This window comes from Rhinopithecus roxellana, chromosome 1 (assembly GCF_007565055.1).
Source record: "Rhinopithecus roxellana isolate Shanxi Qingling chromosome 1, ASM756505v1, whole genome shotgun sequence".
Lineage (NCBI taxonomy): Eukaryota > Metazoa > Chordata > Mammalia > Primates > Cercopithecidae > Rhinopithecus > Rhinopithecus roxellana.
Window position 1 is genome coordinate 65696571 of NC_044549.1, and position 144179 is coordinate 65840749.

At 36.3% G+C, this 144179-nt stretch overlaps 1 pseudogene; it reads left to right on the plus strand.

The window, feature by feature from the left end:
• Nucleotides 1–32349: 32349 nt before the first annotated feature.
• LOC104680159 lies at nt 32350–116407 on the plus strand (annotated as a pseudogene).
• The last annotated feature ends 27772 nt before the right edge of the window (nt 116408–144179 follow it).

Here is a 144179-nt window from a genome sequence, read left to right on the forward strand (position 1 = left end):
ATACAAATTGGTGGTATCTCATGTCTTCATTATCATTGGAAATCATGTGGAGTTTGTTTTGTAAAGATACTCAGTAGCCAATTACATTATAGGGGTAGGCAGTAAGGGACTTACTTTTTATTTCAGACAAAGAACTTAATCACAAGACTTTCTGCCACGGGTTGCAAAGTATTGGAAGGAGGATCACTCCCCACATTTAAGACAAAACAAAAAGAGTCAGACCAACTGTAAATGCATGACTTTTAAAAAGTCAGTTGGCAGAGCACCCAACTGATCCAAAAGGTTAAGGACAAATAAGCGAAATTGATTTGTGCACTTGCTCACTAGAGGTAGATACCACCTGATACTGGTAAGAAGAGGTCAGCAAGAATAGTTGACAAATGGGTGAAAGGTGAATATGGGAGTGCAGGACAGGGAACTATGGGAACTATCGCGGGCTGTAGACATTGGCAGAATCCAAACCTTCTTGCAACAAATCCCACCAGGTTCACATATAAAAGACTGAAAAGAGTCCGTGGAGATGTCATTGTGGGGCAGAGGGGACAGAATACACTGCCTTCTGAAGTGCACATGAAAATATAACCAAGATAGACCCTATCTAAACCACAAAATAAACTACAAAAATATTTAAAATAATAGAAACCATACCAAGTATGGTCTTGTACCATAGTGGAATTAAACCAGAGATTGATAACAGAAAGTTATCTGGTAAAATTATGAAGAAGGAAGCATATTTCAAAGAGAAATTCTAAAGGAAAATTTTAAAATATTTGAGATAAATAAAAAATCTTAAAGATATGTCAATATGTCATGTTGGTGTGCTGCACCCATCAACTCGTCAGCACCCATCAATTCATCATTTATATCTTGTATAACTCCCCAATGCAAGCCCTCCCTCCTCCCCCCTCCCCCCTCCCCTCTCCCCATGATAGGCCCCAGTGCCTGATGTTCCCCTTCCCGAGTCCAAGTGATCTCATTGTTCAGTTCCCACCTATGAGTGAGAACATGCGGTGTTTGGTTTTCTGTTCTTGTGATAGTTTGCTAAGAATGATGGTTTCCAGCTGCATCCATGTCCCTACAAAGGACGCAAACTCATCCTTTTTTATGGCTGCATAGTATTCCATGGTGTATATGTGCCACATTTTCTTAATCCAGTCTGTCACAGATGGACATTTGGGTTGATTCAAACCTGCACGTTATGCACATGTACCCTAGAACTTAAAGTATAATAAAAAAAATAAATAAATAAGATATGTCAATATGTGTAGGATTGTAGCTAAAGCAGTGGCTTGAGAGAGATTTCTCTTATTTAAAGTTTAATTTATAAAATAAAGATTTTAAAAAAATCTGTTCTACTGCAAGAAATTAGAAAAGGAAGATAAAGTTAAAGCTACAGTAATCAGAAGGAAGAAAATGAAGCAAAAATCAGTAAAATTAAACACAGAAAATACAATAGAGAAAATCAATGCAAACGAAAACTAAAAACTGATTTTTGTAATGATGAATAAAATTGATAAGCATTTTGTCAGACTGATGTGGAAAACATAGAAGACAAAAATTATCAATGTTATGAAAGAATGAGGACATATTACTATAAGACCCCACAAACATTAAAAGAAAAAGAAGGAAATACTATGAAAAACTCTGTGCCCATAAATTTGACCACTTAGATAAAATGAACAAATTTTCAAAAGACACTACCTATGAAATCTCACTTAAGAAGAACAGATTATATCAATAGTTCTTTATATGTGATTGAAATTGAATTCTTAATTATAAAGCTCCAAAACAGGTAACTGAAAGCTCAGGTGATTTTTATGGCAAATTCTACCATTTCATGAATAAATACTATTGATTCCTCAAAATCCTTTCAAAAAATAGAGGAAAGAAAAACTTCCCAGTTCATTTTCATAAGACTAGCATTTACATAATACCAAAATTAGGCAAAAAGGTTATTGTAAGAAAACTAGAGACCATATCCTTCATGAATATAACTGTAAAGACTGTCAACAAAATATTAACAAATCAAATCCAGCAAAACATCAAAAGGATAATGCATCACATCTAAGTGGGTTTTGTCCCAGGAATGTAACCTAGCTCTACATTAAAAAATCAGTGTAACTCATATTAACACACTTAAGAAAAAAATGATAATGCCAATAGATACCAAAAAAAATGGAAAAAAAGATACTCATTCAGAGCACAAACTGGGGAAACTAAAAATAGAAGAAAACACTATCAACTTATCAGAATAAATTTACCATGTCAGAAAACCGAAGCTAAAATCATACATAGTAATGAAAGACTGATTCCTTTTCCCCTCTAAGATCCGACAAAGGCAAGGCTGCCTTGTCTCATCATTTCTCTTCAATTTTCTTCCTCTTTTAGTTTCTGTGAGGATTAAATTATATAAAATATGTAAAGCTATTGTACCCAGTATTTTCCATGCTCACAACCCTAGGGGAAACTTCTTGCCCAAATTTCCTGCTGACAGAGACTAGTCTGCCATTTTAGAACAACATGGCCTCCTGTACTTGTTTTAGCCCTGGCAAGCTGCCTGGAACCAAGAAGGAGGAGATGGCACTGGTCCCTGGGCCTGTGCTCTCTGGGCCTGTGGCAAAATCATTTATTTGTGCTGTGGCCATTACAAGATAAACAAATGAAAGGCATACATACAATTTAGAAAAGAAGAAATAAAATCGTCCTTGTTCACAAATAAAGTGATTGTCTTTGTCAGACACCCCAAAGATTTACAAAAAAGCTCCCACAACCAATGAGTTTAGCAAGTTTGTGGGTAAAAAATCAACATATGCATATAAATTCTATTTCTATATATTAGTAATGATTTACTAAAATGTAAACTTTAAAAATCAATGACATCTAAAAGAGCACCAAAAAATGAAATAATTAAACATGCATCTAACATAATATGTGCAGGATCTGTACAGTTAAACCACAAAGCACTAATAAAAGAAATCAAAAAGACCTAAATAAATGCAGAGGTATACCGTGTTCATGGACTGGATAATTCAATAGCATTAAAGTCATTTCTCCCATTTTGATCTATAAATACAATACAATTCTAATAAAATCTCAGCAGACTCTTTTGTTGTCACTGATAGATATTTACCAGATATAGCCCAGGTGATTTTGAAAATTATATGTGTAAAACCGAGTCTAACATGTTTCATCGGTTATACAAAGGATTATTTTAACTCTAATAGGAATTGATAGGACTTTAGTCCAAGTATGTTATTAAAGGAATTTTAGAACTTAATGTAAAACTACAGTAATCATGACTGTAGTATTGCTGAAAAGGCAGACACATAAATCAATGGAAAAGAACACAAATCGCAGTAATAAATGTATGTAAATATAGTCATTTGATTTTTGACAAAGGTACAATGAAATTGAAAGGAAAATAAGCATATGTTAGCAAAAAAAACTTCAAAATATACTGAATTTATCTGAAATTCAGACAATATTTGTTTTTGAATTATTGACCTAGATTCAGGATATTTTAAGAAAGCTTTTGTCTTTCATAATCTGAACTAGAAGAATAAAGAATTTATGAAAGTTGAGTCTCATTAGAAAAAAAATTAATTTGTGTAATAAGAGCTTCCATGGAAAATATCCAGTATCTTAAATAGAATTACTTATAAAGTTACAGAGACATGTAGAATACTCTGTACAGAAGTGGGAAAGGCTTCAGATGGCTATGTTTTATTGCACTGATACGTAGGGAGAACTCTTTGAAAATCTGAGGTAGTTAATAGATGTACACTCCCACTATCCTCAGTGCTTTTTCCAAAGCAAGGGATGTGGGGAGGAGGGCAGACAGGTAGGGAGGAAAGGAGAGAGGAATTCCTTACCACAGAGAAATTGATCAGAAAATAATGCACTTTTCTGCCTTTCCTTCCTCCTCAGTACTAATATCATATTATTTTTTAAAGGCCGCAGGATACTAAGAAATATAAAATAATACCTAATACATTTGATTTTCAAAAACTTTCAAAAGTGGCATAAATCTACAATGAGAAAATGTTTAAATGATCAGCTGAATTGATCAAATCAGTATCACATGGAATGGATATAACTTATATGCTGCATCATTTCTTGGAAGCTCCTATTAGTACAACTATATTCTGTTTCTTAAACATACCCTCTTGTATTAATTACAGTTGTATTCTGCAAAAGAAGCTCTGATAAATGAACTTATAAAGGAGTCCATTTTACCATCATTTCCAATAAAGGCTATTAAAGAACACTTGGGAGTTTGTAATTATGATATTAGAAACTAGAACAAGTTATGTTCTTTTGTTTTCTTACTTTTGCTTTGTAAACAACATATATTAATTGTCCATATTTATGGGATGTAATGAGATGTTTCAATACACGTATACATTGTGTAAAACTTAAAAATTTGTTTGGGCCGGGCGCGGTGCCTCAAGCCTATAATCCCAGCACTTTGGGAGGCCGAGACGGGCGGATCACGAGGTCAGGAGATCGAGACCATCCTGGCTAACACGGTGAAACCCCATCTCTACTAAAAACACACAAAAAAAACTAGCCGGGCGAGGTGGCAGGCGCCTGTAGTCCCAGCTACTCAGGAGGCTGAGGCAAGAGAATGGCGTAAACCCGGGGAGGCGGAGCTTGCAGTGAGCTGAGATCCGGCCACTGCACCCCAGCCTGGGCGACAGAGCGAGACTCCGTCTCAAAAAAAAAAAAAAAAAAATTTGTTTGGTACAGAGGCTCATTCCTATAATTCCAGCACATTGGGAGGTTGAGTGGGAGGATCATTTGAGGCCAGGAGTTTGAGACCACCTTAGGCATCATAGTGAGACCCTGTTGCTATAGAAAAATTTAACATTTAGCCAGGCATGGAAGATTACTTGAGCTGGAGAGGTCAGGGCTACAGTTAGCTGTGATGGTGCCACTGCACCCTAGCCTGGATAACAGAGCAAGATTATCTCAAAAAGTAAATAATAAAAAATAAAAATTAAATCACGATGTTTAGCATACATATCATGTATTTTTATTATTTCTTTGTGGTGAGAACCTTCAAAATTTTCTCTTCTAGCTACAGATATAACTATAGATAGATTTTTTTTTTTTTTTTTTTTTTAGATGGAGTCTCACTCTGTTGCCCAGGCTGGAGTGCAGTGGCATGATCTTGGCTCACTGCAACCTCCACCTCCCCAGTTCAAGTGATTCTCCCACCTCAGCCCCCCGAGTATCTGGGATTACAGAAACCCACCACCACTCCCTGTTAATTTTTGTATTTTTAGTACAGACAGGGTTTCACCACGTTGGCCAGGCTGGTCTCAAACTCCTGACCTCAGGTTATCCACCCAACTTGGCCTACCAAAGTGCTGGGATTACAGGTGTGAGCCACCACATCAGGTGTCAATATTCTGAAATATACACTACAATATTAACCCCACTGTGCAATAGAAAGCCAGAACTTACTTCTCCTAACTGTTACTTTGTACCTGTTGATGAATCTCTCTCAATCCCCACTTCCAGCCCACTGGTTAACCTCTGATAACCACCATTCTATCCTCTACTTCTGTGAGATCAACTTTTTCAGATTCCACATATGAGTGAGATTATGTGGTATTTGTCCTGTGTCTGATTTATTTCACTTAATGCCCTCTGATTCATCCATGTTGCCACAAATGACAGGATTTCATTCTTTTTTTAATGGTTGAATAGTATTCTATCATGTATAAATACCACATTTTCTTTGTTCATTCATCTGTTAATGCATGCTTAGGTTGATTCCATGTCTTCGTTATTGTGAACGCTACTGCAATAAACATGGGAATGCAGTTACCTCTTTGACATACAAAGATATCTCTTCCACAAAGATATGCATTTGGCACATATATCTCTTCAACAATCAATGGAGTGAAAATACAACCTAAAGAATGAGAGAATATATATATATGCAAACTATGCATTTCACAAGGGGTTAATATTCAAAATATATAAGAAATGCAAACAACTGAACAGCAAAAAAAAAAAGCAAAAAAACAAAAAAACACATCATCCTAATAAAAAATGCAAAAAAAATCTGAATTGGTATTTCTCAAAAGAATACATACAAATGGCCAACAGGTAGATGAAAAAATGTGCAACATCAGTAATCATCAAGGAAATGCAGATCAAAACCACAATGGGACATTATCTCACCACAAATAGAATGGCTACTATCAAATAAGCAAAAAATAACAAATGCTGACAAGGATGCGAAGAAAGGGAAACTCTTATACACTGTCGGTGGGAATATAAATTAGTACAGCCATTATGGAAAACAGCATGGGGGTTCCTCAAAAAATTGAAATAGAACTACCATATGATCCAGCAATCTCACTAGTGGGTATATATTCAAAGGAAATGTAAGAGATATGTTCTTCTAGCTGTTTTCTGTGTGGTCCTGAGTCCCACAGAGAGGATTGTGAGGGTGCCCCAGGTAGAAATCAAAAGAAATGGATAGAGCTGAGTACATTGACTCATGCCTTTAATCTCAACTACTTATGAGGCCGAGGTAGGAAGATCACTTGAGGCCTTGAATTAGAAACAAGCCTGGGCAACACAGGAAGACTGTGTCTAAAAAAAAAAAATAGTGGAGAGAGAGAGGAAGGAATAGCAGGGGGTTTCTGTTCATTGGCTACAACTAAAGAGAGTACCAGTCTTATCTGTTTTATATCTTAAAACTGTTTAACTTTTTAATTGGGTTATTTGTTTTCTTGCTATTGAGTTGTGTGATTTCCTCATGTATTTCAGATATTAACTTTTTGTCAGATATATGGTTTGCAAATATTTTCTCCCATTCGGTGAGTTGTTTCTCTATTTTGTTGATTTTTTTTTTCCTGACTGCGCAGAAGCTTTTTAGTTTGAAGTAATCTCCATTTGTCTATTTTTGCATTTGTTGGCTGTGTTTCTGGGGTCATAGCCAAAAAAAGTCATTGCCCGGACTCATGTCGAAAAGCTTTCCCCATGTTTTGTTCTAGTAGTTTTACAGTTTCTGGGCTTATGATTAAGTCTTTAATGTCTTTTGAGTTGACTTTTGTATAATGGTGTGAGAAAAGGTTCTAATTTGATTCTTCTGCATGTGGATAACAAGTTGTAGCAACGTGATTTATTGAGGAGACTCTCCTTTCCCCATTGTGAGTTCTTGGCATATTTGTCAAAAATCAATTGACCATAAATGTATGGATGCATATGTTAATTAGCTTGATTTAGCCATTTCACAGCATACACATATGTCAAAACATCATGTCTGACACCAGAAGTAGTACATAAAAATTTTATTTGTCAATTTAAAAAAACTCTGTAAGATTTAAAATTAAAATAAATAGAGGGAGGAGAGGGTTCTACTGCTAAAGTGTTTTTTAAAAATTCTTGGCCTTGGTAACTATGAAGTTTTGTATATGTAGCTTAATAACATATATCAAGGCTGAAGCCTATACATTCTGGATAAATTTAATATCACTTTGTATATAACTGAGAAAATAATCTCGAGTTGGTTTTACTCATATAATGCTGAATTAGTAGAAATTTCAAAGACTTTCAAGTAGAGGTGGTCAACAGCTGCAGAATTGGATCTACAATTTTACATGAGTTAGTGACTGGCTTATTGTAACATTAACTCATACATGATAGACATTATGTGTGAATAAATAACCTTAGCTAGACATATTAATAGCTATAATGTTGTCATGGGATTATTTAAACAACATATAATAACAAATGATTTCAAACTTCAAGGTAAAATTACCTAATAGGCAGAGACATTAACTACAAGTCCCACTCAGCATACACATGTGTAATATTTTTAAAAAGCAATTAGAACAAAATTTCCCTTAGGATATTGTGGAAACTCAATGTTAACGATGCTTGAAAAACAGAAAGTTAAAATAGTTATATAGAGAGAAGCCTAAAATGACTTTAAATAGTCATTGCAAATCTAGTGAAGGAAAGACAAAAAACGTAATCTTTTTAAAGATGTAATTTTGGGAATCTTGTTTTACCCTTAATTATTTCAAGACAGATACTAAAATTGTATAAATGTGGGTAACTCTATGAATTTAAATAATATTTAATATTTAGAGGAATTTAATACAGAAGGTCAGGATGTTAGTTAAAAAATGCCCCACTCATCCTTCCCCAAGTTTGACTTGGGGGACAGAGTGTAAGGGAAAGGGTCTTTTTTCTATCTGGAAAGACAGAGTGAAAGTAAGTCCTAATTTTGCATTTCTCCCAATTTTTATTTAATAATTTTTTTTTTTTTCTTTTAAAAAGCTGCCCTGAATTTTGTCAGACTATAAGTCTGGTAAGGTGCAGAGTTTGCTTGATCTCTGTGATAGTTATTTGGACATACCTTTCCCGAATTAGAGCACCTTAGGATGGTTATTACTCAAGGGATCATGAAAGGGACAGTTCCTGCAGTGTCATTTTCCCTACCCCTTCCCTGGCTAGCTTACCCAGTTTTATGTTCTGAAGAGTATTCATTCATGCTCTCACTCAATAAATGATTATTAGGCATGTATCATTTTCCAGGAACTGTACTAAGTATTTTTCTGTGATAAACTTAGATATTTATAAATCAGAAGTATTACCTGTTGGAATCCTTTTAACATTTGCTATTGTGTATTCTCTGAACTTTTAACCAGGGTGCTTAGCAAAGTTGGTAGTGTAATACTCTTATTATCATTAGCTAGCATTTAGTGAAGACTTATTTTGTGCCTGGCACTTTAGTAAGCATTTTATGGTCCTTATTGCTTTCATCTGTTTGCTGATTTCTGTACCCCTTTCTTGGGAAAATAACAGTGATATGGTGGACATTTCGGTTATTAATGGGAGGAACCTGAACAGAATAAGTTGCCATTGATCCCTTGTGCAACTTTCCAGGCATTGTAATTAGCTGCCATTGACTTTTGAGTAAAAGTCACTGGCCATGACCACCTCATTCATTGTTTTTGTGTTCTAAATTAGGCTTTTATTCTCAGCACTGTAGGAGATTTGTTCTGGAAAACAGCATTAATTAGTCACTGAATAAAACCATATGACACAATTTGAGTCTAATGGGGAAACAGTGAGATTGTTTTTGGTGAAAAAAGTGAATCACTTAATTTTAAAGCTCCTAGAAACTAATATTTGTGCCTTGATAACCCTCACTCTTGCCATGAACAGGGTCACTTTTATAATTAGTAGACTAATGTGCTATCTGATAAATGGATGATAGCAGGATAGAATTTCTATCTTTGCAATTCGTTCTATTCCTTCTATAACTGTGGTAAAACGTTATGCATTGAGTAAAGTCATGGTGCAGTAATAGTAATGCAAAATTAACGTGCATGTGATTGTTTAAAAATGGTTAGAAAAAATAGGCCGGGTGTGGTGGCTCACGATAAATTTAGGTAATTGTCCATTGATTTAGTAATTGAAAGAATGGTATAAAAAATAGCAATTAGCATAAAAAGGTCAACTTGTTAAAAAGAGAGGGTAAAATGATCAAAATATAAAATCACATCATTTTATTATTTTGACTAGCATTTTATTCCAACCTTCTTATAACTCCTCCAAATTTTTCTAATATGGCATTTCATCTCTAATATGAAGTAACATCTGCTTAATAAAGTATTTTCTAACTAATGTGTTGACTTTGGGGATTAGTGTTATTTTAAAAATATCTCATGAAGAACAAAGTTTTAGCCATAAAAATAATTATTTTTTTCTTTTCTCTTTCTTTCTTTCCTTCCCTCTCTTCCTCCCTTCCTTCCGTCCTTCCTTCCTTCCTTCCTTCCTTCCTTCCTTCCTTCCTTCCTTCCTTCCTTCCTTCCTTCCTTCTTTCCTTCCTTCCTTTCTTTCTTTCTCCCTCTCTTTCTCTCTTTTCTCTCTTTTCTTTCTCTTTCTTTCTTGCTTTCTTGCTTTCTTAGATGGGGTCAACTATCTTGTCCAGGCTGGTTTCCAATTCTTGGCACCAAGCGATCCTCCTCTCTTGGCCTCCCAAAGTGCTGGGATTTACAGGCATGAGCTACAGCACGCAGCCTAGTCATAAGAATAATGGATTTTAAACTAGGTAAATTTCCACTGCAAAACGTTTTTAAATGATTGTTTAGAAACTGTACTGTGTGTATGTGTGTGTGTAAATTTCTGTATAATGGATTTGGTGCAGTAATTCAGAAATAATGCAATGATCTTTCATTTTTCTTTCAACCTTACTAAAAGGAAATCCTAAAATTTAAAGAACAGTTAGATATTACTTTTCAGAAAACTATGAGTCCTAATTATGATTTATTTGTGCGAGGTTGCATGTGGTGCCTTTAAGGCTTGTGTGCAGAGGCCCTGTATGAGATGAAGCATGAAGACATAGGGCAGGGGAAACATGCTGTGTTCCAGACAGAACTCTTCAGCACCTTCATGAACCCCCTCCTTATCCTCCTGCTCCGGCTGGCTGCAGGTCGTGAGTAGCTTGTACTTTGCTCCTCCATTGCCCTCTACCTCCCTCATAGGCGTTACCCTGCCTGTTCTCCCTGCATCTACGCCAGCTGTTTCTATGTGAGTCAGTTTCACATGTCTCAGTTTCACACATCACTCCCTGTTCCTAACTTCCAAAGTCTTTTTTTCTGACGTTGCTTACTACTCTGTAGTTCCATTTGAGTTTTGGATGAATATCTTGAAGCCTTATGTCTGTGGTCAAACTCCTCTTTGCTCAAATGTCTTGCCTCCCTTTGTTTCCTATATATATCGCTAATATCATCATTCTTCCAGGAACTCAGAATGGGTCAATCGTCATACCTTCTCTTTCCCTATTGTCCTGCTAATTTCCCCAAAAACATCATTATCTATTATCCCCTATGTACACTTAGTTCTCTAACACAACACTTGTATAAGTGTTGTAACAAAGACTCTTTAGTTTCCAGAGCACTTACTATGTGTAAGGTTCAGTATGAGGCATTTGAGTATATATTTTCTAGGTTAATACCACCAACAAACATGTTAGAGCATATTATCATTATATATATCATTATTCATGAAGAAATTGGGGTTGAAAATAGGTAAGACATGTGCCCTGGGTTTGCATACAGAGCTAGGAAGTGTCAGAACTAGAACTTGAACCTACTCATTTTAATTCCCAAACCATAACTCTTGTTACACTCTCACTGTTCCCTCATCGGCACCTCTTGAATCTCTTCTCATTCCCATCCAGCTCCCTAAAGCACAGAAGTAAGTAGGTCACATTCAAAACACCATGCTTCCCACAACCTAAATCCAAATACCGTGGCAAGGGATTCAAGGCTCTTAAAGCTCAATCCTAGCTTTAGATTCTGGTTTCCTCTCTAGTAGGCTTGACATGTGTCTGCAGGCCAGCTACCCCACAATTGAGTCCAGTCCCTGAAAGGGCTCTTTCCCATCTGTCTGTGTCATCGAGCTAGCTGTTTTCTCTGTTTAGAATATTTGTCCACACTTTGCCTTCCTCACAAAACTCTATTTCTTTTTTAAGACTTAGAAAAAAATTATAAACAGAGCAAAGACAGATGGATAGATAGATAAATAGATAGATAGATCCAACAATAGTAACAACATTGAATACTTTTGCGTGCCAAGCATGACAGAGGTCTCTATGGATTGACTTATGTCATAGATATAATATAACCACTCTCTTTCTCCAAAAGCATCATTTATCCTTTTATTTATGGTTTTATTGTCTTTATGCATTCTTCAGTTATTGTATTTTTTTCATTAAAATAGGTTTTATTTCGTAGAGAAGTTTTAGGTTTACAGAAAAATCAAACACAAAGTACAGAGAGTTCCCATGTACTCTCTATCCTTTCACATACATGCAATTTTCCCTATTATTAATATCTTGCATTAGTGTGGCACATTTGTTACAACTGATGAACCAATATTGATAAACTATTACTACCAAAAGTTCATGGGTTATGTTAAGATTCAAAGTTGTATAGTTCTAAGAATTTTCTGAAATACATAATGTTATTTATCTGCCATTATGATGCACACAGCACAGTTTCATTGTGCGAAAAATGAAACTGTTTCACCTGTGGTCCATTTACTCATCTCTCACTGCCCCCCAAATTTTGGCTATAATTTTAATTTTTGTAATCTTTGTGCGCTACAGCATCTTTGTAGTTAATTGTATATTTCCCTCATCTATTTTTGTGTTCTTTTTTTTTGAGACGGAATCTTGCTCTGCAGCCCAGGCTCGAGTGGTGCAGTGGCATGATCTCAGCTCACTGCAACCTCCATCTCCTGAGTTCAAGCAATTGTCCTGCCTCAGCCTCCTGAGTAGCTGGAATTACAGGGGCACACCATCATGCCCGGCTAATTTTTATATTTTTAGTGGAGACAGGGTTTCACCATGTTGAACAGGCTGGTCTCGAACTCCTGACCTCACAGTCCGCCTGCCTCACCCTCCCAAAGTGCTGGGATTACAGGAGTGAGCCACCGCGCATGGCCATATTCAGGATTTTTCAAATGAATAAGGAATGGCTTCTCCTATGCAAAACATTGAGTAATTCCCCTGAGAAGAAACAATTTTATCTATTTAAAATTCTTTATCATGTTATGTGTTCCTCCCTGTGGTATTCATGTTAAAATACATCTATATTTACATCTCTGTATGTACACATATTTGATAAATAATATATTAATGTATTATCATCTTAAACTGGAACATCATAGGTAAAACTATAGATTTTTATGATTATTTCCATAGTTCCAGTATTTTGACGAGTGGAAACCACTGTTCTCATTTCATTTACATATTTCCAGGCCTTTTCCCTAAAAATCTCTATACATGTTACATGCCCATAAATATATAATATTTATATGGTCATACTGGTTCAGCAATTTGCTTTATTCATTCAAATTCTGGCTACTGGGGCTGTTTTTGATTTGTTTGCTGCTGCTATGCTATTCTGTATTGTGAATAATTCATGTTACTTTAGCCATTTCTCTCTTAATAAACGTTTATGTTTCCTCCAAATTCTTATTTTTACAAACAATGCAGTAATGAACATCCTTGCTCTCCAATTTTGTTCACAGGTACATGAATTTACCTTTAAAAGCATTTCCAATCCTCCTGATCCGTATGTGACCCCTTCAAGAGCAGAATCTGTATCTTCTACCCTCAGCAGCACTGAGCCTGGTGTTTTCTATGTCATTGGTACACAATGGTGTTTGAATAAATGATGGGCAAATGAACTTGTCAGTGAACTTGTATATTAGTGGGATCTTTCAGCTTGCTTTGCCATATGCTTCAAGGTAATTTAAGATCTTTGTAAACACTTGACAATGGCTGGACATTAAAAACATTATTTCTAGATCTAGAATGTAGCTAATCAATGCTAATTTTATCTGCTTTCAGCTGTAATACCCTTTTAAGTTTGCCTATATTTAAGTTAATAGCATTTCCTAATGTTAAGTATTCCTCACTAATAAGAAGCTCTTCTATAAAATAATTATCTGATAAATTCCCAGCTTATTTTTACTATTGCCAGACTCTAGATGAGTAGATGGGTGGAAAAGAACTGACAGAGTTCCTCAGTAAGCTAACCTACTAGATAACGAAACATGTTTAGCAATTAATTATTAGAGGCAGAGCATGGTGCCTCACATCTGTAAGCCCAGCACTTTGGGAGGCTGAGCCAGGCAGATCACTTGAGTCCAGGAATTCTAGACCAGCCTGGCCAACATGATGAAACCCCATCTCTATTAAAAATACAAAAATCAGCCAAGTGTGGTGATGCATGCCTGTTGTCCCAGCTACTTGGGATGCTGAAGCAGGAAAATCACTTGAACCCAGGAGGCGGAGGTTGCAGTGAGCTGAAACTGCCTCACTACACTCCGGCCTGGGCAACAAAAGCAGGACTCTGTCTCAAAATAAAAAATTTTTTAAAAATTAGTTATTAGAGATGGTCTTTCATTGCTTCATTCTTCCAGTTAGTTCTTTCCAGTTTTGTTTTTGAGAGTTATGAGTTAAACATCAAGTTGACTAGACTTCGTAATCATAAAAAATAAACGTAAAATTGAAGTGGAGCTACTGATGTGTTTAATTCTGGCTAGTTTGGCGGACTGGTTGTGAAAAGTTCATTGCTCACCATTGTGTCTCTTCTTGTAGCTCCACTGAGAAATTTTACCCAGCAATATCACTGGTCTTTTGCATAAAACCAAATAAATGTGAATCCATACGCTTAAGTCTTAAGCAAGACCAGCCAGTGTCCACAAGCTCTCTGTCTTATAGTGCAGAAAACAAGAATAAAAAGATGACTGCAATTTCCCTTTATTTATTCTGTAGTTTTTGTTAGATACTTTCCTAAAAAAGTGTATTATTTTTGCTATTTTGCCAGTTTTATCTTTTGATGTTGCTATTACATCTCACTAATTCCATGGAATAAAATATGAAAAAATAACTAGCATAGTAGGTGCTTTTAAAATTGTGTACTTCTACCTTCAGATTAGGCTGCATATCCTTTACCTACAAAATGGGGTTTCCATGAATTGAACATATATGGAGTGACCCCAATATGCCACAGATTGTTTTCAGCACTGGGGTAACAAAGGACCTAGACTCATGGTAAATTCTAGTGGTTAAGTTTATAGTCAAGATATGGTGGTAGTGATGATGATAGGGAAGATGATAATAAATAGGAGGAAAAAGTGGAGTAGTAGAGGGAAAAATAATTCCACAAGAATTGTGAAGAGTAAACATGATACTAGATTTTAAAATGCCCTGTCCAAAGTAATGTTTTATTCCAAGCACTATATACCATGATTTAACAATGTGATTATGTCATCATTTTAAAACTATAGCTGTAAAAAGAAGCATTGTATAAAGGAAGAATTGACAACAATAAGTGGTCTTTGTTGTGGTCCTTGCTTTGTCCTACTTGGTGAATAATTCTGGGCAAATAACTCCAGCTTTTGCATCATACTTTACTGACGAACATGCTGACTGTAGTAGATCATTTGTTTAAAGCAATATTAACACGTTACAGAACTAAAACAATTTATGGTCTAGTAAGTTTGAAAATGTTTTATTGGTTTTACAATAGTCATCTCTTGGAGAGCTATGGTGACTGTGAGCATTTTAAATTGCTGAGAATAGTCCTACAGGACCCAGACAGATTTCAGTTAGTTCACGTCAGCTTTTCATCAAGACATTTGACCTGTAATCCTTTAGCCATGGGATTCTCATTCATCTTGCTGAACTGATGTTTTAGAGAATAGGGGTTGGAAATGTTGTACTAGGAGAGTCCCTGTGACAGTAACATTTCCAAGAATCTGCATTTGCTGTCCTCCTTACTATTGCTACTTCTTTTTATACCGGTTAAAATACGTAGCAAGAAATGTATCCATAAATGTCACAAACACAGAAATATAATACTGAATTAGATCCCATGCATTTAAGCTACTTGTTCTCCAACGGGCATTGTAGTCTGTATCCTAAATGGTGGTAAAGAAGGACAACTGTCATTTATGGCTATGTTAGATTGGTTTGAAATGCCTTGGAGCAAGCAGGGCAGTAACCTCAGCATGATCAAAATTTTGTACTGGGTAATTCTTTGTTTGGGGGACTTGCTGGTGCATTGTAAAATGTTTAGCATTATCCCTAGTCTCCACCCACTTGATAGGCAGGCCCCTTTAGCAATAACAATTAAAAATGTCTCCAGACATTGCCAAACGTTTTATGGGTACCAAAATTGCCCCCAGTTAAGAACCATTATGTGGAGTCACCAATGTTGAAAAGCCATATTCAGCTGAATATGAAATATCTTACTTTAGAGCTGGCCCTAGCATGGTAACGAAATTCCCCAGATGGCATCCTTGGTGGTGACATTAATGACTGTTTTGCCAACTGTTTATTCCTACTTGGAGTTGTGCTTCTGTTTGTAGGTTGAACTGTGGCGTTGACATTGTTGCCAATCGGATTTTGCAGAAAATGAAAAGCAGCCGCAATATTTCAAAGCATTGGACAGATTGGGCAGAGGCAATGTGGACAAATCCTATTAACAAATAGCGGGATTTGTGCACACACAGTGCCTCCCACACTGCGCCTTGGAAATCGACACCAGGCTATTTCCATCACTGTTGTGCATAAATCGCAGGAATTATAATAAATTGAGAAAAATGTTCTCACACACATGGAGGTTCAACCTACATTCTGATGATGACTAGACATGTTGGATCATTTATCAAACAGGGTGTCTGATGAAACAAATCTTTAATCCAGTTTAGTTTTAAAGCAGCCAGAAGACATTAAATACATCTGCTCTCGATTTGCTTTCTTAACCTTAAAAATAACAATAAAGTCATTAACTGGGTTCTTTATGGGGAGAAAAACAATTTTTAAATAATAAAACCTGCTAAATGGGCCAGATGCCGCTGAGAGGTGTGAACAGAATGACCTTTAAGTTTCCTTCCAAACCTCAGTGACTATGAATTTCCCATCTGGATTCCTAGATCAAATTGTTTCGCACGATTAGTATCCTATTCCCTTCCCTTCTTGAGATGCCTTATGTATCCGGTTTTGTTTAAATTGATGCATTCGTTATGTAAAACTCCTACTTTTCCTTCAGTGTTTTTAGTGTTTTGTTATTGATGTATACACAGTTGGTCTGTCGGAGGTCCCAATATCATAACTGCATCTGCTAACACACACACACACACACACACACACACACACACACACATATATATATATACTAACATTGTGGGTTACTTACAATGGGGTTAGCATGGTTGAATTTTCTGAATATTTGGGATTGGAAATCCATATATTGGGTCTTTACAACTTGCTACAATGAGTCAACAAATTAGAAGCAGGGAAGTATGGCTATGCATTGAGTGATAGTTGACACCTAATTAAGGAGACTGGTTTAACAAAAGGCCATTTTCTGTGAGATACTCAAAAGCTTCTGACTACATCACACATAGAGTATGTGTCTGCAGTCTGCTGAATTCTATCTTCCCTTCTCTCTTCCTCCATTTCCCTCTCTTGTCTCCCTCCATTTCATCTGTCCTTTATTCATTCCACCATTCATTTAAGAGGCAGTACAATAGAGTATAGCGTACTAGATAAGAGCAAAGACTATAAAGTCACACTGCTTGGATTAATACGCAGATCTCCTTCTTAGTCATGTGAACTTGGGCAACTTCTTGAACCTCTTTTTTGTGGTATGAGATAATAACAGTACTTAGCTCACAGCTGTGGAGATGGATGATTTAATACACAGAAATCATTTAGAATAGGCCCTGGCACATAGTAGCTTCTATAGAAGTGATAACTTTTTAAATTGACTCATTCATTCTTTTTTAGAAAACACTTTTTGTGGCCGGGTGAGGTGGCTCAAGCCTGTAATCCCAGCACTTTGGGAGGCCGAGACGGGCAGATCACGAGGTCAGGAGATCAAGACCATCCTGGCTAACACGGTGAAACCGCGTCTCTACTAAAAAATACAAAAAACTAGCTGGGTGAGGTGGCGGGCGCCTGTAGTCCCAGCCACTCGGGAGGCTGAGGCAGGAGAATGGTGTAAACCCAGGAGGCGGAGCTTGCAGTGAGCTGAGATCCGACCACTGCACTCCAGCCTGGGCAGCAGAGCGAGACTCTGTCTCAAAAAAAAAAAAAAAAAAGAAAGAAAGAAAACACTTTTTGTAAAGATGGGTCCTGCTGTATTGCTCAGGCTGGTGAGGCTGGTATTGAAATCTTGGCCTCAAGTGATCCTCTCTCCTCAGCCTCCCAAAGTGCTGGGATTACAGGTATGAGCCATTGTGCCCAGCCCCATTCATTTGTAAAGTGATTTACATGTACCGTTGTTCTAAGCCCAAGAGGTATAATATTCATGGCCAAAAGTTTTTGTCTTTGCTGTCACGGAGCTTGCAGTTTGGTTGAGAACATGGATATTATACACACAAACACACAAAATGAAATAAGACCTCTGAGGTTGAGAAACACCATCGAGCTAGGAGAGTGGGTAACAAAGAAAATGACTTAGATAGTTGTAGGGTTTAGTGTGGAAGTGGAAGTTTAGTGGGTCGGAGGAAAATGGAAAAATTTTCACATAATCACAGTAGAAATTAAGAGAGTGAAATGTAGTAGGTGCCCCATCCAGATCCCATCACCCAGCAGTTGTGAAGGTTCACTGTGGACAACTCACAGCTACATTCCTCTAAGAATCACACTGGGCTGAAGGTAGCCACCTTGCCCAGAAATGCCTAGGACATTGCTCCCTCCCTATGCACAAGGATGGACCACTGATGCATGAGGGGATGAGAGGTATTGTTGCCCTTGCCTCAGGTGGTCTAATTCTGTGGAGCCAATATGTTCCAGCTCTTGTGGACTGATGTTGAGGCTGGAACTCAGTGGAACCCATGCTCTTGCCTATTCAACTTCCACCACTCCCTCATACATCACTCACTCAAAGTCCTTGTCTCAGGCATTGTTGTTAAGGAACTCCACCTAAGAGCAAATACACTGCAAAATCTTGGAAAATTGCCTGGAAGGGTGGATAGCCTTTTGGAAACTAGTGATCATGAGTATGTAATGATTCAAAGCTGTCTAGTATAGGTCTATGCTATTATTGCTTGATTTTTTAAAATGCAGACTCAGGGATGGATTGGTTAGGATTAATTTAGGGTGAAGTTTTAGCAGACAGATACAATGAAAAGGTAGAAATGCAATGGAATATGGGTATTGACATAAGCATTTGAAAATGTACCCTATGGTATCTTAAGTGAATAAAGAAAGATGTCAAGAATTAAAAAAGGACTAAGCAGAAGGGAAAATCAGAGGGTGAAAGGATGGGAGGCCCCAACATGGTGAAGAATTAACCAAACACCTCATGTTCTCACTCATAAGTAGGAGTTGAACAATAAGAACACATGGACACAGGGATGGAACTGTCACACACTGGGGCCTGTCGGGGTTGGAGGACTATAGGAGGGATAGCATTAGAATAAATACCTAATGTAGATGATGAGTTGATGGGTGCAGAAAACCACCGTGGCACATGTATACCTATGTAATAAACTTGCAGAGTCTGCACATGTATCCCAGAACTTAAAGTATAATAATAATAATAATAATAATTAATAATAATAATAATAAAAGCCAAAAAAAGAGAGAAAAAGAAAAGAAAGAGTAAATCAACAATTCAACTGGAAAGAGTGAGATGGTGGCAAAAATGTAACATATATGAATTTATGATTTAAGAGGTAGCTCAGTTTCTGGTAATGGCAAGTTCCCAGATATAGCTTTTTCAGTGTACCTCTATAACAATATCAGGACTTAGAGGTCAAGGAATCCAGAGATCAGGTAATAATTGGATGGGTTGTCTGTGTGGATGTTGAAGGCACTAGGGTATTTATTGATGAGGCTTTGGGCTAGTTCCAAAGATCCAGGCAAATGAATGGAAACTAAAGAGGAAGTTTAACAGGGTTAGCAATTAAGATGAGGATGAGGGTCATGGACTAACTTAGTCAAATGGTTTGGTATTCAAGAAAGCAGCAATTATTTTACAAGAGGCTGAAAGAAGTGCTCTGAAAGTGGCAATGAGAAGCATAGAGTACAAAAATATCCCTTTCAATTCCTGAGGTCCATGATGGGTAACAGACCAACAAGATGCTGTCACTTAACAGAGCTACAGAGTGGTGTCTTCTGGTGAGAGCCAGATTTCAGTCAAGGCAGGGACAAATAAGAACTCAGAAATGGTTAAGGAGAGAGTGGGGCTTGATGATGTTTCTATGATTCAAGTGGTGAAATATGGCCAAGGCAGCACAAAGATTAAGTGCTTGGGTAGGACTGGCTCCATAATTTGTGGAGCCCGGTGCAAAATGAAAATGCAAGACTCCTTTTCCAGAAACGATTAATTATTTTAAGACAGAAGAATGAACCTAAGTGGGGCACTTTTTTAGATTGGGGACAGTATGCAACAGCACAAACTACAAGTGGGCTCTGGGTCTAGACTGCCTGGACTCAGATCCAGAATAGTCAACTTTCTCAATTCTCACCTTTTTAAAATGGAGATAATCTTAATATCTAACTCAAAGAGTTTTGGGAAAAAATAGGTGGATTAATATGTATAAAGTATTTGATACATATTAAGCACTCAATCAATTTTTTGAATTTTAATACTACTGGCAAGAGAATACATGTCAGCTGGTAGAATCATTGTCAGTACTACTTCCTAAAGTTTGAAGTTGTCAGAGGAGTTAACTTTCAAAAGAAAATTAGTCCTCATTGATCAGTGACTGTCCAGGAGATCATGAGAATCTATTTAAATTTATTTATGTTATCCCTGTAGTTTTACACAATTACTTCATTATAGATGAAGACTTGAAAGGGGCTGTCATATTCAATCTGTCCTCAAGTGAAAAGTTAAAATGTAGTTTGGTCTGTCCTGTGTCTTGTGTTTATGAGAATAATTGGGATTCTGCTGCCTTAACAAAAGTGAAAGTTTGGGTATCATGGGACAGTTTTGCCACTGATAGGGAGTGGATGGAAGAAGGTGACTTAACATTCAGCAACTGGAAATCTGTGCTGCCCCTAAAAACTGACTCACAAAAATACAGGAATGAGCTGTGGGTTGATCTGCACTCCTTCCCAGATACCCATGAAAATCTAGACTTTTCTTTTTTTCAAGATTTAAAACTCCCTAGCTACACAAGGGATACCACTGCTGGGAATTTTAACTGTGAATGAAGAGTTTTGTGTGGTCCTTAATTGGGAGAAGAGCCTGTCAAAAATAATATATTCTATATTCAAATATTCTCTGAACCATTATGGGCCTAGCAACACTATATAAACTGTCACACAACTGGTGGCAGGTGGGTGGGTTGATTTTTCTGCAACACTAAAAGCTGGCAGAAGTGTCTTTCAGAAACCTACTCCCTTGAAAATTTCTAGTTAAGGTATTAGAAGAGGTGAGGAGGGAATACGGGGAGACAGGAAAGGAATTAAATAGTTGGATGACTACTGTGAAATATTTGAACTATGACAGTTGATTTCTGTTTAATTTGGGTTTGGAACTAATCTGCTTTGAAATCAGAAGTTTTAGTAAGTTTGCGTATTTCTTCACTAGGTTCAGGCTATAGATAATTTTGGGAAAACTAATGAGAATAGTAGCAGGATAACCCACAAGGGAATGGAAAGAAATAGAAGGAATGAGTCTTCCTTTTATGTTTTTATGGAGAGGATGTTTGACATCCTGTATGCACAGGATAGTGGCTGTTTTGTGTCTCATTTTTGTTTCCGTATGCATAGAAAATATCAGTGTCTCCCGTCCCATCACTTCCTGTTGTCATGCTAAGTTTTGGTCACATAAACTGCCCATTGCTCCCCACATATCTGCAGGTACTTCCAAGTAAAATAGGGAGAAAAACTTGAATGAAAATGTTGGCTGCTGTTTTCAATTGTCCCTCCCTCTCCCTAGTATCAAGGGTTCTTAAATGTGTTTTGTGCCATGGGCCTCTTTGGCAGTCTGGAGAAACTCATGGGACACTTCTCAGAATAGTGTTTCTAAATGCATAAAATAAAATGCCTAGAATTCTAAGAGAAGTCAATTATGATGAAACGCAGTCCTATCCTGAACCTTGTGGATAAGAACCCCTGCCCTAGTTCTTGGGCCTTATTATGCAAATCATGCTAATCAGTGGAGGGAGAACCAGAATAGGGAATTCGAATTGTGTCAAGAGAAATTCCTACAAGGGATAAAAGTGAAAAGAAATACAGTAAAGGAAATGGAAAAGGAAAGACCCCTTGGGATGAAGTGCATTTTGATGCTCTGTAGAGAAGAACACGAAGAGATGCTTCAGGGAAAGCAGGAGGGGGTAAAATAAAACACAGAATAAAAGGAATGGCAGAAGTAGGTTTTAAACTATGTACCCTTTGATGTTCTTTGAGAGACACAACTGGAAATTGGAATTACTTTCTTATTGTTACCGGAGTCTGTTTGCTTGAAAGTTGGGTCACATGAGGTTCAGAGATTTATTCTGGTTACACCTGCCTTCTTGAACTTACTCTTGTTGTTTTGACAGTCTTAAATCCTCTCTACAATCTTCTCAAAATTTAGGATCCATATTCATCTTCCATGACCAAGCTTAAATTCCACCTCTTCTGTGATACTTTTCTAATGCCGTTTTCTTCTTTTTTTTTTTTTTTTATTTTTTATTTTTTATTTTTATTTGTTTAGTAGATTTTTTTTTTTATTATACTTTAAGTTCTAGGGTACATGTGCATAACGTGCAGGTTTGTTACATATGTATACTTATGCCATGTTGGTGTGCTGCACCCATCAACTCGTCAGCCAACTGTCTCAGAAATTTCTCTTTTGCTTTACATTGTAGTTATTTGTGTTAATTTCCCTCACTTGATTGTTCCTGCTACCTAGCATATTATGATAAATGAATGAATGAATTAGTGCATTTAATAATGCATGATGGGTACATGGCAAAGTTTCTGCCTACATTTGTAATAGGGGTGCTTGCAAAGAGAGAAGATGTTGTATTTATATCTACCACAGACATGAACTGAGGAAGTTTTAGTTATCACACGCCACACTAAACTCTTCATATATAATTATCTGTCATCATCAAAACAACCCTGAAGAAGAAATTTTGTTGATTCCTCATCAATAATGAAGAAACTAAGATTCCAAAAAGTGTTAATAAGTGGAAATTTGGATTTGAATATATTTCTTTCTAATTTGAAAACCTATATATTTTCCAGTATATCAAGCTGCCTCCCTTTTGGGAAAATGGACAGTTAACTTTCAATGTGATTTTATTAGAATTCTTATTGGTGATTACTCTTATTAGTAAGAAACATTAATATTTTAATAAATTGAAACAGTCTCAGAGCAAATAAATCACATAATCACCTCATGCTCTCTGTAAAAAGCCATTCTATCTACAATGATTTCCTGTATTTCAGTAAAGCTTCAGAAAAGCAATCTGTTACCTTGGACAAGTCTGATAGATTATCCAATTGGATCTCACTTAATCATGATTTTAAATTTAAGTTTTGCATCATCATCATAAAAAGAGGATTAAGTTATCTGGCAGAATCATAACATCGAAAGTATATTTTCTTAATCAGTTACTGTTACTAACGTTTTGTGACAGCCAGAGGATTTTGAAAATGAAGACCAAAATAAGCACTCCTCTGATTATGACAACTGCACTATCACGGCAAATTTGTAAGGTCTATATTATGTGCCTTGTTTAGGGAAAGACATTAAATGAAGGTTCAGAGATGTTAGGCAACCCAGTCAAGGAAACACAGCTAGAAAGAGCTAGAATAAGATTTTGGATATGTGACCTACTCATTTACTACTGAAAAAGAATTTCAGTTTTTCTCAAGTGCCTTTGTCATTTAAATATTCAATAAATAACTAATATCTGTCTTCAGGTATCAGGGTGTAAAATCCTACCCATTATTGAAACACATGGGATTTAAAATTATTTAAATAGATGGTTAAGGTGAGGGAGGAGTAAAGAAAGAAAAGTGTGAAATAATGATTTTCATAGGTCTTATAATTACTTTGGTAAAGAATGTTAATTTCACAATAAATCTGTTTAAATAGTTTTAATTAGTTTATATGAATATATTAAGCCTTATTTTATTACAACAAAAATAATACATTCACAATGTAAACTAATTTTCCATTTCCATATAAACTCGCTACACGGGTAATGTGCAAATAGAAAAAATATTTTAGTAACCTCACTTTTATATTTCTGAAATGATATTTTTCTTGATATTCCAATTAAAGTGTAAAATAAATACATTTTATATAGTACAGTAAGCATCGATAATAATTTTGAAGAATAATTTCTGAGTATTCATTTTTAATTTTATAATAAATATTCTATTTAATATGTGCATAATCTAGCTGAAACAACAAAGAAGTTATAAATTCTTTATTGACATTTCCGTTAAATCACACATGACTGTTAAACACCTCCTATGCACTAAGTATTACTTTAGGAAATGAAACGTATAAAACATCCCTGCTTAAGCTTTAAGTTAAAATATTTATTATCCCTAATTAATTGTCATTAATTTTTAAGGGGACATTTATGTCTATATATTTTACCTGGACTTTGATTTATCAATGCAGTTGATTTTCAATTAATGATATAAAAAGATAAGAATCAAAATATTTTTAGAAAGGTACCTTGTATCCTGGTCCTGAAAACTTGGTGTTCTAGAAAGCAAAATGGTGTTTTAAAATTCTGAGATTTCTTTCAGTATTAAAACCAAAGTAAAGTTTGTGTAATAAGTAGCAGTCAACATGAGATTATATAGACTTACATCTGTGGACAAAGTAGAGAATCATAATAAACTTGGGGAAAATTAATCAAATATATATCCTGGTGAAATTGAAGTAATATTTCAGTTTGTGAGAGGATTATATTTGTAAGACTCAATCTAATTAATTTGAAAAAAAAAGTAATAGATATTTCTACTAATCAAACCAAAGTAATGGGCCTAGAATAATAGTAAACTTGTTGTACATTTAATCCTAGAAAAAGAAGCGAAATCTTAATGCAAGTTCTGCAATCATATCCTAATTCACAAGGAAAAGACCACTCTCACCCTCCAATCCAAATTCACAGGTCCATTAGAAAAGGGGATCACTAAAGGCAAAAATTATGTAAAATAATTCTAAAAGGAAGGAAAGATCTATGTTCTTCTCCCAGTAGGAATGAGCTTAGTGCTCAGTCGAGACTGAGAATAGAGTCGGGTCTAGAAGACTGATCTAACAACACAGAATATTAGCTTCTTCTAAAACCCACGTAATTACCCTAAAATCACCCAGTCATTTGCAATGTTAACTCTTCCATGGTTGAAACTAGAGCAATTTGAGCAGCCAATTAAATAATTATAGTATAATATTGTAGCCCAAAGAATATTCACCAATCCATACTGATAAAAATAAATGAATGATCGAGTAAGTGAATAAAAGGGGCAGAAGTCAGAATTCTTGCTTTTAGAAGAATGTTAATTAGTAAATACAGAAGGAATGTAGGAAGCAGAAAATTACCGTTAGATCACTGCTGTAGTATGGATAACTGACCCTCCAAACTTCATGTTGAAATCTGATCTCTAATGTTGGATGTGGGGCCTAATGGGAGGTGTTTGGATGATGGGGGCAGATCCCTTACGAATGACTTGATGTCCTCATGATGATGAGGAAGTTTTCACTCTATTTGTTGCTTGTAGAACTGGTTCTTAAAAAGAACCTGGCATTTCCTTCCCCTCTCCCTCTTGCTTCTCTCTTCCCCTGTGATCTCCACATACCAGCTCCTCTTTGCCTTCAGCTATGAGTAAAGGCAGCCTGAGGCTCTCACCAGATGCACAATCTTCCAGCAAGTAGAATTGTGAGCCAAATAAATCCTCTTTCTCTTTATAAATTACCCAGCCTCAGATATTCCTCTATAGCAACACTAACACACTAAGATGATTACAATAGTAATAATTGCTGCAAGCAAAGTCTATCAGTGAATGTGAAAATTGCTGGGCAAAACCTCAAGGAGAATCAGGATAATTTGTGGGCTTAAAATATCATACTCGAAGTATATATTAATCACTGTGGTTATTTTAACATATGCCCACAAATTATTGGAACCTCTTCCCCCCAGGAAGTGTAATGATACTTCCTCCGACATGAACTGAGGAAGTTTTAGTTATCATACGCCACACTAAACTTTTCATATAGGACTTACTTCTAAAAAGTAGAATATGGAAAGGGAAAAATGATAACTTCATGGTTTAAAACCCTGGCTTAAAACCCTGATGGAAATCATCTTAATGAAGTAATCCAGTTTAACATTAGCAGTAATAAGGAATATTGATATTATGTACTCTCTCTGCTGTAATGCCATTGCATGGCGCACCATGGTACTCTTTTCAAAAGTTATACAACTTCAGCTTAATTATGAGAAAGTACCAGACAAACACAAATTGAGGGATATTCTACAAAATATTTAAGCAGCATTTTTTAATTTCTAAATCCAGTTTTTTTTTGTTGTTTTTTTTTTTTTTTTTTTTTTTTTTTGCCTGATCTGTTCATTTTTTATTAATACAAATTTTCAGGGAGAACTGAAAAAGGAGCTTCACCTGCACATGACCAGCACCTGAAGAGGAGGGATGGACAAGCACAGTCGTGCATTTGGAAAGAGAAATTCAAGGAAATATTAAACAAAAGAAGACATGAAGTGGAAAAGTCATTACATTGTGGGGAAAAATGACACAGAACAATCAAAATAGAGAGATCACCTAATCATCTTACAGAGAAAGGAGCATTTAATCATCCTGGCAAAATGATCAGGTTATTTCCAGTGAAATTACATTAGTCCATTTGGGGCAGGTCAGTTTAATCTCTCATCTTTCGTTCCTTTACTAGAATGCCTACTTCATAGGATGTGAGGAAGGCATATAGCAGCTCCTGTATTTAATAAATACTAGCTTCTCTTCTGATAAGTGGAGAATTCAAAAGTGCTTGGAAGTAATTTCTTTCTTTCTTTTTTTTTTTTTTTTACGTTAAGTTCTGGTATGCATGTGCAGAACGCGCAGGTTTGTTACACAGGTAAACATGTGGCATGGTGGTTTGCTGCATCTATCAACCCTTCATCTAGGTGTTAAGCTCTGCGTGCATTAGGTGTTTCTCCTAATGTTCTTCCTCCCCTTCCCCCACAGTCCCCGACAGACCCCAGGGTGTGATGTTCCCTTCCCTGTATCCATGTGGTCTCAATTGTTCAACTTCCACTTATGAGTGAGAATATGCGGTGTTTGGTTTTCTGTTTCTGTGCTAGTTTCCTAAGAATGAAGGTTGGCAGCTTCATCCATGTCCCTGCAAAGGATGTGAATTCATTCTTTTTTATGGCTGCATTGTATTCCATAGTGTATATGTGCCACATTTTCTTTATCCAGTCTATCCTTGATCAGCATTTGGGTTGGTTCCAAGTCTTTGCTGTTGTAAATAGGGCTGCAGTAATTACAGGTGTGCATGTGCCTTTATAGTAGAATGATTTATAATCCTTTGGGTATATATCCAGTAATGAGCTTGCTGGGTCACATGGTGTTTCTGGTTCTAGATCCTTGCGGATCCTTGAGGTTGTAGAGGTGTGTTATTTCTGAGGCCTCTGTTCTGTTCCATTGGTCTATGTATCTGTTTTGGTACCAGTCTCATCCAATTTTGATTATTGTAGCCTTGTAGTATAGTTTGAGGTCAGGTATTGTGATGCCTCCAGCTTTGTTTTTTTTTGCTTGGGATTGTCTTTGATATATGGGTGCTTTTTTGCTTCCACATGAAATTTAACATAGTTTTTTCTAATTCTGTGAAGAAATTCAATGGTAGCTTGATGGGAATAGCATTGAATCTATAAATTACTTTGGGCAGTGTGACCATTTTCACAATATTGATTCTTCTTATCCATGAGCATGGAATTTTTTTTTCATTTGTTTGTCTCCCCTCATATTTCTTTGAGCAGTGGTTTGTAGTTCTTCTTGAAGAGAACCTTCATGTCTCTTGTAAGTTGTATTCCTGGGTAATTTATTTTCTTTGTAGCAATTGTGAATGGGAGTTCACTCATGATTTGACTCTCTGTTATTGGTATATAGGAATACTTGTGATTTTTGCACATTGATTTTGTATCCCGAGACTTTGCTATGTGGTGCTAAAGAGAATATATGTTCTGTGGACTTGGGGTGGAGAGTTCTGGGGATGTCTATTAGGTCTGCTTGATTCAGAGCTGAGTTCAAGTCCTGAATATCCTTGTTAATTTTTTGTCTCATTGATCTAATATTGACAATAGGGTGTTAAATTCTCCCACTATTATTGTGTAGGAGTCTGAGTCTCTTTGTAGATCTCTAAGAACTTGGTTTTATGAATCTGGGTGCTCCTGTATTGAGTGCATATATATTTAGGATAGTTAGCTCTTCTTATTGTATTGGTCCTTTTACCATTATGCAATGCCTTTCTTTGTCATTTTTTGGTCTTCGTTGGTTTAAGTCTGTTTTGTCAGAGACTAGGATTGCAGCCCCTGCTTTTTTTCTTTTCTGTTTGCTTGGTAAATATTCCTCCATCCCTTTATTTTGAGCCAGTTTGTGTCTTTGCACATGAGATGGGTCTCCTGAATATAGCACACCAATGGGTCTTGACTGTTTATCCAATTTGCCAGTCTGTATCATTTAATTGGGTCATTTAGCCAATTTACATTTAAGGTTAATATTGTTATGTGTGAATTTAATCCTGTCATCATGATGCTTGCTGATTATTTTCCACATTAGTTGAGGCAAGTTATTCATAGTGTCATTGGTCTTTATCTTTTGGTGTATTTTTACAGTGACCAGTACCAGTTTTCCTTTTCCATATTTAGTTCTTCCTTCAGGAGCTCTTGTAAGGCAGACCTGGTGGTAACAAAATCTCTCAGCATTTGCTCGCCTGTAAAGGATTTTATTTCTCCTTCACTTACGAAGCTTAGTTTGGCTGGATATGAAATTCTGGGATGAAAATTATTTTCTTTAAGAATGTTGAATATTGGTCCCCACTCTCTTCTGCCTTGTAGGGCTTCTGCAGAAATATCTGCTGTTAGTCTGATGGGCTTCCCTTTGTAGGTAACCTAACCTTTCTCTCTGGCTGCCCCTAAGCTTTTTTCCTTCATTTTAATCTAGAGAATCTGGTGATTATGTGTCTTGGGGTTGCTCTTCTCAAGGAGTACCTTAATGGTCTTCCCTGTATTTCCTGAATTTGAATGTTGGTCTGTTTTGCTAGGTTGGGGAAGTTCTCCTATATCATATCCCTAAGTGTGTTTTCCAACTTGGTTCCATTCTCCCTGTCACTTTCAGGTACATCGATCAATCATAGGTTTGAACTTTTCACATAGTCCCATATTTCTTGAAGGCTTTGTTCTTTCCTTTTCATTCTTTTTTTATTCTTGAATTTTGTCTTCATGCCTTATTTCATTAAGTTGCTCTTCAATCTCTGATATCCTTTCTTCCACTTGATTTATTCAGCTATTTGATACTTGTGTATGCTTCACGAAGTTCTGCTGCTACATTTTTCAGCTCCATCAAGTCATTTATGTTCTTCTCCAAATTCGTTATTCTAGTTAGTAGTACCTATAACCTTTTATCAAGGTTCTTAGCTTCCTTGCATTGGGTTAGATCATGCTCCTTTAGGAGTTTGTTATTACCCACCTTCTGAAGCCTACTTCTATCAATTCATCAAACTCATTCTCCATCAAGTTTTGTGTTTTTGCTGGAGAGTAGTTGTGATCATTTGGAAGAGACGAGACATTCTGATTTTTGGAATTTTCAGCATTTTTGCACTGTTTTTCCCTCATCTTTGTGGATTTATCAACCTTTGATCTTTAAGGCTGATGACCTTTGCATTGGGTTTTTGTGTGGGGGTCCTTTCTGTTGATATTGATGTTATTGCTTTCTGTTAGTTTTTCTTCTAGCAGTCAGTCCCCTCTTCTGCAGGTCTGCAGCAGTTTGCTGGAGGTCCACTCCAGACCCTTATTGCCTAGGTATCACCAGTAGAGGCTGCAGATCAGCAAAGATTCCCACCTGCTTCTTCCTCTGGAAGCTTCATCCCAGGGGGGCACTGGCCTGTTGCCAGCCAGAGCTCTCCTGTATGAGGTGTCCATCGACTTCTGCTGGGAGGTGTCTCCCAGTCAGGAGGCATGGGGGTCAGGGCCCCACTTGAGGAGGCAGTCTGTCCCTTAGCAGAGCTCAAGCACTGTGCTGGGAGAATCCTCCTTGTCAGATCCATTGCTCTCTTCAGAGCTGGCAGGCAGGAACACTGACGTCTGTTGAAGTCCACTGAAGCTGTTCCCACAGCCAGCCCTTCCCCGAGATGCTATGAGGGAGATGGGAGTTTTATCTGTAAGTCCCTGACTGGAGCTGATGTCTTTCCTTCAGGGATGCCCTGCCCAGTGAGGAGGAATCTAGAGAGACAGTCTAGCCACAGTCACTTTGCTACTCTCGGGAGTTCTGCCCAGTCTGAACATCCCCGCCTCCTTAGCACTGTCAGAGGAAAACTGCCTACTCAAGCCTCAATAGTGGCGGACACCCCTCCCCCACAATAAGCTCCAGCATCCCAGGTCGACTTTAGACTGCTGTGTTGCCAGAGAGAATGTCAAGCCAGTGGTTCTTGGCTTGCTGCGCTCTATGGGCGTGGGATCCACTGAGCTAGACCACTTGGCTCCCTGGCTTCAGCCGCTTTCTACTGGAGTGAACGGTTCTGTCTTGCTAGGCACCACTGGGGTATGAAAGAAAACAAACAAAAAAACTTCTGCAGCTAGCTTGATGTCTGCCCAAACAGCCATCCAGTTTTGTGCTTGAAACCCAGGGCCCTGGTGGTGTACCCACCCGAGGGAATCTCCTGGTCTGTGGATTGCAAAAACCATGGGAAAAGCGTAATATGTGGGCCAGATAGCACCGTCCCTCATGGCTTCCCTTGGCTGGGGAGGGGAGCGCCCCGGCTCCATGCACTTCCCGGGTCAGGCAACACCTCACCCTGCTTCTGCTCGCCCTCCATGGGCTGTACCCACTGCCTAACCAGTCCCAATGAGATGAACTGGGTACCTCAGTTGGAAATGCAGAAATCCCCCGCCTTCTGCATTGTTCTCGCTGGGACCTGCAGACAGGAGGTGCTGGTATTCTGCCATCTTTCCAGCTCTCCCCTAAAATCCAGTTTTAAACTGTATATTTAAAGTGTGAAAGTCATAAAATACTAGGAAAGACTGAGGTGCTGTTAGAGAATGGAGGAGACCAAGGAGATGTAATGACTAATTGTAATACCATAGCCTGGATTGGCTCCTGGAACAAGAGAAGGAAAAAAAGACATTAATAGGAAAACTAGAATGATACAAATAAAATCTGTGGTTTTGTGAATAGAATTGTGCCAATATTAATGTCTTCCTTTTGATGAATGTACTGTGGTAGCAGATAACCTTAACACTGGGGGATGCCATATGAAAAGTATATGAGATCTCTCCATGCTATGTTTACAACATTTCTATAAGTTTTATATTGTTTCAAAATATAGCATTTTAAAAGTTTAAGTTTAGAAACCATTAAATATTTTTTTTTTTTTTTTTTGAGACAAGGTCTCACTCTGTCACTCAGGCTGGAGTGCAGTGACATGATTCCAGCTTACTGCAGCCTTGAACTTCCAGGCTCATACAATCCTCCCACCTCAGCCTCCCAAGTAGCTGGAGTACAGACACATACCACGACACTCACTTTTTTTTTTTTTTTTTTTGAGATGGAGTCTCACTCTGTCACCCAGGCTGGAATGCAATGGCTTGATCTCAGCTCACTGCAACCTCCGCCTCCTGAGTTCAAGTGATTCTCCTGCCTCAACCTCCTGAGTAGCTGGGATTATGTGTCTGGAATTGGTGGGTTCTTGGTCTGGCTGACTTCAAGAACTAAGCCGTGGATCCTCGCCGTGAGTGTTACAGTTCTTAAAGATCATGTGTCCAGAGTTTGTTCCTTCTGATATTCTGGCATGTCTGGAGTTTCTTCCTTCTGGTGGGTTTGTGGTCTCACTGACTTCAGCACTGAGGCTGCAGACCTTAGCGGTGAGCGTTACAGCTCTTAAACGCAGCACGTCTGGAGTTGCTTGTCCCTCCTGGTGGGTTCGTGGTCTCACTGACTTCAGCAGTGAAGCTGCAGACCTTTGTGGTGAGTGTTACAGCTCATAAACATATAGACCCAAAGAGTGAGCACCAGCAAGATTTACTGCAAAGAGCGAAATAACAAAGCTTCCAGAGTCTGGAACAGGACCCCAGCAGGTTATCGCTGCGGGCTGGAGCAGCCTGCTTTTATTCCCTTATGTGGCCCCACCCACATTCTACTGATTGGTCCATTTTACAGAGAGCTGATTGGCCCTTTTTACAGAGAGCTGATTGGTTCATTTTGACAGGGTGCTGACTGGTGCATTTACAATCCTCTAGCTAGACATAAAAGTTCTCCAAGTCCCCACTAGATTAGCTAGACACAGAGTACTGATTGGAGCATTTACAAACCTTGAGCTAGACACAGAGTGCTGTTTGGCATATTTACAATCCTCTAGCTAGACATAAAAGTTCTCCAAGTCCCCACAGGACTCAGGAGCCCAGCTGGCTCAGCCTAATGGATCCCGTGCCAGGGCCCCGATAGAGCTGCCCAACAGTCTCATGCTGCCCGCCTGCACTCCTCAGACCTTGGGTGGTCAATGGGACCAGGCACTGTGGAGCAGGGGCCAGCACCCATTGGGGAGGTGGGGAAGCTCGGTCCCCTCCAGAACCCACTACGAGGCGAGCTCGGGCATGGCGGGCTGCAGGTCCGGAGCCCTGCCCCAGGGACAGGCAGCTGAGGCCCCACAAGAATTCGAGCGTGGAAGCGGGCAGGCCGGCAGTGCTCCTGGGACCCTGTGCAACTTCCACAGCTGCTGGCCTGGGTGCTAAGCCCTTCACTACTGTGGCTAGCAGCCCCTAGTGCGGGGCCCACCAAGCCGCGCCCACCCAGAACTCACGTTGGCCGGCGAGAGTGCCCTGCGAAGCCCCGGTTCCCGTCCGGGCCTGTGCCTCCACACCTCCCCACAAGCAGAGGGAGCTGGCTCCTGCTTCTGCCAGCCCAGAGGGAGGCTCCCACAGTGCAGCAGTGGGCTGAAGGGCTCCTCAAGTGTGGCCAGAGCAGAATCCAAGGAGGCGCTGAGAGCCAGCAAGGGCTGCCAGCACGTTGTCACCTCTCAATTACAGGCAACCACCACCACGCCCGGCTAATTTTTGTATTTTTAGTAGAGACTGGGTTTCACCATGTTGGTCAGGCTGGTCTCGAACTCTAACCTCGTGATCCACCTGCTTCGGCCTTCCAAAGTGCTGGGATTACAAGCGTGAGCCACGGCACCCGGCCAGCTTATTATTCTATGTTTTGTAGATATTCTATTTTTTGTAGAGACAGGGTATTGCCGTGTTGCCCAGGCTAGTCCCCAACTCCTGGCCTCACGTGATCTGCTAAAGTGCTGGGAATACAGGCACGAGCACTGCACCTGGCAGATGTTTATTTTTAAATAAATAAGAACAAATCAGTAATATAATGGTAAAAATAGACTACGCTATAACATTAAGAAAGAGATTAGCTTTAGCTCTTCACTGAATGGATGTGACCTAGACTCTCTTTGGTTTAGGATCAATGGTAACATTCTATGTGATTATTTCCAGCTGAATCATTAATGTTTTATATGTTTTATACAGACAGTTATGAACAGACATAAAGCATTCCCACACTAAAAAATGTGTGTTTAAAAAAAAACCCAAAACATGTAAATATATGTGTGTGTTAACAATAGACTTTAAAGATATCAAATTCTTTAAAAATGCATTATTAAAATTATAAAAATTCTTCTAGCAGTTATGAAGTTTAATACTTCAAAGCCGATAACTTTAATTTGCATATATAAGGATGTAGCTGACTATTAAATTATCTGACAAGCTTTAATGTCTTTTCATATCATTTTAACTGTAAGGACACTTTCATTGTATTATCATTGTATGACTGTGGAACCTCGTTTTCTACGAACTCTTACATTGTTCTCTTTCTTTGAAATACATTTCCAGCGAAACTATTTCCTGTTTATTTCCCCAGCATCATATCCAAGCTCCTTCCTCTCTGGAGGTTTTTATAATTATTGTGACTCTCACTCTTTGTTGAACTTCCATATCCCATACTTCCCCCCTTCATGGGTGCCTTAGTAGTATTAGACATAAGTACTGTCACCATGTTGTACCTGTTTTTTCCCAAAGCACCTAGTACAGTGCTGAATTGAAGCACTGACTTAATGAAAAATTGATTGTTTAATTAAGCTTAATGCTTGTACAAGAGTAATCCATTTCCTGACTCTGCATAACACAGAACTCACTGATTATCAGGGACTGTGCTTCTTGCTGAACATTTATTCCGAAAAAAAATATTAAAGCCTTGAGTTAAAAGAATCATGCCAGATTAATACTCATCCCTATATGACATGTCAGGAGTTATTTGTGCCAGGTGTAATATGGTGACTTTTGCCCTACTTTCTATTTTTCAAATAAGATTCAGAGGGAAGCTCTGTAGACAAACAACATTCTTTCCTTCTTTGCAGGACCAAATATCATTCTACATAAATAAATAAATAAACAATAAATAAGTAAATAACAAAAAATCTCACTGGCTGAAAGGCCTTTACATTCAGAATGTTTTCTTTTAAAAATCCTATCTCCTTTGGGAGGCTGAGGCTGGCGGATCACAAGGTCAAGAGATAGAGACCATCCTGGCCAACATGGTGAAACCCTGTCTCTATTAAAAATACAAAAATTAACTGGGCGTGGTGGCATGCACTTGTAGTCCCAGCTACTCAGGAGGCTGAGGCAGGAGAATCTCTTGAACCTAGGAGGTGGTGGTTGCAGTGAGCCCAGATCGCACCACAGAGCAAGAGTCCTTAAAAAAAAAAAAAAAAAAAAAAAAAAAATCCTTTCTCTTACCAGTGGGAAAGCTCCCAACGAAGTATATTTTCAGAAAAAAAAAAAAAAAAAAAAAAAAAATGACAAAAAAGTTTTAAGTTGAAAATTGAAATGAATGGAATTTTTAAAAGACTGGGGAAATAGAAGTTGGGAATGAAAATTTAAACCGAACAAAGAAACGGCAAATAAAGGAAAACAAGAGTGTGCCCTTGGTAGTCTTTCTTTTTTAAACTTATAGGATCTTCAATTATTTTCTACTTTCTCCCAAATGACTGTGAACCCCAGAATCCTTTAAATAGAGGGAATATGTCATACCACACTGTAGTTAATATCAGCAAATATGCATTCTTGATAAGTTGAGATATCAACAAGTTTTTGTTTAAGTTGAATCGTAAGGACTGCACAAAGGTAAGTCCTGTTTCAGATAAATAAAAATTGCTTTAGCATGTAAACCCTTATAATAGCTCACTCTAATTTTAATTAATAACTGACATAGAAACCCTACAAAATAAATAAAAGCTATTATTTTGACAACATATGGCAAACACAATACGTGATTTTTTTCTCTCTTTCTTGTTTTGTATCATCTGTATTGTTACAAGGTAACTTGAATTTGGCTGCCTAAGAGACAATAAAATACAGGCTGCCCTTTTCAAATATTTATACTTCTTTTAGATAGAAAAATACTACAGAAGTATGTAAAATAAAGAAGGAACAAAAAGATGTTCTTATATAATTCATGTGGGATTTTAACTCATGCAGAATTTTTGAAACCCATTACAATTCAGAAGTCTCTGACTCACTGACTTCATTAATTTTGCAAAGGAATTAATTTAGCTACTACTAAAATTGCAAGCTATTATCAACATGCTTTTGAGAGGACACTATTTTTAAAACAATAGTTAGAAATTAATCATTATTTCACAAACTAACCTGTGTATTTTCAGGAGAAAAATAAAATGCCGCAATTATTTTTGCTGCGTTTCTGTGGAATCACAGTAAGTTTTAAACCAATTACCTTTGACCCGGAGGCTATGAATCTCCCCCTGGAAATGGATGAGATTTTTTTCCTTAGCCCAAAGTTGAAGTAACAGAAATAAAATAACGTGGCAAACCTATACCTCGCTTAAAACTGTTGGCAGAGAAATATTTACATTTGAAAATATTCCCTAGAAGTTTTAAAGTCATACATTTCCATGTTCGATGTCATTAGCTCGTCACTGAGAGTTCTGCCCATCTGCTTCCTGCATTTGACAGAGGAAATATGATAGATGGGTTATTTTACAAAAATGGTGAGGACTCTACTTTTCCTGGGGTCTTTGTTTAGTATTCATTCTTTTAGTATTCATTATTTCACTTGTCCACGCACTCTCAGATATACTCAATAAACATTTATGGACTTCTAAATGAGGTGCCATGGTAGACACTTGGGAAACAGTAATGAACAAAAAGAGTCTTGATTTCCATTCTTGTGGAATTCACAGACCTAAAAGTTTAGTAGAGAAATTACACTAACCAAATTATGCAACAAATAAATATAAAATTACAATTATAATTGTTGCTACGGTGAGAGGGGTGTGGTACCACTTGAAGTTTTGGGTTAGGCTAAGAAAAAGCTTCCCTGAGGATGTAAAATTTAAGCTGAAATATGAAGGATACTTAGAAGTAAAACAAGTTAAAAGGATGGGTGGGAAGAGAATATACCAGGGAAAGGGAGGGGCATACATTCACTCATTCCTGTATTTAACACTAGTTATGGGTGCTGACCAAATTACAGGTGCTGTTCTCAGCACGGGACACTGGGGAAACAGTTACCATGAGACTTTTGGGATGATCCTGAGAAGCTACATGGTCTTAGTGACTGAAAGAAGGTCAAGAAGCTTGGAGTATGGGATGTAGGAGGAGAGATATGAATTGGAACCTAATGCTTGGTGGCAGAAGGAACACACAGGGACTTGTAGGCATTGCTTTCATCCTAAGAACAATGTGAAGCCACTGTCAATCTAAGCAGGGGAATGCGGGTTGCGGTGGGGAGGTGTTATGATTCAATCATGTTGTGTTTTAAAAATTACCTTGAGTACCTGTTTGGAAAACATTTACAGAGGCCATTTTAAACCCCTTCCCAGATCAATTGGTCTTTGAGGAAGCCCCTTGCCTTCCTTTTCCAGAAGGTTTGGCGTTAACGAAACATATGCAAGATGACTCTATTCATTCTACAATACTTGATCCTTTAGAATATAACCATCAGCCCCACTTTATAATAAATCTCAGGCGGATCACTTGGGTAAATGGAAGAATCATATAGGACTGCAGTTGAATGATAAAAATAGTGTCTTCTTTGATCTAAACAGTGCGTATGTTCACAGGCACATATAACTCTTTGTTTCCTATGACAGAAAAAATGTCTGTTCCTTTCATTTACCTTCACGTTATCATTCTCTAGAATATTTGAGATGACTGAAAATCTGTTTACCATCTTGATTAGACTGGTACACATTTATTCCTTTAACATATTTTAAATGGGTTTTCCCATTTGCATTCAATCAGGTTTATTTTTTATCATGACAAGTTGGTGGTAGCGTTATTTGGCTGTCAAAATGGGCTCTGACGATGTGTGTTTGTTGAAACAAACAACAAGAAATTATTAAGAAGCTATGCATGTACTCCACCGGGTGCTTGTGTAGCGCTCATAGGTTTTTATCAGATGGATCATTCATCCTGTAAATATCCCGCTAGCTACACACACACACACATCAAGCAGTCAGTAGTTTTCCATGCACAGTGTTTTTCCTCTTCTGCCTTTAAAAAGAGTTCACTAGATCTCAGTTGTGTAGACATTGGGGTAGGTTCTTTTTACAAGAATCAGACATGTTGCTGTGTCATTTCCTCTGGAGGTAGCTGAATTTTAGAGCATAAAAGTGGGCTCACCAGCATGTTTTCTGTAGCAACACTATGTACAATACTTTCAGCCAAATGTTTGTAGAATTGAAAAATGGAGCCACAGGTGCAGTACCAAACAATTGTTACTGGTGGAAATAAAGTTTTATAACATAATTTTATACTAAAGCAGTAATTTTTGTTATCTAGTAGCCTTAAATAAGATGTATGTATGCATGAGAGGAGAGGCAAAGTAATTCAGGGCTTAAATGTGTGGTATGTAGACAAAAACAGAATGGGTTCTAATCTTGTATCCACCATTTGTCACTTCTATGACATTGGCCAACTGATCCTCTCTGTGGATCAGTTATCTGAGCTCTGAAATTGGTACAATAATAAAAACAACCTCATCAAGTTTTGGTGAGGATTAACTGAGAAAGAGAATGTGAAGTCCTTAGGAACGTGCCTGGCATATGGTAAGGGATAAAAAAAATTAATAGTATTAGGGTGGTTCAAAAGTAATTGTGTTTTTTGCTATTAAAAGTAATAATTACATCACATAAGCTGAATGAACTGTATGATTGAAAGTCACAACAGCACTAGCTCTTTAAGACTCAGACTTTGTGGGGAATATTGCTTAGTTTTCAACTGTTTGCCTGCAATTTTCTGAGTGACAGCCAAATGAAGAAAAAAAAAGATATAGGGAAAGATTGACTTATGAAATTCAAATAAGTGGCATTTCAAACCACTGTTCAGTTCTTCATCACTGAGAAACAGCTTATTTTTGCATATTTAAAAGATGAAAGAAAATGCATACATATTAATTTTAAATTAGGCTTTCTAATGGGGGAACTTTTCAAGTAATTTCCTATGGTGGAAAAATGCAGAATTCATGCTCAAGTGAACCTCTTAGTGTTTTGGGCAAGAATAAATTAATTATAGCAATTGAAGGTATGCCCAAAGCTCTTCACATTTTGAGGAAGAGATTGGGTACACACACACACACACACACACACACACACACACACACGCACATACACACACACACACGCATGTGTAAACTCAAAAACATTGGATGGAAAATAGGTACAATAATTATACTTTTACTCTCTGGTTTCCTATCGGTGGAAAGTTTTAAGATTTCTGGATGTTTTGGTTTTGGGGGGGATTTTTTTGATAACATTGAAGTTACTGTTAGGAAAGTAAGAGTGATTTACTATTTGAAGATATAGAAGACTACTGGTTTTCCATTCAAGTCGCTACCTAAAGCATTCACTTATCCAGATTGTAGCAAATTCATGTAATAATTTGTTTTTCCCTATAAAGGAACTCAGAAAATTTTCAGCAATAGAATAATTGTCCATTTTAGTAACTAAATCATTAAACAATGTTTACACTTAAGTTCAGTAAGCTTCCATCCTCCAATTGTTTTAAATCCATTTGCAATGAAATTATGGAGGATTCAAACAGTGTGAAGGTTGATGTTGTTGAACTTGGTCATGATGTATTAATATGGTCAGCTTGGAATTCGCTTTCCTTTCTAGCTCTGTAAATCCGACCTATCCATGTGGTCTGTATCAAGTACTTCCCCATCTATGAAGCTTTCCAAGCATTCTCTGACACTAATCATAATAATCATGTTTTGATTGTTCTTATATTGCTAATAATACCATTATATCTACTATCACCCATTAACATCCAAATCACCATCATCATCATTATGTTCTTCTTCATCAATAATATTTATCAAGTGCTCAATATGAGCCATATTCTATACTAAAGACCTTATGTTCATTTTATTTGGTCATCCCTCTACTGTAATTCTACTATTATTATCTACCGATGCTTGAGAAACAGTCTTGCAAAGTTTAAATACCTATCCAAGCTCACATTGCAAATAAATGCCAGAAACAGACTTTTAATCCCAGCAGCCTAACTGCAAAGCCCTAATTTCTTAACCCCCTTATAATTACTATAAATTTGTTATTTATTTATTTAAAATTTTATTTATTTATTTATTTATTTATTTTTGAGACAGAGTCTTGCTCTGTCGCCCAGGCTGGAGTGTAATGGTGTGATCTCGGCCCACTGCAACCTCCGCCTTTCAGGTTCAAGTGATTCTCCTGCCTCAGCCTCCTGAGAAGCTGGGATTACAAGCGCCCACTACCATGCCTGGCTGATTTTTCTATTTTTAGTAGAGACAGCATTTTGCCATTTTGGCCAGGCTGGTCTTGAACTCTTGACCTCGGGTGATCCACCCACCTTGGCCTTCCAAAGTGCTAGGATTATAGGCGGGAGCCACAGCGCCCGGTTTCCAACTTTTAATTTAAACATCAGATATTTAACTTTTAGATTTTCCATGCCTTGTCTCCTTCTTTGGAAACTTCTTTGCAGCAGAGACTTCTATTTGTCCCCAAATGCCTTTCTCCCTTTCTTCATTAGAATTGCAATCTTTAAATTTTAGCTGAGCACCCAGTAATCAAAAGTAAGAATCTTATATCCTAGCTTCCTTATGCATACAAGTGATTAAGTCTGGATAATGACATGTCAATGGGAATTCTTCTTGGAAAGGAGAAGATGTGTAATCCTTTGATCCTTTCTTCATTCTCTTGGCTGGATTTGGGTTCTGGAGCTGGTACTAGACCAGCCACCTTAGAATATGTTATGGAGACCACATGCCGAGGATGGCTGAGAAGAAATGCAGAAAGACTCTTGGTCCTTGACAGTGTGATGCACTGACCAACCCTAAACAGACTCTTTCTACACTTATTTCATTTGAGATGGAATACATTTCTACTGTACTGATATTTCAATTGTTTTGAGTTTTTGGTCTCTTGAAGCCGACCTAATCCTACCTAATACACTCTTAGAGGGCAGAGTGACTTTTTATACAAGTAAGAATACTCATAACATGTTTAAAAGGCACTTGATAAATATCATATTACTTTATGGTAATTATAGATTTCCAAATATCTCCAAGGTCTATCAAAAATAGTAGTCTAGTATACATAATCTAAAACTGTAGTATATTTGAAACCCTCAGAATTGGACAGTTTATTAGACTAAGCTTTATTTTGGAGCCACTTCTTCCATATTAACACAGGGGATATTTGATATAAAATGCTATTATATATAGTTGGAAGTACATATATATATATATATATATATATATATATATATATATATATTGCTGAGAGAATAAAAGTATACTGCATTTTAAAAAACACAATTTCCTTTTTGAATTGATGTCATCCTTTACCACAGCAATCTAACTGGCATTATTAAAAACCCTGTCAGGAATTACTATACAAATCCTCACTCTAATAATCATACACATGCTTGTCCACCTAACTGAGGCCATTGTAATGTGGCACTACAAAGAGAATAGTCTAGAAGTTAGTTCAAACCAATTCGAGATGCAAGTCAATATAAGAATTGTCTTCCCACAAGAGATATCAATAATACAGAGCTGAGATGCTGAAGAAAAAAGAATAAATCACAAAATTATTTAAAAGCTAACCTTGCATAGTTTGGAATTAGTTTTGTCTTGGGAAAATTGTCTAATTCCCTACTTTCTCAGAATATGTGACCATCCTGTGATAGAATAAAATAATAAAAGTACATTCAGTCATTTCTTCTTTTACTTGTTAACTCAATCCTTCAATAATATTTCCAAGCCCATACTGTGGGCTAGACACCTGTCTCATATCTGGTTATATAGGCATAAACAATATTGACAAAAGTCATGCCTTCCTGGAGCTCATTTTCTTATGGGGGAAGACAGACAAAAATTATATATTTTTAATATAGTGGTTAAGATTAATAAGATATTGAGATTGAAAGTGATTGAAGGCAAGGGGAAATCAGGTTAGTCCCCTCTGAGAATGTATAATTTGAGCTGAGATGTAGGTGACAAGATACGCCATTCTTACAAAAATTTGAGGGAAAAGGCTCCAACCAGAGGAAACAAGAATTGCACAGCTCTTAAGACTGGAACAAACTTTGCTGATTCAGAAGATGGGAGATAACTTCAAGGTTTCTGGAACAAAGTGGAGAAGGGGTGAGTGGTGCTAAGATCAGAGGAATAGGCAGGACTGGGTCGTATAGGACCCTGAAGGGTGTGGTAAGATGTTTGCAATTTATTGTAAGTTCTTTCAGTGTGACATCTAATGGAAGTGACAGTTTTGTGTTAGAGACCCATAGCTCTTTTGCTGTCTGTAGTTTTCTACATAAACTTAGAAATAGATTTTTAGAATGTCAACTCCTCATATCCATAGAAGTTAAGTCACTATCATTGCCAGAAACTATCTGGCATTTCATAAGTGTTCATATTAATGGGACTATGGAAGCTGCAATAAATCAAGGATTCTTGTGACTTATGATAAATTATAAATCTTAATTATGAGCCTCATTTTACTCATACTGAAAGCATACAGAAATAGAAAATTCAGTGTAACCTGTCAGGAATAATTAATTTGAATAATATTGATTTTAACTTTAGATCTGTCATTTCCTATTTAATTATATTTTATATTCACCTTTTCTTATTTATTACACTGTATACGCATTTTAAAAATATATCTTTGAAAAACTGTAGTGAACTATTAAAAACATAAATAAGTGAGCACATGGAGAAACAATAACAGCAAATTGAGCACATGGGGAAACAGTAAAACCAAATCGCGTGTTTGTGAAATATTCTTATATTGTTTGCAAATAATGTAAAGTATATTCTGCTCATTGGACTTACATTATGGAATTAAGAATAAGAAGCAGGTGCTGCATCTTGTTTGTAGGATCTAAGTCAGAGGCAATGAACATGCACACATGTGGCTGCTCCTATAAGGAATGCAGGCATCACCAACTAGTTGGCTCCTGGAAAGTCCTGCGTCAACCTCAGAATCTTTTCATCATTGCAGTTTAGTCAACCACCACTCGTAAATGATTTGTCAAGAAAAACTAGTCCAAGATTTGCTCTTGCCTTAAACCGACAATGAACAAAGAAGATATACATCTTTTGCGGGTGTGAAAGTTCTCTGTTCATTTGTTACAACAGAGGATAATTTAGAAAGAATGTGGACATTGAAGTTTAATTAAAATCGTCTTGAACCAGGATAGGATGCTTATATTGGGCAGGTTCCTTAGCTTCCCTAAGTCTTTCTCTTCTTCAGTAGAAAATGAAAATGACATTTTATTTATGGGATTTAGGGAAAAATAAACAAAATACTTGATGTATTGAAAGTATTTAACAAATATTTGATTCCATATTTTTCCTAGAATATTAAATGGTATTACCTTGGTCTAGAGATTCAAAAATTTTTTACTCCCAAGTGAGTATTCTTTCCACTCCCACTATAAATGGTATCTGGATTCTTATTTAAGGAAATACTTAAAAGAATATAAACACATGCCATATACACACATATATTAAACTTAATTGTTACTATTTCAAGATCTTATTGCTTTTATCTTAAGGTCTTTGAAAGACATATAAAGGCTAAGAACACTGTGATCTTTAAAATGAGTTCTAAAGAAGAGAGAAGGAGTTAAGAGGTGGGGAAAGGTTCATTGCTTTTGGTTAAGAATAAGAAAAAATATTTGAAATGATTTAAGTTTGCAATATTTGAGCAAATATTAAAGATTTCATTTTGATAATATTACAAAATAAAATGTTATCAGAAATTATTGGGCATAAAATATCTACTTGTGTGAATTTCTATGAAACAGGAATTAAAATTTAGGGTCCAGGTACCCATAAAAATCTCATTGTAAATTGCGCTATTTTTTGTACTAAGATTGTATTTCTACATAGTTTGTACAATCTTTAAAATTGTCCTCAACAGTGAAAGCCATATTCAAAGCAATCTTTCTTTCAAAGTTTCTATGTTCTTTCTTTGTCCATAAGACACTATCATTTCAATCTATTAGAGGTTCTCCAACTATATAGTTGGTAGCATCTGAAAAATGCAGATTCTCACTGCATACCCATACATTTTAGTTAAGAGGGCCTGTGATAGACTGAGGTGGAACAAAGGGTTCATATCAGAAATTTCTAGTGGTTGGGAGGCGTTTTGTAATTCTCAAATAATGTTATTTTATTTGTTTTAGTCATATTATTTCATTTATTTTAAAAATTTCAAACAATATTTTAAAATAGTATAGAAGTCCCACTTTCAAAATGAATGGTTACAAGAGAAGAATTACTTGGAAACACAGCACATTGAAAGGGAACAACAAGTTTTATTTATTTTTGAGCCTTCAGTTTGGTGCTGGTTACTCAACAAATGTTTGTTGAATAAATGAATAATCTGAATGAAGCTTTACCTTTTTGAAAATGAGATGACTGCTCTCCCATGAAATATAAATGCAAAAAGACACCTTTATAGATTTTAATTTCCTTCTAGACTCCCAAACTGCAACAGCTGCTTTATATAGTGCAGGAATATTGTTCTTATTCACTTACTCTGACCCTGAAAATGTCTGTTACAAATAACTGAGCTCTCTAATAGTTCATAATGACCCTGTTCTCTGAGCAGAACTAATCAGTAATTTGGAATCAAATCGGTAATTCTAAAAATGAGACATTGCTCACATTGATTCTTACGTGGTCATCATGTTTGCATTGAAGGAGACAATTACAATATGTTAGTATCAATCAATATTATGAATAAATTTTCAAACCATGAGGGGTGATGACTATGACCTATTGTGATGTTAATTTCCTGTTCACCCCTAATGCCAATTGTTTGCAGTGAGAAAGCTACTATTACTATGGAAAACTCATACTTCCAATTAAAATGACAATATTTCAGGGTTTTTTGCTTTTGATTTTGCCTCCGTTTGAATTATTTGCAGTAATATAAGGGGTTTTTGTTTTGTTTTGTTTTGTTTGTTTGTTTTTTACCTATAGTGTGGTTTAAAATGTTTTTAAATACAAATCAGAATCTTTTCAGTACTCATTGTGTTGACTGATGATGTATTCAAAAGTCTTAAAACGATATTTTTAAAATATACTGAGGGCCAGGCATGGGGCCCATGCCTGTGATCCCAGCACTTTGGATGCCGAGTTGGGCGGATCACGAGGTCAGGAGATTGAGACTATCCTGGCCAACACGTCTCTACTAAAAATACAAAATTAGCTGGGCGTGGTGGCACATGCCTGTAATCCTAGCTACTTGGGAGGCTGTGGCAGGAGAATCACTTGAACCGGGAGTCGGAGGTTGCAGTGAGCCGAGATCGTGCCACTGCACTCCAGCCTGGCGACGGAGACTCTGTCTCAAAAAAAAAAAAAAAAAGAAAGAAAAAGAAAAGAAAAAAAAAAGATATTGATGGTTATTTTCCATAGAAAAAAAATCCATGTTGGGCCATAAATAGATTGCAGAAAACGCCTAACTCTGTTAGGTCAATTATTGACAGCAAGGAAGTCAAAGCCATAATAACATAATTGTCATGGGGCCATTTAGCATTACTTGGAGAAAATCTCTTGACCAGCCTGCAACTGAAGTCTTGAACCATTGACTCAAAACCCAGTCTGCTATTAAAATGTTGATTAGGTGAAAGAGCTTAATTGGTTTAGTGCAAATTCACCATCTTAAACAATTTTTTAAAATAATAAAACCTATAACTTACAGTTGGGTCAACAAAGTGTTACCTTCATATTTGATAGGCATTTTGGTTATATATTTTAAACAGCTACAAATTCCAAATCACAGATGGCCTAGGTACTAAGATAATATTAATACACAACTTCATAGTGAATAAATGTAGCCATGAAACACGATCTTTAGTAGAAATTTGCTACTAAACCCTGGGTACCTGTTTCCCTTGGGCAAGTTTTATCTCAAACACAAAGCAACTAATCTTCTTAATCTTTCTTGACAACCCAACGACTTTCAGCTAGTGATAATGATCTATAATTTGATATACGTGAAAGAATAATGGTCAGGTTCATTTTCTATTCAACTCAAAAAATGATTTTTCTATAAATCCTTATAGTGTGTCTAGGTAAGAGCTCAGTCAGTATGCACTCCCTCTCACTGAAAACAATAGTTAAACAACACCTATTATTACCAATTGTAAAGGTACATTCTCAGTTTTTCTCTTAAATATTTAAATTTTAAATTTTTGGTTAAATTTAATCATACTGAAAATAAATGTTAAATTCTACATTTAATGTAGAGTCACTTTATTACATTCTATATGCAAGTATGTGATTAATCTATGTCTTTTTCAGTAATGCAAATGATTCTTTATCATTTGAATGTTTAACTGCTCAAGTTTTATTGCCAGTGTACTTTTATTATGTTTTCATTAATTATTTTTTAAGAAATTTGATTAATAGTATCCTGCTAACTTGAAATCCTAGTAGAGTGCCTTAGAAGATTTTGAGAGCTTATCGAAATCAAACTGGAAGGAAACATTGCTTTGCACTGAATTCTGCCAGTTACCAAAATCACATCACACAGTGATCCCGACGTAGATAGGAAGAAAGCAGTGGTGTGACCTGTATCACAAATCACAGTCACAGTCATTTCATGAAAAATATCTTCTTTGGGAAAATAAAAATTACCTGGTAGATATCTCAAGATGTTTAATTTTCCCCGTGGAAAGAGGAAGATGCCAGTCAATGTATGATGTTCTTTCCAAAGGAGCATCACCTGCAAATTCACTGATACCGTATTTCTGCAGTGTTTTAGAAACAGAAATTGTGTTGTGCTCGTCATGACTCTCTGAAAACTTTTTAGCATTCAGGATTGTAAGTGCCAGAAACAGTCTTGATTATATTTTATGAAAATGTGTCAGAAATATTACTTATACTTATAAATCACTAGGTTGGAATAACCAGTACCTGAAGTTGGCCATCTTTATTTTAATAGGTGTACATATGTACTATGCATAACTCATGCTTCAGAAATTGTTACTACTCAACCTACTTACTTAGTATGAAATTTCTTCTTTAGTATATTATCATCCACTGTAATTCAAAATTATATAAAGGATTGATTTTGAAAACAAATCTTCCCAAGGTCTAGTTTCTGGCTCAGCTTTTAAAGGCTAAGCCTATTGACAATATAATATTATAATTTATGAATATTGCAAAGAGGATGGATAGTGGAAATGTGGAAAATGCCATAGTACTTTGTCATAGAACCCATACAAATATAATACTTGTGAAAAATGGAATATTATTTTGGCAGCAATTTACAGTAAGGGTAGGGACCAGTGTAGGGATGAGAAACTATTGCGGCTAGAAAAATGATGCCAATGGAAAAACTGTATTTCAGATTCATAGTAGTTGTATTGATTCATAAAGTGATGTACTTTTTTTAATTAAGTATCAATAGAATTAAAATCAATTAGTAACATGTATGAGAGTTCCTCTGTGAATTGAGAAATATCTTTATTCAATTTGACATATTCCAGTCATTCTTAGTCAATAGCTCCCTCTTTAGACATATGAGAGTTATTGACATTTATTTATGCCTTGGGAAATCGAATTTACAGGGGCTTTTGTATAGGCACCCATTGAAATCTAGCTACTCTATTAATTTTGGAACAAGAAAAAAAACTCTAGAAATAAAAGGTTTAAAATAAATTACATTAAGTGCTAAACATGGAGTAAAAAATATTTTAAATAAATGAATTTGACACTTTTGTAAAATGATTTCAGTGGCAAGAAAACACAAACAATTCAGATACCTGACTACTGTCAACTTAGCTTATGAATAATATATACAACTCTATGTTTTGGGGCTTATTTTGAAACTTGGCTATGTTGTATTTTCTTATTTGTCAGCTTTCTTTTGCTCTGCATGAGCATAACTCTACAAAGTTAGAGTCTTAATATGTGACTGGGTTAGCTTCTCTTAGACTCAGTTATTGTAGGTTTCTGTCATCAACTAGAATATTATTTATTAAAGTGTGAAGTCATTATCATGCTCAATTAACAAGGTTGCTTCTCTGCTTTCTCTTTCTTTCTCTCCCTCTGTCTCTCAAGTGACATATTTATTTCCCCCAAATTAGACATTTAGTAGATTTTAGCAAATTTAAAAAATTGTGTAAACTGTCATGGAACCACCAAAAGGAAATAAAATAACAATCATTATTTATTATACCATAATACAAAATAACGTCATTTAACATTTAATATATATTCCCTTTGGTCTATTTTTATATGGATGTGTATTTTTATAAAATTGAAATAAAACTGAAAATATGGTTTTATATCATCTCCCCAAAATATAATATTATAACAAAGCCATAAATGATATATGTATTGCATTTGTGTAATTAACTATCCTTTAAAATTACCATTAAACATTTCTGAATAATGCCTCATCAGATGAAAATACAAAACTGATTTAGATGTTATTGCACATTTAGAATACAGCTTCAATGACTATCTTTACACCTATGGTTTTGAATGGCTTTCTGGGTATTTCCTTAGAGAGTTTCCTGGAAATGAAATGGTTGGTGAAAGGACAGCACATCTTTGAAATATTGTCAAGTAGCTATTCAGAGTGATTGAACAAAGATTTACTTCTAAAGAAATATTCTGAGCTGAATAATTTAAAATTGATCATTTTAAGCTAGAATTTAAATTAGCAACCCCTCCACTCCATACCTACACACAACATCCCTGTGTCCCCTCCCACTATAATAAACATCTTATTTACTCTATGTTTATGAGCACAGTGCTTTAAAATGAAGAAAGAATACAGATCTCTTATGGAGGTGTATAATAGGCATCCTGGTGGCATTTAACTGAGGTGTTTCCAGTTATTTAATTTGCATTTTAAAAGCATTTGCTTTTTATGCTTCTGAGAACATGTGCAGAACGTGCAGGTTTGTTACATAGGTACACATATGCCATGGTGGTTTGCTGCACCCATCAACCTATCATCTACATTAGGTATTTCTCCTAATGCTATCCCTCCCCTAGCACCCAACCCCCTGACAGGCCCTGATGTGTGATGTTCCCCTCCCTGTGCCCATATGTTTTCATTGTTCAACTCCTACTTGTTAGTGAGAATATGCAGTGTTTGCTTTTCTGTTCCTGTGTTAGTTTGCTGAGAATGATGGTTTCCAGCTTCATTCATGTCCCTGCAAAGAACATGAACTCATTATTTTTTATCACTGTATTCAAAGGGGTATATGTGCCATATTTTCTTTATCCAGTATAACACTGATGGGAATATGGGTTGGTTCCAAGTCTTTGCTATTGCGAATAGAGCTGCAATAAACATACATGCGCATGTGTCTTTATAGCAGAGTGATTTACAATCCTTTGGTTATATACCCAGTAATGGGATTGCTGGGTCAAATGCTATTTCTAGTTCTAGATCCTTGAGGAATCACCACACTATCTTCCACAATGGTTGAACTAATTTACACTCCCACCAACAGTGTAAAAGCATTTCTATTTCTCCACATCCTCTCCAGCATCTGTTGTTTCCTGACTTTTTAATGATCACGTCACCATTCTAAATGGCATGAAATGGTATCTCATCGTGGTTTTGATTTGCATTTCTCTAATGACCAAGGATGATGAGCTTTTTCCATATGTTTGTTGACCACATAAATGTCTTCTTTTAAAAAGTGTCTATTCACATCCTTTGCCCACTTTCTGATTTTTAAATTTTTTTTAATAAATTTGTTTATGTTCCTTGTAGATTCTAGATATTATCCCTTTGTCAGATGGACAGATTGCAAACATTTTCTCCCATTCTGTAGGTTGCCTGTTCACTCTCATGAGTTTCTTTTCCTGTGCAGAAGCTCTTTAGTTTAATTAGATCCCATTTATCAATTTTGGCTTTTGTTGCAATTGCTTTTGGTGTTTTAGTCTTGAAGTCTTTGCCCATGCCTCTGTCCTGAATGGTATTGCCTAGGTTTTCTTCAAGGGTTTTTCTGGTTTTATGTCTTACATTTAAGTGTTTGCTCCATCATGAGTTAATTTTTGTGTAAGGTGTAAGGAAGGGGTCCAGTTTCAGTTTTCTGCATATGGCCAGCCAGTTTTCCCGTTTATTAAATACGGAATCATTTCCCCATTGCTTGTTTTTGTCAGGTTTGTCAAAGATCAGATAGTTGTAGAGGTATGGTGTTATTTCTGAGGCCTCTGTTTTGTTCCATTGGTCTATATCTCTATTTTGGTACCAGTACCATACTGTTTTGGCTACTGTAGTCTGGTAGTATAGTTTGAAGTCATGTAGCGTGATGCCTCGAGCTTTGTTCTTTTTGCTTGGGATTGTCTGGCCATTTGGGTTCTTTTTTGGTTCCATACGAAATATAAAGTACTTTTTCCTAATTCTGTGAAGAAATTCAATGGTAGCTTAATGGGAACAGCATTGAATCTATAAATTACTTTGGGCATTATGGCCATTTTCATGATATTGATTCTTCCTATCCACGAGAATAGAATGTTTTTCCATTTGTTTGTGTCCTCTCATATTTCCTTGAGCAGTGGTTTGTAGTTCTCCTTGAAGAGATCCTTCACATCCCTTTTAAGTGGTATTCTTAGGTATTTTATTCTCTTTGCAGCAGTTGTGAATGGAAGTTTGCTGATGATTTGGTTCTGTTGTCTATTATTGCTGTATAGGAATGCTTGTGATTTTTGAACATTGATTTTGTATCCTGAGACTTTGCTGAAGTTGTTTATCAGCTTAAGGAGTTTTTGGGCTGAGACAATGGGGTTTTCTAAAAATACAATCATGTCATCTGCAAACAGAGATGTTTTGACTTCCTTTCCTCCTATTTGAATATGCTTTATTTTTTTCTCTGGACTGACCTGACCAGAACTTCCAATACTATGTTGAATAGGAGTGGTGAGAGATGGTATCCTTGTCTTGTGCCAATTTGCAAAGGGAATGCTTCTAGCTTTTGCCCATTCAGTATAATATTGGTTGTGGGTTTGTCATAAATAGCTCTTATTATTTTGAGACACGTTCCATCAATACCTAGTTTATTGAGAGTTTTTTTTAGCATGAAGGGGTGTTGAATTTTATCAAATGCCTGTTCTGCATCTATTGAGATAACCATGTGGTTTTTGCCATTGGTTTTGTTTCTGTGATGGGTTACATTTATTGACTTGTGTATATTGAACCAGCCTTGCATTGCAGGAATGAAGCCAACTTGATCTTGGTGGATAAGCTTTTTAATGTGCTGCTGGTTTTGGTTTGCCAGTATTTTATTGAGGATTTTTGCATCCATGTTCATCAGGGATATTGGCCTGAAATTTTCTTTTTTGTTGCATCTTTGCAAGGTTTTGATATCAGAATGATGCTGGCCTCATAAATATAATAACTCATAAAATGAGTTAGGAAGGAGTCCCTCTTTTTCTATTGTTTGGAATAGTTTCAGAAAGAATGGTACCAGCTCATCTTTGTACCTCCTGTAGAATTTAGCTGTGAATCCATCTGGTCCTGGGCTTTTTTGATTGGTAGGCTATTAATTACTGCCTCAATTTCAGAACTTGTTATTGGTCTATTCAGGGATTTGGCTTCTTCCTGGCTAAGTCTTGGGAGGGTATATGAGTCCAGGAATTTATCCATTTCTTCTAGATCTTCTAGTTTATTTGCATAGAGGTGTTTGTAGTATTCTCTCATGATAGTTTGTATTTCTGAGGGATCAGTGATGATCTCCCTTTTGTCATTTTTTATTATGTCTATTTGATTCTTCTCTTTTTTCTTTATTAGTATGGCTAGGGACTATCTATTTTGTTAATCTTTTCAAAAAATCAGCTCCTGGATTCACTGTTGTTTTGAAGGGCTTTTCATGACTCAATATCCTTCAGTTCTGCTCTGATCTTAGTTATTTCTTGTCTTCTGCTAGCTTTTGAATTTGTTTGCTCTTGCTTCTCTAGTTCTTTTAATTGTGATGCTAGGGTATAGATTTCAGGTTTTTCTATTTCTCCTGTGGGCATTTAGTGCTTCCATTTTCCTCCTAAACACTGCTTTATCTGTGTCCCAGAGATTCTGGTATGTTTTGTCTTTGTTCTCATTGGTTTCAAAGAACGTATTTATTTCTACCTTAATTTTGTTATTTACCCAGTAGTCATTCAGGAGCAGGTTGCTCAGTTTTCATGTAGTTGTGTGGTTTTGAGTGGGATTTTTAACCCTGAGTTCTAACTTGATTGCACTGGAGTCTGAGAGAGTGTTTGTTATAATTTCCAATCTTTTGCATTTGCTGATGAGTGTTTTACTTTCAATTATGTGGTCGATTTTAGAATAAGTGCTGTGTGGTGCAGAGAAGAATGTATATTCTCTTGATCTGGGGTGGAGAGTTCTGCAGATGTCTATTAGGTCTACTTGGTACAGAGCTGAGTTCAAGTCCTGAATATCCTTGTTAATTTTCTGTCTCATTGATCTAATATTGATAGTGAGGCTTTAAAGTCTCCCTCTATTATTGTGTGGGAGTCTAAGTCTCTTTGTAGGTCTCTAAGAATGTGCTTTATGAACCTGGGTGCTCCTGCATTGGGTGCCTATATATTTAAGATAGTTAGCTCTTCTTGTTGCATTAATCCCTATACCATTAAGTACTGCCCTTCTTTGTCTTTTTTTGTTCTTTGCTGGTTTAAAGTCTGTTTCATCAGAGACTAGGATTGCAACCCCTGTTTTCTTTTTTGTTTTTTCTTTTCTTTTTTTTTTTTTTTCTTTCCATTTGCTTGGTAAATCCTCCCCCATCCTTTTATTTTGAGCCTATTTGTGTCTTTGCACGTGAGATGGGTCTCTTGAATATAGCACACCGATGGGTCTTGACTCTTTATCCAATTTGCCAGTCTGTGCCTTTTATTTGGGGTATTTAGCCTAATAACATTTAAGGTTAATATGGTTATGTGTGAATTTGATCCTGTCATTGTGATGCCAGCTGGTTATTTTGCCCATTAACTGATGCAGTTTCTTCATAGTGTCAATGGTCTTTACATTTTGGTTTGTTTTTGCAGTGGCTGGTACTGGATTTTCCTTTCCGTATATAGTGCTTCCTTCAGGCGGTAGTATAAGGCAGGCCTGGTGGTGACAAAATCCTTCAGCATTTGCTTGTCTGTAAAGGATTTTATTTCTCCTTCACTTACGAAGCTAAGTTTTTGGCTGGATATGAAATTCTGGGTGGCAAATTCTTTTCTTTAAGAATGTTGAATATTGGCCCCCACTCTCTTCTGGCTTGTAGGGTTTCTGCAGAGAGATCTGCTGTTAGTCTGATGTGCTTCCCTTTGTGGGTAACTTAACCTTTCTCTCTGCCTGCCCTTAACGGTTTCTTCTTCATTTCAACCTTAGTGAATCTGATGATTATGTGTCTTGGGGTTGCTCTTCTCGAGGAGTATCTTAGTGGTGTTCTCTGTATTTCCTGAATTTGAACATTGGCCTGTCTTGCTTGGCTGGGGAAGTTCTCCTGGATAATATCCTGAAGTGTGTTTTCCAACATGGTTCCATTCTCCCCATCACTTTTAGGTACACCAGTCAAATGTAGGTTTGGTCTTTTCACATAGTCCCATATTTATTGGAGGTTTTGTTTGTTCCTTTTCATTCTTTTTTCTCTAATCTTGTCTTCACACTTTATTTCTTTAAATTGATCTTCAATCTCTGATATCCTTTTTTCTGCTTGATCGATTCAGCTATTGATACTTGTATGTGCTTCAAAAAGTTCTCGTGCTGTGTTTTTCAGCTTCATCAGGTCTTTTATGTTCTTCCTTAAACTGGTTATTCTAGTTAGCAGTTCTTGTAACCTTTTATCAATGTTCTTAGCTTCCTTGCATTGGGTTAGAACATGCTCCTTTAGCTCAGAGGAGTTTGTTATTACACACCTTCTGAAGCCTACTTCTGTGAACTTGTTAAACTCACTCTTCATCCAGTTTTGTTCCCTTGCTGTTGAGGAGTTGTGATCCTTTGGAGGAGAAGAGGCATTCTGGTTTTTGGAATTTTCAGCCTTTTTGTGCTGGATTTTCCTCATCTTCGTGGATTTATCCACCTTTGGTCTTTGCTGTTGCAGACCTCTACAGATGGCATTTTTACATGGTAGTCTTTTTTGTTGATGTTGATGTTGATGTTGATGTTATGGCTTTCTTTGTTATTTTTCTTTTCAACAGTCAGGCCCCTCTTCTGCAGGTCTGCTGGAGTTTGTTGGGGGTCCACTCCAGACCCTGTTTGCCTGGGTATCACCAGCAGAGGCTGCAGAACAGCAAAGACTGCTGTCTGCTCCTTCCTCAGGAAGCTTCATCTCAGAAGGGCACCTGCCAGATGCCAGCGGGAGCTCTCCTGTATGAAGTGTCTGTTGACACTGCTGGGAAGTGTCTCCCAGTCAGGAGATGTGGAAGTCAGGGACCCATTTGAGGAGGCAATCTGTTCCTTAGCAGAGCTCAAGGGCTGTGCTGGGAGATCCATTGCTCTCTTCAGAGCCAGAAGGCAGCAACGTTTAAGTCTGCTGAAACTGCACCCACAGCCGCCCCTTCCCTCAGGTGCTCTGTCCCAGGGAGATGGGAGTTTTATCTATAAGCCCCTGACTGGGGTTGCTCCCTTTCTTTCAGAGATGCCTTCCCAGAGAGGAGGAATTTAGAGAAGCAGTATGGCTACAGGGGCTTTGTGGTGCTGTGGTAGGCTCCACCTTGTTGGAACTTCCTGGTTGTTTTGTTTACACCGCGAGGGGAAAAGTGCCTACTCAAATCTCAGTAATGGCAGACGCCCCTCCCCCCACCAAGCTCCAGCATCCCAGGTTGACTTCAGACAGCTGCGATGGCAACCAGAATTTCAAGCCAGTGGATCTTAGCTTGCTGGGCTCCATAGGGGTGGGATCCACTGAGCAAGACCACTTGGCTCCCTGGCTTCAGCCTCCTTTCCAGGGGAGTAAAAGGTTCTGTCTAACTGGCATTCCAGGCACGAATGGGGTATGAAAAGAAAAACTCATGCAGCTAGCTCAGTGTCTGCCTCAAGGACAGCCCAGTTGTGTGCTTTAAACTCAGGACCCTTGTGGTGTAGGCATCTGAGGGAATCTGCTAGTTAGTGGGTTGCTAAGACTGTGAGAAAAGTGTAGTAGCCGGGTAGGTGGCTCACACCTGTAATTCCAGGACTTTGGGAGGCTGAGGTGGGCAGATCATGAGGTCAGGAGATCAAGACCATCCTGGCTAACATGATGAAATCCCATCTCTACTAAAAATACAAAAAAAAAAAAAAAAAATTAGCTGGGAGCAGTGGTGGGTGCCTGTAGTCCCAGCTACTAGGGAGGCTGAGGCAGGAGAATGGCGTGAATCCAGGAGGCGAAGCTTGCAGTGAGTCAAGATTGTGTCACTGCACCCTAACCTGGGTGACAGAGCGAGACTCTGTCTCAAAAGAAAGAAAGAAAGAAAGAAAAAAAAGCATAGTATCTGGGTCGGATAGTACTGTCCCTCACAGCAGGGTCCCTCATGGCTTCCCTTGGCTAGGGGAGGGAGTTCCCTGACCCCTTGAGCTTCCTGGGTGAGGCAACACCCTACCCTGCTTCTGCTGACCCTCCATGGACTGCACCCACTGTTTAACCTGTCGCAGTGAGATGAACCAGGTATCTCAGGTGGAAATGCAGAAATCACCTGCCTTCTGTTTTGGTCTCTCTAGGAGCTGCAGACTGGAGTTGTTCCTACTCGGCCATCTTGCCTGGGAATCCTTAAAAGCATTTATTATAAGTTAATGAATCAATTGATACTCTGGGGAACATTTAATAAGATTTATTGCCTTATAAAATTTATATGGCTCTCAGCTAAATAACTGAGATTATAATTATTAGCAGTCGCATAATTACATTTCTGGTAATTCTAGAGATAACCAAATATAAGAAATGTCTATAACTTTCTACATTTTGTATAGAAATTGATGACTTTAAAATGTTATTTTAAACATATTCATAACTTCAAAGTACACGTACTTATTTCTTTAAGTTGAAAGGTATTAAAAAGTCTGTGATCTAAAAATATGAGTCCTTCATAGTAGCAATAGGTCAGAGGAACCAAAAGGGCAATTAATTAGGAAATATTAAAATCTGGAGAGTTTGCATGGTGGCACGCACCGGTAATCTCAGCTACTTGGGAGGCTAAGGCATGAGAATCACTTGAACCCAGGAGGCAAAGGTTGCAATGAGCCTAGATTGAGCCACTGCACTCCAGCCTGAGTGATAGAGTGAAACTAGGTCTCAAAATAAATGAATAAAATGTGGAGAGTTTGAAATGCCATATTGCCCAAGCAATCTATAGTTTCCTGGCATAGAAGGCAGAAGATTCCTAACTTTTTACAACATGTCCTCTGAGTGTTTTGTACGCTGGTCTCAGTCCACTCCTGCTCCTCCCTTCTGTACTCTAGCCCACCTGGTTCCAGGAACATAATGAGCTGCATCCTCTATTGAAGGCTTCTCTCTTCCCTATACACCCTTCTTCTCCTTTCCAACTGCTACTAGGAAGTACATGAATGTCACTTTCTCCATGAAAGCTTCTCCAATATCTCCTCTTGTCCTTGCTAGCCTGATCTTTCACTGTATTTACTCCTGTCTAATATCTTCCAGTTTCTATTCCCTCTTCCTGGTAACCCATTCCTCTTTTATTTGAGAGATGTAATATGATACAAAACCAAGGTCACATGACTTCTCTTGGCCAATAGGACATTAGTAAATGTGACACAAGCAGAATTTCAAAAAGCACTTGCCTATTTGTCCCCTATTGCTGGTGGACACTCTTCCACTACCTCTATTTCTGGTTGACCTGTACAGAATGAATGGGCACATCTATCAGAAACACACCATCCTAGCTAATGGCTCTCATATCAACCACCCTCTAGCTTGCTAGCTAACTGCAGTCACATGGGTAACTTCAGGAGAGACAAGCAGAAGACTGTTCCTACTGAATGGTTCCAATTTGCTGATGTATAGAACCACAAGCAAATCAAATGATTATTGTTTAAGCTACTAAGTTTTGAAGTATTTTTTACAATGCTGCAATAGATGACTATCACTATTAGGTGCCTAATTTCTCAGACTTGTTTCCTTATGTATAAAATGAAGGATCACAACCCCTGTTGATTTGGTCCAAATGACACAGAGTACAGTATCCCAACCCTGGATAGGATACTGTACCCTAGTGGATTGTGTCCAAGTGACATGGTGTACAATATCCTAACCCTGGAGGTACAGCACCTAGATGAACACAATCTGGATTTATCCTTGACTCCATCATGCACTAACTGGGTTTCCTCTTTCTGATTTCCTTAAAATAACAATTTATTTTACAATCTCTGCATCTCCATTTTCTTATGTGCAAAAATGTATAAAATAAATAAAATGTGCCTGTGTACCACTTAGGATTCTTCTGCTGCAAATCCTGGAAAACCTGGTTTAAATTTGCTTAAGGAAACTAGGAATATGACTCAGTTAAATAGGAATATGACTCAGTTAAATGGAAATAGGGCTCCCTTCTGGATTCTGGAGTTTAAACAACATCATTAAAATGTTGTATCTCAATCTATCAACTATTCTCCTACATGCTGTTATCATTGTCAGTCTCCACCAGGTGTCAAGATGACTGCCGGCACTTTCGTATCTAGAATATTTCAGGTCACTTTCAGTGAAAAAGGAAAGACTCCTTCAGCAACACCTACAAAATTTTATTGTTTGATTATGTTGTGTGCCTCTCACACGGCCAGAGGTAACAGAATTTTGATTGTCTAAACCTGAGTTATTTTCTTAATCTTGGACTTCAGTTAGGACTTAACCACTGAAGGCAGAGAAACTAGTGGTGGGGAATAGGGTTGTTATCCAGGGGAATATCAACGTGTCATTACATGAAAAAGGCTGATACAAACAATGAATTTATCCCATAGAGAATAGTTGAACTAAACACACATGTGCATGCACTCATGCATGTGTGCGTACACACACACACACAAGTGCATGTGTAACTGGTGAAACAAGGTTGAATATAGTCAGGAGATTGTATCAATGTTAACTTCCTGCTTTGATATTGCACTGTAGTTATAGAAGATAGTAGTACTGGGAGGACTGGGTAAAGCATATACAGAGTTTCTCTGTATTTCTTACAACTACATGTATATCTACAATTATCTCAAAATTAAAAATTAAAAAAGCACTGAGTAAAGTATCTGACACATAATCATTATTTGAATTCTGAAGTAACTAACACCTTTCTTTGAAAACACAAACTTACTTTTAATCTCCTCTAAGCATCGTGGTTTCCCCAGTAGGAACTGATTTTTCTTTTCTCTAGGACTCTGATATACTTTGAATGTTTGCCTTTCCAAATCTCATATTGAAATGTAATTCCCAATATTGAAGGCAGAGAGCCTGGTGCGAAGTCTTTGGGCCATGTGTACGATCCCTAATGAGTGACTTGGTGCCCACACTGTGGTAATGAGTTCATGCGAGATCCAGTTCTTAGAGACTGAGAACTCCCCCACACTCTTGATCTTTCTCTCACCGTGTGACATGCCTGCTCCCCCTTCTTCGTACACCATGAGCAAAAGCTCCCCGAGGACTTACAAGAAGCCTAGCAGATGCTGATACCATTCTTGTACAGCCAGGAGAACTATTAGCTAAATAAACTTATTTTCTTAGTAAATTACTCAACCTCATATATTCCATTATAGCAATGCAAAACAGATTAATACAGACTCTATTTCAAGGAATGTCACTATCATACCTAAAAGGAACAGCTGGGTATCAGAGTTTCTCATGTATGTCTAGGTCTGAAAACATCATGAAGACCTGAAAGGCAAGAGGCATCTTAATTTTATTTATTCGTGCTTTCATTCATTCATTTATTCACTTGTATTTTGTATTTATCCATATCACTCAGACTTTTTGAATATTGGACTTTCAGTAGTAGAATGTTAAGATTTGATATTCACGTGAGCACCTATTTGTCATGATTTTAGTGATTGTCAAAGCAAGACATTAGACATGTTTCTTAATTGTACTTATATCAGAACTATTACATATTGGCTAATATTTTTCTAAATTGAATTGTCTTTGGGAGTTTTCTTATCTGTGTTCAAAGAGACTCTGAAGATAGGAGAAAGCTACTAAGAAAGGGTTTTATTTTACAGGCACCTGGGGATCCGAGATTAGCTCTTGAATGATCATCACAGCAGAGCTTCAATTCTCTCTTTATTTAGGTTTTGTGGGTTTCTGTCATAGAGATTTTAAGTAGAAAGGAGCTCATGATCTCCTCTAAGGAGTTTGCGATTCAAGGGAATTTTTGCAAGCAATGGGGGGAAGAAAAGCCAAGTGAGTTTCTTAATAGAGGATTACTCTCCCAGAAGTCGACTATAATTCTCATATCTATAGGTTCCCTGCCCATGGCTGAGTGAACAGATAATAGCCTATTTAGAAACGTTTGCCTTTGTTCAGTGAAGGGCATTCTGTCCTCCCACTATTCAGCCTTTTTTTGGTTCATCACGCCTACCAAATAAGAGTGATGCCAAGTCCACAAATAGAAAGCAAGACCATTAACATATCAAGCACTTCCAAGATCAAAATACTGCATACAGCATGTGTGTTTTAATGAAAATCTAGAAGCAGAGGCAGCTGAAGTCCGCATTGTGTGAGTTTCAAAGATAAAAGTATAATTTCAAAGAGAACAGAAACTTTAAACATTCAAAGTAAAAATTGCTTCTTACATTTAATGCCAATTAGTTTTCCATGTTACAGTATATATCATTGCCAAACTACTTTTCCTCCTGAATGTCCTGTTTCCTAGGGCAATCTACCTGCTACGGCCTGGCTCCTGCTATAAACTGTCTTCAAAGTTGGTCATTTCATTTATTTGGAACCCATTCCTCTTGGGGACTGGTGTTTATGATGGCCTTATCTGTTACTCTTTGGTTTTGCATTTCTTCGGTTGATGGCTTTGAAGCTAGTGTTATTGATCATCGTGCTACCACAGCTCATCATCCTAGGAAAAATGAGGTTACTGACTTCATTTCCTTTTGTCTAGCATATGCTTTGATGAGCTCATATATTTCTTCCTCTTTCTTTAGTGTTTCCTTTTTCTGCTCACCTTCCTGACACCTTTCATAGAGATGAAGGGAAATACAATCTCAAACACAAAGGGATAGGGGATTACAAAAGAAAGGGAAAATTTTAAGGCTTGAGGGTTTCATCATATGTCCGAGCAAAGAACTGCATTAGTTTTCTATAGCTGCGTAACAAATTTCTATAAACTTAGCAATTTAAATCAAGATACATGTATTATTGCACAGTTTCCCTGAGTAAAGGGTTCAGGCGTGACTTAACTGGATCCTCTACTCAGGGTCTCAGAGAACTTTAATCAAGATGTGGACCTGGGGGTCCCTCTCAGCTGGGGATCAGGATCCTCTGCAAAGCTCACTCAGGAAATTGGCAGAAATCAGTTCCATGTGGGTTTAAGGCTGAGGACCTCAGCTCAGGCCCAGCCAGTACCATCTCCCTTTTGATTAATTCAGATTCGGTTGATTAGTAGCCTAATCACAGGAATGCTATCTCATCATATTTCCAGGTTTCACCCACTGTTATGGGAAGGAGGTTTTGCAAGGGCATATTTCATCCAGCATCATCTTGGAATTCTGTCTACCACAGGGGAAATACCTGTCTTGTTCATTATTCCCTAGTTTTCAGAACTGTAAGTGGCACATAGCATGCAAACAATAAAAATTTACTGAAAAATTAATCGCTCTCCTCATTTTCTGAATTACCACAAGAATTAAAATTTTGAGTCCATTGTTATTGATTACTTGACTTACAGATGAATCATTCCACTGACAAGCCTCCCAGTTTCTGATGATGGCTTACTATAAATATTTGATGCTGTAACATAGAGCAGCTTAAACTAGTTGATGTCTGAAATGATTGGTTAATACATTTTTAAAATTCTTTCTTTTTTTAAAGAGAGAAAGCCATGGTTACTTTTCATTCTCTAAAACTAACACCCATCTTCGAGTGCAGATTTAGCTATTGAACCATCAGAGAAATAGGCATGCCTTTATATGCTCAATTCTCTAGTTTTTACATGTTTGCATGCTGGCTGCCGATAGGTACAGCATGTTTTTGAAAGCTGCCTCAATATCTCCTTGTGCTTCCTTCTTTCTTAAGGCTGATAGCTCAGCATGTAGGGACTAGTTTCTGCTTTTATAAATTACAGAAGGACTTATGTCCTGAGCTCTATTTCAGGATTTTCATGGTGCTGTAAGGTATGGACTTGATTTTACAAGAATAGCTAAGGAGAAAAATCACATTGGGAAACAGAGAATTCTTTTAGTGAGAGGTGCTTAGGGGACACATGAATATATACATATTTTTTCATATTCAAATATATATTTTATACACTATATACATAGTTTACATTATATATACTCAACGTGAATATATTTCGTACTTCTATATATTTTCATAGAGATAATTTATACACATGTGTGAGTGCATTTGTTAGTATGTTGCACAATTCAATAGAAGTATGAGTCTCCCAAAAGATTTAAGAATTAATTTAGAACCTAGAAATAAATCATTTACTGAGACTCTTAATATAAATGTGAACAATTTGGGTAATGCCAGGCCACTTGACTGAAGGAAGAGTTCTCGTGCCTTTAGAGACCTTTATCAACTTTTTTCAGGCCAGAATTCACATCTTTCTGGAGGCAGTTGCAGTGCCTAGAATTAGAAACCCCCCCGAGACACCAAATTACATTATCTTGGTAAATCACTTAGCCTCCTAAAACCTGAGATTCCCCATCTGTGAAATAGGAGATAATAATAGCATTACAGTCATGCATCACTTAATGAAGGGGATGTATGCTGAGAAAAGCATCATTAGATAACTTCCTTGTCATGCAAGCATCACAGAGTGTACTTACACAAACCTAGAAGGTGTTGCCTACTCTGCATCTGCACTATGGTGTATGGCCTATTGCTTCTAGCGTATAAGCTTGTACAGCAAGTGACTGTACTGAATACGGCAGGCAGTTCTAAGACCACGACGTTTGTGTTTTTAAACATAGAAAATGTGCAGTAAAAACATTGTACTATAATCTTATGAGACCACCATTGTATATGCGGTTGGTCACTGGCTGAAATGTCATTATGGGGCACTTGACTATACTTCCTTAAGAAGGTAGCTGTGAGAATTAAGTTAGAGCACATGTGTATGTTAAGTGCTTAGAGCTTAAGCTCTTTAAGCTTGAGATTTCCACTTCTGGCTCAAGGTGAGTCATCCAATAAGTGTTTGTAATTACTTAATGTTGTTAGGATAGAAACACTTAGTAAGTTAAAAATCTCTTTACAGATATATGGGTATATTCTTAAAACAGTAAATAAAAAGAACGTTACAAAAAATAACCCAGCTGATCTGTTTGATTTTAACACGATCTATTTAGAGCATCGAACAAAGACTGAGTGGATTGAAGCTCTACACTGTGTCTCACATATACTCATATCCTGCCATTTGCATTACCAAGCCCTAGTCCATCCATCAGTGTTTTTTCTTGTTTTAGGAATAACATTCAAAGGAGCTCAACAAGGCATATCAAGAACACAAAATACGGCCCCAACTCACTGAAATGGCCTGAGGCTGTTTTAGATCTTCAAATGGCCAGGATCTTTCTATCTTTCTTGTCACATGCTGGTAACTCTACTGCCTGACTGCCGGCCTGAAAAATCTCTCTCTCTCTCTCTCTCTCTCTCTCTCTGTCTCCACACACAGACACACACACACACAGCACTTATTTTTCTGGTAATCTATTTCTCATCCTTTGAGAAGACTTCTCTGATGGTTCCTCATCCCCCAATGCCTCAGGTCCCCTTTAAATATAACCTCGCAGCACCCAGTACTTCTATTTTTTATCACATTTATAATCTTAGTCAAAAACTTAATTGTACATCTGTCTCCTTTAAACCACCACAACCTTTTCCACTATCTCTGCTTGAGCCTTCCAAAGAATGACATTAAATGACTCACATTTGCAACATGGCTTTACTTATTTTCTTTTGTTCCCAGCTAATTGATTTAGAGCAGCTCTGTTAATCAACCGTCTTTGAACCTCAGTTAGAGCCGTTCCCAAGTTCCCAGAAAATAAGGAGTTTTTTGTTTTTGTTTTTTCACACATTAGGTGCTTACAGATGTATTGAAATAATGAATAAATGAAAACAAATCAGAATCAATTCGATGATAGCTTCATGAACTCTAGATTAAAATGAAACATTTGCCACTACAGTCCCCAAGTTCTTTGCAGCCTTATTAATTGACAAGTACTCATTTACATGTGTTTCAAATAGTAGAATAGAAAAGAAAAAGGAAAAGTTTCTTAGAATCTTTGATCTAAATTGTTTACCAGTTCAAGGAAGAGTCATGAGAAGATTTCAAAGAGCACCAGTCTTTTCATAATAAAGATTCAATTTTAACTTCAAAGAGTGAAAGTCAAGAATGCGAAAATCCCCAAGCTCCCTTCTAGTAATAATTTTTCTAGATTTTATTAAAAATCTAGCTGTGTTTCATAGACTGGAGATGACACATTCAAAACAGACCAGTCAACAAAGAAACACTTTAACATTTTCTCTTTTAACTTGTCTGCTTCCCTACAAAATATAACAAAACAGAATGAAAACTGAATTTCTTAAATAATCCTGAGAATTTCAGCCTACATTAATCTGAAAACTAGATGGAGAGTTACAAAATCAGGAACTTGCTAAAGCATTTTATAGTACAAAAGTATCAACCTACAAATATTTTACTCACCGTTCATGGTTCAAACTTGAATGTAAGTAATCACTAGCGTAGTTATATACCATCTCTACAGTTTCATTATATGAAGTAAGAATAATAGTAGCATCTACCTCATAGGATTTGTAACGAGAAATTAATAAGTTATTAGCATTAAATAATTTTGACAAGTATGTAGCATATGGCAAGCCTTTACTTAATGTTAGCATCAAACTGGAGTTCTAAATGCTAAAGGTCTATAGTTCAGGATCCAGGAGTATGTATTCCAGTAGGAGTTGTTAATAATTTCTTTTCTAAAATTTCATGTGCAGCAATTTCATTCCAACTGCTCATTGTGTTAGCGTATGTTTTATTAGTAATCATGTGAACATCTCCTACGAAAGTTAAATTATAAGTGAAATCAGACACTTTAAACCTATGACCCTTCTGACAATCTCAGCTGGAACTTTCTGAGGCAGGTGGGCTTGCAGAATCAGAAGCAGCATGGCCCAACACTTAGAGGCAATGCCCCTAACCTGTGCTCCCAGTGTTTTGTCTACTACCTATATGAAATTGAACAAGTCATTTAGCCTATCCGAATTTCAGATTTCCCTTATTTAAAATTAGATTTAAAATAATATAATATCATCTACCACTTAAAATTAATATGAAGTTTCAATAAGTCTGACATTTGTAAACGTTCGAGCAGCACTTCATATTTATGGGATACCTAAGTGTTTTTTTAATAATAATGAAAGTGTCTGTTTTACACACACATTCCTGCAACTAAATCTTCCCAAAAACAACTGTCTTAGTGGCAAACAGGAATAATACTTTACCATTTTGGCACATAAAATCTAAAATTTAGAGATGTGAATATATGTCAGGTCTCTTTAGAAAGCATTGTGTATATCAAAGGGCACAATAGGACTGTTCAAGAAAGAAGATTAAGATGGAAAATTCAAGTTGTCTCTCCTAATAACTGTCACTTCACCTCTTCCAAGGCTCTCACTAAGAAGGGTGGACACCATACTTTCAAGGGTGAAGGTGATGGATTTCATGGCAAGGCTTTAGGAACTGGATATGGTATTAGAATTTAGAAAACCTTGAAGAAAGACATTCTCCCTGAATTAGGCTGGGGTTGAGCTTTGCCTGATTCTCCTGATGTGAGTATTGCATTTAATCATAAAATCCCATATCATCTCAACCATCAACTTCTTAATTTATAGTACCCAGAATCCTCGGGGATATTGCTAAGATCAAAAGAGAATGGGGTTCTGGAAATTGTGAAATCTTGAAAAAGTTTCTTTCTAGTCTCTCCTTATGTACTTCTTTCTCTCTCTAGCCCTCGCTACCTCCACAGTTCCCCACACTTTTGTGGCTGTTCATTCTGCAGCTAGTAGATTCTAAATTCTCCCTTAGAATTAGAGACCCATTGAAACCAAACATTTATATATATATAAATAAAATAAAACTGTGTGCCCAAGAGGCTATTGGGCATAGTACTTGCCTACCCATTTTCCTGATGCTGCTGTGGGATCCAGTGAAAAGAAATCAATAGTTCCTGGATGCACCTTTTCTCACACCTCAGGCATGTCATTATTTTTACTGCATGGAAAAAAGAGAGTGAGAAACGGTTCACTATCTTGCTAACTTTTGTGAATTGACTTGGCTTGCCTGCCATTGTGATAACTTTTAGTTTCAGTTGATTTGTGCCCCTGATGCTGCTAAGGAGGCTCAGTGTTGCCCTGGGGAAGAGGGTTCAAAAGGGAGGATTATGATTTTCTTCACCTTGAGTAAATCAAGCTTAGAGCAGTGGTTTTCCACCTTGGTTTCACATTGGAATCACCAAGAGAGCTTTACAAAGTACTATGTCTAGGATCTAACCCCCTAAGCTTCTGACTTAGCTAAGAAAGAATTAAAATTAAGGAAGAATTCATGAGGCAAGTGTATGAGAACAGGACACAGACACATGGAGGCAGGCTCAAAAAAGCCATGATAGCTGTACACTTTCCTACTCTGTGTGCAGCTAGCTTTTATATCCCAACCCCACCAGAACAGGAATCATTCCCTAAGCAGGATTAGACTGGGGCCTTTCAAGGAGAGCTGAGGGCAAACAAATGGGGGATTTGGATTGTGGCAAGAGGCTCATGTCATCCTTATCCCAGATAATTCTCGATAGGAGGAAAAGTGTTAGAAAAGTTCTGAAATTGTAACTTCAGTATTTGAAAGGAAATGATAAATTTAATAGTTTTTTCTCATAAAGATATGTCACAATTAAAAACCAAAGAGAGGTTAATATGTGTAGTAGAGACGAACAATTAGCATATTCATTCATCAAAATCCTGTTTACCTATCTGCTTGTGAAGGATATTTACTCATTAAGTGAGACCCTATGTTTGATAGCAGATGTTGTTTTGTGACAATGTTGATGTTCTCTGACTACCTGCTTGAAAATCTAAGACTTGTAAAATGCACACTTTAAAAATTAATCTCTTTTTGCAATTACAAGATTAATAGTCTCAATGTAAAAATTTTACAGGAAGGGAATTAAAATATACTTCTAATGTTTTACTGATTATCTCTATTAAAATATTGGTTTATTTTCCTTTATGTTTACTGTGTGAGAATGTGAGTTTCTGTGTGTGCATATGTGTGTGTTACAAAAACTGCAAAGTCTGAATCTTCTGATATTACTAGTATTTATAGTTTTGAATCTTCCTTTTATTAACTTCATTATATCATGGCCATCTCCTTACTTTATCACATATTATTTATGAGGATAATTTTGAATGACTGTATAGTATTTTGCTTTTTGGTTATGCCATACTATATGTAAATAAATCCCTGTCATGGAGTATTTGGTTGTAAAATTAGGATTTTTATTAGTTTTGCTTTCCAATACACATCATTGACCATCACTGATTTCTGACTTTTTTTTTCCTTCAGTACAAATTCATAGAGATGAAACACTTTAAAGATTTAGAGGATTTAAAGCTATTTATTCATGCTGTCAAATTGCTCTCCAGGAAAATTGTACCAATTTACACTCAAGGTATTTACAAAAATGCCATTCTGCTGCACCATTTCAGCACTGGACAATGCTGTATGTTAAATATTTGTCAATTTGATTCAAAGTCTACTGCCAAGGACAACTACATAAACTTGCATGTCTCAACTTTATTATTTATAAAATAGTGCTAACAATAGTATCTTCCCTATAAAGTTGTTGAATTAAGGTTGTTGACACATGTAAAGAGTTTAGAACTGTGCCTTCCAACACAGTAAGTATTCAATAAAGATTAGCTCAAATTCTGAGTGGCAAAAAAAGGCATCTTATTATAATTCACATCTGTTTTGTTTACCAATAAGTGAGATTTTTCACATTCTTACCTATGTGTATTTCTTCTTTCTTAAATCACCTGTTAAGGTCATTTCTCCTTTTTCTCCTGGAGTGTTCATCCTATTCTATCCATTTATAAAGCTTATTGTACATGAAATATATTATTTTCCCATAATATTTCAATTATTTCCTTAACTTCTACTTTCTGTTAACATACGTTAACAAAAAATGATAAACATTTAATGTTAACATTGTTAGTTGTTTGAACTTTATCCTAAGAATATAGAGAAGAAACGGATGCTATTATTACTCAGCAGAAATCCACAAACAAGTCTGCCAAATATTCAAGGCTGTTTAACATAACATATATACAAAATGGTCTAGACTTGTGTGTAATTGTTGAAAGCATTTCGTGTGCCTTAACACGTTGTGCCATCATTGTTATTTTTAACTTCCTAAATAGCCTTTAGTTACATTTCTTTTAATCAAAATTTGGAACTAAATAATTCTAGGACTGCTGCTTAATTTCCAAGCAGTTGGCAAATGTTTAAACCTTTGTTATTAAGTTTTATTTTTATTGTCTTGTCATCAGAATCTATGAGCTTTATGATTTATACTTCGGGGGAAATTTGGTTTCCTTTGTGGCCTAGAATATGTTTAAAGTTTCTAATGTTCCTTGGATGTATAAATATATTATGTATTATCTTTTTTGAAGAGTTTATTTTATGGTATATATATTTTAAAATTTGTATAAATTTAAGGGGTACAAGTACAATTTTGTTACATGGATACTTTGTGTAGAGGTGAAGTCTGGGCTTATAGGGTATTCATCAGACAAATAAATATACGTTATACCCATTAGGAATTTCTCATCATCCACCCCTCTCTGACTCAACCCCTATCCTTCCAAGTTTCCAGTGTCTATCATTTCACACTCTATGCCCATGTGTACACATTATTTAGCTCCCACTTATAAGTGAGAATATGCAGTATTTGCCTTTCTCTTTCTGAGTTGTTCCACTTAAGAAAATGGCCTCCAGTTCCATCCATATTGTGCAAACTACACGATTTCATTCTTCTTGTGGCTGAATAGGATTTTATCTTGTGTATATACAACATTTCCTTTATCCAATCATCTGTTATGTAGTATTTTATTCAAATAGTCTGTGTCATTTTTAATGTTGATGGAGCAGGAAAAGGAGATTCAAATTACAAAATAAATATGCCTGAGCCCTGTGGACTTCACATTCTCACCTCAAGGATTGGTCAATATCTATTAGATTTATGGGGTTGGGAGTAGAATAAGGATGCAGTGATGAATATTTAGGAAAAAACATCCAACAAGCCTGCTATGATCTCGATATACTACCCTGCCCTATGGAGAAGCACAGTGCTAGAATTCTCTTTATTCTGGTCTTCTTGATCTGGCACTGCAAGTGCTGAGGTGAAATCTCACAGTGATTGCTTTGTAGATAGGATTGTTTGCCTTCCAAATATCAATTCCTTTTCCTTCATTGAAAGATCTAAGATCTAACTCTTCCTTTATTCAGTCCGTGTAGTCTGGATAGGGCTCTACCTCCAACCATTATATTGCAGCAAGAACCTAAACTTCAGTTCCATACACAACGCCTGTTCTTTCTCTTTACCTCGCCTTGTTCCTGCTTTTAATTTTGGATCACCTTGTCTAGACTCACGATTTTAGCTGACTAATTTAAGTGTATTCTTTATTATTCAAATCAGGTGTCAGCTTCTCAGGTATGTCTTTCCTGATAATCTAGTATAGGAACGGTCGTGAGCAAAAATGCTATTTTCTCCACTTTATCACTGAGCATCCACATCGTGTTATAATTATAGATTTATGTGTCTGTCTATCCCAGTTTACCATAAGCAATGTCGTAGCATCAATGATACATTCTGTACATTCCGTGACACGTACTGGATACTCAGTTAATGTTTGCTGGAAAAAAAAAAGAAAAGAAAGTTAAGAAGAAAGAAAGAAAAGAACAAGGAAAATGGGGATTAGCTACTTGGAGATACTAACTTTACTCATCAATGTGTTCCCTTCTACTGGCAGAGTTTTCTGGCACAAGGAAATAATTCCATAAATATTTATTAAAGGAGTGAATTGTCTACAGACTTTTTTTATGTACTTTAAGTTCTGGGATACATGTGCAGAGCGTGCAGGTTTGTTACATAAGTACACACATGCCAGTGTGGTTTGCTGCACCCATCAACTCATCATCTACATTAGATATTTCTCCTAATGCTATCCCTCCCCTAGCCCTCCACCCGCCAACAGGCCCCAGTGTGTGATGTTCCCCTCCCCTTTTCCATGTGTTCTCATTGTTCAACTCCCACTTATGAATGAGAATGGGCGGTGTTTGGTTTTCTGTTCTTCTGTTTGTTTGCTGAGAATGAAACTGGAAACCATCATTCTGCAGACTTTTAAGTAAAACCAGTCTTATACTGGGAGATGGCTTAGGGTTCTTTTGGTTGTTGTTGTTCTCAGGTTTTTTGTTTGTTTGTTTGCTTTGTTGTTACTGTTAACTTTCTTCCAGGTCTGTTTTGATGATCAAACATGTCTCTCTGTTTGCAAAATGGTAATTTTCAGTGAAATTTTTCTCATTATTTTCAAGGCTTTGAATTACAAATTTGTTTCCACTGCCACTGTGCCATCATAATTCTTCCACAACCAGAGAAGATATTCTCAACTTCTGGTTTTGCTTTCTTTTGCACACAAATCTTGATCTCTATTCCAAGCTTCAGTTTGAGTTTTATAGCATTTCAATGAATCTACTGCCTTGTGTAAAATATGCTGCACCTTAAGAAGGAAATGTGCACAATCAACAGGCTGCATTTTGAATGGGAAAAGATGTGCTTAATCTTAGCTTCTCCCTAAAATGAAATGTAATGACATAGACTCAATAGCCAAGAATTAAAGTGAAATGGTTGAACACGGATGCCAACACTTCTAAATGGATTGCCTTTTTTATTGTGTGCTGCACATTTTTGTCAAAGGAATTTGATAATTATAAACTACAACAATAATGAGGTTTTGAATATTCATAGGCAATTAAAATGCCTTTGTGCATTTTAGCAGTGCCCTATGGAAGTGTTACTCATTTTTAGAAATAACTGGGCTGTATTAATCAAATTCCCAAATATTCTGTTAAGAATTGAGTGGGGAAAACCTAATTTAGTAATGTTTTATGTACTAGAAAGGTTGATACTTGACTTACTCAAGGTTGCTGTTACGCTTAATTTTGGGCAATTGGGGATGATGTTGACATAACATATGCCTAGAGCATTTTACATTCTTCAGGTCACAGATAAGACTTGCATGTAAAAAATACCCATGTTCAATTTTACAGACCTCCCAACTTTGAAATAGCTTGCAGTCAGGAGAGCACTTTTAATTTTGCCTGATGTGTCAGACATTGGCTAGCTCTCACCACACTAGCCTCCTCTTCTTCTGGAGGATACAGGAAAGCAACACTTCCAGTCTACTTTTCAGTGAGGTATAGCCATCTTGAAGTTGTAAGTGACAGAATGGTCTCAAGAGTGAGGCACTCCACTTGCAGTCTGGTTCATAAAAATCTCCCACTTATGGTCTCCTTTGTGCTTTTCCCTTCTGGGGGAAGATAGCCAAGCCACAGGATGGCAGAGCCACAAGGTGAGAGGAGACTGGAGTCCCTGAATTCCTGCCTGAAAGAAAGTCATTTAACTAAAACACCCTCAATATATGATCACAACACTGAAGTAAACATTCACTGTGCCTCTGAAATTTGAGAGTTTCTTTATTATGGTAGCTAATATTGGCCTAACTCTTGAAGGATGGAGAGATAAATTAAAGATGCAGGCTTTTTTCCAGTCATATCTGTAATAATGCATGTAGTTTCAGCTAGAGTGACTTTTTGAATTCTTCTGTCACTGCATATTTGAAAAAATTTTAGTTTGGTTTCTTTGACAAAATCAGTTTTACTTAATATAAACATACATGTTTCATTTTAATTCATTGACTTGCCCTCTTCATTTTTGGTTCATTTTAGGGTTGTGGTGAAAACTTAAGAGCCATTCCATTAATAAACTTCTTTCCTCAGTGAATGTTTTTCTTGTAATTATTCCTTTATTTATTAACTCATTTGCCATTTCACAATTGCTATAATATGAATGTTTGTGTCCCCTCAAAATTTGATATGTTTAAACCTAATCTCCAAAACAATAGTATTAAGAGATGGGGACTTTGGGAGACAATTAGGTCATGAAGGCTCTGCCCTCATCAATGAGATGAGTGTTCTTGTAGAAGGTGCCTTAGAGAGCTGTCTTCCCTCTTCCACCATGTGAGGACACATAGAAAGTGCTATCTATGAGGAACAAGCCCATACCAGACACCAAATCTGCAGTCACTTTGATCTTGGACTTCCCACCTTTATAACTGTGAGCAATGCATTTCTGTTATTTATAAATTGCCCAGCTTCAGGTATGTTTTATAGTAGCCCAAACAGACAACACTATAGTTGAATGACTCTTACGTGCCAGGCTCTATAATGAAGTTATAAAAACAACAATATATAACACAGATAGGGTCTTTGCCCTCATAGAGCTTGTAATCTGGTTAAAGAGGAAGACATTACATGACTCATAAATATTTAGTGTCTTAGTCTGTTTCTTATTGCTGTAACAGAATACCCCATACTGGGTGATTTATAAAGAAAATAATTTATTTCTTGTAGTTTTGGATCCTGATATGTTCAAGGTCAAGGGGCTACATTTACTTAGGGGTTTCTTACCATATCAAAACATGATCGAGGGTATCACACGGTGAGAGGGAAAGAGCATGCCAACTCCAGTGTCTCTTCCTCTTCTTGTAAAGCCACCAGCCAGTCCCATCATGGTGTTCTCACCCTGGTGACCTTATCTAATCCTAATTACCTCCCAAAGACCAAACCTCCAAATGCCATCAACCTATGAATGTGGGGATTAAGTGTCCAATACATAAAATTTGAGGGAGCGATTCAAATGACAGTATTTGGCATAACAAATGATGTGAAAGAAAAGTCTAGTGAACTGGGTGATGTTACCTAATGGAGGCCTAATCTAGCAATACTGGTGGGTGATGTCAGAAAGGCTTCCAAATCAAAAGGTATTTAATCTGAGACCAGAAGGCAGAATCACCTCCTTACCTAGTCAGAGAGGGAGAGAGATGCAAGAAAAGTATTACAGGCTGTATTAGTCTGTTGTCATGCTGCTCATAAAGACATACCCAAGACTGAGTAATTTATAAAGGAAAGAGGTTTAATTGACTCACAGTTCCACATGGCAGGGGGGAAACCACAATCATGGTAGAAGGCAAATGAGGAGAAAAGTCATGTCTTACATGGCGGTGGGCAAGAGAGCTTATGCAGGGGAACTCCCATCTATAAAACCACCAGATCTCATGAGACTTATTCACTACCATGAGAACAGTACGGGGGAAACTGCCTACGTGATTCAATTACCTCCACATGGTCCTGCCCTTGACACATGGGAATTATTACAATTCAAGGTGAGATTTTGGTGGGGACACAGCCAAACCACATCATTCCACCCGTGGCCCCTCCCTAATCTCATGTCTTTACATTTCAAAATCAGTCATGGCTTCCTAAGAGTCTCCCAAAGTCTTAACTCATTTCAACATTAACTCAAAAGTCCACAATCCAAAGTCTCATCTGAAATAAGGCAAATCCCTTCCTCCTATGAGCCTGCAAAATCAAAAGTTAGTTAGTTATTTCCTAGATACAAGGGGGGATACAGGCATTGGGTAAATACATCTGTTCCAAATGGGAGAAATTGGCAAAAACAAGGGTCTACATGCTCCATGCAAGTCCAAAATCCAATAGAACAGTCATTAAACCTTACAGTTCCAAAATGATTTCCTTTGACTCCATGTCTTACATCCAAGCCATACTGATGCAAGATGGGGGCTCCTGTGGCCTTGGGCAGATTTGCCTCTGTGGCTTTGCAGGGTATAGCTCCCCTCCTGGCTGTTTTTCTTTTTTTTTTTGTTTTTTCATCTGTGGGTTTTTCAGTACATGGTGCAACTTGTTGGTGGATCTACCATTCTGGGGGCTGGAGGATGGTGGCCTTCTTCTCACAGCTCCACTATGAAGTGTCCCATTGGGGACTCTGACCCCACATTCACATAAAAGGAACAGCATATGCAAATTCCTTAGTATTAGTAACAAGAGCTAGCATTTATTGTGTGCTTGGTAGGAATTGCTCTAACTTCTTTTAATGTTTATTTCATTGAAATTCTCACACAAAGTCTAATGCATGAATAATATTACTATCTCTATTGGAAAATAAAGTTATCATTGTAATGAACTGCAGAGTGATTAGAGTATTTGGAAAGAGACTAATGCAGGTAAAAAAGTTGGTGAGGCCAGGCACAGTGGCTTACACCTGTAATCCCAGCACTTTGGGAGGCCGAGGCGGGTAGATCACGAGGTCAGTAGTTCAAGACCAGCTTGGCCAAGAGACCAGCCTGGCCAACATGGTGAAACCTAATCTCTACCAAAAATACAAAAATTTGCCAGGTGCGGTGGTAGGTGCCTGTAATCTCGGCTATCTGGGAGGCTGAGGCAGGAGAACTGCTTGAACATGGGAGGCAGAGGTTGCAGACAGCCGAGATCATGTGATTGCACTCCAGCCTGGGAAACAGAGCAAGACTCCAACTCATAAAAAAAGAAAGAAAAATAAAGAAAGAAAAGAAAGAAAGAAAGAAAAGAAAGAAAGAAAGAAAGAAAGAAAGAAAGAAAGAAAGAAAGAAAGAAAGAAAGAAAGAAAGGGAAAGAAAAAAGAAAAGAAAGAAAGAAAAGAAAGAAAGAAAGAAAGAAAAGAAAGAAAGAAAGAAAAGAAAGAAAGAAAGAAAGAGAAAGAAAAAAGAAAAGAAAGAAAGAAAGAAAGAAAGAAAGAAAGAAAGAAAAGAAAGAAAGAAAAGAAAGAAAGAAAGAAAGAAAGAAAGAAAAGAAAGAAAGAAAGAAAGAAAGAAAGAAAGAAAGAAAGAAAGAAAGAAAGAAAGAAAGAAAGAAAGAAAGAAAGAAAGAATGCAAGCTGACAAAGGAAGCAGGGAGGAGATCACACAGGGCCAGTAACCATGTGACAGATCAACAGGGCATATTTTAAGCAGGACAGTTTGACACAAACACTGTTTTTAATAGCCTTCTACTCTCTTGTGGAATACAGAAAATTAGAGGAAATAAAAATAATTCACTGTAAATTAACAAATTGTTTTTTGATTGATGGATGGATGGATTCATTGACTGATATTTTTATAGAACTGGCTGCTGGCCCAGAATTATAATAGGCACTTTGGGATATACAGGATAAGAATAAAACTTTTGTCTTTTTGCTCAAGGAGAAAACTCTTTCTTGCCTCCAACCTGTAAGTATTGACTATTATCTGATTTTAGGAACTAACAAGTAAAGCCTCCTGTATCAGTTTTCTATTACGAAGTAACAAGTAACCACAAACTTAGTGGCTTAAAAACAACACAAACTTATTATCTTACCATTTCCATGAATCTGGGTATGGTTTAACAGTATCATCTGCTCAGTCTCCTCTCACAGGCCAAAATGAAGGTGTCGGTCAGGGATGTGGTTTCAGCTGAGGTGTGGCCTTTTCAGATCACTGGCTGTTGGCAGAATTCAGTTCCTATAGATGCTGGACTGAGTCCTTTCACTCCTAGAAGCTGCTTGTCCCTGGCACATGGCCCAATTCACAACATAGTAGCTTGTTTCTCCAAGCCCAGGAGAAGACACTTTCTCCAGTCTGCTAGGAAGGAGACTTATATAAAGAAATGTAATCACTGAAGCAACTATACTATTATTATATCCTAATCAAGGGAATGACTCACTTGTCACAGTCAGGATTGGGGCATTTATCCCAGTGTGTGTACCTAATGAGGTAGGAAACTAGTAGGTAGTCTTAGAATTAAGCCTACTGCACTTGAGCAGGAAGATGGGTTGGTCATCGATAAAGTATAGAAAAATTGATATTCAGAGAAACAGTTAAAATTGTCCATATGGCCATTTGAATATTCTTTAGAAAAGAATAAATCCTGCTGTCTTGCAGGCATTTAGAATCTCTAGTGACCGTATGTCCTAATTTGCCTTGGACAATCCTGACACTTACTGTCCTAGTGTAATTGTGACAGTGTTCTCGTCAACTCTCAAGGGTATCTCAGTCTGGACGATAAATTTTATTGTCAACATATTTACGGCCCTCTTGTAAAAAGGGAATAACAAAGCCATTAGGGCCTGATGCCATTCAATATTTGTGTAGTTCCCCTTGTTCTGATTCTAGGGTTCACTAAGCAAAGTTCTAATAATTTGAATTCTGTGTAGCATGTCTACAGGGAGAAAATGCTTGTTGGACTAACATTAAAGTCAGCTCCACTCAATGCTCATCTTTCTCATTATAAATTAATTAGCAGACTTCCTGATTTATGAACTTCGATCTCTTATGAGTGATGAGAGTAAAACAATTTCTTCAATACCGATCAATTTCACGATTCTGAGCAGTCTGAGGTTGCAATATCCAAAGATGAGGATGATAATGTGATGTCGGATGAGGAACTCATCAAGTTTAATGTTTCTCTGCAAAGCTGTATTTTCAAACCACTGACCTTCAGTAGATTCATCCCAACCACTCTGTATGGGTCTTTATTACAAACACCTCCAGGTAGATAGATAGTAAGGGGTGGCAGAGATAATTAGAGACTCACATTGTTAGAGAAGTCAAGGCAGTTTTTCCAGAGGAGAGGTGTAATATGAACTAAACCTCAAAGATGGGGTCGGTTTGGATGAATAGGCAGAAAAATTTATTAAGGTTACTTTATATGCTTCAGCAACCCACCATTTTTTATCAGCTGAGAGTTTTCAGTTAGCTAGAATAGGAGAGAAATTACTCCATAAACAGTGTTTTGCTTTCCACCTTGCTGGGATTTGAATGATCTCTCCAAAACCCATGTTTAAATTTAATTGCCATTGTGAGGGTATTGAAAGCTGGAACCACTAAAAGGTGATTAGGCCATGAGGTCTCTGGCCTCACGAATAGACTAATGTCATTAGTGCAGGAATGAGTTCCTGATAAAAGTGAGTTCAGTCTCCTCTCACCCATTCTTATTCTTTCATGAGCTCTTTTATCCTTCTGCCTTCCACCATCGGATGATACAGCCCAAAGGCCCTAGCCAGATGTGTGCAGGCTCCTGGACACTGGACTTCCCAGTCTTCAGAAATTAAAGAAATACACATTTTTTAAAAATACCCAATCTGGAGTATTCTGTTATAGCAACACAAAACAAACTAAGACACATTGTGCTACCATGTTCAACAGAGAGACTGTCTCCTCTTCTTAGCCTCAGATTAATTTCAGACATTGATAGTAAGAAAGTAAGACTCTAAGATCTTGTGGGATATAAATATTTATTGAGCACCACTGTGAAGCAGATGCTGGGGTATGCAATGGTTCAGAATGGTGAGAGTGCAGTGGTGGGAACACAATGGTGCAGAAACCATTGTATTCCCAGGTCTTACAGCCTGCGGGGAAAGACAAGCAGGAAAAAGGCACAGATGAGCAGTTATATAATGGAGTCATAGGATGATGCAGTGACACATATAAGTAGACGTGCTTTAGAGAAGTCTAGCCAGAGGAAGTGACATCTTTGTGGAAACCTGAGCAAAAATTGTCAAAGAAAAATGGAGGTGAGTGTTTTTGAAGCAAAGATTTACAAAGGTCAGAAGAAAATCATAAATTTTTGGAAATTATTCAATATATTTGAAGTGGTAAGAGGGGAGTAAAGGTCAAAGTAGTAAACAGAGAGCTGAGGACATTTTAGGTCCATTCAGGGACTTGAACTTGACCTTAAGAACAATAGGGAGCAGCTGAACACTTCCTGCAGCACACACCTGTGATGCTAGCCCTACAAAACCTTAAAATGCCTTCGAGTCTGTTTTGGTAGTGGGAATGAGGGCAAGGTGGTGGTCAGAACACTTTGATACCTACATACAGTATTGTGAATTCTATGGGAATATTACCCTGGCATTTGCAAAGATATTTATGTTTTTCAGAAGTTAATTCACAGAGCACTTTTTGCTTTATGACAAAAGAGATGTGATAGCATCGGGGGGAAAAACATGGATGGAAGGGCATTTCCTAGACATGATGCTGTTTTCTTCTCCATGTGGGTAGTACTGGCTTTGTTTTGGCAACCTCTAGTCTTTATCCCTATCTTCCAAAAGGATTTTGTACTATTCATTAGTATTTATTCATTTGTGAGCATTATGTTTTATAGTCTTTAGATAAATCATATGTTTATTTTGTTGTTTTCCCCATGTTAAGTCTAAAAAACAGTCTTAAGATCTTTCTGTTAGTTAATGATTGAGGGAGTTATACAATACTACAGTGCGTGCCAATAACCATCCTGCGTTTGTTCCTCTTATGTGTCTGCCTTGGGTATTTTTCATTCATCCATCCATGCATTTCTGTTTACAAAAACTGTGTATCACCTCTATGTTCTCTGTTTTTGAAGTCATTATTATTTTACATTGGGAACAGAAAGATCTCCATAGTAACAATCTCTTCCCTAATGTCTATCTGTAGTATTTAATAATTATAAAAATCTTCCCAACATGAAAATGGCTCCTCAAATTAAATTCAAGCAGAGTCCGGTTAGCATTCAAGAAACAGCTTCATTGCAAAGAATGGAGAATTGGGCCCAGAAAACTCAAAAGCATGTCAAATATTTAAATGTTTCTTTGCAATTCCAATGCTGTCTGTGAAAGGAGGAAATCATTCTGACAATTTTTGAAGACCCAGTAGTGAAAATGGTGCTTACGACCCTCAAAGCATCTAAAGCATGAACACAATGAGAAGAACAGAGTTCCTTGTGTTATTATTCACTGGTGTTTTATGTGGGACTGACAGCTTACTCTACCACAGAGTAATGTTCTCACCCTTTTTTTGCTGTCATCATAACTAGCATAAATGATATTTTTATGGGAAGTGAACCACTGAAATTTTCATGAAGACAAGTTAAAAGGAGACAAGTTTTGCAAGGAAATAAATCTACAAATGATAAATTCTTCAGTAGTCTTTCCCTGGAAATGTTAGAGATGTGATGTACCAATTGTACTTTAATAATTTAAAAAGTGTCTATCCTCTGTTCACTAACGAATGCTTACCCTAGCAATTTTGGGTCCCACTGCCAGAATACATTATTAAAAGTGATATTTTCCCTTCTGAAGAGACATACAGCCAGTCCAAAAGCTCTAAGTGCAAATCAAAGACTCCTCTCTCAGAAAAAGGTGAAATCTCTCCAGTTACCTTAAAATGGAAAACAAAAATTCTCAAGAAAAAGACATTAAGAGAAAATGGCCTTTACTCTGCTATCTCAACATAAAATTCTGCCATTTTGGGCTTCACTGCTTCACTGGCACCCAGACTAGATCAACATACCCCAAACAGCAGTCAACAAAAAGCTCATAGTCCTTGTCCCAATGTGAGGAAGTAGGGAGAGAAAAGAACAACTTAAGAGCTATTCTCAAGTTGTAAGACATTAACAACTGGGAAAGATATTTTAGTGTACAGCCTGATTCATATTATCTGTTTCGGGCCTGAAACAGTTCTACATTTTTCTTATATAGTTACAATACTTTCCTATATAAGTAATCATTCTATGTCTATTCTATGTAGTATTGGACATATATTTCTCTTAGATCATAAGGTATTTATTCTTTGCTACAATCATTTTAGATCTCATATAAGCATCCATCAAAAATGAGAAAAACACATTATTAGATGATGTGATTATGGCTTTGGTTTAACCTTGCAATGACTCAATGTCCTTCTCTGTAAACTAAGAGTAATTAATAATAACGCCTTCATCAGGAGGTAAATGAGTTAATATACATAAAGACTTTAAATGATGGTATGGGACACAGAAAGGCCCCTGTACACTCACTATTATTATCTAAATCAAAATGCCCTCTTACTATTTTTTCTTATTATGTATTCACAGCACCAATAAAGCTTGCTTAATCTAATAATGAAATTTAGCATAAAGCAAAGTCTGACTTTGTTTTTCTTGTTGTTACTTCCTGCCAGAATGCTTTACAAATTAGGCAGGGAGTGAAGTGGGAAGAATAAAGAACTGATAATCACAAAGCCAGGATCTGCATGTTGCTGTTACCACTAGCCAGCTATGTTCACTTGTGCTACTCCCTCCTGAGTCAGTCCTTAGTTTCCCTATATGTAAAAGAAGACATAAATGGCTCTTGTTCTGTATTGGCATTTGCTAGTCATGATGTACCAGATGCTAAAAAAGACCACATATAGAAGAGGTTCTTACTTGACAAACTCACTCCCTACTAATCTGTTTTTACCTAGTTTTTTTGTTTTACCTTGCTATGAGAAGAAAAATCCACAATTAGGGAAAACACAGCAGATACTTAGCAACTCAACAGGGATTATTTTTTTTTACATATTATGATACACTTTTTTTACATGACACAATGTTACATTTTTCGTGGATGTTCCACCATGTGGTAAATGATTATAACTTCATTGCTGATGTTTAAAAGATTATGACTGATAAGGTAAGCCTTATGCTTTCATATTTCTTTTATTTCTACTTCACTCTCCTTATAAATAATTCATAGAACAAAATTACTGTCCCAGGAAAATACAGTCTGTTTCATCAGCCCTTTCACACTTTATTGATCAATGCATATAATTTTTAGTACATATCCATGGAATTTAGAAATCTAGCCTTTTCCTTTGTTCCATGGTACTTTACAGGCATATATTTCTATCCAAATATTTGTGTTTATAAACTCTATACTACAAAAACATTGTTCCTATTTATACTATTTATATTGCAAATATTTTTGATATTAAGGACAGCTTTCATTCACCTGTTATAAAATTTGTTAAAATAGCTATCATTTATTAGGTACTTACGAGTGATCTCAGTCATATCTCATTTTTTTTGTTTTGGTCTTTATAACGATACTGTGAGGTAAATATTATGTCTATTTTATATGTTAAGAAACTAAGCTCATAGATGTTAAATAATTTTTCCAAGGAAACTGAAGAGTTAGTGCTGGACTCCGAATTTAAATTCTCTGAGTGTTCAGACACCAGAGCTCGTGTTTCAACTGTGAGACATGGTGTCCCTTGTGGAATGGGGCTAGCCCAAAAGAATGGTCAGGATCCCAGCCCAGGCTGCTGAAATCTGTTTTTATTATGCTGTTCCTTTAGCAATTGATGATATTAAGATCTTTACAGGACCCTTCCAACATGATCATCTTAAAAGTATCTAGCAAATAAGAGGATCCATTTTGTATTGTCTAACAAAAGAATCTATCTAGACCTTATCTGGATTTTCCATCTTATTTTGACTAAGGATATCTTTTTGGGTAGAAGCTGAGGGTGGTGGTGACCAGCACCAAGAGAGTGGGGAGAGCAATGCAACACTGTTAATCAGTGGGCCAAGAGGCGCCCCAGGCAAAGGATCACATCCTTGAAATAGGAAATGTCAGAATGTTACAAAAGCATGAGAAAAATGTCCTAAGAGTAGGAATGGTGGAAGTGAACAATTTAAGAAGCGGTGAGGAGAAGGCAAGAAAATAAGAGAGACTAAACAAAGCAGTTCAAAGCCATAAAAAAAAAACACAACAAAATTAAAATTCTTTCTTTCAATTTTGTCTTAATTGCCTTTTATTTTCTGTTTCAACAGAGGTACTTTATAGAGTAAAAAGTAGTAGAATATATCAAATGTATATATAGTTGACATATTCTAATATAATGCAATATATATATATATATATACTTGACATCATCTAATAATTATTATATATATGTCTTTATATAAATATTTTAAAATTGTGGGGGAAGAAAACAGTCTTTAGAGCAATGGATGTTTTTTACCATGAAGGGGACTGTAAAATACCCTGCCACTTTAAAAAAAAAAAAAAAACTTCTTAAGTTGAATTTGATGTTTCGACTCATTTCTTTCCTTAGTAATCATTTTGTATATTTAACAAATTACACCATTTAATATGATGTTCATTAAAGACATTTCAATTTCAATCAAGTCCTGGAAACCCTTGTAGACCCCCCTCCCACTCTTTAAAAACATATCCACATGGAGTTTTCTAAATGCAATATGTTGGAACTTTCCACAATCATCAAAAGATAAAAAGTGAATATTTAGTGAAAAGACTGACATTTTTAGAAATGATTAAGAAATATTAAACATTTTATAAAATGAAAACTTTATATTTAATAAAAATAACATCTTTATTGCTGTGTAGTTATATATATTACCAATGCTAGCCATCAGGACAGAAAATCTGTAAATAAAATTTCCTATACTAGCAAACTCAAATACTCATTAAGTCAATGAATTGATTAATTAAAATATAGCCATATCAAGATAATCTTTATATTTACAGTCTGCGACTTCTCTCACAAGAGATATAGAATGATGCAATAAAATTTGCATTTAATTTTGTTTTTTTCTTTTAATTTTAATTTTAGATTCAGGGAGTACATGTGCAGGTTTCTTACAAGGCTATATTGCCTGACGCTGAGGTTTGAGCCTCTATTGATTCCATCATATGGTAGTGAACATAGTACCCAACAGGAAGATTTTCAACCATTGTTCTCCACCATTTTTCCTCCTTTTGAAGTCCCTAGTGTCTACTGTTCTCATCTTTATGTCTGTGTGTACCCAAGGTTTAGCTCCTGCCTATAAGTGAGAACATGTGATATTTGGTTTTCCCTTTCGGTGTTAATTTCCTTAGGATAATGTCCTCCAGCAGCATCTATGTTGCTGCAAAAGATACAATTTCATTCTTATTTATGGCTGAATAGTATTCCATGGTGTATACGTACCACATTTTATTTATCCAGTTCACCACTGGAAGGCACCTAGGTTGATTCCATGTCTTTGCTACTGTGAATATTGCTGCAGTAAACATATGCATACAGATGTCTTTTTGGTAGAATGATTTATTTTCCATTGGGTATATAATCAGTAATGGGAATGCTGGGCCAAACAGTAGTTCTGTTTTAAATTCTTTAAGAAATCTCCAAACTGCTTTCCACAGTGTCTGAACTAATTTATATTCCCACCAACAGCACATAAGTATTACCTTTTCTCCACAGCCTCACTAACATCTGCTGATTTTTTGACTTGCATGATAGCCATTCTGACTGGTGAGAGACAGTATCTTATCGTGGTTTTGATTTCCTTTTCTCTGATGATTAGCAATGATGAGCATTTTTTCATGTGTTTCTTGGCCACCTGTGTGACTTTTTTTGAGAGGAAGTCTGTTCATATCCTAGATGCTGGACATTAGCCCTTTCTCAGATGCATAGCTAGCAAATATTTTGTCCCATTCTCTAGGTGTCTGTTCACACTGTTGATAGTTTCTTTTGCTGTGCAGATGTCTTTAGTTTCTGTAGGTCCCACTTGTCAATTTTTGTTTTTATTGTGATTGCTTTTAAGGATGTGGTGATAAATTCTTTGCCTAAACCAATGTCCAGAAAGATATTTCCTAGGTTTTCTTCTAGGGATTTTATAGTTTGAGATATTGTATTTATATCTTTAATCTATCTCAAGTTAATTTTTGTATGTGGTGAAAAGTTGGGGGTCCAGTTTCATTTTTCTGGACATGGTTTGGGTTGGTTCCATGGTTCCATGTCATTGCTATTATAAATAGTGCTCCAATAAATATTCGTGTACATGTGTCTTTACAGTAGAATGATTTATATTTCTTTGGGTGTATACCCAGTAATGGGATTGCTGGGTCAAATGGTGTTTCTGGTTCTAGATCTTTGAGGAATCATCACACTATCTTCCAGAATGGTTGAACTAATTTACATTCCCACCAACAGAGTAAAAGTTTTCCTATTTCTCCACAGCCTTGCCAGCATCTATTGTTTTCTGACTTTTTAATAACAGATATTCTGACTGGCATGAGATGGTATCTCATTGTGGTTTTGATTTGCATTTCTCTGATGATCAGAGATGTTGAGCTTTTTTTCATGGTTGTTGGCCACATAAATGCCTTCTTTTGAGCAGTGTCTGCTCATATCCCTTGCCCGTTTTGTGACGAGGTTGTGTCTTTTTCTCTTGTAAATGTGTTTACATTCCTTTTGAATTCTGGATATTAGACCTTTGTCAGATGGGTAGATTGCAGAAATTTTCTCCCATTCTGTAGGTTGCCTGCTCACTCTGATGATAGTTTGCTTTTGCTGTGCAGAAGCTCTTTAGTTCAATTATATTCCATTTGTCAATTTTGGCTTTTGTTCCAATTGCTTTTCCTGTTTTCATCATGAAGCCTTTGCCAGTGCCTATGTCCTGAATGGTATTGCTTAGATTTTCCTCTAGAGTTTTTATGGTTTTGAGTTTTACTTTTTTTTTTTTTTTTTTTTTTGAGGCAGAGTCTCACTCTGTCGCTGGGGCTGGAGTGCAGTGGCCAGATCTCAGCTCACTGCAAGCTCCGCCTCCCGGGTTTACGCCATTCTCCTGCCTCAGCCTCCCGAGTAGCTGGGACTACAGGCGCCCGCCACTTCGCCCGGCTAGTTTTTGTATTTTTAGTAGAGACCGGGTTTCACCGTGTTAGCCAGGATGGTCTCGATCTCCTAACCTCGTGATCCGCCCGTCTCGGCCTCCCAAAGTGCTGGGATTACAGGCTTGAGCCACCGCGCCCGGCCTGAGTTTTACTTTTAAGTCTGCTCCATCTTGAGTTAATTTTTATATAAGGTGTAAGGAAGTGGTCCAGTTTCAGTTCTCTGCATATGGCTATCCAGTTTTCCCAGCACCATTAATTGAATAGGAGACCTTTCCCCAATTGCTTGCTTTTGTCAGGTTTGTTGAAGATTTGATGGTTGTAGATGTGTGGTGTTATTTCTGAGGTCTCTATTCTGCTCCATTGGTCTATGTCTGTTTTGGTACCCGTACCATGCTGTTTTGGTTACAGTAGGCTTGTGAAACGCTACTGATTTTTGTACATTTAATTTTGTATCCTGCGACTCCTGAAGTTGTTTATCAAATATAGGAGCCTTTTGTTGGAGTCTTTAAGGTTTTCTAGGTCTAGAATCACATTGTTAGTGAAGAGAGATAATTTGACTTCCTCTTTTCCTATCTGGGTGCCTTACATTTCTTTCTTTTACTTGACTGTTCTGGCTAGAACTTCCAATACTATGTTGAAAATGAATGGTAAGAGTGAGCATCCTTCTCTTGTTTCAGCTCTTTAGGGAAGTGCTTCCAACTCTTGCCTTTTCAGTACGATATTGGCTGTGTGTTTGTCATAGCTGGCTCTTATTATTTTGAGGTATGCTCTTTTGATACCTAGTTTAAACTGTTGAAGGTTTTTATCATTAAGTAATATTGGATTTTGTTGAACGCTTTTTCTATTTCTATTGAGATGATCATAAGGTTTCTGTTTAAAATCCTGTTTATGTGGTGAAACACATTCAATGATTTGCGTGTGTTGAATCAACTTTGCACCCAGGGAATAAAGCCTACTTGATCATGGGGAATTAATTTTTGATGTCCTGCTGGATTATGTTTGCAGGTATTTTGGTGAGAATTTTTGAGACTATGTTCATCAGAGATACTGGCCTATAGTTTTCTTTTTTCATTGTGACTTTGCCAGATTTTGGTATTAAGAAGATACTGCTTTTATAGAATGAGTTAAAGGGGAATTGCTTCTTTTCAATTTTTTTGGAATAGTTTCAGTAGGATTGGAAAGACCTCTTCTCTGTACATCTGGTATAATTTATCTGTGAATCTATCTGATCTGGGGATTTTTTTGGGTTGGTAGGTTTTTTGAATTACTGATTCAATTTCAGAGCTTGTTTTTGGTCTGTTCAGGGTTTTGATTTCTTCCTGATTCAATCTTGGGAGGTTGTGTATTTCCAGGGATTTATACATTACCTCCAATTTTTCTAGTTTGTACAAATGGGTGTGTTCATAACAATTTCTGAGGATCTTTTGTGTTTCTGTGGTATTGATTGTAATGTCATCTTTGTCATTTATGATTGTGCTTATTTGGATCTTCTTTTTGTCTTTGTTAATCTAGTTAGTGCTTGATCAATCTTGTTTATCCTTTCAAAACACCAGTTTTTCATTTTATTGATTCTTTGTATGCTTTTTCAGGTCTCAATTTTGTCTAGTTCTGCTCTGATTTTAGTTATTCCTTTTCTTCTGCTATCTTTGGGATTTGTTTTTGTTTTTCTAATACCTTTGGTGCAATGGTAGATTGTTATTTTGAGCTCTTTCTGTCTTCTTGATGTAGGTATTTAGTGCTAAAAACTTTCCTCTTAACACTGCTTTTTCTGCATCCCAGAGATTTTGGTATGATATGTCTCTGTTTTCATTTGTGTCAAAGAATGAAAGAATGCCTTGATTCATTGTTTATCTAAAAGACATTAAGGAGCACATTGTTTAGTTTTCATGTAATTTTGTTGTTTTGAGAGTTCCTCTTGGTATTTATTTCTATTTTTACTGCCTTGTCATCTGAGAGAGGTATTCTTTGTGTGATTTCACTTTTTAAAAAATGTATCAAGATTTGTTTTATGACCCCACATGTGGTCAGTCTTAGAGTACATTCCATGTGCATATTAGAGGAGTGTATATTCTGTGGTTGTTGAGTGGAGTAATCAATGGTGCTATTAAATCTAATTGACGGAGTGTCAAATTTATATCCAGAATTTCTTTCTTAGTTTTCTTCTTTGATGATCTGTCTAATGCTGTCAGTGAGGTGTTGAAGTCCTCTACTAGTATTGTGTGGCTGTCTAAGTCTTTTCCTAGGTCTAAAAGTACTTATTTTATGAATCTGGACCCTCCATTGTTGGGTGTATATATATTTAAGATAGTGAAGTCTTCTTGTTGAACTGAATGCTTATTTGTCTTTTTATTTATTTATTTTTTACTGTTGTTGGTTTAAAGTCTGTTTTATTCTATGCAGGGATAGTGACCCCTGCTCATTTTTTATTTTCCATGTTTGTGATAGATATTTCTCCATTCCTTTGTGTTGAACCTATAGGTGTCATTACAGGTGAGACGGTTCTCCTGAAGACAGCAGAAGGTTGAATCTTGTTTTTTTGTTTTTTTTTTTTTTTTTTTTTTCCTAAGTGCTACTTTGAGTCCTTTAAGTAGAACATTTAGACAGTTTACATTCAAGTTTAATACAAATATCTGAGTTTTTGTTCCTTTTGCAGAGTCATTGGCTTGTTGCTTTTTAGTCTTGATTATGTAGTTGCTTTGTAGGGTCTGTGGTCTAAGTGCTTATGTATGTTTTTGCGGTGGCAGACAGTATTCTTTTGTTTCCATGTTACAACTGCCTTAAGCTCTTGTAAGACCAGTTTGGTTGTAACAAATTCCTTTAGTCATTGCTTATCTGGGAAAGATTTTATTTGTCCTTTGCTTATGATGTTTAGTTTAGTGATATATGAAATTCTTGGTTGGTATTTCTTTTCTTTAAGAATGCTTGGATAGATTCCCATTCTTTTCTGTCTTGTAAGGTTTCTGCTGAGAAGTCCACTTTTAGCTTGGTAAGGTTCCCTTTTCAGTGATATGGCTCTTTTGTTCAGCTGCCTTTAAGACTTTTTTCTTTCATGTTGACCTTGAAAATCTGTTGACTAGGTACATTGGGACTGGTCATTTTGTATAGCTTCTTACAAGGGTTCTCTGAATGTCTTGTATTTGCAGATGACCTTTATAGAGGGATTGTGGAAATGGAAATGTTTGTGGACTATGTCCTCAAATATGTTCTCCCAATTGCTTACTCTCTCTTCTCTCTCAGGAATGCCAAAGAATTGTAGGTTTGGTAGTTTTACATAATCCCATATTTTTCAGGGGCTTTGTTCATTTTTAATTTTTTTCTTTTGTATTTTTGTCTGATTGGGTTGATTCATAGGACTGGTCTTCAAGCTCTGAAATTCTTTCCTCCGCTTTGTCTGCTCTATCGTTGAGCTTCCAATTGTATTTCAAAATTATATTAGTCAATTTTTCAATTCTAGAAGTTCAGATTAGTTCTTTCTTAATAAAGCTATTTAATCTTTCAAGTATCATGTTGTTTTTCTGGCTTCCTTGGAGTGTATTTCAACTTTCTCTTGGACCTTGTTGAGTTTCCTTGCCATCCAGATTCTGAATTCTATGACTGTCATTTCAGAATTTGAATCTGGTTAGGAACTTTTACTAAAGAACCAATACAAACATTTGTAAGTAATGAAACACCACGACTTTTTGCATTTCCAGAGTTCTTGCACTAATTCCTTCTTGTCTGAGGGAGCTAGTGCTTCTTTTAATTTTTGAATTTGCTGTTGTTTGCATGAAGCTTTTTGTTTTCATATTCTTTTTTTCCCTAGAGGTTTTCGATGTGGTGTACGTTATGTATAGTTGATTGGCTTTTTTTCAGGGAACTGTCAGAAGGCTAAGGCTCTGTATAGGTTCCTTGGTTGTAGATTGGATTTACAAGTGTTGAAGCAATATATTTTTGTTTGATAGTGTAACTCAGGTTGCAGTCCAGTAGATGGTGCTTAAGAGTAAGGGTGAAGAGTGAGGCCCACACTCAGCATCCTGTGGTGGATTTGTATCTCAGTGCCTCTGCAGCAGTGCTGTAGGGAGAGGAAGTGGGCAGTAAGGGATCACTCCCTTACCAAGTCCCTTCCTGGGCCTTGGTGGTATCCCCCTCAACTACTGGTAGCACCCACATTTCTTTTCCCCAAGGGGGACATTGGGAGACTGTGCTCCCTACTCCCTTAGGGGGCAATCTGAGCTGAGTGTTAGCCCACCAGGATACTTGCAGTTTCCCAGGGACCTGCTAGTCCCCTGGGCACCCCAAAGTCAGAGTGGGTTGTGCGGTATGTCTGTAGATGATCTAGTAATGCAGTGCATAAAGGGCAGAGGATCCTCAGGCAAGGCAGTGGTGCCATGAGTGTGTGATATGGTTTGGCTGTGTCCCCACCCAAGATCTCTTCTTGAATTGTAATCCCCATAGTCCCCATGTGTCATGGGAGGCACCCAGTGGGAAGTGGTTGGATCATGGGGGCAGTTTCCCCATACCATTCTCATAATAGTGAGTTCTCACAAGATGTGATGGTTTTATAAGCATCTGGTATTTCCACTGCTTGCACCCACTCTATCCTGCTGCTCCGTGAAGAAGGTGCTTGCTTCTCCGTTGCCTTCCACAATGATTGTAAGTTTTCTGAGGCTTCCCCAGCAATGCAAAACTATGAGTCAATTGAACCCTTCTTCTTTATAAATTACCCAGTCTCAGGTATTTCTTCATAGGAGTGTGATAATAATCTAATACAGTGTGCAGCCATATGGTACCCACATTCTGGGGTTTTTCAGTCCAGCAGATTGCTGTGGAGCTCTCCCAGCTCATGATCCCCTGGCCTGGCAGGTCTTCCTCTGGTGTCCTCCTTGATAGCAGACCCGATCAGTTAGGCTTGTCCCAAGCCATTTTCACCCAGATTGTTGAGCCATTGCAGATGTTTCAGACCATAGAGCTCCCTGGGGAAGAAGTTGCAGCTGGCTATAAGGTCACATCCTTCCTACACATGTCTTGTGAAGGGAGGACACCCATCTCCTGTGCCATCACATGAACCTGTGCCACACTCTTCCTTGTGTTCTGAGAGTGGGGGCTCCTCCCCTGCTAGAGCTCAGGCCACACATCCCAGCTTAATACCCTTGAGTGGTGTCCATGAGTCCTGGTTAGTTTGGACCAGGCCTGCAGATTTGTTCTCTGGCCCCTCAAGGTCCAGCACTGGCTGTTCTAGTGGATAGTGAACTGCTCTCAGGCAACCAGCAAAAAACTCAGATTGCTCAATGGAGACTGTACTGTAGGCACCCTCCTGCAAAGAGGGGCAGGCAGGCAAGCGGACACTGGGATTAGATGCACCGAGTCCTGTGGCAATGGCAGCCATGCTCTCTCCTGGCCTGGCAGAAAGCAGAAGCTGCAGCCACTTAGTGCAAGATGGACAGCCTTCTGGGATGGGTACCTAAGGTTATGCTTTTCTGTAGATGCACCATGTAGCAACATCTTCTGGGGTCTGCATTGGTTTGAGCTGTGTCTGTCTGTTCTCTAGGTAACTCCTCCTACCAGTTCAAAAGCTTGAGGGGCCTGGGAATTCCTGTTGGCAGGATCCCAGAAGTTCACAATGGGAGTAGTACCCTGGAGTTCCTTCTCTCAACCCTATCTTGGGTCCAGTGCAGGACTGGGATCAGTCTTGGCAACCAGCGACTCTGAGCAGTCTTCCTAGCTTCTTCCTCCTCCAAGCACAGTGTCTGTATTGCCTCTCTATTGATTTTCAGTACTTTCTCTTAAAAGATTGGTTCCAAGTGTAGTAGTTTACTTGATATTTTTATTCCTCTCTATGGCAGAGGCATTTTCTGGCTGTGTCTAGTCAGCCATTTTTGCCTGGAATCTTGTATTTCATTTTGAAGTGAGTAATAACAGGATTGCAGTATGTTTTGTTCAAATTCAGATATATTTTCCCTTTTCTTTCTTCTTAGTATTTGATTAGTTCTCCAGATATGCCTCTTTGTAAGTTTTTTAAACATTAGAATGACACAGAGGTTAATCTTCAATGAAATAAACAGACATTTTACTTATGTATTAGCATCACTAGATTTCTGTGTTTTTAATGAAGATTTTTACAAGTTCCGGAAAAAATAAATATTAGATTAGTTGTTACATAAGGTCACATATTCAATATAAAAAAAGGCTTATTTTGTTCCACTTACATTTTAAACTTTGGAAATAGAGTAGGTTAAAAAACAGTCCAGTTTTTGCATAAGCTTGAAGACTCATCATGCAAGACAAACTTTCTATCAAGTTAATCTTTTATAGAGTCAGTTTGCTATTCCATTTGCATCCCTTCAGAATCTATTATGGATATAGAAGAATTTACCTATTCTTTCATAGAATTCATATCTTCCAGTTGGTTATAGAAGCTCAAAAGTTTTTCAAACCTAGATGGAGATTATGTTAACCTTTGCCAAACTTATTTTCTAGGGAGCAGGGGAGGATTGAGATGAGCTGTGTGCATGTTTGTCTTCTCCTCTCCTCTCCTACCTCAGTGATGATGGCGAGGGGAAGGGATTGAAGAAGTGATTTCCAAGCCAGTGACTAGAGAAAATATCTCTACAAACTGAATGCCACATATAATCTGCCAAATCACCTATCATCATTGCTTGGTTTATGGGAAGAGTATAATTGATTTTAACAGGATCTAAGGCTTTAATCATGTTACTGACAACCACAGGTTTCCCAGATTGCATAATACGTTGTGATCATGATGGTTGACTTATAATGACAAGGTTCTAGAACACACACATATATATATATATATATATGAAATTTTAAATATCATTATTTGATAATCCAATGCAGAGCTGTTGATATTAATTTCATTCAGTCCTTTCTTTCTCAGACCAATCCAATTATTTTGATATTGTTACAGCCCATGGGCCCATGCATGTTTACCTTCTCAGTGACTTGAATGAGTGAATATGAGAAGAGCAGGTTATAAAAGTATTGTTACTTTTGCTACCCAAAGTGTGAGCCATGGACCAGCAGCATCAGTAACACTGATGCTGAAGTGCAGTAGCCTAGGCTGTGCCCCAAATGTACTAAATTAGAATCCTAACAGAATCTACAGAAAATTCTCATGCACTTTAAAGTTGGAAAAATACTGAAATAGAGCAGTAGGTCTTAGCTTCAGCTATAAATTATAATCACCTGGGAGAATTTTAATGATTATTGTGTCTGTGCCTCACTTCTGGCCGTTTAAATGGAATTTTCTGAGGTGGGGGTCTGGGCATTGTTAAGTGAACTATTAATAAATATGGCCTGAGAAGGACTCCATATTTCTATGTCTGAGTCCTTGTGGACAAACTGCAACCTAACTTAATAGGTAAACAAGATTGAAAACCTAACTTAGAAGTATTTACCTGTAACAATAGCTGAGTCTTGGTCAATCCCAGCAGCCATACTTCAAACATTCATTTACTGCTGAGTGCTCACATTGTGTTCAGATAAGGTAAGTACTGAGCTGTGACCAATCCATTTGTTTTTGTGCCTCACTTCCAATTTCTGTATATCACTTCCCTTTTTTTGTCTATAACTCTTCCACCATGTGGCTGTGCTGGATCTGCTGTGATTCTGGGGGCTGCCTGATTTGCTCAATTAAACTTCTTTAAATTTAATTCAGCTGAAGTTTTTTTTTTTTTAACAGCATCAAATTAAAAAAATATCTCTCTGTATAATTTAAATGCACAGCAAAGACCGAAAGCTACTGTACCTAAACAAATGGGTTTCTTTGTTAAATATTTTTTGCAGCTCTATTGTATGCCAGTCACTCCCAAGAGGGATGCTGCAATGAATACAGAACACAGAGCCTTTGGCGTCATGGAACTTGCAGTCTAATAAGGCATAGGCTATTACACAGCAACAAAAACAACAATAAAATTATTTAATGACTTCATATTATTATGAGTGGTATGTAAACTTGGGGGGAAACACTTAAGACTGAGAAAGTTACTACTGTGTACATAGTGAAGAATGGGAATGAGGCAGGAGGATGTTGGGAATTTTGGAAGACTGTAAGTCTGGGAAAGGAACACTGGAAATAGTTCAGTACATAGTACCCTGCTCAAGGGACTCTAGCTCAGTGTGTACACCCCACTGAATGTGTCTTGTAACCAACCTAGTGAGGGGCTACATGCACCCAGGGTGTGTTAGAGGGAACTCTTCCTAATGAAGCTTCCCTGAAAATGTATCTTCATACATTCATCAGCCTGGAGGTCAGCATTATTTCCTCGTTTGCATTAAGGCATTGCACAAATCTGCAGTAGCTCTACTCTCAAACTTCTCTGGTTCTTCCTACCAAACTATTTCTTGTTGGGGCCAAGAGACATTATAGCAATAGTGTAGTACTTGGGTATAAAGTTATGCAAGATAAGGTTGAGCGAAACTTTTTAAAGAACCTTCAAGACCTGGTCAAAGTTTTAGATTTACCCTAAGGGCAAGAGGAAACCATGGATTCACCCTTTACATTCCAATTAAACTCTGATTTACATTCTCAAAGACCTGACAGACCTCTTGAGATTGGATTAGAGCAGGGTGAAGTGGTAAACTGAATAGATGAGGAGAACCTGTAAAAAGTCAATTACAATAATTCAAGTGAGAGAGGATGATATCCCGGCCTAGAGCAGTCATAGGAGATACAGTAGGAATTCAAGATATAGCTGTAAACAGGGTGAGGTCTTATCTAAACAAATCAAGAACTCCTTACTGAAATTCATCAACCTCCAATACTAGTGGAATCTGAGGCCAGAAATATGAATTCAAAATTCAGGAGGTATAAAAATCTGAAAATAATTTTGGGCTCACTGAAAAGTCTGAGCAAAAAAAGTTCTCAGTATACGTTAATTCCCACTTTTCCCTTAGGAAATATTACCACACATGACGAGCTTTTATTTGTTTTCTTTTTAAATCATTACTTGAATTGATACTTTCATACTTGTCTTAGGAAACTATATATGGATATGAGAGGGCCAAAATGTAAGACATTGTTCACTCCCTTCCCCGGTCAATGTAGTACAGTGAGTAAAGAAAACATGTGAGGTTAGACAGATTTTAAAGAGCCTGGACACCTTGTTAAGGGAAGCTATTGTATAAATTGGGCGAAGATGGAGCCCATGATGTGTATGCTATCCAGGCAGCCCATGAAACACAGAGGAAGCTGTACCAGGGGTCTCCATTTTTGATGGGAATAGAACTTCTCTCATTAATTTTCTCTTACATCATGAAATTAAGGCACTCATTAAACATTACTGTCTGCAAAGATGTAAATGTTACAGTCTCACCAGGGTACCACAATGCTATAGTCTCACCAATGCATCACAGTATAGAAGTCTCTCATTTTTTGAGGTATCACCTGGATTTCTCTGTCCTGTGACCATGAAAATTAAGGAGCATGGACACCAACGGTGAAGTTGGAGTGAAAGTTTAATAAGCAAAAGAAGAAAGTTCGCCACCACAGAGAAAGGGCCCAAAAAGGAGTTGCCATTTTTATAGTTGAATACAAGGGCTTTTATAAGAAATCCGTGAGGGCTGAGTGTCTCATTTGTATAAGGCGCAGATTTCTGGTAGCTCCACCCTGTCCTCCTAATGTGCATAAGGGCCCTTAGGTTGAGCTACTCCATATTGCATGTGTCAGGGGACGGAATTTTCTATTGTGGGCATGTCTGGGCAAATCACTTGGGTAGGCCTTTCTTATTTGTGTGGCTGTGGGCATGTCTTAGGCAGGCACCCCTGTGTAAGTTCCCTTATCTCCGCCTGCAGCTTGATTTTTCAGTCTGCCCTTTTGTTTGAAATAATTCGAAAAAGGACCCACTCTAACGGCATCCCTGACTGGTTTCTTCCGTTATTCTCTCTCATAAAATAAACATATTGTCCTTTTTTCCTCTCCATTTTTCCCTACTGCCAAGGAAATTTTAACCTCATCCATGTTTTCGTTTTTCTCTTTATCCACAAGCACATAAGTATCAATATCAACTTAATGTCTACCTTTTCCTTTTCCATTTTAAGCTCCTCATTCTCCATATAAATAATTTTCTAATCAAAAAAATAAGTTGCTTATACCAACTAAGGACTTTGCTTTTCAAAATTACAGTAGAACACGTATACTAAATTAAATCATGGCTGAACATTTTTCTCTCATTTACACATTTCTTTGTCCCTGGAAGTCCCAAGGAAAATGAAATCGGATACTTATTTCCCATTTAATATTTCTTTGCTTCTCAAGCCCTTGAAAAGTGAACTGAATTTTATTGTAAACGTGATAATTACTGTGAGAATAAGAATTTTTAAAGGAAATCTCTGGTTTTAACTCATGGTAATAAATTACTACTATAATATTCCATATTAAAAATCAACATTTACACGTAGAATTAAAAACTCCTGTGGGATTATTCTGCTGAAAAGGCAAACAGATGATAGTTCAAGCAAAACTGAAGCATGAAGTGTGGACAATATATTTTCAAGTGGATATAAAAAGACCAGTTGGCAGTTGATTTGAAAGCACTGACATTATAAGAGAGTGAAACATTGTTTCCCGTCATAGGCTAACGACAGATTTCAAACAGGCCTTCCCAATTGCTTTCTTGTTTCCTTCAATCTCCAATTCACCACATTTAAGGCTTATAGGTGAGAACTCAGACATCTGTAAACTTGTGAAATACTTCAAGTGTAGTCTTATCTTCACTATGAATGAAAAGAATGGGGGAATTTGTAGTTTGAAGTGTTAAGATAATTTAGAAAATACATATCTTTCCAAGGCCCACAGTGTAAAATAGAGTGGGTACATGGTTTGGGATGATCTAATGAACTTTATTACCTGGATGTGCTCAGAAGATATATCATAACAGTTGATTCGTTGCTGCTGTCTTTCCTTCTTTTTATTTCTTCACAATAATACAGTTATCTTGGTTATGGTGCTTTTTGTTTCTAGCAAAACTTACTGCTTGAAAGAAAAATGAAAAGGAGTGATACACAAACTGATAAGACTTTGGTTAATGGACTTTTAAGAGAGATATGTAACACAATCTCTCATGTATGCATAGCAGGGAAGATAGGCTTTGAAGATGTAAAGACCTGAGTTCAGGTCTTTTTCTAGCTATCATTTTTTTTTTCTTTCCAACTTTTATTTTAGGTTTGGAAGTACATGTGCAGGTTTGTCACATGTAAATTGCATGTCATGGCAGTTTGATATACAGATTATTCTGTCACCCAGGTAATAAGCATAAATTGGTGAATTTTTTTTTTGTTTGTTTTGTTTTTGTTTTTGTTTTTTTAAATACAGAGTCTCACTATGTTGCCCAGGCTGGTCTCCAACTCCTGGGCTCAAGTGATCTTCCTGCCTTGGCCTCCCAAATTGCTAGGATTACAGGTGTGACTATGCCTAGCTTATAGCTACCATTTTTAAAAATCCAGGTGCTTTTGGCCATGCCAATTTCTTTTTACTCCAGTGGTCTCATTTGTTCAATGAGAATAATACGATCATTGAATTGTTTAGACTTCATAATATGCAGCTGTTTGTCTATATTTATACACATAAAAAGCTCAGAAAGTAGATAAACTATATATCCATTAAATTGAAGATTACTCTGTGCTAAAAGAAAATGAGCTATCAAGCCATAAAAAGATACAGAGGAAAATTAAATGCATATTACTAAGTGAAAGAAGTCAATCTGAAAAGGCTACATACTGTTTGATTCTAAGTATATGACATTCTGTAAAAGGCAGAAGAATGAAGACAGCAAAAAGATTAGCAGTTGCCAGGGACTGGGGGAAGGGCGAGATGAATAGGCAGAGTACAGAGATTCCTAGGACAGAGAAAACACCCTGTATTAGACTATTATGATAGATACTTGTCATTATAGATTTGTCCACCCCATGAAATGTACAACACCGAAAGTAAACCCCAATGTAAACTATGGGCTTTGGATGATAATGATGTGTGAATATAGGTTCAATTGTATCAAATACACCACTCTGGTTCAGAATGTTGATAGTAGGGGAGGTTGTACATGTGTGGGGAGAGTGGATACAAGGGGACCCTCTGTATTTTCCATTCAATTTTGCTGTGAACTTAAAACTACTCTATAAATGACTTTTATTAACTTTTAAAAGCTCAAAAAAGCAACCAGCACATAATAACCAGCACCTATTTGCTAATATTGCTATTATACATGTGTGGATTTAAGTTGGTAAACATAATCTCCATTGAAGAATGTAGCAAATAATAGAAAGATAATTTGTATTCTTTATTTATTATTTTTTTGAAAGAGACACAGAAAGGAGGGAATGGAAAATGAGCAATGAGGGAATGAGAGAGGGAAAGAAAGAGGGAGAAAGGGATAGTGTATGCAAAATTGGTTTACCCCATGCTTCACTTCTCTGAATTTAGAAAATTCTTCAACTTCGAACCTTTTTATGCTGATGGTAATGTAGGTAACACAGTCAGCTGAGTCATTGCCTTCGTCTGTAGTGTCGGGCCCGTTCTCTTTCCAAAACTATGCCTCAAACTTAAAGTCTGGAGTCTCTGATTCTGTTTCTTAGTCTTCTTGTTGCTGCTGATGTTGTCTTCATTGTCTTGAACGTGGAATCCCTATATTTCTGTCTAACTTCCACAGACCTCTCTTACCTGCTTTGTCCTTACACCTTTAGAGTAAATCTTTCTAATGTTAACTTCCTGGAAAAGGTCAGGTATTGAACACTGGTAGACAATTGGTCCTTTGGGCAGGTTAAGTCTCTCCACGGTAAAGGGAATGATGGAAGAAAAATCCTCTCATTGAGTTAAAGAGGACAAAATGGGGGCAATGGATGGAAGAGATTTCTTCTTACTTATTATCTGTATCATTGGGAAGGAAGTTAGAAAGTATTTGAATGGTGGTTAATATAAAATACTTCCATGAATGTTAAAAATCATTTACTTTCAAAGTTGCCTTGGGACTAGAATACAATTTAAAAAATTAAACATCTCTTATTCTTTCTTAAGTTTCTAAATGTGTCTTTATTACCATTATTATCTGAAGTAAGACTGCTCCAATTAGAACAAATATTTATTAAAAAATTACTACCTGCAAGGTTTCATGTTTTGCTTTGTACTGTTGGTCTTGTGTAGAGACACAGGACATACTTACTATGATAATTCCCATTTGGCAGATGTAAAAACTGAGTTTGGAGGTAAAATAACTGATCTGAAGCTTCTCAATAATTATATGTGGTACCAGGATACAGACCCAAATTCTAACTCCAAAGAGGACCTCTTAATCATACTGTCACACTTCCCCACTGGGGACTTTGAAGAAATTGTTCTAAATGTTAGACAGGAGGAGTAAAAAGAACTTACATAATGAATTGATTCATCAAACTGAAGAGCAACTCTAACCAGCAACATTTCCTTTGAAAAACTACTGGGAAATTCAAAAGTATCAATTCAATACCTTATTAACAGTTCCCACGTAATATCACTGCTTGACATGATATTTACTTGCTTTTTATCACATTTGAGCTCCAATTGAACCTTTTGAAATGTTGAAATAACATCATCATATGGATAATTACTAGATGTGCTATTTTTGCAACTGTTTTGAAGATAAATAATTAGATGTAGCATACCACTTACTTGTTTTATTTGTCTTTGATCTTGCTCTGTAGGTCTTATAAAAAATTAAATGAAAATGCACTGTTAAAAAACCCACAGAACAGATCATAAGTTTTCAACAAATAAATATGCAGGAGAGTGCCTTTAACCTATATCCCTGAATTAGAGAAACTAATCATTGGACAATAGCATAGTGCTTAAGAATGTGGGGACTTAGACCAGATTGCCTCTCCTTTTATCAATACTCCTTGTAAGATAATTTTTGTTGTACCTCCCATCAAGAGGTAGAGTCTATTTCTCCATCCATTGAACCTGGACTGGCCTTGTGATTGACTTTGTCAAAAGGAAAGTTGTGACACTCTGGTCTTCCATGCTTCCTCTTATTCTTTCAGTAACCTACCCCTGCAGCCATGAGAATAAGCCTGGGTTACCTTGCTAAAGGGTGAGACATCATATGGAGCAAAAAAGAGCCATACTAACTAAACTATCTTAGACAGGTGAACTCCCAGCTGACTTGGCAGTTGATCACAGAGGCATGAGTGAACCTAGCAAAAATTATCCAAGCCTGATTGAAAGAATCATTGAGCTGAGCCCAGCCCAGATGACCAACCGACAGAATCATGAAGTAAATAAATGGTTGTTATTTGATACCTTTAAAATTTGTGTGGGGTGGGGGATAGTTGTTACTTAGCAAACTGGATACACTGGGTTCAACTCCCAGTTCCAACACTTATTGCATGTGTGAAGACAGGCAGTTTAATTAACCTTCCCATGACAGATTTCTCATCTACACAGTGGGGATAATGTGATGATGCTATTCTCAGATATTTCCGTTTTCCACCTTTGGGTACTTAGTAGATTTCATCATCTCCCAGGCTCTGTGCAATTAGATGTGGCCATGTGACTTGCTTTGATCAATTAAATGTCAGGTGAAAGTCTTTAAAGGCACCTATGCAATATAAACCAGTTCTTTCCCCTACAATTGCAGTGTTTCAGATGGGGAAGGTTTTGTCCTAAAGCAAGGAAAACATGCTTTTAGAATCCCATTTTGACCCACAATGAACCTGAAAATTTGTGGTTACTTATTACCACTGTAAATTCTAGCCTGATGATTGGTACAAAAATTAATAGTACAGTGTGACAATATATATAAACCTCTAAGCACAACGCTTGACACATCTGAAGTATTTAATGTTAAGAAATATTATTACTGCCCTCAGATTTTAAAAAAATCCTTGAGAGATAGGATGTAAAGGTTTCTTTTAAAACAATAATTATCTTCTTAATTGATATTCATGTACCATTTTAATATCATCCTACAATAAATCAGTGCTTAAAACTTTGTTTATCTGGTTACTGTAGCAAGAAAATACAGTATAATTGGGGTTTAATATTGTTTGCTTCATCTTCAATTCTGTAAACTTAATACAATATTAGTTCTTCCATTTTTAACTACAAAATAATTTAAAATTATCTTAGAGACTTGAGGATTATAATTAATATATATTTATAATATTATCCCAATGTTTGTTTTAGATTAAATTTTAAGTTATCACTGTCACCAGGCTGCAAGCACTTTAGAAAGATCTGGGTATGAAGGTGAATGCTTATTGCACATTTATTTAAGTATTTGAGAAAGTAAGCCATCAACAGCCCACCCCAATTTACACAATGGTCTAGCCTGCATTGCATTTAAAGCATCACTGTCAAATATCTGACTTGTGAAAAACAGGTGTGTGCTGTGAAGTTGTGTATTAATGGGTTGTGATTGCAAGGAGACAAAATTTAGTTCAATAAGGGAAAAAATGATCTAAGTAATAAAACTCTGTGATAGTGGAGAAAAAGGTAGTTTAGATCAGCATTCTCAGCTGGGGGAAATTTTGTTTCTAGGAGGCATTTGGCAATGTTTGGAGACATTTTGATGGTCACCACACAGTGGGAGGTTTCGCTGTCAGCATCTAGTGAGTAAACATCAGGGCGGCTACTAACATCATCCAATGCATGGGAAAGCACCACACAACACAGGATAATTGGGTCCTAATGTCATTATTTCTGTCCTTGAGAAATCCCAAGCTGGAGCCTAGGACCTGACCCTGAATATGTTTAAGTGAAAGCTGTTGGAAATGCTAACTGGTTCTTGAATTGAATATAAAGCCCCTTTCAATACAGGAACAACAACAATCATATGTGAATCACTGAAGGTTTGTTATGTTATAAGCAAAATCAGTTATGTCATTTCATTCTCACAACTACACTAGGGTTCTCTAATTCTTTCATTTTATGGATTTTCATAATTACTGAGACTAGACAGAGGGTCAGAAGTTTGCAAAAAATCTTATCAGTAGGGGTTTCTGTGGTTTTCTGTGCATTCCCTTTGTTTGTTGGTGTATTTTTCTGACAGGACAGTCATTGTCCTCTTCCCTGATAATGCAAGAGGCACACACAGAGAATTGGTGACCAGAGAAGCTGTGGCCCAAAGGCGATATTTTCTAACATTGGCATTATTGACCTAGCACTGTAGGGCAGAGAAGAGGTGGACAAGGCTTGATGAAAGCACTCTATAGTTTCTAGGTAACTGGTGTGGAACTGATGGGCTCATATAGCCAGTTTGTCCTGAAGTGGGATGCTTAGGTCACTTTTCCATTGGCTGCATTCTCAGATAAATACGCCTGTCCTCATGTCCTCTAAACCTACTTCTTATTTTGTGAGGTTAAGAGTGCCAGGCTCTAAACTGATCAGTTTTCTTCTCTTACTCTGTTTCCAATTGGGTGCTACAAAACATGAAGAGAAATAAAGAGATGGGGAGTGAGATGTCATTTGGGAGGGAAGACATCAGAATTCAGCCTGAAGAAACAAAAGGAGAAAAATAAAACGATCAGTTTGACACACATATACTAAGCACATACTGTGTGCCAGTTTCTGTGTTAGGTTCTGGGGATAGGTAAGAAAAGGAGTAAGATGAAGTCTTGTCCAGAGGAATGTAGCCAAATTAGTATCTTTTTTGAATGGGTGACAGACACATCATGAGACATGTTTGCTATCTCATTCAACAAACATTTAATGAGTTCCTACTGTGTGCCAAGCATAGCCCTAGGCACAGATGTATAGTCCAGAATTAGGCAGACATGGTCACTGCTATCATAAAGCTTATGCCATGTGGTAAGTAAAGTGAGAGAGGTAAATCCAGGGTGTTAGAGAAGCATATATATAAATCTTCAGTCTAGACTGGGGGTGGAGTATGAGAGGGAGTAAGATAAGGCAGGCTGTCAGGGGCAGATGTTGACCAAGAACAAATTTTGTACACTAAGAAATAACCTGGTGGAAAACACACACACAGAGACACACATGGAATCAGATTTCAGGCACAGGAAACTTGAGTCAAGTTTGGATGTCTGAAATGACATGGTGCCTATGTGGTAGCTAGGAATTGCAAAACTCAAAAGTGGAAGTTGAAGAAAGATACAAATGTAAAGATAGACTGGGGTGAAATGTTTGCTATCTATTAAGACAGAGAGGCTGGAAACTGTGACTCGTGCCTGCAATCTCAGCATTTTGGGAGGCCAGTGCAGGAGGATCACTTGAGGCTAGGAGTTCAAGACCAGCCTGGGCAACATAGTGAGACCCTGTTTCTACAATGGCAAAATTAGCCTGGTGTGGTGGCCCACATAGTCCCAGCTTCTAGGGAGTCTGACTTAGGATGATCTCTTTAACCCAGGAGGTTAAGACTACAGTGAGCCATGATTGGGTCACTGCACTCTAGCTTGAGTGACAGAGTATGATACTGTCTCAAAAATAAAAAAGGAAGAAAGATAGATGGATGGAAAGGAAGGCAGGAAGGCAGAGGGAAAAGAAAAAGAGAAAAAATAAAAAGGAAAAAAGAAGGAAAGAAAGAAAGATAAAAAGAAAAGAAAAAGAAAGGAAGGAAGGGAAGGAAGGAAGGAGGAAAGGAGAAAAGAAGGAAAGGAGGGAGGGAGGGGGGAAGGGAGGAAGGGAGGAAAAGATAGATGGCAATTCAGTCATGATAAAAGAAAAGATTGAGATATGGGAGTCACACTTAGGAATTCATTACTGTTGAGTCAAATAATTGAGTACTGGATTGAAACAGGGTTATTAAGAATAGAAAGAGATAGAATTTCTAGAAACATTAAGAAGGCAAAATTTGTACCTTGTCTTGGTCATTTAGATTTGTGGTGATGGGGTGAAATTGAACTTTTCTATCTTCCTTTCCTTCTGTGGTATATCTTTCCTTTCTCTTCCCTTACTTCTCATTTCAAATTTTAAAGCAAAATAAGTTACAAATATTATGAGTCAAAAGTACTCTTGTACTTCCTCCCAACTCTGCCTAGATTTATATATATTATGCAAACATCCAAAGTAGTCTTGGGCTAGGAACTCTAATGCATAATTATTTCAATGGAATCATAAGGCAGCAAACAGTTCTTTTCATAAATAGTAATGTTCAATGTACATTGAAATTAATAAATCCACAACTGTGATATTAATTTTACATATTTGAGTTTTTGACTTTAAAAAAGTGCTTCAACAATGAGAAAGTTTCACGTAGAGCATGTATAGTATATTCAATTTTAGTGAAACATTAGTCTTATGGGAAATCAGGCATGTCAGAAAATTTTCCTGTAGGTAATAGAAATAAAACTAGTCATCATTTTGAAATACACCAAATATTAACACATACAAAGAATTCCAGGAAAGGATAGATATAGCAAAATGGCTAGCATACATTAACCTATTGAACATTGTCTATGAAAATTAGGTATTTTCATGATTGATAAATTTTTAGGGTCAAGTTGGGCCCAGTTGTAGTTGAACTATTTTTGACATTTAGTAACCAGCAGCCCATTTTTGTAATTGTAAATATGTTTTAAAATACAGAATGGCAACAATTAAGGCACGCAATATTTGTTTTAAATTCCAGTGGTGATATTAAGCCTGCCATAACTAAAAACTCATTCCAGATACTACAAAGTTATATTTCTTACAAAGGCAAATTAAGAATCTGTTTAGACTTGACAAGAAAAAAAGTTGAGAAGGTCAAAATATTTTTTGGGGCTCTCTGAATTTATTTTCACTTTTCTGGTTACTTAGAATAGTTTTGAGAAGAATGCCTATAAGTACGGTAGAAAGTTGAGAAAATATATGATATATGTAGGCTTACTTTACATGCTTTCCCTCCTTAGCCTCTTACATGTACTGGATTCAATTTTTCCTGGTGTTATTTTCCATTTGAGATTTTTTTTTTCTTTTTTTCTTTTTTGGCCATGATTATCACTGTTTCAGGTCTATACATCTACAACAGATCATTTTAGTTAGAACCAATCTGATATCCTTCTGATTCCAGTAATCAGATCCTAATCATTTAGCTAGTTCCAGACATTGACTAGGGAGTGACTTAGTAACCTACTAGCAATGTTATGGCAATTTGGCTTTTGAAGTTTAAAAAAAATCTCCATGATTAACACTTTTGTCTCATAGTAATTCATAAATCTGTTTCATCTGTTTAATATCATTCATTCATTAGACAATAGTTACTGAATGAACCGAGCATATATAATGTGTCCTTTATATATTTTTTTAAAGGATTGATATGAAACAAATGTAGAAAATTTATACTATCCAAAGTTGTATTTTGGGGTTAGCAAAGGTAAAAATAAGCAGGTAATAAACAAGAAAGTCACTTTGAGTTTCATGGTCTCAGCACTGTGCTAAGCACTGAGAAAGATCAAAAACATGTAAACCATGAACTGTTTCTTCATAGAACTTAGGATCTCTTTGTGAAACGAGACTTCACATATGTAGTAACTAGCTCACAATAGCAAATATTATTTAGATGCATCCTTACTGTGGAGTTTCAAGACAGAAAGCAGATTTGCATAAAAGGATTATATCCCACTCATACCTGCTTTTGGTTTAGTTTGCACAATAGTAATATTCCTAGGGTTTCCTGACAATATTGTCTACTATTACTAGACTCATATTTTCTTATGGCAATTAGCTGGTGCAAATTAATGTATCCTTTAGAATAAGCATGTGCTTCTCAGGTTACCACAGTCTCCACCACTCCCCATTGTCCTGCTGACATGTATGTTGAGCACCAGTGGCTAGTGATCATCCTTACTGTGCTGCTGCTTCTCTCATACAGTGTGTCTCCAACAAAAGTACAAGGGAATTTAAGTAATTGACAGAGCTTTGTGTTTTAGATTAAAACGAGAGCTGGTTTCTGGGGAGAAATTAAAGAATAATCCTACATGCTTAATATACAATAGTAAGATTTTATCTAAATGATGTTGCCCATTTACTCTTATGTGTCTTGTTCCTAAGGCCATTTGATTTTATAACCATTGAAGTAGAAAAAAATTCCTGGATTTTCAAGTAGTTGGAGAAATTTTATGGGCAGAATGTAAGTCAAGCATGACCTTGATGAATAGTCAGCTATTATATAAGAATACAGATATATCAAAGGAGATTCAACAAGTGAAAGACATGACAATTAAGCAATTGGTGTCGTGCGCTTGCTGTTTGTAGGAAGACTCACCTAGCATAAGTAGATGAGTCATAAAAGTAGTAGTAGCAACTTTTAATGGGCTCTCCAAGGGAGTATGGATTAAGGTTAAAGAGTTTTGTAGCTCAAACCACTATATGAAGTTGGAACCTGAGATTCCAGCCATTAAGAAACCACTGCCAAGAAATCATCAGTGAAGTTACCTGATGAGTATGGCACTTCGAGAAGACTATCCAGCAGTATCAGGATGAATCACACAGGAACCCAGATTATAATCAGGGGAACTTCATGGTCTGCAGGGTATTTGAATAATTTAGATGTGATAAATTTAGATTTGAATAGTGGTAGGAAATATGTACAAAATCTGCGCTTTAGGAGAAACATTTAAAGAAAGGATCAAAATGAGACAGATACAGAGACATATGCCTGGCCAATGCCTCAAGTTTCTTAGCACAAAAGAGGGAAGAGAAAGCAAGCAAAGGAGATAGAGAATTATAGAGAAATAGGGAAGACGATAAGGTTAACCTGTGTCAAGGAAGCCAAGAGAGGAGTGAATTTCAAACAAGAGAGAGGTCATCAATAGTGAGAACATATTTTAGGCAAGTCAAGAGTGAAAATGCAATCAAATATATCCTTGTGCATTTGAAGTCACATCTGTGGTCAATTTCTCCTAGAGGGTAAATAACTCTCAGGGTACTAGCTAGGTGTTCTCAGAAGTGCAATAATCCTTTCAAGTTATTGAGCTAACTCTTTCTTCATTGTTTTAGTCATGGACCAAAAGAAGCCCATTAACCTAAAAGGTTAATCTTCTTTAAGAGTCATTTTCCAGCTGCAGTATATAAAGAATGTGCTAATTAAAGAAAGCACTTGTTGTATAGCACCAACAATGCAAGGCAAATTAGGAAAATGAGAGTTCATTGGAGGCTAGAATTGTCAGAGGAGATTTACTCAAAGATGCTGAATTGGAACTGGATTTTGGAAATGACACTGTGAAAGAGTAAAGTATATCCTTAGCTGTACTTGACTTTAGTTAGTGGTGAAGAAGAACAAAAGGAAAATAGAAAAATAAAGTTATTTTGTTACATATTTCTGATACTTTCTCCTGGTGTTGCTAAGATTTGATATTATCTACAAAAGTTGAGAGTGGTTTTGTTGTTTATCTGATTTCACTAGTCATGGAACTTTATCTCCCACCAGCATGTCTCCAGTCTTCTACTTAATTTTTCAGTATGAGAAGAAAAAATTTTGGCACTTAATAACTATCCTGTGCTTTCCAATACAGTAGTCACTAGTCACATACGACTATTACAATTAAGATAAATTAAAACTAAATAAAATATAAAATTCACTTTCACAGTGGCAGTAGCCACATTTCTATTATGCAGTAGCTACTTGTGGCTACTATATTGATTGTCATAGAATGATCTTAGACATACAAACATTTCCATCATCAGAGAAAGTTCTACTGAACAGCACAGAGAAACTAACAACATTCTTTAGTAGCTGCCCTGTGGTGGAGGATGTTTGATTTTGCTTGTAAGAACAAGCTTGTAAGAATGAGATTGTAGGCATAATTTATGTTCTGGGATGCTAGCAAGTTTATGTAATCATTGATTTGTTTATAAATTCAATAAATATATACTGAGAGCTCACCTGCATCAGGCACTGTGTTTGACTTTGGGAAGCAGTAGTTACCTCCAACATAGATACATTCACATCATTTAGGGAGCTTCACGTTTAACATTTTAACTATATTTTCACTCAAACAAATGTAAAATTACAGTTGTAGTATAAAATTAAGTATATGGCCCCAGGAGAAGATGGTTCTTTTCCCTAACAGGGAATTCCTTACCTATAGATGGATGTGAAATAAAAATCTAAAGGTCAAATGGGACTGTGCTAGATAAGAAAGAATTATATGGTAGGAGGACTGGAGAGGTAGGAAGGAGACTATTTTAAACAGAAAAACAAAATGTATAAAATCTTTATAGAAAATGAGAGCAAGGCACATTGAATGGGCTGAAATAAGGCATTTCCCTGGTTATTTTATTTTACTCTAGTCCTGTAAAAGTTGGTCTCAGAAGTCCAAGTAGAGTTTAAATTAGACATCCCATTCAGTTTAGTAAGAAGTGTTTGTTTTTTAAATAAAAATTAAAACACTGGATATTATGACTTCATCTTTTCCTAGAACAACATTAAGACTGAAGTTCCAGCAGTATCTGATGGGTAAACAAGGAAACATATGTTGTTGATCCATAAATTATTTGAAGAAATGGACACTCCTCAGCAATTAAATTAATCCTTTCCTTTACTAAGGCGTTTTTCTCATTGTGTTCATCTCTTTACCAACTTGGCCCAAATCAGTCCTTCTACAAAAGATCATCCAATTTCAAGTCCTGTTAAATTACTATGATCATCAATGAGGAAATAACCCACGTGGAACACACTCTGGAATGGAAAAACACATTTATAGTAATAATACAAAATCTGCACTGTGAAATTAGGGTATAATGTTAGAATTACTGTGTTTAACCTCCTATTCTTTGTAGTAGAAAGTCACAAAGACATAGCGTGCTACAAACCCATCTACACAGCGTTTCCATGGTTGCTCAGGCAAATAAAATGCAGCTCTTCGTAAAAGAGTAAAGGTGACATTGGGACTTGTTCAAAGCAGAAGCAAATGTGTATTGCACTAGTTGCTCACAAAACATCCTTTAAAGAACAAAGGGGTTTTCAGCTGCTCAGTCATTGGGATTAAATTAACATGACACTGTAGGATCTCTTTTGGGATATGCGATGCACCCTGTGTGGTGATAGAAAAACACAATTGGCACAATAAATTTTGAGGCTGCATTGAGATTCAAAGCACACAACAAAACCAAGATTTCTGTGTTGTTATTGAAGTGACTTGATATTCTACTTTAGAAATGCTTAGTGTCAGAATTGTAATATACTCAAAAAGAATCTCAGACTTAGAAGTCACCCTGTCTTTGCCAATCCCCACCCCTATTACACTTCTCGATTCCTTCCTCAACAGCTTCATCAAGTATTTGTGCTCTGAAAATTATTTTCCCACAATCAATGGTGTCACTATTGGATTACTTATAAATGCATCAGTAAATCAGTAGACTATCTCTATGCGCTCTGCATCTTTATTACACAGGGAATGGGAAGAATATATCTTTTGCTTTAAGCATACAATATTTTGCACAAATGCATAAATATTATATCATATTGTAGCATGTTTTCTCACACATACACACACACACACCCCTACACCCCACTTTCCTTTAATTTTAGGTTAATTCTTCTTTTTCCCATCCTCTCTCTTTTATTGTATCAGCCATGCCAACATGAGAATCCATGACAACAATGTAGTACATATCATCCCAATTTAATTGCATGATGCTTTGGTTTGAATGTTTTTATCGCTAGCAAAATTCTTGTTGAAACTTAATCTCTAATTCAATAGTATTAAGAGGTAGGGATATTAGGAAGTGAATAGTTCATGAAGATTCCTCCTTTATGAATGAAATTAAAGCACTTTAATGAATGAAATTAAAGCACTTTAAATTATTATGAATGAAATTAAAGCACTTTAAATTATTATTTTTATTTTTCTGTAAGTTATTGGGGTACAGGTGGTATTTGGTTACATGAGTAAGTTACTAAAGAGTGGTGATTTGTGAGATTTTGGTGCACCCATTACCCGAGCAATGTACACTGCACCATATTTGTAGTCTTTTATCCCTCACCCACCCCACTCTTCCCCTCAAGTCCACAAAGTCCATTGTATCATTCTTATGCCTTTGTGTTCTCATAGCTTAGCTCCCACATATCAATGAGAATATACGATGTTTGGTTTTCCATTCCTAAGTTACTTCTCTTAGAATAATTGTCTCCAATCTCATCCAGGTTGCTGCAAATGCTGTTAATTTATTTCTTTTTATGGCTGAGTAGTATTCCATTGTATATAAATATACCACAGGTTTTTTTTTTTTTTAATCCACTCGTTGATTGATGGCATTTGGGTTGGTTCCACGATTTTACAATTGTGAATTGTGCCGATATAAACGTGTGTGTAAGTAACTTTTTCATATAACGACTAGATTGTTGGATCAAATGGTAGTTTTATTTTTAGGTCTTTAAGGAATCTCCACACTGTTTTTCCATAGTGGCTATACTAATTCACATTCCAACCAGCAGTTTAGAAGGGAACCCTGATCACCACATCCATGCCAGCATCTACTATATTTTGATTTTTTGATTATGGCCATTCTTGCAGGACTATATTGCTCTTTTTTGTCTCTAGTTTCTTAAGATTAGAAGCTAAGATGATCAGTTTAGATGTTTATTCTTTTCTAAAATACACATTCAATGCTATAAATGTAAACACTGCTCTTACTACCTCCCACAAATCTTGAAAAGTAGTATTTCATTTAGTTCAAAATATTTTTAATTACTCTAGAGACCCCCTTTTTTTCCCCAATGTGTTATTTAAAAGTGTATTTAATCTCCAAATATTTTAGGATTTTCTCCAGCTATCTTTCTGTTATTGGTTTCTATTTCAATTATACTGTGTTCTGAGTGTCTTTTCTTTTTAAATTTGTTAAGATATGTTTATGAAACAGCATCTGGTTTATTTTGGTGAATGTTCCATGTTAACTTGAGCAGAATGTGCACTCTGCTGTTGTTGGATGAATTATTCTTTAGATGTCAATTAGATCCAGTTTACTAATGATGCTGTTCTTACCTGTGTTTCGCCTGTTGGATCTGTCAATTACTGATAGAGGGGTGCTGAAGTCTTCAAGTATAGTAGTGAGTCTGTCTATTTCTTCTTGAAGTTCTGTCATCTTTTTGCCACACATACTTTGATGCTTTGTTGTTACGCACGCGTGTATTAAGGATTATTTTGTCTTAGGAAATTGACTTCTTTATCATTATGTAATGCCACTCTTTATCACTGATAGGTTCATTGTTCTGAAGTCTGCTTTCTATAAAATTAATAGAGCTACTCTAGCTTTCTTTTGATGAGTGTTAGTTAGTGTTAGTATGACATATCTTTATTCATCTCTTTATTTTGGTCCCTCTGTGTCTTTATATTCAAAGTGAGTTTTACATAGAAAACATATAGTGTGGCTTTGCTGTTTGTGAGGGCAGTCTGTCTTTTAATTAGAGTATTTGAATCATTCACATTTAAGGTGTTATTTGTATAGTTGGATTAATACCATGCTCGTAACTATTTTCTATTTCTTGTACTTGCTCTTTTTTTCTTTTCTTTTTTAAAACTTCCATTCCACCTATGCCTTCTCTGGTTTTAATGGAGTATTTTTTTCTGATTTCCTTTTCTTTATTAGCATATCAATATACTTTTTTTCTAAAAAATGTTATTGGTTTCCCTAAAGTCTGCATTATACACTTGTAACTAATCTAAGACCACTCTAAAATAAAACTATACTAGTCGCATGTAATGCAAGTATCTCATAACAGAGTATTCTTAATTCTTCCTTCTTGTTTTGTAGCATTGTTTCATTTATTTCACTTTTATATATCTTATAATTACCCAATAAATTTTTACTATTATTACTTCAAAATAAATGATTAGATCAATTTAAATAAAAAGAAAATATTTGTTTTTTCTCTTCATTTATTTCTTCCCTGTTGTTCACCCTGTCTTTATTCAGATTTCAGCTTATAACCTATATCATTTCCCTTCTAACTTCTTTTAACATTTCTCGCAAGGCAGATCACCTTATAACAAATTCTCCAAACTTCAGTTTTTATTTGTGGTTAAAAAAGAAGTCTTTGTTTTTCTTTCCTTTGGAAAATGATTTTGCTGAATAAAAACTTCTAAGTTGGCAGGATTTTTTTCTCTCACCTCTAAAACTTTCACTCCTATCTCATTCTGCTTTCATTGTTTCTGACATAGCTTGTGAACTTTGAAGGACTTTCCTTGCCTTTTTAATTTTCTTCCTTCACATAAGACAGGGAGGCTAGAGGGGGCTAGAGTTTTCTAACTGTCCTTCTCCCAGGCCCAATAAGGCTCTAGTAAAGTGATTTTTTTTTTAATAGAGGACAGGTTTTTATTATGGAAAATGCTCTGTAAGTATTTTAAACCAATTACTTTTCCCCTGGGATTATTTCAAATGGTTACTTTTCCTTCTGCTCAAAACATAAGGAAATTTTTCTCCAATCTGTACAGTGAGAATGTATTTCTGGAGGTGAAACATGTGAAAGTGTGGTGACCCCTTAATATTGGGCCCCCAAAATTTCCTAACTCTCAAGGTAACCTATGATTGGCCTCCATCAATTCATCACAGTACAATTTAATTGCTCCCACTGCTTATTGACTCTAGTGACTTCTCTCTCGATAAACTGTGAGACACTGTGCTCATCTGTCTTTCTGTATTTCAGGATGATGGTTTGCCTAGTAGCCTCAATTTTCTGATAGATTCAAGAAAAGTCGTTGACTTTTAGCCTGATCAACTTTTTTCTTGTGAGAATGATTGTCATGACTTTGAAGTCCTCTACATGTTACAGCTGAAACCAGAAGTACATACAATCTTTCAAGGATGTATGACAATTCATAGCAAACAGACTAAATGAGAGAGAGAGAGCTTTTCTTTTCAAGGCAAAATATGGCTTTGCTTACAGCTTTGGAAGATGGAGATATTGTCTCTCACTCATACAAGGGTCAGGTATTCTTTGCTCATTACAAAAGATTTGGGTTTTTAAATTTGGAATTTGTTTTTTATATTGTAATCCACTTCTTGAGTAGGTGGCCCTTATGTTTGCCCTGTGTGAATTGGGGTTTGGGAAGCCAGCACAAAAATGCTGATATTCTGACTTTTGTTATTGCCGTGATTAAAAAAAAAAAAAGTCTGTCCTTTATCTCTGATTCAGTTCTTATGTATTCTGCTGGAATCTCTGAAACTTTGGTTGGCTAACTTTTTATCTTGAAGGTTAGGTAAATTGTCAGATCCTTCTCAATTCTTCACATATTATGCCAATACATTTGCAAGCATTATTGAAAGGGAAACATGACTAAAAACTACAGTCATCCCTTGGTATCTACAGGGGCTAAATTCCAGCAATCCCAACACATACCAAAATCCACATATTCAAGTCCCTCATATAAAATGGCATAGTATTTGCATATAGTGTACACACATCCCCCTGTGTGTGTGTGTGTGTGTGTGTGTATTTTTTACTCAGCAAGTATTTATTGAGCTCCAATTATAGCTCAGGTATGTGGAATAACAACAGAAGACACATAAAAATTATATTTTGTATTACATTTTAGATAGTAGAAACCACAGTAAAATGGAAAAGATTTAGTTATTCATTCTATCAGTGTTTATTAAGCCCTACCATGTGCCAGGCATTGTGATGAATGGTGGGGATTTTTGATTGAATAAGCTAGTTTTTGCTCTTAAATTACTTTCAGGCTACTGAGAGATATTTAAGTAGACATAGAAATCAAATGCCAAGTGGTATAACAGGGGTCTTTTGTTTTGATTTGTTTTTAGAATAGGAGCCTTTCTTATTATTGTTATTATTATTATACTTTAAGTTCTAGGATACATGTGCACAACATGCAGGTTTGCTCTTTTCAAAGTGCTGACAGTGTCACTAATTCTGCCTGGGAGAATCAGGGAGGGTTTCACAGAGGAGTCTTCCATATATTTTTAATCACTTCTAGGTTGGTTGTAATACTTAATATGGTATAAATGCTATATAAATAGTTGTTATACTGTTTTGTTTCTTTATTTGTATTTTTTTGAATATTTTTGATTTGAGGTTGGTTGAATCCATGGGATGTATAACTTACTCATAGGAAGGGCTAACTGTACATTCTTGTATAGCCAAAACTCATTCAGGGAGAAATGAAAAAAAAAAAACCATAAATAAAATAGAATTATTTTATTTAAAAATGTATCTCTCTCTATATATATATAACTATTTAAAAGTTTATCATAAAAGAAACATCAGGTTTAGCTTTCTTTAGGTAACTTTTATCAAATAGTGAAGGAAGAGATAACTCCAATTTCATACAATTATTTTTTCAGAGAATCAAGATTTCTACTCTTTTAGGATGTTACGTTAGCCTTGATAAACAAAATCAATGTGACAAATAATTATAATAACAAAAAATTCTTTATGAGGAAGACACATTATCCAGAATCTAATTTTCAGCACAGATACAAAAATTGTCAATAACTGAATTCAGAAATGTATAAAGAGGGTATGCATCTTGACCAATTTCAATTTTATCCAGTAATACAAGGTTAATTTTGCATTATCTATTTCTCAAAATTCTATAATGAAAAAAGAAAAATAAGATAACGGTATCAATAGATTTAAAAAATTGAATGAAATTTAATGACCATTTATGATTAAAATATCTTTTATATAGTGAATTTAAACAAATTCTCACTAAAGTTAGCCACAAAAAAACATCATTTTCAAAGAGGAAGCATAAAGCATTCACATTAAAAATCAAGATCGAGATAAAAATGCATATTACTAACATTTTCATTCACTGTAAAATGGAGGTTCTAGGCAGCACAATTGGTTAAGAAAAACAAACGAAGAAAAAACAAAATAAAATTCATATGGAACCACAAAAGCCAAATCAATCTAGAGAAAGTAGAACAGAGATGGAGGCATCATATTTCCTAATTTCAAGATATATTACAAAGCTAAAGTAAACAAGATGTTATAGTACTGACATACAGACTAATGGAACAGAATCGTGATCCCAGGAACAAATCAACACACATCAGATCGTCTGATCTTCATCAAGGGATCTAAGAATATCTAATAGGAAAAGGACAGTCCCTTCAACAAATTGTGTTAGGAAAACTGGATACACACATGCAAAAGAATGAAATTAGACACTTTATTTTACACCAGACATAAAAATCAACTCAAAATGCATTAAAGACATAAATATAAGACTGAAACTATAAACCTCATAGAAGAAAACACAAAGTCTTCATGACATTGGTCTTGGGAATGATTTCTTAGTTCTGACACCAAAAGTTCAGGCAACAAAAGCAAAAATAATCAAATGGGACTATATCATACTAAAAAGCTTATGCACAGCAAAGATGACAATGAGCAGAGTGAAAAAGCAACCTATAAAATGGAAAAAAAAAATTGCAAACCGTATATCTGATTGGGGGTTAATATCCAAAATATATAAGGCAGTCCTACACAGACTATTGAGGTCTTATTGGCTAATAAGCCAATTGAAAAATAGGCTAAGGACTTTAACAAATATTTATTCAAATAAGACTTACAAAGTTACATGAAATAATACCCAACATTATTAATGTCAGGGAAATGCACATCAAAATCACAATGAGATACCACCTCACACTTGTCAAGATGGCTATTATAAAAAAAGCAACAGAAGACAAGAGTTGGAGAGGATGCAGACAGATTAGAACCCTATTTGCTCCACTCTTGGTAAAATGTAAAACAGTGCAGCCACTATGGAAAACAGTGTGGAGTTTCCTCAAAAATTAAAAATAGAACCAAATAACCCAGCAATTCCACTTTTAGGTATTTATCCAAAATAATTAAAATCAACACCTCAAAGAAGACTTGGTACTCTCATACTTGTAACAGTACTATTTACAATAGCCAAGAAATGAAAATAACCTAAATGTCAGAAATGAATGAATTTTTTTAAAAATGTGTTGTACACATATGCAATGGGATGTTATTCAGCCTTGAAAAAGAAGGAAATTCTGCAATAAGTGATAACATGTATGAACCTTGAGGGCATTATGCTAAGTAAAATAAGCCAGTCACAGAAAGACAAATACTATGTGACTTAAATGTATGAAGTATTTAAACAGTCAAGTTCATACAATCAAAGAATGGAATGGTGATTTCCAGGGGCTGGAGAAAAGGGGAAAATGGGATTTTACTAACGAAAGGGCATAAAATTTTAGTCAAGCAAGACAATAATCTCTAGTGATCTGCCATACAACATTGTACCTATGGCAAACAATACCGTCTTGTGCACATAAAAAATTGGTTAGGAGAGTAGATCTGGTGTTAATTGTTCATAACACAATTTTTTAAAAAATGTACTATAAAGCAAATACAAATATTAGCCAACACATTGGGATAAGGTATTTGTGACTATGTATAAATACACATATATATGTGTGTATGTAAAATACACATGATATGTATAATAAATATACATGCAAAAAGAATCATGTATTTAAAAAATTCTCAGCTGGGCATAGCCACACGTGCCTGTAGTCCCCTGCCCTACTTGTAAGGCTGAGGTGGGAGGATCTTTTGAGCCCCGGAGTTCATGGCTGCAGTTAGCTCTGATCATGCAACTGCTCTCAGTCTGGGTGACAGAGCAAGACTCCATCTCTAAAAATCAATCAATAAATAAGTAAAATAAAAATAAACAAAAATTCTCTGACAAATCAAAAAGGAAGAAGATTTAAAGCGTACATAACAGACAACATGAATTACCAATAATGATTTAAATGTTCTTATTAGTAATAACTGTAATGCAAATTAAAACAATAATGTTACATTGTATATCCTCAAGATTGACAAACACACCAAAAGTTTTAAAATGTTACAGTATTAGTATAGATAAAAATGAGGAACAAAGAACACTCATACTCAAATTGTGTATATTCAAAATTTACTTGTCAAGCAATTTGAATTATCCAGTAAAGCAATAATGCATGCACCCTCAAAGCCAGCAATTTCATTTCTTAGCACAAACACTGAGGAATCTCTTCTGTATGTGTTCCGGAAAACATGCACAAGAACCTTCATAGATGTCCTTTATGTAGCCTTGTTTGAGACAATCCAAAGGTACATCTGCAGTAAAATTTTCGTATAAACTGTGACATATTCATGCAATGGAATACAGTATCACAATACAAATGAATAAACAGTTTACAGGCATCAACATGGATAGGTCTCACAAATTTAATTTCAATGAAAAGAAGCAAGTGGTAAAAACATACATATATCATGCTGTCTTCTATGTAAACTTCAAAAAATGTTTTGCATAAATTGCAAACCTAAGCAATATATTTCGGTATGTATATTATATCAATGACCCAATAATGTTTTAAAAGGAAAGAAAGTGATAGACACAAAATGTTGCAGTGTTTCTCTCTGTCATAGAAGGATGGGGTAGAGGAAAGTGAGTGAGGGAGGAGTAGAGTGGGCTTCAAAGTTGTTGATTCCTTATTTCTTAAAGAAGATGGTAAGGACATGGATGTGTGTTTTGGTCATTATTCTTTGAAGCACATACATCCTTTTTAATGAACAATTCATATCTTAGTAAGTAGTAAAAAAAAGCAATTCGTTAAAGAACTCCAAGAAAATTATCATTCCTGTCTTCCTTCTGACCTGTCTTTCCTCTTCTTCACCCCAAAACTTCCTTCTTTGTCAAACAATGCATTCAAATCTTTTTCAGTCAACTAAAACTTTAATCCTTTCTAAAAAATCTACAGTAAATATGAAGACTTTTTACATTTATTGGACTCTAATACTTTTTTTGTTATTAAATGTATCTTCTTCCTCCTGGGTGGCTGCCCTTGGTGGTGGATAGTTAGGATAGGTTCCTTAGGCACTCCCTCTAGCAGGCTACAGCCTGGATGCTAGTACTTCCCAATGGACTGCAATGGATGTCGTGGACACATCAGCGCAGGAGGGGGTGACCCTTGCAGTCTCTGTGGCTGCATGTGAGCCTAGCTAGGGTTGGGTGGTAGAGGGGAAGCTATGCGGCAGCCTGCCAAATGGGACCAGAGCTAAACAGCTAGGATTTAAAGCTATAAATGGGAATAACGAGTAATGTTTATGATGAAATTAAAGTCAGTAAGTCAACTCTAACCTCTTCCAGCTGTTTTCTCAGGAGAATGTCCATATTACATTTACATGCTCTCGCAACTGTGATCGCCCTTCAGTTACAAGGGCTTCAGTTCCAAGGGTTGAAAGTGGAGCATTCCCTGGTCTGAGAAGAGCAAAGAGTTCATTCCTTTTAGGACATTCTTGCTGATCGTCTCTTTTCAAACTCTATGAAGATGGAATCATCCTTCCTTCAGTACTAACAGTTTTTCTGTTTTGTGGTTAATGTAATTCACAAGAACCTCTAAAATAACAAATGAAATAAGCCAGGAGCGTGGAAAAGATTACTTTTATATCGGTCTGAGATTGGCTATGAGCTCTAGTATTTTCACTGGAGGGAGTTTCATTTTCAAAAGGAAAAAAAAAGTGGTCTGTTACTTGTGATAAAAGGCTCATGACAGCTGGTCAAGGTGGGCATACACATTTTAGAGAATGGAGGTTGTAGATGGAATTGTTGTTGACGAGAGCTGGGGAGATGGCCAATGTCACTGATGTATTTGCACGAGCCACACTGGTGACTCCATTAGGAGTTCTTGGAGACCTAGAAAGTGCCACTCTTTCTTCATACTTTTTTAATTAATGACTTAATCTCATGGGAATATCGGGCAGTTTTTAAGTATTCTAGGATCTACAGTTATGGTCAGTCGGCCGTGCTTTAAAAGAAGAGAGGTTAGAGAACTAACAGGAAATGTTTCACAAGCTAGGTGATTCAGGTTTTGTGGTTTTTGCAACACTCGTGGTCATTGTGTCCCTGAATATTAATCTCTGTAGTGGGAGTTTGCCATAGACAGATAAATGTTCTTGTGTATATAACCATTGACTCTGTAATCGGAGCATTTTCCATCTCCTGTGTGAAGGGCTTAGGCATTGCTATTGAAGAGTTGTTGCCTGGGCTCTGATGTGCCCTGGCCTGATTTTGCTGCTGAGCTTTGTTGTCTGAGTGAGCCCATAGATTAGTTACCTAAATAAGGCCCTGAATATATTCAACAGTTTTATAGTGACTCCATGTTACATGAAGGATTTTTTACAACATTAGTTTTAACTTGTTCAGCTATCCTTTTTAAGAAGCCATGTCAAGGTATGTCTGTTGATAATGTCATTGGTACTTTGAGTGGGTTTTTATAATCATTGTGGGGATATTCTTGTTGCAAACCTTTAAAAATGTCAGCTTTAATTTAGCAAGTCTGACTCTGCCTATCCTAAAAGATGAAAAAAAATTGAATAGCAACCTCTCTAATATCTAAAGTTTTTAATAATAATGAAGAAGGCTTAACCCGTGGAATTGAACAACACACTGGTGAAAATGACTCCTAAATACATGGAACTTATGGAACTCAGGCAGTGTTTTAATAAAAATCTAATTAAAATGTTATCCCATAAAAAGTAGATGATTGTATTATCTTATTTTCATCTCATTTTTTATCCTATTAGATCTGGTTGGATATTGATTCTTACATGATGCTGAAAGCAAATCAAGGGCATACTTATTGATGCTATGAATACTTATGAATATATGTGGTGCCATTCAGAATTCTGAAAGACAATCCCAAATGTTGGATTCTGAAAGATAAAATCCCTCAAATCTCCTAACATCTAAAGTTCTAAACATCATGGTCCAAAAGATTAAAATGAAAATGTTGAAATTTTGAAAGTTGAATTCTGGAGAAAGGATGAGTGGGTTTGGAGTTATACACAGGTAGCTTCATCATGTCAGTTGCACCATGTTAGGTGGAACTATTAGTCTGATATTGTCCTTATTTGGAAATTAAGTATGATGTAGGGAAGGTGCCAAGTTGAGGAGGGGTGAATTTGTGTACTTAATCTTAAGAGTCAACTTGACTGGATTAAGAAATATCTAGAAACCTTATACAGTATTCTTTTGTGTGTCTGTCTGTGAGGGTGTGTCCAGTAGAGATTAGCATGTGAGTCTGAGTGAAGTAAGTGGGAAAGATCTGCCCTCAATGTTTTGAGTGTTTCTGGGATCACAGAAGGAGAGAAAACACAGGCAAAACATACAATAAATCTTCTCTGACAAATTATTCAATTATGTGTGACTTCTGCCTATTCACACATAGTGCCATGCTTGCCCTCAAAAAATGCCCTTCAAGCCAGATGTGGTGGCCTGCGCCTGTAGTTCTAGCTGCTCCAGAGGCTGAGGCAGGAGAATTGCTTGGGCCCAGGAGATCAAGGCTGTAGTGTGCTACAGTTGCACCTGTGAATAGCCACTGTTCTTCATCCTCCAACCTGGGCCACATAGACAGACTCTGTCTCTAAAGGAACAAAACAAACAAATACCCTTTGTCAGAGGATTAAAAACAATTTAAAAAGCTCAGGGACCTTCTGAAGCAAAGACATTTGATGATATAGAAGTTCCTCTAATGTTACAAATCAAATGGCGACCTATTCTTGGTGAGGAATTTGACTGTTGAAGAAGGTAGACTTCGTATATTTACCACTAAATCTAACTTAGAAAAGCTAGTGCATGCTGCATTCACTTTTGCTAATGGATGGCACTTCCAAAACTGTTCCTACTTTTTTTTTTTATCAACTATATAAGTGATATCTCTGTTGGATCCAGAAATTGTAGAACTTATCAACTTGTTTATGTATGAATGACTAGGAAAAAATGTGAAGCACTTTAAAAATGTTTGTTTGAAGAAATGGTGGACATTGCAGAGGAAAATAGATTTCAATTGAATACCCAAATCATGATGACAGATGTGAAAGTAGGTTTGAGCCAGCTTCTAAAAGTGAGTTTTGAACCAATTATCAATAATTATGCTGGCTTCTTTAGGCAAATGTGATTTTAATTCATTTAAACTTCCCAGAATTTCATTAGTTGGAAGAAATGCCAATGCAGAAAAATAATGCATTGTTACAGTGAAGTATTCACCATTGTCATATTGTGTGGCCAATCCACTAATTCAAATTTTCCAACAAATGCATTGGACTGAATAGAAAAAAAAAACTTTATTGGTAACAACTTTTATGAACTACCTCCATATAATTGTCCATAATATATTTCTGTAATATACGTTCTCATATTTCAATTTTTTTATTTTTTTCCCCACTATTTTAAATTGTCATCATTATTTTCTGTAGTTTGGAAAGCTTTGTATTTTGTCTTCAAATAATTTCTAATACTAGGAGTACACATTGTGTAAAGACTTTTAGAGAGTTCTCATTTATCTCATGCATTTTTTTTTTTTTTTTGCAAATTTGACTCTATAAAGGGAATTATCTTAACGTTTACTTTGTGTGCAAGCATTGTGTGTGTATGTAAAAATATTGAAGTTTCTTCAATAAATGAAGAGATGTCCTTTTGTAATTCTGCATTTGTGAAAGACAGAATTTCTTGAGATCTCAGCTCTTCGGGTGACTGCATATGCAGCGGTGGCCCATTACGTTTCTTGATCCATCTCATCAAAAAACAATGACAGCATTTCAGATGACCACAGTTATAAAGCTAGGAGCACACAATTACCAACCACAGTGATATGTATTTATACCTTCTGCCTTTTGATCCATTTCTTTATGAATATGGTTTGACTACTCATAACTGTCATACCCATGGGACTGTCATTAGTATACCTGAGTGTTTATGCCAGCAAAAATATGTATATTATTATTGCCTTTTTATGTGTCAAGTGGCCTATGACATATTCTGCTGTGTCTTTAAATGTCTCTCAGATAAATCTCCTTTGAAAAATTTAAATAAATGGCTTTGAAAGAATTTTAAAAATTATTTCTTTTCAGAATTATATTTTCAGGATTTTGATCATTTGGAATTGTGATTTTCAGGATTTTAGAACTTAGGGATTTTTATCCTTCAGGATTTCAGCATTGGAGATTGTATCTTTCAGGATTATGGCCCAAACTCAAATATTTCCTGACAAGTTCTGGCCTGAAGTAGTTTTCACATATGCAGCATTTCATTCATTGAACTTCTTTGGCTTTATTTTTTCAACAAGTATTAGATTTTCCTGCTACCAAATCCACAGATCCACTTCTCAGTGATATCCTGACAAACTTTCTATCCCTGAAAATGTATGCTCAATTCCTTATAGAACCACAATGTCATTATCATACCTAAGAAAGTTAATAACAATGTCTGGCCATTTTAAAATATTACTGAAAACACTGATCAGCCACAATGACAGGATAAAAGAGAAACAAATCTGCCAAAACAGTTGTAAATACACTTTGCCTCACAATTACTGGATAATAGTTTTATGTTGAATAATTTTTGTTACTTAAATGTCACCGTTTTCCTGTCAAGTTTCTATTTTCACAAGAAGAAAATTTCTTTTTCCCTTTGGAAATTAAAATCTATTTGTCTCAAATGGCTATCAGAGTGTGCATTGTGGAGACAGGTGTGGGGCATTGGAGTGAGGAGAGAATGAAAATGCCACTGGACATGAGGATATGCCAATTAGGATGATGAACAAGGTTTTTCTTAAAAGCTAGTTAGATATACTATTTTTATGTGGATCTTTTAACAATTGAAATTATGTCAACGAAAAATAGGACACAATTTTCTTTCACTTCGTATTTCATGTTTCGTCTTTTGCCATTTACATGTTGAAGGTCATAGACACGGTAAAGAGTATTAAATGAAAATTAAAATTATTTTTCTGCAGATCATTTAGGCTAGTGAAAATGCTGCTTGGATTACTTGTGGAAGCACTGATCAATTGAAATTCGAAGTACTTTATTATATCGTGATTTACAGTGCATTCTTTCTACAACCATTATTGCTCATGGTTATTTACTTTGCAGGTGATAATGTTCTTGGATGAAAGATGTTTGATCATAATTCTAAGACCTCTTCTTTCAAATTTATATGCCAATCAAAATGCTTTATTAGTACAGGGTGTTATGCGAATCAGTACTTCTTTCTGATTATTTTCAAATTTTAATAAAAATTATTTTCAATAAATGCTTTTGAATAAATAATATCCATATTTTAAAATCTTATAAATATTTTTATAATACCTTTGGTTAATTTTTATATACATGTGAAGTATTTTCTTTTTTCTTTTTTTTTTCTTTTTGAGACGGAGTCTCGCTCTGTCGCCCGGGCTGGAGTGCAGTGGCCGGTTCTCAGCTCACTGCAAGCTCCGCCTCCCGGGTTTATGCCATTCTCCTGCCTCAGCCTCCGAGTAGCTGGGACTACAGGCGCCCGCCACCTCTCCCGGCTAGTTTTTTGTATTTTTTAGTAGAGACGGGGTTTCGCAGTGTTAGCCAGGATGGTCTTGATCTCCTGACCTCGTGATCCGCCCGTCTCAGCCTCCCAAAGTGCTGGGATTACAGGCTTGAGCCACCGCGCCCGGCCACATGTGAAGTATTTTCAACAAAGTAACCTGAAATTGAAACATTTTTTAAAACTTTTAAAATGGCATTTTTTTCTAAATTATTGTCAATTTTAGACATCAGGCTCAAATAATTCACAAACTTTCTTTGCATGATAAATTTATTTTGATCTTAATTCCTTTTCAAGTCTCAGGGCAAGTCTCACAATGCTTTTTAAAGTAACTCAATTCATTTTCTAGACTCTTTTAGAAGTGCCCTTTAATTTTGTGAAACGGGTCTTTCAGTATGGTACCTTCTTCATTAGAACACCAATCATCACATAAAATATCACCTTTCTTCCCCGTAAGTGAAATCTTGAATTACAATGATTGCTTTGTGGCTGTTGCAGTTTAAATACTTGCTGCTTCTACCAACAATTCCACGACCCTTGTAGAGAGCAGAGAATTGATTTTACCACTACGTTTTCAGCGTGTTCTCTATTGCAAGTGATTGTTCCTTTCATAGATGATATTTAATATTATCATTCTATTGTTGAATTACTAATTGGTTGCTAATTGATTATTCTTCATCTTCTTGCCAATTCACCTCTCACAATGTTAAGAGTCTTGTTTATTCTGGATTTTGGGAAAGTTTAGTTGAGATGTACAATATCACTTTTCTCAAAACTCAAATGTTAATTCTAAGAAAGTCTTAAAAGTAGATCATTGCACTTGGTTTAATTCCTGAACATCTGGATATTCAATGTATATTCTTTAGAAGACACAATTAATGCTAAATGTAAGACATTTCATAATGTAGCTTTTATTCAGTTATAAAAAGTATCCAATCTTTTCTATGGCATTTTTTAAAGAAAACCCAGTGAATCAGAATTTCCAAAAAGAGCATCAGTAAACCAGGTATATTGCTTCTCTTAACATAAACTGCAAGGATGTTTGAGTACTTAAATAAATTCTGACTTCTGGTCAGCAGGGCACAAAAATGTTGTGCTTCAGTCATGTCCTGAAGATCAAATATGAAATAAAACACATTTTGAGAAGACAGCTTGCAACAAAATATAAATAAAGTAGAATAAACCTTTCACTGGTGTAAAAACCAATGCAGTCACCACTTGAGCAAACATTTGGGCAAAAGACAGGTTTGTTCTATTTGAGGAAATTGGCCTAATGCCTCAGCTAGCAGAACAAGTCACTAAGGAATTGAATATTGCCTTTGGCTGGCATATCAAGCATTAAATAAAAAAAGAAACCACTTAATCAACTTTAGCCGAATGCTTCTCTAGACACTAAAAAAATTTCATCTATTAACTCTGCTCTTCTTGAACACCTTAAAGATATTTCCTGAGAGAAAGCTGCATCTTGGGCTGAGACTGAGTGCTTCAATGTGGATCTGAGAGAGTTGATATGCATGCAAAAACCTCAAATGTTTCCTTATCTTTAGGGCCTTCTACCATCCTGTTTCAGTTGCTTCTCCTTAAATCAATCAATTTTACATATTCATGGGATGGACTATATTCTATATATGTCATCTTGGGTATTCCCACAACACTGTCACTATGCTGCTAGTATTGTTTCAAATATCCATGAACTTCCATCTATGTTATGTACAAGTAAAAAGCATGAGTGCTTTGAAGCAGTGGGAACGCCAAATCTGAAACGATCGCATGGCCTGAATTGTGTGCTTGAAGTTCAAGTTTGAAGGCCCAAAGTGGCCATCAAATCAACACCCAATTTTTGTTAGTGCAGTAATCAACCTCAATGAGAATGTCACAAATCAATGCTGTAAGTCAGAAATAATCAAACTCCAAATTCCTGGTACTCCAATGTTATGCAATTGATTTTCCCATACATTTTGTTTGCTTTTCTTTTTTAAACTCTATCTTTGCATGTAGTATAATTTCATTGAGCAAAGATCTTTGCTGTTAAGAACTTTACCTAATGTTTAGGGCTAATGGGAAATTAGGGTGGAAAGCGCCAAGGAATATGCACCCAAATTTGCACATATCCCTTTTCTTAGAGTAGAAATGGTAGCATTATTAGAGCTTAGTTCTTGGGCACATACAGGGTAGATGAAAGTCCTCAGGTAATAATTTCTAATTTATCACTCAATGTTCTTACGTGGACTCACCCCCTCACATATCCTTTCTGGTATCATTAAAGAAGTTTGCTTCGTGCTTTACTCTATATATTTGTTTCCAATGGATGTTTTAACAAATTACCACAATCTTAGTGACTTAAAATGACATACATTTATTCTTTCATAGCTCTAAAGTTCAAATGTCTACAGTCACTTTTACTGGGCCTAGGGAAGTATATTAGTTCGTTCTCATGCTTCTATAGAGAAATACCTGAGACCGGGTAATTTATAAAGAAAAGAGGTTTAATTGACTCAGTTCTGCATGGCTTGGGAGGCCTCAGGAAGCTTACAATGGTAGCGGAAGGCATCTTTTCACAGGGTGGGAGGAGAAAGAATGAGAGATGATTAGTAACATTGAGCATTGTTTGGATACTTGTAACAATTTGTATGTCTACTCTGGGGAATGTTCGCTCAAATCTATAGCCCATTTTTAAATTAGATTATTAGTTTTCTGTTATTCAGTTGTAGGAGTTAAAAAAAAATACTTCAGAGACCAACCCTTTACCACATATATAGTTTACAACTATTTTCTTCCATTTAATTTATTACCTTTTCACTCTGTTGATTCTCTTCTTTGCTGTGTAGTAGCATTTCAGTTTGATATAATCTCATTTGTCTACTTTTGCTTTTGTTGCCTGAGCTATGAATATCATACTCGTGGAATTGTTGCCAACATTAATGTCATGACGTTTTTCCGTGTGTTTATTTTGATACGTTGTACAGTTTCAGATGTTACATTTATGTCATTAACTTATTTTGAATTAATTTTTGTGTATGGTATGAGAACACAGTACAACTTTTTTGCATGTGGATGTCCAGGTATTTTTGCATTTATATATTCCCAACACAATTTCTTAAAGAAATAATCTTTCCCCATTATGTATTATTGGCATTCTTATTGAAGATCAGTTGAGCCTATATGCATTAATTTGTTTCTGGGCTATTTTGTTTCAATGGTTTATGTGTTTGTCTTTATGCCAATACTATACTGTTTTGATTACCTTAGCTTTATAACATATTTTGAAAATAGGAAGTGTTATGCCTCCAGTTTTTTTTTAAATCAATATTGATTTGGTATGCAAAGTTACAGTTAGACAGGAAGAATAAGTCCTGTTGCTTTATTACACAAAATTGTGACTATAGCAAATAACAACATAGTGTGTATTTCAAGATCATTGGAACGCATACAATGTATGCATGCATTGAAACATCACATCGTATTCCATATATATGTGCAATTATTATGTGTCAATTATAAATTTAAAGGTTAATTTTAAAAGCAAAAATAAAATGCCTTGAAAAGTGAATACAGAGATAGAAAGCAAACACCAAGTAAAGATGTTCTTTAAAAGTAAATGAATGAACGAATAAAAAAACAGAAACTGCATGAGAGAGAAAAGAGATATTTGGCTATTCCTAGTCTTTTGTGGTTTCATATAAATTTTAGAACTGTTTTTTCTATTTCTGTAAAAAAAAGCCATAGGGATTTTGATGAGGATTTCATTGAATTTGTAAATAATTTTGGAAAGTCTGAACATTTTAACAATGCTAAGCCTTCCAATCAATGAACACAGAATGTTTTTGCATTTGTGTTTTCCTTAATTTATCTCATCAATGTTTTGTACTTTTCTGTACATAAGTCTTTTGCTTTTTTGGTTAGGTTTTATTTTTAAGTGTTTTATTCATTATCACGCTACTGTAAATGGAATTGTTTTCTTAGTTCCCTTTCAGATAGTTTGTTCTTTGTGTGTAGAAATATTTCTGAGTTTTGTATTTTGACTTTGTATCCTAACTTTATTGAATTTCTTTATTAGGTCTAATAGTTTTTAAGTGTAGTTTTTAGGATTTTCTATTTATGGTATCATTTCTATTTATGGTATAACATCTCTGCAAACAGAGATAATTCTACTTTTTCCTTTCAAAATTTGATGCATTTTGTTTCTTCTTTTTGCTTGCTTACTCTGGCTAAGATTTTCAGTAATATGTTGAATAAAAGTGGAAAGAATGGGAATAATTGACTTTCTCCTGATCTTAGAGGAAAATCTTTCAGTTTTTCACCAGAGTATGATGTTTATTATGGCCTTTGTTATATTGAGGTACTTTTTACTATTCCTAGCTTGTTGAGGGTTTTCATTATTACAGTGTGTCAAAATTTGTCAAATGTTTTTTCTTCATCTACTAAGATAATAATCTGTTTTTATTTTTTACTGTGTCAATGTGCTGCATTATATTGATTTTCATATGTTGAACCATCCTTGCATCCCAGGGACAATCCTACTTAGTCATAGTATATGACCCTTTTAATGTATTGTTGAACTTAGTTTGCTAGTATTTTTTGAGAATTTTCACATGTACAGTAGTCCTCCCTTACATGAGGTTTCACTTTCTGTGGTTTCAGTTACCCATGGCCAACCATGGCCCAAAAATATGAAATGGAAAATTCCAGATATAAACAATTCAATACATTTTGTGTGTGTCATTCTGAGTAGTGTGATACCTGTGCTGACCTGCTCCATCCCACCTGGGACATCAGTCATTCCTGTTTTCAAGATAGCCATGCAATGTATGCTACTTGCCTATTAGTTATCAATATTATCTGCTCCTGACATTGTAACATAAGGATCATCATGGCTCAGTGATCCAGGATCCTCAGTCAGATGTTCCTCCTTCTGACATATCATCATAAGGTCAATAGTAGCCTAACACTAAGTCACAATGCCTACACCATTCACCTTACTCCATCTCATCATGGAGGCATTTTATCATCTCACATCATCATAAGAAGGGTGAGAACAGAACAATAAGATGATTTGAGAGAGAGGCCACATTTATACAACGTTTAATATAGTACATTGTTATAACTGTTTTATTTTATTATTTGTTATTGTTGTTCATCTTCACCTCTTACTATACCTAATTTATAATTTAAACTTCGTCACAGGTATGTATGTTTAGGAAAATTTATATATAAAAAATGAACTCTCTCTACATAGTTCATTTATATATATAATATTCATATGTAAAATGAACCATATATACATATATGCATAGTTCAGAACTATCTGCAGTTTCAAACAGGGACTCTTGGAATATATCCCTTGTGGATAAGGGGGAGGTACTGTATATTGGTCAGGGATATCAGTCTACAGTTTTCTTTTGTTGTGGCATTTTGTCTGGTTTTATATCAGAACAACGCTGGCCTCACAAAATGAATTTGGAAGTGTTACCTGCTCTGTAATTCCTTTAAAGAATTTGAGAGGGCTTGGCATTAATTCTTTAAATATTTGATATAATTCACCACTGAAGCCACCTGGTTCTGGGATTTTCTTTGTTGAAATGGTTTTGATGACCGATTTAACCTCTGTGTTAGTTATAGGTCTGTCCAGATTTTCTTTTTCTTCATGATTCAGTCTTAGCCAATTATATGTTTCTAGATAATATTTCATTTTTTTCTAGGATTTCCAGTTTATTGGCTTATGATTGTTTCTAGTACCTCTGCCTTCCTGTTATAAGAATGCTTGTGATAAAATTCAGGGTCCACTGAGGTAATACATGATAACCTCATCATCAGATCCTTAGCTTAATCACATCAGCTAAACACCTTTGATTTATAAGGTAACATTCATAGGTTCCAGAGATTAAGACTTGAGTACTTCAGGATCCAGTTTTAAACCTAAATATTCTACTTTGATTTTTTTTTTTTAATATTAAACTGACTGGAAGTGATAGAAATCCAGTTAAAATTTTCTAAATAAAAAATGGAATTGATTACAAAGAGATGGGAAATGGCAAATATTCAATGCCCTGGAAGGAGCTGGGGATAACTAGAATCAGAGAGATGAACAATGTCAGAGCCCTTCATCTCTTCTTGTTTCTTCCTACACATCTTTATTTTCAAAAATAACCTCCCTCTCTGTCTCTCTCAACCACTCTCTCTCTCTCACCCACTCTCTGTCGCTATCTCTATCTCTCCATAGAGTGGTTATCTCTGCTTCTCTGGCCCACAGGTTGCCAATTTTCCTGAAGTTTGCTCAGTGGGGTAACATGACTGCTGAGAAACTGACATACATGTCTGTCAATCCAAAGTTCAGAAATTGCAGGAAAGAAGCTATTGTTTAGCTTAATACAAGTGATATTTCTTGGACTAATCAATTCCAGCATTATTTCTTAGACTAATCAATTCCAGCATTAAGGAAGGGTCCCATTTAACAAAACTGATCCTTCTTCAGCCATTTGGAAAGACAAAGGAAGCATAAAGCGGCAGTAACTAGAAAAGTGGCAAGATAGTTGCAGGGCAGACATTGTCATAGGTGTCCTCTGCAACTTTATTCCTGGGGGAAAAAAAAAAGATCCTTTCTCAGGATTCCCTATTCAATAAATGGTGCTGGGAAAATTGGCTAGCCATAAGTAGAAAGCTGAAACTGGATCCTTTCCTTACTCCTTATACGAAAATTAATTCAAGATGGATTAGAGACTTAAATGTTAGACCTAATACCATAAAAACCCTAGAAGAAAACCTAGGTAATACCATTCAGGACATAGGCATGGGCAAAGACTTCATGTCTAAAACACCAAAAGCAATAGCAACAAAAGCCAAAATTGACAAATGGGATCTAATTAAACTAAAGAGCTTCTGCACAGCAAAAGAAACTACCATCAGAGTGAACAGGCAACCTACAGAATGGGAGAAAATTTTTGCAATCTACTCATCAGACAAAGGGCTAATATCCAGAACCTACAAAGAACTCAAAGAAATTTACAAGAAAAAAACAAACAACCCCATCAAAAAGTGGGCAAAGGATATGAACAGACATTTCTCAAAAGAAGACATTCACACAGCCAACAGACACATGAAAAAATGCTCATCATCACTGGCCATCAGAGAAATGCAAATCAAAACCACAATGAGATACCATCTCACACCAGTTACAATGGCAATCATTAAAAAGTCAGGAAACAACAGGTGCTGGAGAGGATGTGGAGAAATAGGAACACTTTTACACTGTTGGTGGGATTGTAAACTAGTTCAACCATTATGGAAAACAGTATGGTGATTCCTCAAGGATCTAGAACTAGAAGTACCATATGACCCAGCCATCCCATTACTGGGTATATACCCAAAGGATTATAAATCATGCTGCTATAAAGACACATGCACATGTATGTTTATTGCGACACTATTCACAATAGCAAAGACTTGGAATCAACCCAAATGTCCATCTGTGACAGACTGGATTAAGAAAATGTGGCACATATACACCATGGAATACTATGCAGCCATAAAAAAGGATGAGTTTGTGTCCTTTGTAGGGACATGGATGCAGCTGGAAACCATCATTCTCAGCAAACTATCACAAGAACAGAAAACCAAACACCGCATGTTCTCACTCATAGGTGGGAACTGAACAATGAGATCACTTGGACTCGGGAAGGGGAACATCACACACCGAGGCCTATCACGGGGAGGGGGGAGGGGGGAGGGATTGCATTGGGAGTTATACCTGATGTAAATGATGAGTTGATGGGTGCTGACGAGTTGATGGGTGCAGCACACCAACATGGCACAAGTATACATATGTAACAAACCTGCACGTTATGCACATGTACCCTAGAACTTAAAGTATAAAAAAAAAAAAATAGATCCTTTCTCATGGGGTTATATGGGGTGGAGAAAATATGTTGCAATTGATAACAGGATTTCACATAAAATTATTCTTCAACTATCTAGAAAATAAACAAAATTATTATTTTTAATAAATGAGGATAGTAAGGTTTAGAAATATTATTATATATAGCTTGTAAAAGCTGGCTAACATGAATTATCTAGCTCTAAGATTATTATTCCTTCCTTCAAGTAACTGCATTACAGGTGAAGTAGTACTAGACTAAGAGTTAAAAGACCTGGGCTTATGTCTTGCCTCTACTATTTATTAGGAACCATCCTTAAAAAGTTATTTAAGTGTCCATAGCTCAGTTTCTTTCCTCTAAAACGGGGATAAAAATTCCTAACCCAGAGGGTCATGTTTTCAAGTTTAAATGGGATAGTTTAAGTAGAAGTCCTTTCAAAATTGTTTCATTTTTTTAAAAAACTAAATAAATGTCAGATAACCTTTCTCTGATTATTTGTTGTCACTTCTTTCATTTGAACTATTTTTTAAAAGGATTACAGTAGAGTTTGTTATTAAGGTTAGTATTCACTAAGAATTGAAATCTGATGAAAAGTTTCAAGATATGTCCTGCTACTTATTGGATTATAAATGATAACATTGTCCAGGAACAGGAATGACTCCTACAGGTTGAGGTGGCAAGGCACATTCCCAAAGAAACCAACTTCTGGATGAAATCCAGAAGAATCTCCTTGATTCGACCTGTGTATGCTTTATACTGTCCTTAAATGAATTTTTTTCAATGATTTCTTTCTTGCCAGAAGGGAAAATCCGCCTCTCTATGTAATAGAACCATTGGCAGCAATGGGTTGAGAACAAAATAATATGGGGAATAAGAAGACAAAAGCAGCATCTTAAGTATTATGATAAAAAGATAATGTAGATAATGTTTCATTAACAATACCAAAATGCATGACTCTTGGTTTAATGGAAATTTTAAACCAGCATGGGGATATTTCTCTACAAAATAAACATTAGCCATACGGCTTACTGATGATACTTCCCTCTGCTCTCTTTGTAGCATGTGTACTTTTGATATATAAACTGAGAAGTTTAAGAATAATCTTGAATGTTGGACTATTTAATGTACTTTAGGCTGGGTGTGCTTGTGGGAAATATTTTATAAAATTATAAAAGTTAAAATTACTGAAAGACATGAAAACTTATCCCCCAGCGTTGAAAGTAAGTACCACAACTAGTAGCTTTTAGAAAGCTTTTTGTTACATGTTTCCTTTGAATTCTCTCTATATATTCAAATAACATTATTATTATCATTATTATTATTATTAGTAGTAGTAGTAGTATTTTGCTCATAAGTACAACTATAAATGCTGTTTCATTAAACCTGCCAGCTATCTTTTCTTGTCTGGTGAAGTTGTGTCAGTTTAAATCACATGCATTCTTTCCACAGGAAAAAAAATAAAAGTTTAAAAGTTTTCTAAAATTATTACTTACATTTTTAAATAAAATAAGAAGAAAACCCAGTCAATATTAATAAATGTATATATTAGTCAATTCTAACACTGCTATAAAGAAATACTTGGGACCAGGTACTGTGGCTCACGTCTGTAATCCAAACACTTTGGGAGGCCAAAGCGGGCAGATCACTTGAGGTCAGAAGTTCGAGACCAGCTTGACCAACATGGCAAAACCCCATCTCTACTAAAAATATGAAAAAAAAATTAGGCTGGTGTGCTGTCACATGCCTGTAGTCCCCACTAGGCTGAGGCATGAGAATCGCTTGAACCTGGGAGGTTGAAGTTGCAGTGAGCCAAGATCACGCCATTGCACTCCAGTCTGGGCAACAGAGTGAGACTGTGTCTTTAAAAAAAAAAAAAAAAAAAGAACAAGAAGAAGAAGAAGGAAGGAAACACTTGAAACTGGGTAATTTATAAAGAAAAGACTTTCAATTGGCTTATGGTTCTGCAGTCTATACAAGAAGCATGATCGGAAGGCCTCAGGAAACTTACAATCATTGTGGAAGGGGAAGCAGGCACATCTTACATGGCCAGAGCAGGAGGAAGAGAGAGAATGCGGAGGTGCTACACACTTTTAAACAACCAGATCTCATGAGAACTCACTAACTGACGGGCGAACTGCCCCACTGATCCAATTACCTCCAACATTAGAGATTACAATTTGACATGAGATTTGGATGGAGACACAAATCCAAACCATATTAATGTATAAATTTTTAAAAGACAAAACTTAAAATATTGAAGGTACTTAATAATTTTACAAACTCATAATATCGAGAAAAAAGCTTGAGCTCATTTACATGTTTTAAAATATCTGGCTGGAAAAAAATAAAATAAGCTAACATTTAAAATCTTAATTACCTCTATATTTGGCATCTTGAAAAACAGTATATTTAAACAACTGGCTTGCTTATTCATTTTTCATTCCATTGGTTTGTTCTGTTGTAGACACTAAATTTTTGTAAAAGAAAATATTTTAAAATATATTAATGCTCATTAGGAAGCACTGAGGTAGCCCATATTCATATACTACTGATGGGAATGTCGAATCCTTCGATTTATCATGTCAATTTTTAAGAATCACTTGTGGAGCTTTTAATTCCAGACCAAATGGAAAAAGTGCATTCCACTGCATTCCTCTTGCTGATTGCGGCTAAAAAGTCTTGATAAAATACATAAGGCAAATCTGAGGAGACTCAAGAAGACGAAGAAAAGGATGCCAACTGGCCTCAGGACTTGAGGAATTACCAAGTAGTGAGTTTCCTGGGATTGTTTTTATGCCTCCATTATATCTCAGTCTGGGTGCTAGCAAAGCTTGCCACCCAGAAACACTAGAGGATGTGCAGCCAATGCACTAAAAAAACCTCCACTCTCTCACCAAGGGACCAGAAAAAAAGAGTAGCACTGAAGAGCAGAACCTTTTGACTAAATCCCCCCTACCCCAGGTGAACACCAGAAAGAAAGCAGTGGCCCTGCCCATCCACACACTGGGTGCTGTAGAGACTATAGGGCAGAGCCTTATTAACAATCCCTGCCCTAGCCTTTCTATACTATATTGAAGGAAGCTTTTTTTGCAGTATCTCTCTCCTTGTCTTACCTAGACTACTATTTATCCCATCCAATGAGAATTTCTTTTGATACCTACATTTTTCATTGCTCTAAGTGTTTATTAAACAGACCTGGTCTTTTTTAATAATATCTTTTAAAATGAATAATATTTCTTTTTATCTTTTTGAGATATCCTGTTAAATGAATGCTAGGTGCTTTGTAATTTTTGTCCGTGAGCTTGTCTTCAACCAGAAGTAATCTTTTGTGTTTGTGTTCCCCATAGCTGGGGTATGAAAGCAAGCATACCTATGACTTTCTCTCAGAATGTCATTTATTTTAGTTTCTATTTCCTGGCCATTAGAGTTCAGGCAGAGCACCTGGATCTAATAAAAATTTAGCCGATTCAAGATTGTTGGGTTTCATGGGAAACCCTGCGGCTTCTCCTTTGTGGCAGGCTCTGGAGTCTAGTATTTGTCTTCTCAGCATGTTGAACTGCTGAAATTTTACCTTTGCTTTTAAATAGCAGTTTTCTTCTTGTTTCATTTTCTTTCTTCTTTTCTTTTCTTTTTGCTTTGTGTTGGTGAATATTTGCATGAAATATATTTCTATCATATTGCTCTCAACCTTTCTGTGCATGTATATTGAAGGTGTTTCTCAGAAGCTATATGACTAGAGTTTTTTCTCATATAACATGATATTTTTCTCTAATTCATACTATGATCATATTTATTTGCTTAGTTTTAATTTTACCATGCAATATTATATTCAAATGCAAGTTACATGCCACATAATTATGTTATAAAGCAAAAAATGAGTACCTCTAAGCCCATCACACACTGAAGTACCAGAACATCACTGAATATATTTGAAACCATTTTTATGCCCTTTACTGATCCCATCTCTTTGCCTCTCCTCACTCTTTTATTTCTTCCCTAATGGCATATATGGAATATTTATCTGAGTTATAGCACTAGATATCTCTTATTTTTAAAAGCAGTCTGAGAAATTTCAATTCTGTCTTAGCATATTAGTTAGGATAATGTTTCAAATTTCTACATGAAGGCTTTCCATGAGAAATTTCCAAAAATTTCTCAAAATGGTTTTGTATTTCCCTTTACATTGTTAAGGTACCATCTCCTTAGAAATTAAAATGAAATAAATAATTAATAAATGTTTCCAAGGTATACCACAAAAAGAAGTTACTTATAAGCTCTTTAAATAGTGTATTTTAAGCTATTCATGATATTAATATGAATAGAGCAAGTTTTAAAAGATACATATTCCAGCTTGGTTAAGATATGAGTAGTATTCTCTCAGCCCATTTTTTTTTTTAACTCTAGCAGTTGCTGTGGCAACCAGCACTCACGTATGATCTGACAGCACCACTCCTAGCTGTATTTAGTATTTTTCTTGCTTTCTGCCCTGGGTGTTTTCTATTGCTTCTTACAGTGATGTCAGTAAGAAAACCACTCAACTAATCTGAAGTATTCAAAATCAGGCAGCATGAGGTAATTAGTGCTCCCTGGGATAACTCTAGACCAATGAGGGCTAAAATCCAGTGGATAAATACTTTATTCTTTCCTGTGGATGGACAATTCTAAGATGAATTTTAAATGACTCATCGAAGTGTCTCCACTGGGAACCAGCCCAGCTGCACGCTGTAGTTCAATATGCAAACTTACACTGGCTCTCACTCATTCCCAGTTTTACTTTTCCATCTCCCCTCTCCTTTTCCTTGGGTTCACATCCCCAAACTAGCAATTTTTACATGAGCCCTTGTCTCTGGTTCTGCTTTTATGGAGATGGTAGTGGAACTTAGGCCAAGACACAGCTCATATTAATCATTTTCATAGTCTCCTAAATATTTTAAATGTAAGTACATTGCTTTGACAAATTTAAAAATTTATAGTTAGTAACTATTGGGGATGGCTTGAATCTTTATAATGAAGTAAGTTGCTGTAGCTGTTGTCTAAATAGTAATTATTTTATTTGTGTATGTGTGTGCTCTAGCATTGTCTTAATGCAAAGTAGTCAATAAAACTCTATCAAATTTGTAAAAGTGCAGTATTTTCATTAAGCTAATATTTATTGAAAAATTACCATCTGCTCTGCTGTGTGTCAAGTATGGAAGTTAAATATATAAAAGACATGGCCACCACCTTTGAATTTTATTACTTAATGGGAAAGACTGGCCAATCAGCCAGGGATTCTAACCCAGTGTGATAAGTATCCTCATGATGATATGGGATGCTATGGGATCACTGAGGAAACATATACATGGGTATTAGACAGGGTTTATGAAAGAAAAGGATACGTTGGTGGAGTTATTAAAGGAAATGATAATAATAAAAGCACATATTTATTCAGAGTTTGCTAAGTGCTGGTAGGTGATAATCATTTACCTGCATTGTTTGGTTTACTAACAACAACCTGATATATGGCGTCTATTAACATCCCCATTGGCAGGTGTAGAGAGACTTAGTTCAAAGACTTTCCCAAATATGAGTAAGAATTAGCTGAGTGGAGAAAGGAGGAATGGAATGACAAATACAGGAAGAGACTATAAAAAAGATATAAAAGCTTGAGAAAACGTGCTACTGAGGGGAACCTAATATAGTCTGTTCTTAAGGTTATATCCCGGGGGTATACCAGGAATGGGGGAATTGGGAAAACTAGGATCCAGATCATAAATGGTCATGTATATAATACTAAGTAGCTTGAAAGAAATGGAAATATTCTGAAAGATATTGAGCAGGATATTACCTGATCTGATTTGTGTTTTAGGGGAAAAAATCACCCTTTAATGAATTACGAAGATGCAAGACAAGATTCCATAAGACACAGTTACGTGTGTGTGCGTGGTTTTTTTTTTTTTTTTTTTCCATGTATTAACCTATTTTCTCTCAGTCCCAAACCTATACTGTATCTGTTCCTTTGTGATACTGGTCTTGGGATGCTGAAAACTATATATTTTTTTCCAGCTGGTTCCCTGTTAGGTTTTCCAGTAGAGAAACAGAGTCTGACATGCAGGAAGAGTTAAAAGTGGCTTGTTACTTCCTGCTTTGTTCCTTTCAGTGTTGTCAGCTCAGCAATGGCCCTTCACACTGGCTGAAACAGTTTGTTATAGTCTCTAGCTTCTGTCATTCCTTTCAGAAACCAGGCTTCTCATGATGAAGACTGAAATTAAGACAGAGGCAGCAGATGCTCTATGTCAATTTTCTATGAAGAAATTATATAAATCTCTTTTCTTATAAGTTATTAAGAAAGATAATTAAATTTTTAGAAATCCAATAGCCAGTTATGCAACCTGAATGAAGTTTATAACATCTTAGTCATTGGACATATAGGTAAACAATTTCACAAATTCATTTACTCACATATACATTCATTCATTTAAAATGATTTGTTGCAGGCTTCAATGTGCCAGAGCACTTAGGTTGTGTGGATACAGCTGTTAATAGACAGAAAACAGTTCTTCTCTTGTGCAGCTTATGTTTCAATGCACAGAACGGCAAAGAAACCAATAAGCAAATCTGTAAATAAAATAATATACTCCCATATAGGAAAAAAAGTTATGACAATAATGAAAGAGGGAAATAGGATAAAATGTGCATCAGATGGGAAAGTGTTTGGCTGCAAACTACAAAATAAATGCAATTAAATCATAAGGATATTTACGTTTACTTTATAAGACATTGGTATGTAATTAGGCTCAAGGATGTCCTGAGAGCTTAGCAATGCCATCAGATTTAAGCTATTGCTAACTTTTAGCTTCTTCCTTTTTGTGTGTGTTAGTCACTGGTTCTCATACATGTTCACTTCTAGCTGTACAATGGCTCCCATACCTATAAACAACACATTCTCATGCAGGATGTAAAGAAGAAATGAAAAGGCAGAGGCAAAAATCTAAGTGAGAGTCTTTGCTTTGGTGGTTGAACCAACAGGACTGGTTGAAGGATAAGTTATATTTGTGTGTTTGTGTTTGTACTGTGTGTGTGTCTGTTTTGTTTAAAAATGAGTGTACATAAACATATTCAGAATTCTTTCTTGATTTTCAGATGATTTTTATAATTTTAGTGTATTTTTACAAAGGAAAAACAAACAAAAAAACACACAAAAAACAAAGCAGCATTAGCCTGACACTTGATTTTTTTCCTCTAAAAGACTATGCAACAGTTGTTGAATATTAGAAGATTAAAGGTGTTAATAATCCTCCAAAGATATGATTACTGTACTGCTAGTGGTGACATTCAGCTTTGCATGTGTGCTGAAGAAAAAACTGGCAAAACCCCAAATCTGACAATTCACTTCCATATGTGAGCTCGCCACTGTAAGAGGTATGGCTGTCCCCAGCAAAATGACCTTTTGGTCCTGATTATCTGGATAACCTTGAATTTGTAGATTAATAGTTTTTCAGCATACTATCTTTCTGGAAATGGGTATAATTAAACTTGTCACTCAAGGGTACCATATGATTCAATCACTCAATATTAAGTAAAGCTCTTTGAGATCCTTAAGCAAAGGATCCTATGCAATTGCAGAATATCATTACAAAGATACCATTTTAGCATCTTGCTGATCCCTAATAAATTATATACAGAGACCCTTTCTAATAACCAGAGAAAGCGACCCTGTAAATTGTAGTATTCATAAAGCATTTCAACATACATTAAACAAATTTTAAGGGCATGTAATCAAGTTATAAATTGGGCCATTAATAAAAATGCCATTTAACAATTTGTCTCTGGCAATGGAAAGCATTAAAGCTCTTTAGATAGGTTGTTTATTTAGAAATAGCATCTTATGCACTTTTCATTTAATAGTGATTCATTCCACAATAGTATCTGGAAATTTTGAAACGTGTCAATCTTCTACGTCTTTTGGAGTGAATTCATTTTCTTGTACCTCCAAATAAATCTATATTTTTATTTATAGGTACACATATGTAGGGATTCTAAACCTATATCTATAAATCTCACAATTGAAACATTTAAAGCCAAAGGCTATGGTTTATTTTAATAAAATATTAGATAGTCTAGTGAATATTTGTTTCTTAAAGCACTTGAGAGAAACCTCACCAAGGATAGAAAACCCTACCCAAGATCAAAGACTGTAGGGGAAAGGAAAGAAAACACTGGTGAATGGCAATGATTCCTTACTTCTTCCCTAAACCACATGGCTTCCCTGCATGCTAACAGCATTCATAATGACTTCCGCAGGCTTTGAAAGCTTAATAAGCAAGAGTACAACCATATTTTATGTCTATGGTGAATAAGTAGTTTTATGTACACAGATGATTACAAATGTATCATTTCTAACCTCTATTTCAAGAGAAAAATACAACTTTTTCCCTGGCAATTTGAAGAGCTTGTTGTATAGTGAATTACAATAAAAAGTTGAAGTACAAAAACATATCTCTTACTAATGCTTCCATGAACCATGCTGTTTCTCAGTGAGTGTTTGACATTTATGTATCTATGGTACATAGATATTCTACAAGGCTAGACACTGGGGGAAAATATACTCAGTAGGTGTTGCACATATATTCTCTAGTCTGTTTATAAAGAGAAGTGACAGTAATATTATGTCTTGCTGTAGTAATAAAAACAACCACACATTTACATCAGAACTGTTCAGTATAATGGTCATCACTTGTGTATATCAGCCCTGACACTTTTGTCGATTTATTTATATTGGAGACTTTGATAGATGGAATAGGATATTAGTTCTTATAATTCATTCAATTTTTGCTCAACAGACATTTAAAATCACATCATGTGCCAGCACTATCTAGGTCCTGAGGTTTCTGAAAATTATACACCTCAGCTCAGAGAGTTTGTAGTTGTATGGAAAGAAAAGTAATTGATCAGTTATGCCTCACAATTTGAATAATCAAGAAAATGAGAACAAAATACTAGAAATTTCAAAAAAAACAAAAAAAAAAAAAGGAAAAAAATGCAGTCACATCTGTCCCTGTATTTTTATAAAACAAGAATGTCTATTCAGCAAAAATAGGAAAAAAACTAAGCTATAATCTTATCACTAGACCAAAACTATGTTGACCTGAGTAGATATTTCAAAAAATATAAAATCTTATCAAATTTGGGGCTATTTATTATTCTTCATATCAAATCTTGCAAAACTCTAATTATTGGCTTGCATTTGGCACACGGACATATTTTGTTTCTTCCATACTTCGTTGAATAGCAATAAGCATTTTTTTTTTAAATTGCTTGTCAACAAGATTCACATAAAAGTTAAAACTTCCAACTTTACTTCTCAGGCAATTTGAAACCTGTATTTCCTATGGCAACAATCTTCTGGAGTTGATCAATATCCATAGCAGATTCCCACTGTCCCCATGCTTCCCGGTTATCTCCTTAACCTGGTTCACTCCACTCACTGACATTCTCTATCTGGGCCTTGGAGATGCCTGTGTTTGGGACCTCCAGTTTATAGAAAACTGCCAGTTGTTTTCAGATGTTATCTCTGTTGCACTCTATCTATGCTTGAGAATTATACCTGTCAATTTTTATTCAGGTGTTTTGATGTCCTTACAATTGCTACCATGTATTGAGCATTATCTGTGTCAGAGGGTCAAAAAATGTTATCCGTTAAGGAACAGATAGTAAACATTTTAGGCTTTGTGGGTCATTGGGCCTCTGTCACAACTAGTTGACTCTGTGAAAGAAACTATAAACAAATTGTAATGATGGGTGCAGTTGTGTTCCTAATTAAACTGTACTGAATGGATGCTGAAATTTGAATTTCATATAATTTTCACATGTCACAAAAATCTCATCTTTTTATTTCTTTCCAATCATTCGCAAATGTAAAATCCATTCTGTTACAGACTGAATGTTTGTGTCCTCCCAAAATTCATATGTTGAATCCTTAACTCCCAATGTAACTGTATTTGGAGACAGGGCTTTTAGGAGTTAATTAAGATTAAATTAGATCATAGGGTGTAGTGCTAATTTGATAGGCTTGGTGGATTTGTAAGAAGAAAGAGAGAGATTCTTTTCTGTAAGCTAGGAAGAAAGCCCTCACTAGGACCCAATCAGCTAGCAGCTTGGTCTTCTCACCTCCAGAACTGTAAGAACATAACCATCTGTTTTTTAAGCCACCCAGTCTGTGGTACTTTGTTATGGCAGTTAGCATGAGAGAACTAAGACATTCTTAGCTTGCAGACCATGCAGAACCAGTGGTAGGCTGAATTTGGCTGTGGGCTTTAGTTTCCCAAGTCCTGGTCTAGGTGCCTGTATTCTATTTGCTATTCCACATAATGTTAGGTAATACATATATATTATATATATATTTATATATATATAAAGTATATATATACTATAAAGTGTATATATACTATATATATACACTATATATATTTTTTATATAGATATTCATTTTACAATGAGAAAGGTAGAACTTAACTAATACTGCAAATTTAGTCAATGTTGAGTCACATCTCAGAGAGAAACCGAGTCTTTGAGTTTTTAGGTCAGAACACAGTGGATACTTTTAAGAAAAATTATGCAGTCCATTAAATTGTTACATGTTGGTTAAAAGATAGTGTGAACTAAAAGTCCTTACTAATAATGTCTGAATTTCCATTCTCTTCCATTCTTTGCTTTCCAGGTAGCATTCTGATGTGTCTAGTTGTTTCCCGGAAGCACAGAAAGAAAGACTCTTTTAAATCAAGAATTTGTCTATATTTCTTCTTGGCAAACTTGGCCATGGTAGAATGACCTGCTAAAAAGACAGCCCAGGCATGCTGCTGGGTTTGAATTCTCTGTAGAAATGACTGCTTATTTTTTATTATTTCAGCCCATTAGTAATGTGTATGAGTGTGCATTGTTTTACATATGAAGAACTTAATCCTTCAGAGGTAGTAGTTTTAACAGTGGGAGTAGGAAGGGGAGTTAGTGGGCCTGTTAGTGGGCCTGCAACTTCCCTATCCTATTACCAATACTTGTTCAAGGATTTTATGGAAAGCTTGGAAGACATTGCCCAAAGTATCATCAACATACAAAATCAGATTCTTTGGCAGTAGTCACTTTACAAAATAGAAGGGGACTGGATTTCCTAACTAATGAAAAAAGTGGCTTATGCCTTTTTCTAGAAACATAAAAATGCTGTTGTGTTTTTTACGGGTTTTTGTTTGTTTGTTTGTTTTGGTTTGGTTTTTTTTTGGTCAAACAATCCAGATTAGTAAGGAATGCCACCCAGAAATTAGATGTCCGGGCCTCCAAAATACGACAACAGCTGTCTGAGCCATGGGCTCCTGGAGAAGGGCACTAATTTGGTTTTCATGGCTCCTTCCCTTGGCTGGCCCATTATTAATGATTATACTTGCCTTGGTTTTTGGACTGTTTGTTAAGTCTCTTACCCAAATTCATTTCCTCTCGCCTGGAGACCATCAAGCTTCAGATGATTATGTGACATGGTTTGTAGCCAGTTCCAGGTAAAGACATCACCTCTGGCCATCAAGAAGCTACCCTGTCACCACTGGACAGAGCAAGGAGAGAGTTCCGTGAGATCTATTAGGTAGGGACTGCAACCCAAATTCAAGTCAACATAAAGCAGTTACAGAAAAAAGACTATAAGTCCCTATGCCTTCCATAGAGATATATGAGAATCATGTCTCTCAGCGGGGACATGAGGCACGACAAGAATGTCTGGAGGCAGGAAGCCTAAGGCGAATTCCCACTGACTTCCTGAAGCTCAATCTAAAGGAAAACCCCACTGTATTAGTCCATTTTCATGCTGCTGATAAAGACATACCCTAGACTGGGTAATTTACAAAAGAAAGAGATTTATTGGACATACAGTTCCACGTGGCTGGGAAGGCCTCACAATCATGGTGGAAGGTGAAATGCATTTCTCACAAGGTGGCAGACAAGAGAAGAGAGCTTGTGCAGGGAAACTCCTGCTTTTAAAACCAACAGATCTTGTGAGACTCATTCACTATCATGAGAACAGCACAGGAGAGACCAAACCCCATAATTCAATCACCTTCCACCAGGATCCTCTGATGATGCATGGGAACTGTGGGAGTTACAATTCAAGATGAGATTTGGGTGGGGACACAGCCAAACCATACCACCAACCTCTCCACAACAAAAGAATCTGAAACTACTCCTTTTGTACTGCGTTGCAGATGAAAAATGGAAAGTACCTCTGAATGATTCCCTCCCGCAACCAATCAGACTGGTTGCAGGCCAAGTCTTCATTTACTTTGGGTGTAACCAAGTAACCAATGGGAAACCTTTAGAGGGTACTGAAGCCCCAGAAAATTTTTCAACGGATGCTCTTTGCCACTTGCTCAATCCTTCCCCCACTCTGTTGGAGTGTAATTTTGTTTCAATAAATCTGTGCTTTCATTGCTTTTTTCTTTCATTGCTTTGTTTGTGCATTTTGTCAAATTCTTTGTTCAAAATGCCAAGAACATGGATGACTCATTGTCCAGACCCTCCACTGGTAACAGCCTTAGTCATCTGACATAACCTTCATGATTCCTTCAATGCTAAAATCTTCCAATACAACTCAGTTAAGAATCCATCTCACGTGATGCTCAGGAAAAGCACTGAACAAAACCCATACTCTTTACTGTGGAGACTGCATGTTGCCTTTTAACAAGAACCCATCACGGATATTATGACAAATGAAACAATTGTTTCTAATATTCCTTGGTCCACAGTGTATCAGGAAAGGATAATAGCTATGAGCCAAGGCGTCTCACTTAGTACTCTAGAGCTAGTACCAAGTAACCACTGTTTGGAAGAAAAAAGTAGAATTATTTTTGAAGTTTTCTGTTTTATCATGAATCAAGCCAGCTGGCCTGTTTATTTCTCAAAGACAAACCAAAGAAATGAACAACCCACTTCAGCAGTGTCAGCTGTGCTATTTTAACAGTTATAGAGGGTGGGGTTTCCCTTTTGTCCCCTCTCCCTAAACACGGAACACCTCTGCTTCTCATGAAAGGGGAGAACTTTTGCTAATTGCAAAGTTGCCTGGATTAGCCAGTCCCCAAAAGGAGTCAATAGTTCTCCAACAAATGATTGTATTTCTTTATTAAAAATATTCTTAAAATTCTTCATAAAGAATAATCAGATAGCCTCTTAAGAGAAGCACTCTATCTGTGGGTTCATGTCATTCTTGACTCAAAGAAGAAAATGGAAAAGCTGTTTTTAATAAGACACTTGAAATTTATTTACACTAAAGCTTCTCAGCTTTATATTAAGTCAGGGTTTGAGTGATAGAAGGTGGTATTCAATTTAAAGTGATTGAAAAATTGATCAGAATTTGTAAATCATTTCATAGCAACATATCCGTGTTGTTAGGCAGAATGTTTGTCCAGGTTTGTGTAATCAGACTGCTTTTCCCTTAGATAGTCTAACAATGTGTTGGAAAGGCCCAGGAAAGGAAAAGATTGCTCTCAACCTGCCGTAAAACTTTTATTTCTAATAGGAGTTTAATAAACATTGGAAGCAGAAAAATCACTCACTAGCAGCTCAAGGATATCTACAGTGTCTGCCCTGATATTTGTACTCATAGCTGAATAACAGCTGGTACTGAAGTGGCAAGAAATGATGGCTAATGAGTTATAATGTCAATGCCCAGTAATGCAAAGCTAAGCATAAGCTATGATGCAATGAGGTGAGGAAACACAGGTAGAGAATGGGGGCCAACATGGATGGATTTCTTAGATAGAGTGTTAGTGAAAGTAAAACAAGAAATACATAAAAACAAGATAAAGTTGAGTGTGTATGATAGAATCCCGCTTATATATAAATATATACTCACTATATTTTGTTTATATTTTATGCTAACACAGTCATGCATCACATAATTACATTTCATTCAATGATGAAACATATATACAATGCTTGTCCCACAAGATTATAATGGAACTGAAAAATGTCTATTGCCAAGTGATATTGTAACTGTTGCCATGTCTTAGTGCAATGCATTAATCATGTGTTTGTGGTGATGCTGGTGTAAACAAATCCACTGCACTGCCAATCAAGTAAAAGTATAGTGCATACAATTATGTACAGTACATAATACTTGATAATGATAATGAAACTAAGTTGCTGGTTTATGTATTTACTATATCTTAAATACTATTTCATTTAGATTAATAGAGTTATTTTAGAATGTTTTCTCTACACTTATTTAAAAAAAAAAAAAAAGTTAACTGAAAAACAGCCCTAGGCAGATCCTTCAGGAGGTATTCCAATGGAAGACATCGTTATCATAGATGACAACTCCATAGGTGTTATTGACCTTAAAGACCTTCCAGTGGGACCAGATGTGGTGATGGAAGATGGTGATATTGATGATCTTGATTCTGTGTAGACCTAGGCTAATATGTGTGTTTATGTCTTGATTTATAACAAAAATGTTTAAAAAGTAAAACGAAATAATTTTTATGTAGAAAAAAGCTTACAGAATAAGGATACAAAGAAAGAAAATATTTTTGTCCAGCTCCACAATGCGTTTGTATCTTTAGCTAAATGTTATTACAAAAGGGTCTAAAAATTAAAAAAAAAATTAAAGTTCATAGATTAAAAAGTTACAATAAACTAAGGTTAATGTATTATTTTAAAAAGACAATTAAAAATAAATTCAGTGTAGCCTAAGTGTACAGTGTCTAGAAAGGCTATAGTAGCGTATAGTAATGTCCTCCACCTCACATTCACTGCCTACTCACTGACTCACCCAGAGCAACTTACAGACTGCAAGCTCCATGTGTAGTAAGTGCTCTATACAAGTGTGCTACATTTTACCTTTTATATCATATTTTTACTGTACCTTTTCTATGTTAGATATGTTGAAAAACACAAATATTTACTATTATTTTGCAATTGCCTATAGTATTCAGTACAGTCACATGCTGTACAGGCTTGTTGCCTAGGAGCAATAGGTTCTACCATATAACCTAGGCTATCCCACCTAGGTTTGGGTAAGTACACTCTATTATGTTCACATAACAATGAAATTGTTTAATGATGAATTTCTCAGAATGTATCCTCATTGTTAAGTGACACATGATTGTATATGTAAATGAATTTATGTATATTTATTATGATATAATTATATAATAAATATCTGTTCCATAATAAAATTAACATATTTAATTATATAAAATGCATATTTACAATTTAATTATATGAATACTATAGAAGAGGTTTTGTATATAGTATACATTGCAGTCTATTGTTATTTTTTGGATTTTTATTTTTCAATTGATACATAATAATTGTACATACTTATGGGAAGTTGGTTTTTCTCTAGGAATGGGAATGGAGGAATGTCTGTGTGAGTATGTAGGGCCTCCGCTTTGGGGAAGCAGGTTAGGATGGGACGTAGTGGAAAGAGTTGGAGGATTTTACTATTTTTATTTCATAGGTTTATGTATAATTTGATTTTTACCCCAAACATGGATTAATTTTGTAATAAAAATCACTCAAAATATTTAAAAATATGAAAAATAGTCACTGCTCACATGCAGTTCTTAACACAATTTCTAGGAGAAAAGGAAGCGCCACCTAAATCTAAGTAATCTTGGAGCATCAGCTGGAGACATTGAGAAGCAGCATTTGTCCACATTCACATCTCTCAGAGAAATGCTCTCCATATCTGGAAAACCACAGTTTCTAAACGATGACTTGAGAAATGTGTTAAATAATTATCATGTACTTTTTAACCTGTATGAACATCTTGAAAAGTATCTCCCTTTTCTAACTGTACATTTCAAATGCTCTTGGATATATTGAGTTCTAAAAATGAAACTTAAATTACTAACATGCGAGAAAAAATGTTCAGTGTGTTGGGAAAATGTTAAAGTTTGAATTAAGTAAAATACCTGAGGTGTTTATTTTTCCTATTTTTATTGTGCTGGATAATTGTCTTTTCAATTTTAATGCATGTGGGTGTATAAGGATA